The sequence below is a fragment of the Haliotis rufescens genome, unplaced genomic scaffold (assembly GCF_023055435.1).
Source record: "Haliotis rufescens isolate VD_foot unplaced genomic scaffold, xgHalRufe1.0.p SCAF_17, whole genome shotgun sequence".
Classification (NCBI taxonomy): Eukaryota; Metazoa; Mollusca; class Gastropoda; order Lepetellida; family Haliotidae; genus Haliotis; species Haliotis rufescens.
In genome coordinates this window covers 8,133,592-8,277,770 of record NW_025963857.1, presented here as the reverse complement: position 1 = coordinate 8,277,770, position 144,179 = coordinate 8,133,592, and the positions used below count along the sequence as shown (strand labels likewise).

General features: G+C 42.4%; 3 protein-coding genes across 7 annotated transcripts; 1 reads left to right on the top strand and 2 right to left on the bottom strand.

The window, feature by feature from the left end:
* Positions 1-8,756: 8,756 nt before the first annotated feature.
* On the bottom strand, positions 8,757-20,601 carry LOC124134795. The gene is made up of 5 exons (XM_046499870.2): positions 20,540-20,601; positions 14,723-17,418; positions 13,618-13,787; positions 11,277-11,484; positions 8,757-9,751 (listed from the first exon to the last, which is right to left on the bottom strand). Exons 2-5 carry the CDS (start codon positions 17,151-17,153, stop codon positions 9,369-9,371), a joined length of 3,192 nt encoding a protein of 1,063 aa, XP_046355826.2. The 5' UTR covers positions 17,154-17,418; positions 20,540-20,601; the 3' UTR covers positions 8,757-9,368.
* A 10,171-nt stretch (positions 20,602-30,772) lies between these two features.
* On the bottom strand, positions 30,773-129,612 carry LOC124134873 (putative ATP-dependent RNA helicase TDRD12). Of its 5 annotated transcripts, none has more exons than XM_048397500.1 (51): positions 129,462-129,612; positions 128,593-128,647; positions 127,097-127,246; positions 125,382-125,476; positions 124,514-124,561; positions 123,308-123,433; positions 120,984-121,039; positions 118,572-118,739; positions 116,085-117,054; positions 115,849-115,908; positions 113,817-113,876; positions 112,308-112,371; positions 111,600-111,719; positions 103,618-103,806; positions 102,084-102,218; positions 101,670-101,771; positions 100,870-100,914; positions 98,525-98,719; positions 97,971-98,099; positions 96,420-96,540; positions 92,155-92,300; positions 91,364-91,501; positions 78,617-78,678; positions 77,461-77,560; positions 76,299-76,452; positions 74,838-74,895; positions 73,307-73,361; positions 72,642-72,731; positions 71,939-72,001; positions 71,152-71,216; positions 69,985-70,114; positions 69,055-69,134; positions 67,648-67,767; positions 65,419-65,538; positions 63,574-63,835; positions 62,864-63,001; positions 61,503-61,598; positions 60,058-60,125; positions 58,962-59,090; positions 58,489-58,549; positions 56,614-56,678; positions 55,660-55,735; positions 52,719-52,771; positions 51,881-52,006; positions 51,389-51,464; positions 50,122-50,222; positions 47,702-47,842; positions 47,133-47,243; positions 45,824-45,977; positions 44,829-44,916; positions 30,773-32,029 (listed from the first exon to the last, which is right to left on the bottom strand). In XM_048397500.1, the coding sequence occupies exons 2-51, from the start codon at positions 128,641-128,643 to the stop codon at positions 31,869-31,871; spliced, it is 6,171 nt and encodes a 2,056-aa protein (XP_048253457.1). In that variant the 5' UTR covers positions 128,644-128,647; positions 129,462-129,612; the 3' UTR covers positions 30,773-31,868. The 5 variants fall into 5 exon arrangements, with proteins under 5 accessions (XP_048253457.1, XP_048253458.1, XP_048253459.1 ...); XM_048397501.1 differs by lacking the exon at positions 129,462-129,612 and adding an exon at positions 129,307-129,438; XM_048397502.1 differs by lacking the exon at positions 129,462-129,612 and adding an exon at positions 129,287-129,429.
* A 195-nt stretch (positions 129,613-129,807) lies between these two features.
* Positions 129,808-137,356, top strand: LOC124123133 (M-phase phosphoprotein 6-like). The gene is made up of 5 exons (XM_046486440.2): positions 129,808-129,995; positions 131,333-131,445; positions 132,477-132,567; positions 135,560-135,654; positions 136,868-137,356. Exons 1-5 carry the CDS (start codon positions 129,933-129,935, stop codon positions 136,998-137,000), a joined length of 495 nt encoding a protein of 164 aa, XP_046342396.1. The 5' UTR covers positions 129,808-129,932; the 3' UTR covers positions 137,001-137,356.
* Positions 137,357-144,179: the final 6,823 nt, after the last annotated feature.

Genomic DNA, 144,179 nt, shown 5'->3' with positions numbered 1-144,179 from the left:
ATTACTGTGCGATCATACCCATGTTCAACGAGTCGTACAATAGGAATTAACCCTTAACCTTCTGAATTGTTTTTACACTTCTTACCCCTGGCTGCAGGATTAGTGAGTGAGTGAGTGAGTGAGTTGGGTTTAACGCCGCTTTTACCAGTGTTCCAGTTATATCGCGGCGTGTCAGCTTAATGTGGGAGGAAAGCCCGAAGTGATGCAGGTCTCAGGTTTACCACTTCAGTGAAACCCACAAGCACGGGTATGGTGCTGACAAACCTAGAAACATAATCAGGGAGAACCGGGATTCGAACCCACAATCATAGGTTTCTGGCGTGCCCAGGGGACGCAACTCTGCACAGCGAATTGGGGCGCCTTAGACGACTGGGCCACCCGTGTCCTCGGCTCCTGGATTAGTTTCAGCATAAGGCACTGTAAAGAGGTGGATATATCAAACAGTCGAGGCTTCATTAAACATGGGACGAATGAACCAATATTTCGCACATTTGTTCCTGAGAGAAAAATACACATTATTATATAAAAAATATCACAACATTTTCTACCATACAGAGGTTAAGACAAAAACGAACATAAAATTTTGTAACTTACTTGAATTATGTGATTGAATGTGGAATGCGTTTCATAATAGGACTTGTATTTCAATAATCATATTGCCGATATCTTGCTTAAATTTGCATATTACTATCTGCAAACAATAGCACAATGGTAAATTATGAACCATTTTAGTAAATGTATTATCCATTAATAATAATAGAAACATAATCAGGGTGAACCAGGATTCGAACCCACAATCAGGTTTCTGGCGTGCCCATGGGATGCAACTCTGCACAGCGATTCGCGGCGCCTTAGACGACTGCGCCACCCGTGTCCCCGATAATCAGTTGAGGTGAAGTGAGGGTATTCAAATAAAATACCATGCCGCAGTTTAACATGAATACCCTACTCAGACTCAGTATTATGATTCCGAGCCGACCAGTCCTTATTTAGGCCCTTAATGCCAAGCGGCAGGCAGGGTTATAACAAGTATCATCTTTTAACGTCTTTTGGTATGACGCGGCTGGGGATCGAACCCTGAACCTTCCGCTCTCTGGGCGTATGATCTACCACTAGACCACTGAGGCCTTCCAATCAGTTGATATAAAATAATAATAATATGTGCGGATAATAATAAGCTGATGCTGGGCAGTCTTTTCATACACTTACATACTTATTATCCCCCGCCACGAAGTGGAAGGGGGATATATGAATGGGTGCCGTCCGTCCGTCCTTCCGTCACATTTCGTTTCTGGAGCAGATCTTGAAAACCGTACCATATTTCTTCACCAAACATGGCACACTGGTGCCTTTTGATAGTTTGGGATTTAAAAAAAAGTTATTTTTCGAGTTTCCATGGCAACAACTTTGATTTAGACTGAAAATGGCGGTAGTCCTCGTCTCCGGAGCAGATCTTGAAAAACGTACCATAGTTCTTCGTCATACTTGGCACATAGATAGGTCTAGTGTTGAACTGGTGCCTTTTGATAGTTTGGGATTTTAAAAAAAGTTATTTTTCAAGTTTCCAATTGGCAACGACTTTGATTTAGACTCAAAATGGCAGTAGTCCTCGTTTCCGGAGCAGATCTTGAAAACCGTATGATAGTTCTTCGTCATACTTGGCACATAGATAGATCTAGTGGTGAACTGGTGCCTTTTGATAGTTTGGGATTTTAAAAAAAATAATTTTTCGAGTTTCCATGGCAACAACTTTGATTTAGACTCAAAATGGTAGTAGTCCTCGTTTCCAGAGCAGATCTTGAAAACCGTACCATATTTCTTCGTCATACTTGGCACATAGATAGGTTTAGTGGTGAACTGGTGCCTTTTGATAGTTTGGGATTTTTAAAAACAATATTTTTCAAGTTTCCAATTGGCAACGACTTTGATTTAGACTCAAAATGGTGGTAGTCCTCGTTTCCGGAGCAGATCTTGAAAAACGTACCATTTTTCTTCACCATATTTTGCACATTGATAGGTCTAGTGGTGAACTGGTGCCCTTGGATAGTTTTGGATTTTTAAAAAAAGTTATTTTTCGAGTTTCCATGGCAACGACTTTGATTTAGACTGAAAATGGAGGTAGTCCTCGTTTCTGGAGCAGATCTTGAAAAACGTACTATATTTCTTTACAAAAAGGCCCAGTGAACATAGTTCACAGGAGCTAATGCATTGCACACACCCGACATGTCATATTGGCGGGGGATGTGAGTATTTCATGCTTGTTGTTAATTGGTTCCATGTACAGAAATATTTTATTGTAGTTTAGCGATTAAATACTGAAACAAGATGAATGGTTTGTATTGTATTTTTATTTTTATTGTGTATCTTAACTCCCTGATGACGTTACGTTTACTGGTGTGTGAGTTGTGTGTGTCGTAACGCCCTGATGACATTACGTTTACTGGTGTGAGTTGTCTGTGTGTCGTAACGCCCTGATGACATTATGTTTACTGGTGTGTGAGTTGTCTGTGTGTCGTAACGCCCTGATGACATAACGTTTACTGGTGTGTGAGTTGTCTGTGTATCGTAACGCCCTGATGACGTTACGTTTTCTGGTGTGTGAGTTGTCTGTGTATCGTAACGCCCTGATGACGTGACATCTACTGGTGTGTGAGTTGTCTGTGTATCGTAACACCCTGATGACATTACGTTTACTGTTGTGTGAGTTGTCTGTGTATCGTAACGCCCTGATGACGTGACATCTACTGTTGCGTGAGTTGTCTGTGTATCGTAAAGCCCTGATGACATTACGTTTACTGTTGTGTGAGTTGTCTGTGTATCGTAACGCCCTGATGACATTACGTTTACTGTTGTGTGAGTTGTCTGTGTATCGTAACGCCCTGATGACATGACATTTACTGGTGTGTGAGTTGTCTGTGTATCGTAACGCCCTGATGACATTACGTTTACTGGTGTGTGAGTTGTCTGTGTGTCGTAACGCCCTGATGACATTACGTTTACTGGTGTGTGAGTTGTCTGTGTATCGTAACGCCCTGATGACATGACATTTACTGGTGTGTGAGTTGTCTGTGTATCGTAACGCCCTGATGACATTACGTTTACTGGTGTGTGAGTTGTCTGTGTGTCGTAACGCCCTGATGACATTACGTTTACTGGTGTGTGAGTTGTCTGTGTATCGTAACACCCTGATGACATTACGTTTACTGGTGTGTGAGTTGTCTGTGTATCGTAACACCCTGATGACGTTACGTTTTCTGGTGTGTGAGTTGTCTGTGTATCGTAACGCCCTGATGACGTGACATCTACTGGTGTGTGAGTTGTCTGTGTATCGTAACGCCCTGATGACATTACGTTTACTGGTGTGAGTTGTCTGTGTGTCGTAACGCCCTGATGACATTATGTTTACTGGTGTGTGAGTTGTCTGTGTGTCGTAACGCCCTGATGACATAACGTTTACTGGTGTGTGAGTTGTCTGTGTATCGTAACGCCCTGATGACGTTACGTTTTCTGGTGTGTGAGTTGTCTGTGTATCGTAACGCCCTGATGACGTGACATCTACTGGTGTGTGAGTTGTCTGTGTATCGTAACACCCTGATGACATTACGTTTACTGTTGTGTGAGTTGTCTGTGTATCGTAACGCCCTGATGACGTGACATCTACTGTTGTGTGAGTTGTCTGTGTATCGTAACGCCCTGATGACATTACGTTTACTGGTGTGTGAGTTGTCTGTGTATCGTAAAGCCCTGATGACATTACGTTTACTGTTGTGTGAGTTGTCTGTGTATCGTAACGCCCTGATGACATTTCGTTTACTGTTGTGTGAGTTGTCTGTGTATCGTAACGCCCTGATGACATGACATTTACTGGTGTGTGAGTTGTCTGTGTATCGTAACGCCCTGATGACATTACGTTTACTGGTGTGTGAGTTGTCTGTGTGTCGTAACGCCCTGATGACATTACGTTTACTGGTGTGTGAGTTGTCTGTGTATCGTAACGCCCTGATGACATGACATTTACTGGTGTGTGAGTTGTCTGTGTATCGTAACGCCCTGATGACATTACGTTTACTGGTGTGTGAGTTGTCTGTGTGTCGTAACGCCCTGATGACATTACGTTTACTGGTGTGTGAGTTGTCTGTGTATCGTAACACCCTGATGACATTACGTTTACTGGTGTGTGAGTTGTCTGTGTATCGTAACACCCTGATGACGTTACGTTTTCTGGTGTGTGAGTTGTCTGTGTATCGTAACGCCCTGATGACGTGACATCTACTGGTGTGTGAGTTGTCTGTGTATCGTAACGCCCTGATGACATTACGTTTACTGTTGTGTGAGTTGTCTGTGTATCGTAACGCCCTGATGACATGACATTTACTGGTGTGTGAGTTGTCTGTGTATCGTAACGCCCTGATGACATTACGTTTACTGGTGTGTGAGTTGTCTGTGTGTCGTAACGCCCTGATGACATTACGATTACTGGTGTGTGAGTTGTCTGTGTATCGTAACGCCCTGATGACATGACATTTACTGGTGTGTGAGTTGTCTGTGTATCGTAACGCCCTGATGACATTACGTTTACTGGTGTGTGAGTTGTCTGTGTGTCGTAACGCCCTGATGACATTACGTTTACTGGTGTGTGAGTTGTCTGTGTATCGTAACACCCTGATGACATTACGTTTACTGGTGTGTGAGTTGTCTGTGTATCGTAACACCCTGATGACGTTACGTTTTCTGGTGTGTGAGTTGTCTGTGTATCGTAACGCCCTGATGACGTGACATCTACTGGTGTGTGAGTTGTCTGTGTATCGTAACGCCCTGATGACATTACGTTTACTGTTGTGTGAGTTGTCTGTGTATCGTAACGCCCTGATGACATGACATTTACTGGTGTGTGAGTTGTCTGTGTATCGTAACGCCCTGATGACATTACGTTTACTGGTGTGTGAGTTGTCTGTGTGTCGTAACGCCCTGATGACGTTACGTTTACTGGTGTGTGAGTTGTCTGTGTGTCGTAACGCCCTGATGACATTACATTTACTGGTGTGTGAGTTGTCTGTGTATCGTAACGCCCTGATGACGTGACATCTACTGGTGTGTGAGTTGTCTGTGTATCGTAACGCCCTGATGACATTACGTTTACTGGTGTGTGAGTTGTCTGTGTGTCGTAACGCCCTGATGACATTACGTTTACTGGTGTGTGAGTTGTCTGTGTATCGTAACACCCTGATGACATTACGTTTACTGGTGTGTGAGTTGTCTGTGTATCGTAACACCCTGATGACGTTACGTTTTCTGGTGTGTGAGTTGTCTGTGTATCGTAACGCCCTGATGACGTGACATCTACTGGTGTGTGAGTTGTCTGTGTATCGTAACGCCCTGATGACGTGACATCTACTGGTGTGTGAGTTGTCTGTGTATCGTAACGCCCTGATGACATTACGTTTACTGGTGTGTGAGTTGTCTGTGTATCGTAACGCCCTGATGACATTACGTTTACTGGTGTGTGAGTTGTCTGTGTGTCGTAACGCCCTGATGACGTTACGTTTACTGGTGTGTGAGTTGTCTGTGTGTCGTAACGCCCTGATGACATTACATTTACTGGTGTGTGAGTTGTCTGTGTATCGTAACGCCCTGATGACGTGACATCTACTGGTGTGTGAGTTGTCTGTGTATCGTAACGCCCTGATGACATTACGTTTACTGGTGTGTGAGTTGTCTGTGTGTCGTAACGCCCTGATGACATTACATTTACTGGTGTGTGAGTTGTCTGTGTATCGTAACGCCCTGATGACATTACGTTTACTGGTGTGTGAGTTGTCTGTGTATCGTAACGCCCTGATGACGTGACATCTACTGGTGTGTGAGTTGTCTGTGTATCGTAAGGCCCTGATGACGTTACGGTTACTGGTGTGTGAGTTGCCTGTGAAAGGTGCCACCGGGGGAGCACCATACACTCACCTTTTTGTGAACACTTGATTTCACCACTATTTGATAGTGATTTATCTACATGTTAATGATCTAGTCGGAACTCAAAAACCTCAGTGCATCAGTTATAACTACAATAGGTTTATTGTTCAGCATTCAGCATATAAGACTGTGTTCACAACTTCACACTATTGCCACCTGCACACAACATTAACTCATTTACTGCTGATGCATCTGTTGCAGTTTCCAGGGTTAATCAATGGGAAGTTATTAACACACACAATCATGGATCATATGAAAGTGTCGGCCATATTTGATTACTGTGCGGTGTAATGGAAGGAAAGCATCTGTCACGTCCATGTAGAAATTATTTTATTTACAAGTTTACTGCATGAATGCAAGTAATAACATACATAAAATATAATTCCAACAAATACAGTTAGCCGATAAAATCCAATATATAACTGATTCCCTTGTTTGTGTGTTGTGTGGTGGTACGTGGTGTTGTGGTGTGTGGTGTGTTGGTACGTGTTGTGTGTTGTGGTGCGGTGTGTGTTATGGTGTGGTGGTGCGTGTGGTGAGTTGTGTGGTGTGTTGGAACGTGTTGTGTGGTGTGTTGGTACGTGTTGTGTGTTGTGGTGCGGTGTGTGTTATAGTGTGGTGGTGCGTGTGGTGTGTTGTGTGGTGTGTTGGAACGTGTTGTGTGGTGTGGTGTGGTGTGGTGTGTGTTCTGTAGTGGTGTGGTTGTGTGTTGTGGTGCGGTGTGTTTTATGGTGTGGTGGTGCATGTGGTGTGTTGGAACGTGTTGTGTGTTATGGTGTGGTGGTGCGTGTGGTGTGTTTGTACGTGTTGTGTGTTATGGTGTGGTGTGTGTTGTGGCATGGTGTGTGTTGTGGTGTGGTGGTGCGTGTGGTTTGGTGTGTGTTGTGGCGTGGTGTGTGTTCTGTAGTGGTGTGTGTTGTGGTGTGGTTGTGTGGTGGTGCGTGATGTGTGGTGGTGCGTGTGGTTTGGTGTGTGTTGTGGCGTGGTGATGCGTGTGGTGTGTGTTGTGGTGGTGCATGTGGAAACGTCTTAAGTGGTGAACTTGGAAGGCTGATTACAACTAATTACCACACATTTTGCTATATTTGACAGACAAAGTTGCTAGGGGCATTAAATAAAGTAGTAAGTGATTTATTTCAGAAAGTGTCACACCTTGTATCAATACAGAACAAAATGTATCATGTATCGTATCTTTGCATGAAAACTTACGAAGCACCAGTGTATCCTTTCACCCCTAGTGTATCCCTGTGTATTATCAACACTATGGAGGGGAAAAGACAAAAATGTTCACAGGAACATTTGACCTTTTCCAAGCAGGTTCATTGACCATCCACTCGCTGCCTAGATACTGCATGTCTAAGCCACTCTGCAATATTCCAGCTATATGACGGCCACTGTAAATAATCGAGTCTAGACCAGACAATCCAGTGACTGACGTCATGAGCATCGATTTGGGATATGATGACTTGCATCAACCAAGTGATCCCATTAGTCAACTTTTGGTAGCTGTAATTAAAATATTTTGATCAGTAACGCCACTTCGAACAATATTCAAGCTATATCACGGCCACTGTAAATAATCGAGTCTAGACCAGACAATCCAGTGACTGACATCATGAGCATCGATTTGGGATATGATGACTTGCATCAACCAAGTGATCCCGTTAGTCAACTCGTGGTAGCTGTAATTAAAATATTTTGATCAGCAACGCCACTTCGAACAATATTCCAGCTATATCACGGCCACTGTAAATAATCGAGTCTAGACCAGACAATCCAGTGACTGACGTCATGAGCATCGATTTGGATATGATGACTTGCATCAACCAAGTGATCCCGTTAGTCAACTCTTGGTAGCTGTAATTAAAATATTTTGATCAGCAACGCCACTTTCGAACAATATTCCAGTTATATCCCGGACTGTCAGCTTAATGTGGGAGGAAAGCCCGAAGTGAAATATATAACCTAATATAACAGACAAGGAAAAAAATGGAAAAACGCCTCAAAATAATAGCTGACAGAAGGTTATTCTATGTTACGTATTCGCTGTACCAAGAACCCTTCTCCAGTAAGCACCCCCGACCAACTTCTACATCAATCTGTAAGCAATCTCTTCGATCTCCCCTACAAAGACTGAAACCTTAATATTTTCTTGTGTGTTTATTACAGACTTTTTTACTGAAAAACGCAGCGCAAAAGGTGTTATAATTGCCTTGTAACTATTATCAAAATGTTTTAGTTGAATGAAGTTTTTCTCTGCTGCTCAGCTCAATCTCTGAAAATATATTTAACTAGTTGTGTATAGTTTTAACAAATTTTATAAGCGACCCCCTTTGTCAATTATCTAACCGCCTAGGTCACTTATATGCTTTACCGATTACAAGTAGAGACATCAGCTCCCTCAATCTATTTTTGGAATAATATCACACAATGTTACCATTGGTTGTCATCATCTTTAATTACTTAATTTGCTTTGGGTCGCTTCACAAACAATGAAAACATTCGAACAATTGGCCAAAAATAACCAAATATTATAATTCTCAGTGAGAATTACTGAAAATAATCCTCGCCCCAAAGGTTAACATCACCTGTTGATATTTTAGTGCCCTTAAAAATACAACCAATATAAGGGTAACGCTATTTTTCAGGGCATTATCATTTGCAGAAGCCCGAGGTCTTCCATAAATTGCCCGACAAAGGAGGGCAGTTGAAAAGATCGAGGGCTTCTGGAAATGATAATGCCCTGAAAAATAGCGTTACCGTTATTATAGCTAAAATGGATGAAATTTGTTATCATATAAAAAGAAACAACAATATCGGTTTTGAAACATTTACTGTAATCAAAACAAATGTCACTGACCCATTTTTACAAATATTGAAACGTCATAGAACAAACCAGATGACGTCACTATTGAGCGTGACGTCACCTTTCCCTATCCCTATGACGTCACCTAACAACAGGCATGATAATCGCCCGTCGTCAAGCAATATGAGGGCATTATCAAGTTACAGTGGCCCGCTGATTTCTGATAACATGCAGGCGGTTTAATGATAATTCTATCCATTTTAGCTATAAAAAAAGTTAAAGAACACCCAAGTTTATCGTATGAATATTGTCAGTCTGTCATGGCATTACAGAATAACTATTGTCATAAGAAAAAATAATTAAAAATTGACACCCTTGCCCAAAGGGTAACATCTGTTGATATTTTAGTGCCCTTAAATATACTACTCAAAATAAGTTAAAAAACATCTGATTTGTATGACTATAGTTAATCTGTCATGGCATTACAGATTAACTATGGTCATATGAAAACATTGAGAGTTCCTTAACTTCTTTTTGAGTAGCATATTTGTCCATGTATTTACACTGTGTCTGAACCTTTGGAGAGGAATATACTTCACCTTCTTTCTCTGGTAGCAAATGTACCTAGAGCTTTAAGAAACAACCAAACAAAAACGCAAAACAGACAGATTGCCTGCACCCATACGTTGGACACGGCAGCGTTCCTCAATCGTCCACTGGTAATCTCTATAGGTATGTTCATCCACACGTACAACACGGATATAACAGCACTGAGGCACACACTCAGCACGATGTGTAACACGTTCCCATCAGTCCTGCGATTTGATTGGCTACTGAGGATCTGTCTGATGAGCTGTTGGCTGAGTGGGGTGGTTTGAATACGAGGAAGAGGCTTCTGATTGGTCTTCAGTTTCTTTTCCAGCCGAGCTCGCTTGGTGTAGACATCCACGTAGTACCCACTCAGTTGTATGTGCAAGTCTGGAAACAAAAAAAATGAGTGAATTTAAATAACTTTTTTTTTTAAACATTATTTCAGTCATTTCACAGAATGTTGGTTCATTATCATCATCATCATCATCATCATCATACATTTATATAACGCAGGTATCCTGGTACTAGTATCTGCTCAAATGCAGTTTTATTTGTTGCCCGTTTGCATTCCAGTTATCTGAGTGAGTGAGTGAGTGAGTGAGTGAGTGAGTGAGTGAGTGAGTGAGTGAATGAGTGAGTGAGTGAGTGAGTGAGTGATAAAATACTTAGAATCAGGATTCTGATGCTGCAAAACCATTCCCACCAGTATCAGTCAAAGAAGTGTTCTTTGTCATAATCTCAGTGTTATGTATCCAGTTATATCACGGCCTGTCAGCTTAATGTGGGTGGAAAGCCTGAAGTGATGCAGGTCTCAGACGTTTACCACTTCGGTGAAACCCACGAGCACGGGTTTGGTGCTGACAAACCTAGAAACATAATCGGGGCGAACCGGGATTCGAACCCACAATCATAGGTTTCTGGCGTGCCCAAGGGACGCAACTCTGCACAGCGAATAGCGGCGTCTTAGATGACTGGGCCACCCGTGCCCCCGTATCATGAGCACTTGAGTATGATCACTAAAATGTTCAACACCTATTCTTTTCACATACCGATAGTCCAATCAGAGAACGTTTCACAAAATCAGCATCCATGACTGGTACTGTATTTCCGGTTATGCAAGGGGTTTTTCTGTATTCAGGGATTAAACATGAAACTAAAACATTTTTGGGTCTTAAAATGATTAAGTTGTCAAAAAAAATACTCATGGTTCTACGACCACCTACTTTACCACCGTCATATATGTTTGTCGTCATGGTGATAAATCTTGCAATCACTCTATCAGCTCACTTCACAATCATGTAGAAATGTCATATTTCCACTTAAATATGTCTACAGAATGATTATCAAATTACAAAACTTGTGCCCCATGAATATCCAGGTTAGAATTGGTCTTCAGCAACCCATGCTTGTCATAAGGGTTGTTCAGGTGGTCAGGCTCGCTGACTTGGTTGATGCATGTCATGATATCCCAATGCGTAGAAAGATGCTCATGATGTCACTCACTGGACATCTATGCTGGACACAGAAACTATGTTTCTATATTGTTACACGTTTACATGTTGCATACAAGGACTGGATTCAAGTAGCTTTTTGTATATTTAAAATAAAACTGGATCGGATGAATGTCATCGCATCTCAATTGTGCAGATCGCTGCTTTAAGTGTCAACCACTGGATTCAAGTACCCTTTTGTATATTTAAAATAAAATTGGATCGGCCGTTCAGACTCGCTGACTTGACTGATGAATGTCATCGCATCTCAACAGCGCAGATCGATGCTTATAGTGTCAACCACTGGATCATCTGGTCCAGACTCAACTATTTACAGACTGCATTATCTAGCTGGAAAATTGCTGAGTGCAGCACAAAACAACAAACAAACAAAAACAAAACTTGAATGGCCTGTTACTGACCCACATCCATGACACAGGCCCGAATGTCATGTCGACACAGAGGACACACAGCGTTGTCAGCCAGGGCGGAGGAAGGCAGCTTGCGGAGGCACGGCTCACAGAACATGTGGCGACATGGATGCACCACGTGGGGCTTGTGGTACAGATCCAGGCACACTGGGCATGTGAAGTCCGGGTGGAAGGCATCCTCCTTGTTGTCAAGCAGTTCCTGAAACATATTTGTGATCAACTGTAAGAAAAGGGTCCATATGGGTGAAAAATCACATTTTGACTTTTGATTATAATTCAAAACTACAGCATCTTCGGAACGCAAAAATACAATTCACAAGCTTCAATTCATATTTATTACAGAGATACATGACATCAATCATTTGTACTTATTTTCCGACTTATAACTGTTTATGTAATAATTGCAGTTTTTAGACATAATGTCTGATTTATTGAAAGTGGAGATGTCTTGTTTGTTTGTTTGTTGTTTAACGCCGCACTCAGCAGTATTCAAGCTGTATGACAGCAGTCTGAAAATAATTAAGTGAGTGAGTGAGTGAGTTTGGTTTAACGCCGCTTTTAACATTATTCCAGTTATATCACGGCGTGTCAGCTTAATGTGGGAGGAAAGCCCGAAGTGATGCAGGTCTCGGACGTTTACCACTTCGGTGAAACCCACGAGCACGGGTATGGTGCTGACAAACCTAGAAACATAATCAGGGCGAACCGGGATTCGAACCCACGATCATAGGTTTCTGGCGTGCCCAAGGGACGCAACTCTGCACAGCGAATCGCGGCGCCTTAGACGACTGGGCCACCCGTGCCCCCGAAAATAATTAAGTCTGGGCCAGACAGACTAGTGATTGACATCATGAGCATCAATCTATGCAGCTGGGATACGATGAAATGCATCAACCAAGTCAGCGAGCCTAAACACCCGCCCCCGTTAGTTGCCTCTTACGACAAGCATAGTCGCCTTTTACGGCAAGCATGGGTTGCTGATGACCTATTCTACCCCGGATCTTCACGGGTCGGAAGTAGAGATGTATACTGAAAGGTTTTGAAATAATGTTTTTATTACATTACGAACTAACTAGAGAAGAATAACATATTTTTGTACAGTCTGCACACATGGCAATCTTCACTATAGTAAGTGGACGTCAAACATCTTTATGACATCACAGCACAATTGTATCCTAGCAACCATAAGGTCCCTTTTCTCCTGGTGGGTCATATTTGTATAACAGCTTTGCTACGAACAGACCCTATGGAGATTCCGAGTTCGAAGTGGTGCCGAGCAACCTGTGCGTTTTGTAAGAGGGGACTTAATGGATCGGTGGTCAGGCTCGGTGACTTGGTTGATTGTGTGTCATTGTATCCTAAAGTTTTTCCACAAGGATCGTTGCTGATAATGTCAATAACTTCTTTGTTGGTCCAGGCTAAATTATTTACGTTCTGCCGTCATATAGCTGGAATACTCTGAGTGTGGCATGAAACAACAAACAAACAAACAAACAAACAAACAAACAAACAAATGATCATGTCGCTTGTGTTGTGGGGATTATTGACAGGCATCCAGCTGGAGTATTGCTGAGTGAGACATTAATAAACAAACAAACAAACAAACAAACACACAAACAAACAGCATACTAAGAGAGGAGTGAGCAACAGACGTCTTCTGGTCTTGTGTTCATCAGTTAACTGTTGAGTGTTGTGTATCAGGGCTCAGGAGTGTTGTAATGACATATGTTGTCAATCTGTTGCCAAAAGTGACTGAGTGAGGTAGAATTTAATGTCGCATCGGCATTATTTCAACCATATAGTGTCGACTTTTGCCACTCGTCATGCCGAAGAACCTGGTTCGATTCCAGACATGGTACAATGTGTGAAGCCCATTTCTGGTGTCCCCCGCCGTGATATTGCTGGAATATTGATAAAAGCGACTTAAAACCATACTCACTCACTCACTCAAAATGATCAAGGTATGTGTTATATCTCCATGTTACTATCAAGATGTTTATCAGATCCAACCTTACTATCAAGATACGTATCATATCCCATCCTTACTAACAAGATATGAGTGAGTGAGTTGGGTTAAACGCTGCTTTTAACAGTATTCCAGTTATATCACGGTGGGTCAGATTAATATGGGAGGAAAGCCCCAAGTGATGCAGGTCTTAGAAGTTTACCACTTCGGTGAAACCCAGAGCGCCTTCGGCGCCTTAGACGACTTGGCTACCCGTGCACCCTAACAAGATATGTATAATATTCCCACCTTACTATCAAGATATGTATCTCTACAAAGTGTATAACTAAAGTCGAAATGATCAATGATCCCGTCCCTGGTGCCAACCTGAAAGGATGCAGCATATCTGTGAACACGGGCAGCACGTGAAGTTGTGTTTCTCGACAACTGTTTCTCAAGCTTGGCCTTTTGTTTCTTCCTCTTCTTGGCCCGGGCTGACACTGCGTTCTGACGAACATTTACAACAGATGATACGTCTTCCGAGGAGACACACTGATCTGAAATAGTCAAACAATAAGTGAGTGAGTGAGTATTTATAACGCCGCTTGTAGCAATATTCCAGCGATATCATGGCAGGGGACACCCGAAATGGGCTTCACACATTCCCATGTGGGGAATCAAACCCAGCTTTCAGTGAGACAAGTGAATGCTTTAACCACTAGGCCATCCCCACCACCCCTCAAGCATGATAAGTGATGAGGTTCAGACAAATAACAATCCTTAATTCATCCCGGACCATTCCTGTAAAATTGTCTGGATTAAACACATTCCAAGTAAATATATTACTGGTACACACCATGCAGAGTAACTTCCCTTTGCATACATGCTATCAAGCTCCTTCCCAGCGCGCGACACCTTCGTTACACTCTCGGTAACATCGCTGCCACCAGTGTGGGCGCGGCCATTACAAGAATCTTGAAATTTGCCCTCTAACCCCAAATGTAGTAACGTTTATACTTTTGTTTATGTCTTTTGGAATGCCAGTACAGTTATTTTTTTAAAGTTTTCGACTGACCCTATTTCCCAGATGAATTTAACTTTTTGTTCGTTTGATCAGATTGGTTCTAGATTGCAGAGGAACGGAAAAATCACATACTTGGCCACAGTGGTGACTCAGCGTAGGAGAGTGGGAAAATCACTCAAATTCCCCCTTACATTCTTCCAATACCAATTACATCAATTACATGATAGTTGAAATTAAACAGAAATTCAAATTGACAAACAAAGAAAACAATTTAGTTAGGGTAAGATTATTTGGCATCACGACAGTCATCGCTTGTTTGTAAGCATAACGGTCCGTCGGTTGGGAGTTCATACCAACATTCATTTTCTTAAAATTGACTGACACTTTTTTTTACCTGACCATTGAACTTGCTCCCCAGTAATAATTGCCCATCAAAATTAATTTGCTTGTGAACACATTTTACTGTACCATTATTTTCACTGCCGAGCTGGTTTAATAGTTCATCCTCTGCAAACATGTCAAATGCATCAGAAAGATCAAAATGATTCTGACTGTCTTCACACACAACAGGAATGTCACTAACGTCCCCAGACGGAGCTCCTGTGTCCATCCCAACAGGCATCGAAACACACACATCAGCCTCATCCACACCTGACTCCATCGATGTTGCTTCTTCTCCACAAACAGAATTGTCATCACCATTAGCACCACGAGTCAAAGGCTTCGCACTACGTTCTTCATTGCAAAGCTCAGGCCTGTCTTCAGACACCTGATCTGCTACATGTTGATCATCAGTTCTCTGAACACCATCTGAATCCAGCGTGGAGCTTATCAGAGGCTCTGTCACAGTGTCAACGGACTGTTCATGGGATTCAACTGATACACCAGTCTTTTCTTCAGAAACAGCACCCTTTCCCTGAACTTGATGGTTAGACAAGGCCACAGGAACACCAGATCGAATACCAGGAACATCGGAAGGACAATGAACACCAGGAATACCATCAGAATCTGCGTGTATAGGGTGTACCCCAGCTGGTTGCCGGGGAATAAGACATTGTTCTACATCTTTACAGTATTCAACGTCTTTGGCGAAGGGTGTAACGTCCTCACAACGTTCCGATTTACCATGGTTACCAAATCTACAAGAGACCTGTGGAATAAATGTTGGTTGATGCCAATCAGCGATGTCTTCCTTGGCTCCATCACCTTCCATCAAAACCCATTTTCCTGGACCCACGTCATCGTGGTTTTTCTGACTGATCACTTTCTCACAATAGCTGCCTTGTACTTGACCTTCAGCTGCCATGTCTGCTACATGGATGTAATCTGCACCACACAGTCTGTCACTCTCACTGATAACATTGACTGATTCAGCATGTTCAGTGCAAACAATATCTTGAATATCACAGTCTTTCTTTCTTTGACATAACAGGTCATCCATATCCACTTCAGTCCCTTCTACAGCTTCTCTGACATCTCTCTCCTTCTGACTAAACACAGTTGCTCCATCTCCATCAATATTGTCTAGATGTCTTACTGCTGGTATGGGACATGAACAGGACTGACCACCAAGACTGGTCAAAATCTCAACAACTTGACCACAATCAACACCATCATCAGTCCCCATTTCCTTCATCATCACACAGCAGCCGGGTAGATGATGAATACCTGGTCCTGTGTCAGGTTCGTGTCTTCCTACACACCCTGTATGTCCACAATCCCACCTTCCAACAGCATCCCCATCCTTCATCATCACACAGCAGCCGGGTAGATGATGAATACCTGGTCCTGTGTCAGGTTCGTGTCTTCCTACACACCCTGTATGTCCACAATCCCACCTTTCAACAGTATCCCCATCTTTCATCATCACACAGCAGCCGGGTAGATGATGAATACCTGGTCCTGTGTCAGGTTCGTGTCTTCCTACACACCCTGTATGTCCACAATCCCACCTTTCAACAGTATCCCCATCTTTCATCATCACACAGCAGCCGGGTAGATGATGAATACCTGGTCCTGTGTCAGGTTCGTGTCTTCCTACACACCCTGTATGTCCACAACCCCACCTTCCAACAGCATCCCCATCCTTCATCATCACACAGCAGCCGGGTAGATGATGAATACCTGGTCCTGTGTCAGGTTCGTGTCTTCCTATGCGCTCTGGATGTCCACAACCCCACCTTCCAACACAGTCCCCATCTTTCACGAACACCTCACAATGTGCATCATCCCCAGCAACCAAACCTGCTTCTTGACTGGACACAGAATCATGCAGAATGTTGTCACCATGGTTATACACAGTTCCCTCTCCCTCAGGTATGACACTCTGAGTTAGATCATCCACCTTATCACAGACCGCCACAGTCATCTTCAATTCAGGGCCTAGTTCATCCCTACTCTTGCCATGACAACAACTCGACATATGGTCCTGTTGTGGCTGAGCAGCTACTCTAGACCAAGACAAACTCCTTTCTCTATCAACACTCTCCTTCAACCTATCCAGCTTATCTTTCACCAGAACACCTTTCCCTGTCCATGCTTTCGGTGTAACACTTTCACACTGACTTAGAAAATCATCACAGTTTGTAGTTTTTCTATCTGAACACAAGTGGTTATCTGTCGATTCTTGAAAATGTTGAAAACCATCCAGCTCCGTCAAGCACCTGCTCTCTTGCCCCGGAACTTCCTTCTCTTTCCAAATTACAAATGCACTGTTATCATTTTCCTGGAGTTCTGATCTTGTGACTTCATATTTATTTGTCAAAACATTCAACTTACTCATCGCAGAAGCTTCAAAATCTGAAGGCAAATTCCGCTTTTGAGAACCAGAGATGACGGCCTCAGACACGGAAGATACCTCCCTCTCATCCTCTGTAAGTAGCTGCCCATACAAAGACATCGTTCACAGGGATTCTCAACACTCTTGAGTTAAATGTGAAACATGTCTCTCCTTTTGATATAGAACTAAAATCCTTTCTGAAATTTTCATTTTGTGTACTGAGCTGCACTACTAGAAGCAGACATCATCCTCATAGGCAGCAAATGTATGGAATGTTTTCAAGGTCACAGTCGTCACTGACATCCCATCATGCAAATACTTCATCATGTCTAAGGGTAAGAAATATTTCCTGCTTCCCTCTTCTTGTTCCAAGATTTTTCGTTCTCTGGAAAGAAAACAAAAATGTTGAGTACTGTTGCATGATGATCATAGTTACCATGGTTACATGATCTGACGAAAATTTATTCCTGAAATTTTGAGGGGGCTGTGTGTGTGATTTTGGCTTAAAGCCACATTGAACAGCACATTGACTCAATGTTACCTGATTATGAACCCTCGTCAGCATCAGAACTACTCATGTGTTTCACCTAAGTGATATACTGCTCAAAAGAAGTTAAGAACACGTGACAGAGTAACTAAAGTAATATGAAGGAATGGATGTTCTTTAACTTCTTTTGAGCAGTATATCACTTAGGTGAAACACATGAGTAGTTCTGGTGCTGACAAAGGTTCATAATCAGGGCCAATCATGCATTCGAACCCATGACCATACATCTTGGGCGTATCAGTTCTTCTTAGCGTGGATGCTCCTGTCATGTTGATCATATCAGTCATTTTGACGCCCTGAACCTGAGAAATAAAGTTTGCTCTACCCCCATGTGTAGTGTAAGAAAGAATAATAGTTAAAGCACAAGGACTTTAGTAAGATGCCAAATTTAAGAGGCATCATTTTGGTTACTGGAGATGGGCTTAAAATAAAATCTGCAATAAGCACCACTGTAAATTGAAAATCCTGACAGGCTAATTGTCACGCCCCTTACATTAGAGACCAGATAGCTTTTAATCATAATAGAACACCCCTAACATGGATATTGTGGAATTAGTTACATAATATTATCCATTCAGTGTGTGATTATCCAGAAATCTACCATGAATTTGGAAATTACTTGATTCTGATTGGTCAATCAGAGGGTTATTAAATCACAATAAACCCCCTCTGATTGTAAGAGCTGGTTTAAGGTCCGCATCAACGCGGAATCTTATATTCACAGAATAGTACTTTTTTCAATCATTGTTAGTGGGCATATTTATATAATTATATCTACAATTATAGGTTACAAAATGCAAAGTTGCGGTTACTACAATATTCAAAGGATGTGTGGCAATATATTCTGTGCGGAAAACATGACAGAAATCTGCAAAGAGAAAGTATTTAAGTTTTGGAGACAACAGAGAGCTTGGAATTTGGCGCTTTTCTATATACGACTGTGATGTCATATCTTTTGTGTCACAATGAGCGATATGACGTCATAATGGTGACGTGCAGTCAAGAACAAAAGCCTTGCAAAGCTTGCTTAGTTTTCTTTAGTCGTGCCCACCTCATGTTAGTTTACCAATTTGCTGTGCGTATATATACTTTCAATGCCTGTCATATGTTCGAGAGAATTATTACGGTGTAAACAAACTGATTCAGTGTATACAACACTATACATGTATTTTGTTTACAGACTGTTGTTGGTGAATCCGTAATTCAGATCGACAACTCACTCAAAACACTGGACTCAACCCATGCTCAACTCAATATAATTGCTAACACCAAAGAGTTAACGTTTTATTTAGTCATGGTAGAATGGAGATAAACATACTGTGTTTTCAATGTAGAGCTAGGTTACCTGTAGATTTAACCGTGTTAAATTTAACATTTGAAACCTCAGCGTGAGGTTTCAAATGGTAAATTTAGCGCAGTTAAATCAACAGGTTACCTAGATCTACATTGAAAACACAGTATGCTTATCTTCTAATCCTTGCAGTAATAAGTATTATATATATTTAAGTTTTCATAATAATTTGATTCAGTTGAATCACATGACTTGAAACATTACACAAGTGCATTCTGGGCCATGTAAACATAGCCAAAATTTGGTGTTGTTGGGTATTATTGTCAGTTGAGGTGTATTCTTTCGTAAAAGTTGCAACTTATGATTCAACCACTAATGTTAGTAGACCACTGCAACTGAGTGAGTGAGTGAGTTGGGTTTAACGCCGCTTTTAACAGTATTCCAGTTATATCACGGCGTGTGACCTTAATGTGGGAGGAAACCCCAAAGTGATGCAGGTCTCAGACGTTTACCACTTCAGTGAAACCCACGCATGGTGCTGACAAACCTAGAAACATAATCGGGGCAGACCAGGATTCGAACCCTCAGTCATAGGTTTCTGGTGTGCCCAAGGGACGCAACTCTGCACAGAGAATTAGACGACTGGGCCACCCGTGCCCCCCTCCCACAGCAACTGCAAACCATGACATGGAAAGCATTGAGGCATGAAATGGCATCGCCGTGGGACAAATATGGTGGAATGGTTGAGGAAGAGCAACAGCAGCTGTTTTGTTGACTGCAGCATGTTGCTAAATGCCCTAAGGTGAGCAACATGTGTACATGTGACTTTACAATGATTGCTCATTCATGCAGGCAGGGACTAGTGCAACATGAGAGATGGTTGACATCATCTTTAAAAAAGTTGACTTTATACGAAGGAAAGAGTACTGCTTTCACCCTTGATCTTTCAGCGAAGCATCTTAGAATTCTAAGTACCGGTAAATGTATAATGATACATTGATAACTGTCACTGTGGTAGTTCTAAACAGACATTACTCATCCATTGATAATTAATTAGATCTTTTTGTAGTAACCTATCTACAAAATATGTTAACTTTTGTTGGAAACATATTCTTAGGATTTTCCTCATTATCTTGCCCTTCTTGCTTGCACAATTTAACCATTTCACCACAACTGTTTACGAAAAAAAGCAACATTTGAACTTTTAATTATCACTAATATATGAATAATATGTAAACTGTAAAAAAATGAAATTATAATGTAGTCAGTTGAATATTGCATGATTTCACACTCGCTAATAGTGTAGTTTCAGTTTCACTTGCAACAAGCTTCACTGCTAAACATAAATATACACGGAAGTATTTCACAAAATGTTTTCCGGAATTTATGAAATTGTCCTCCGGTTTCTAGATGCCACAAGATTGCAACAACAAAGACAATCAATTATGACACAGCTCTTATCCAATCTTCGTTGTTTACAATCGTAACACTAGTAACACGGTGACACTAGTTTTGATGATGGTTGCGAATGAAAACGAAAATGAGAAATGTATATACAAACATATGGTATTATGTTGTTTTCATATGACTACGTATCTTGTTTATGAATACATATTTTCTGTTGTCAAATATATTATTGTCATTGGAGCTGAAACATATGTTACTTACGAAGTGTTCTTGCAAGTGCTTGTGCCATCAATATAAGGGAGGCGACTCTTCTTACAAGTGCTAATAGTTTAGAGTTATCCTACCATGACCAAAGAGGCCTCGTATGGGTTTGTTTATCAAGTCGTTCGCCACTGACAAAATGATTGACCAAAGACGTATATAGTTATAAGTCTTTGAACTGATATATATCTGAATTAACTTCACTAATATTATTTCTGGATTTACATGTTACCAGCACGTTTAGAATGGGTTAACTGTTACTGGCGAATCTATTGGGTGGGCGAGTTAAAAACTCTTTCAACAATATTACAGTTGTAGCTCGACATTTACAATACAGGTATGGTACTGACGGACCAAGAATCGTTGTCATGGATAATGTGGGATTAGACATCAGCGGATCCTGGAACGGAAGAGTGACACAACTAATTTAGATCATATAAACGACTCATGCAAACGGTCGCATATTTACCCCTGGTAAATTGTAAACATACTGTGATGTGTGTACCATTGATAATATGATACATAAATTAGCCTGTGCTTGCAGTTTGAGATGTCTTAAAAATTGTTAGGCTAGCTTTTATTAATCTGTAGGGGGCACGGGTGGCCCAGTCTTCTAAGGCGCCGCGACTCGCTGTGCAGAGTTGTGTCCCTTGGGCACGCCAGAACACTATGATTGTGGGTTCCAATCCCGATTCGCCCGATTATGTTTCTAGGTTTGTCAACACCATACCCGTGCTCGTGGGTTTCACCGAAGCGGTAAACGTCTGAGACCTGCATCACTTCGGGCTTCGGGATACGCCGTGATATAACTGGACTACTGTTAAAAGCGGCGTTAAACCAAACTCACTCACTAATTTGTAAATAACACCAGCCATATTGCAGTGAGAATATCTCCTATGACTTCCAGTGGAATGATATGAAAATTAATTTCTTCTTTACTTTAAAGTTGACCTGTATAGAGAGAATTAAAGAACCTCTGGGCCAAATATCAATTAGATGTGTACTGTGCCCAATATCACGCACCCTAATTACCATGAATGGCTAGATTAAGTGGTAAATGTCTTTTCAATATGGTGGCCACAGGTTAATTCTAGGTTACGTGAAAACTGTCATTTTAATGATATGATGGACGCGGTTTGATTCAAACTTTTATGACCTTTATTGGTTTCGTAACACTGTTCCTGACAGACCATGCAGTGTTTCAGACTCAAACTCTGAGCGGTTTCAGAGATGTTGAAACGAGACAGGTCATGATGGATGTATTGAATATACCATTGGACCAGACATGGTATCCAATCTTACCGCACATAGTTCCTGCCAATTTCAATACCATATATTTCTGTAACAACGTTGCCACATGACAAAGAACAAGACATCTCCGTACTTATTCAGCTAAGGAAAACCAAAATCGCTAAAAATGATTGTGTCGCGTAGAAAACAAACATCAAAATCAATGAAACTAGTGTCTGTGTAGATTACGCCAATACAACTTGGTGTTACGATTTCTGGACTCACTTATGTAACATTGACCTGATCAAGCAGAAAGAATCCACACCCTGAAATCCACTTGTGCGGGTTCATCTGCAGATAATGAAATTATTGAATGAGTGAGTTGCGTTTTACGCCGCTTTTGGGTATATTCCAGCCGTACCACGGCGGGGGACACCAGACATTGTCTTCACACATTTTACCCACATGGGAACCCAAATCCGGGTCTTCGGCATGACGAGCGAACGCTTTAACCACCAGGCTACCCTCCCAACTCCTAAGACGCGGCCAGGAGGACGAGTGAGTGTGTGAGTGAGTGAGTGAGTGAGTGAGTGAGTGAGTGAGTGAGTGAGTGAGTGAGTGAGTGAGTATGGTTTTACGCCGCTTTTAGCAATATTCCAGCAATATCACGGCGGGGGACACCAGAAATGGGCTTCACATATTTTACCCATGTCGGGAATCGAACCCGGGTCTTCGGCGTGACGAGCGAATGCTTTAACCACTAGGCTACCCGACCGCCCCGCCAGGAGGACGAACCAAGTATCTTCCGTTCTCCGGGCAGACACTAAATGAACGTGGCAAGCCGTCCCACGTCAATTTAACCTCCAGTGCAACACCATATGGTAACTTATGACGACGTTATCAACAAAACAAATACGTCAGAGCCCGTCCCAGTAGTGGCCGCCCACCCGTGATAATCCCTTGCCAAGACATGTGGATTCTAACACGCACAAAGGTTCGAGCAACTCTCACAGGCTGCACCATCCCTGGCAATCTGGTATCTGCACCCCTGGTATCTGCGATGACGGTACGTGTATACGCATGTACGCCATCCGTACGAGACGTCAGCCAGAAGGTCAATTCTGGTGGCAGAACATTAACGTCGATGTCTCCAGTGGCGCGATGGACACACGTCAGTGGAGAAGTCACTTGACGAGTCACATTTCCTTCTTCACTGCTCCAGTCGCAGGGCACTTGTCTACAGGCACCGAAGTGGACGTTAGCTAGGTTACACCGTATGTTCTTAAAGATGGTGGCGTAAAGATCTTGATTGGAATAACGGCTATATGGTGTCAAATGATTGTGAATGATGGGAATTTGAATGATGCGAGATTCCGGGATGCGATTTTGCACACGGACGTTTTACCGTTTTTGCAGAAATTAACGGCCCCGGAATAACAGTGTTGATCACATGTCGCTAGAGTTATACAAGAGTATCCGACCTGGAACAACGTTAATGTGTTACTCTGTCCTGTAAGATCCCCTGATCTGTCTGGGTTGAAATTGGACGAAATTTGCCAGGTCTTCCCAATCCGCCAACATCGTTGCAGGAACTCCAGCTTATCCTTCCACAGGTACGGAATACGTTCTTCAACGTTTAGTGGCCTATATTGACTGTTGCTCGTTGTCATACCTTCTGATATTGTTCTTGCCATGGGATATAATTGCATCCACTGTAGTAAATATCTTTACCGATTGACTGTTTTGTATGGACAATTACATTTTGCCTTTGAGTTTATATAATCTACAAGATCGGTATTTGGGCATGGTTTGTTTACTTCTTTAACGTCACCGACCAGACAATCCAGTGATTGACATCATCAGCATCAGGGATACGATGAAATGCATCAACGAGCCTGACCACCCGATCCCGTTATGCACCTCTTACGACAAGCAAGGTCGCCTTTTACAGCAAGTATGGGTTGCTGAAGACCTATTGGAACCCGGGTCCTAACGGGTCTTGGGCATGGTATAATTATTTAGCGTAGGATGTGATATTCATACACTCAGTTGTGTTAGCTGTGTGTCATTGTTCCCTGGTGGCACATATTGTTTCCGAGTCAATGGTTTGTTGGATCCATGTATTCCAACGATGCTGGATTCCATGATACTCATACACGTTGATTTTTAATGTGAACATCGCGCAATGATAGTGTAGTTTTCACGTGCTCACAAAAAGACCTTGTTTCACCGTAAATAACGCTTACGCAATGCCACACCTTGTTGAAAATAACGTCTACATGCAGTGGTTACGCGTCAAACAGGAATGGCGCAAACTGAAGTTGCAAGATACTTTAATGTTCATCCAAACAAAATATCTTTATTGAGACCAATTAGTGGCAAAACCGTATGCAACCGGTTGCGGGAGTACAACATCCGGCTCCGATGTCCAGCGATACGCTCAGTTTTGCTTCCATGTCGCAATCAGGCACGCCTAGCCAGGTGTAGACAGCATCTGAAGTTCAGAAGAGTGAGTGAGTGAGTCTGGTTTAACGCCGCTTTTAACAGTATTCCAGTTATATCGCGGCGTGTCAGCTTAATGTGGGAGGAAAGCCCCAAGTGATGCGGGTCTCAGACGTTTACCACTTCGGTGAAACCCCCGAGCACGGGTATGGTGCTGACAAACCTAGAAACATAATCGGGGCGAACCGGGATTGGAACCCACAATCATAGGTTTCTGGCGTGCCTAAGGGACGCAACTCTGCACAGCGAATCGCGGCGCCTTAGACGACTGGGCCAACCGTGCCCCCGAAGTTCAGAAGACAATACTGGGACAGTATACTGTTAACAGATGAGTTCAGGTTTCATCTGGAGAACACTAATTGTCATGTAAGGGTCTACAAGCGTCCAGCGTACACGCTTGAGTAACTCAACATAGTCAGTTTTGGGGTGGATGAGTAATGGTATGGGGTGGCATCACAACTCATGGGAGAACAAACCTCATCATTGTTAATGAATGATTACCTACGGGTACCGCATCATGTTGAAGGTCATGTTCTACCCTTTGTGCAAATGCAGGTAACGTCACGTTGCAGCAGGATCAAGCCCACAAGACGTTTAGAGGCACCACAACCTTTCTGTACTGTACAGTTTCTCAAGACCTCTCACCCTTAGAACATGTCTTGGATTAGATGGAACAATGCCTACAACAGGACCAGAACAGGTCAATAACGCTAGTTTAGTTGGGCCAATCTTTGGTTGACATTTGCAACACCCCCACTGCCTTGCCTGTATAATGCAAATGGTGGTCACACATTGTAAGCCTGTTGCTCTGTCTCCTGTTACAGGTATGGCTTTTGTCAATGAATCTGTTTCGTTTGTTGTTTAGCGCCACACGGCATTATTCCAGCAATATAACAGCAGTCTGTAAATAATCGAATCAAGACCAGACAATCCAGTGACATCATGAACATCGATTTACACAATTGGGATACGATGGCATGCGTCAACCAAGTCAGCGAGCCTGACCACCCGAGTCTGACCACCCGATCCCGTTTGTCATCTCTTACAAGCACAGTCGCCTTTGTCATGACTAAACACGGATCAGACATATGACAAGATATTATGTTGTTATTTTCAATAACATAACATCTACACAACCACTTTATTATTTAGTTACTTTTCCCTGCTAGTATATAACATTCGGCAAGCAGCAAGAGTGAGTGAGTATGGTTTTACGCTGCTTTTAGCAATATTCCAGCAATACCACGGTGGGGGACACCAGAAATGGGCTTCACACATTGTACCCATGTCGGGATTCGAACCCGGGTCTTCGGCGTGATGAGCGAATGCTTTTACCACTAGGCTACCCGACCGTCCAGCAAGCAGCAAGAAGGAAGGTATGATGCCAAAGACAAAAACGAGTCACTTCCATAGGCATGGACACAACCACACTTCAAGTCTGAACAAAAACAACAACACAATAAATATATAAATTATGGTGTTTTTTTTAAATTTGAAATTATATGATTTTATACAAAACATGAATATATAACCAAATATGTCTGTACATCTTTGTACAATGTCAAAATTGGAACGGTTGGGTTCCTCAAATTATTAATCTCAGGAACAGTGGCAGATCCAGGGATAGTTGCGGAGTGAGTGGCATTTCAAACTCAGCTTTTACATTACATGTCAACACTAATGACATAAACCACTCAAAACACCTTTGTATTTATTTAAATACTGGTGCAAATCCTTGTCTGATTGTCACGTGAATTCAAAATTTGACCCTCCACTTACATTGCTGAATGTATGACTAATACTTTTCATCACAGTAGGCTAGATTAGTTACACAAGGAATTCAACTGAATAAAAGATTTACCATCAAACCAATATAGCCACAAAAACATATACATGTATCATATTTTGAGATATCATTTATATACTGAGTCCATTATCAACATATCACAATCATGTTAAAACTGTAACACAAAGGACATAAAATAAAATATATAAAAAATCAAAGATATTACAATATATACACGTACATGTTTAATGTTCTCAATCCAGCACTCAGAAAAGCAATTCAGACAATCACAGACAAAGTGATATTTATACTTTCAGCAAAGTGGAACGTCAAAGTTGTAATTCACTTGACAAGGCTGAACAATTATCAAATGTTCCCATTAAACATGTTGACCAATTCTGTGTCTCCAAATTTCAGTAGTGAGTGAGTATGGTTTTATGCCACTCTTAACAATATTCCAGCAATGTCACGGCAGGGGACACCAGAAATGGGCTTCACCCATTACATCCATGTCGGGAATCGAAACCGGGTCTTCGGTGTGACGAGCGAACGCTTTAACCAAGAGGTTAACCACTAGGCTACCCGACCGCCCCTTCAAATTTCAGTAAAAAGTAAAGAACACAAATCAAGAAATATGGTCATGGATCAAACAAATGGTAAAACAAAGAATAATCTTACAGGAATACAGGAATAAACATGATGTCCATTACTTACACTATGACTCGTCAAGCTGATGGATGAAGTGTAAAAACTAAGGGAGATAATTCTGCAGGTGAGATCACTTTTTATTATCTCTGAGCAAGCTTTTAAATATCTTGAAAAACAGAAATATGTAAACATTTCATTTTACTTGAAACCATCTCATCACAAGCAAGGTCTACAATAATGAAATCCTCACAAACTTGCTGTAAATAATACAGGATCTCCAACATATTAGGTGAGGTGAGGTGAAATGGGGTTTAACGTCGTGTCCACGATTATTGCACTTACATATCGACATGCATGCACGTGTGTGTGGCTGCTTGTACTAGTCCGGACTGATGCTGATTTAAAGTGCTAGCTCACTGAGATACCATGCCACAGTTTAACATGAATACCCAACTCAGACACAGTATACTGACTCCGAGCGGACTAGTCCTTGTTTTAGTTCCCTCAATGCCGAGCGCCAGACAGGGTAACAACAAGTACCATCTTTTAAAGTCTTTTGGTATGATGCTGTCGGGGATCAAACCCCGGACCTTCCGCTCTCCGGGCGGACGCTCTACAACTAGACCACGGAGGTGGTCTCTCTGACATACTAAATCATACATATGATGAGATCAACAGTGGAAGTCAGGTGGCAGTGCAGCCCTCGAAGTTTTTTGTTTGTTTGTTAGGGAACATGACTATTTCATGAGCCAAACCTAAGTTTATAGGAGCCAACAGATGTCTTAAACAGATACTGTTGCCAGTTATGTTTTTTCAGGTAGCCAAGTGGTAGCAGCAGATAAATTGAGGTCTCCAATGAAAGGTTTAAGTCGAATTTGGCCACCAACATGGCAGAAAATGGGTGAAATGCTTGTAAAAGGTCGAATGCTGCAATGTGAATGAGAGTGACCTCCCTTGGTTGTAAACAACCATAGCAAGCTTGATCATTTGTTTCGTGATGTGACAATTTCTAGAAGGTGACTAGCTATGTAAGAGTGACAAGAGGATGATGCGAGGCCTTTTATGATCTGACTTGTGACTCATCTACTTGCCACGTGCTGATACCTATATATACCTTTATACCTGGATACCTATCTGAAAACACTCAACTCCTGCTAGCTTCTAACATGATTCAGATAAAAGAATGGAGACATTCTGGGCAATTGAGCGAGCACTAATATATTATAGGGCCTGTTAGTTATTGCAGCCACCAATCAACCCAGTCACCTAGGTTGACCAACCAATCACTTAAATCCTTGTGGCTCCTTGTACTAGTCTGGACTTATTTTATACTGCTAGCCCTGCTACTGAATATGTAAACATTTCATTTTACTTGAAACCATCTCATCACAAGCAAGGTCTACAATAATGGAATCCTCACAAACTTGCTGTAAATAATACAGGATCTCCAACATATTAGGTGAGGTGAGGTGAAATGGGGTTTAACGTCGTGTCCACGATTATTGCACTTACATATCGACGTGCATGCACATGTGTGTGGCTGCCTGTACTAGTCCGGACTGATGCTGATTTAAAGTGCTAGCTCACTGAGATACCATGCCGCAGTTTAACATGAATACCCCACTCAGACACAGTATACGAACTCCGAGCCAACCAGTCCTTGTTTTAGCCCCATAATGCTGAGTGCCAGGCAGGGTAAGAACAAGTGCCATCTGTTAACGTCTTTTGGTATCACATGTCCGGGGATCAAACCCATGACCTTTCACTCGCACATAATTCCGAGCGCCAGGCAAGGTAAGAACAAGTACCATCTTTTAACGTCTTTAGGTATCACACAGTCAGGGATCAAACCCATGACCTTCCACTCGCACATAATTCCGAGTGCCAGGCAAGGTAAGAACAAGTACCATCTTTTAGTGTCTTTTGGTATCACACGGCCGGGGATCAAACCCACTATCCAGGCAGACTCACTTTCCACTAAACCAAGGAGGCAGCAGGTGGTCAAGATGTAAACATAAATCTCTTTCATCAGACATTCTTTCACATCAATAACTTGACACTTCCTGAGGCACACACAATACTGAGAGAAGGGGACCCAGTCCATGACACGTTGCAATGTTCCTGTTCCTGCTCGTGTTCCAAGACGAATGTTCTGGACTGGGCGTTGTGTACAACCAAATGCCCAAAGTGTAACTTAATATAGCTTGATATGAACCTCAGGATACATTTTTAATGCTTCCAAGTATATAACTATATGCATATCAACTCACAAGGAAATATGTTTGTTTGTTGTTTAAAGCCGCACTCAGCAACATCCCAGCTAAGTGACAGCGGTCTGTTAATAATATAGTCTGGACAAGACAATCCAGTGATTGACATCATGAGCATCGATCCACGTAATTGGGATACGATGACATGCATCAACAAAGTCAGCGAGCCTGACCACCCGACACCGTTAGTCGTCTCTCACGACAAGCATAGTCGCCTCTTACGGCAAGCATGGGTTGCTGAAGACCTATTCTACCCCTGATCTTCACGGGTCATGGAAATATGTACACACAAAATCCATGATATGAGTCATATAACAGCTGAGCTAATATCCAGCTGAGTAAACAGAAAAAACTGCCTGCAAATAGTTTTGAAAGACTCAAAGTAAACAAATACATAAAAATAAGAAACACAACACTAAACAAACAATATCTTTAAGTGGCATTTTAGAAGCTGTGAAGACAATGAAGACAGGGCTAACTTAAGGATTCAAACTTTTTTATTCTTTCAATGGGATTGAGTGAGTATGGTTTAAGCAATATTCCAGCAATATCATGGCGGGGGGACACCAGAAATGGGCTTCACATATTGTACCCATGTGGGGAATCGAATCTGGGTCTTTGGCGTGACGAGCGTAAGCTCTGACCACGAGGCTATCCCACCTCACACCTTTCAATGGAATGTCTCGGTACATGTTCGTGTACCTTCATCAAGCACCTGGTACTAGCACCTGAACTGTAACATCAGACTGAGAGAATATAGGAACTCCAAGCTTGAATCAATAAGTTAACTCAGTATATATTAAACTAACTAGACAGCCGGTCAAGTACAAACAGAAAATGACAGGCCTTCATTCCACTGCTGTATGTCTAGTGGTTTATCATATTTGTCTTCCTTGAACAGGTGTTAATATCTAAATTAATATACAGGTGTTAATATCTGAATTAATATACAGGTGTTAACAGCTGAATTAACAATCAAGTAGAACAATGAAACCTGCTTGACATAAAATAAAGTCAAAGTGCAAAATAAAATTATCCTATAAAACTTTATCATAAAGAAAATGCAATCTGTATTTATGGAACAGAAACAGTTTATTATATCTAATATTACACAGGTATGTTGTGAATACAGCATAACACTAAGTTAAAGCCTGACAAATTGCAATAATCACACCTGTTGGAGAGATCCATCACAACGATTACTCCGATGTTTACCGAGGCCACACTTTCTTAATTTCATGTTTCACGGACTTATTGCAGCTTTTCCACACAAGGTGGGTCAAAATAAAACTAAAAATGAATAGCTACGTCAATTATTTATTTATTTATTGATATGAAATTCATTCTGCTGTAGAGTTTAATCTGCCTCTTGATTCACTGATAGTGATGTTGACATGGAATTAATATACTGTAAATCGTGAAATTAATGCGTCTCCAAAAGAATGCGACCGCTTGCCCCTAGCCAAAAATGTGACTCAATATGAATGTGACCCCCCCCCCCTCTCAAGCATCAGTGGATTAATATCTAAACAAAACACAGGAGAATCCTCACCTTACTCCAACCTTACATTAATCTAATCACACACCAAATAGCACCGCTTATTAGTGCTGAGTAGAGTACTTCCGTTAAAACAATACATGCGCGCTGGCTCGTGTCGGCCTTTGACGCAGTCGCAAAGAACAATGGCACCGTGTTAGCGTGGGTGGCGTCTGTCTGGACTTGCAGGTGTGATCAGTGATGACATGAGTGAGTAGAACGCTTGTCTTGACCCCAGCAGTGACAATTCACAGGATGTAATTAGTGTTTGAATGACATTGTTTATATACTTGTTACAAGTGCTGCTCAATCGTGTGCGAAATACGCTACAGTCGGAAAGCGCACGTTAAATCTCCTATATCAGTCAGTCAGTTAGCTGCTCAATAAATAGCGATGAGGAATACATAGTTATTTGTTTTCAGCTTAAATCTAAGTTGGTATTTCTGCTACCCAAAATGTCTTATTGTTGATATAAATGCGATGTTTAATAATGCAAGCAAAGACAACTCGCATTTATCGCATTTAATTCACGCTTGCGATAATTTCAAGATTTACAGTATATAATTTCATATTATATAAGAGGGTCTATATTACTAGCGGGAAACATAACAAAAATAAATATTTTTATGTTTACTTTTTTTCTGGACTGGATAGTTTTCAATAGGGGTGAGGCCCGTGAAACGAAAAATGAGAAATGTGTGGCCTGGCCTGACCTGAAACAGGAAGTGTTTACACCAGACTCGAACAAACCTGGCCAACTGCACAGATATATACTGCCATTGCACAACAATACCGATACTCAATATCACAATCATGTTTCAAGGACAAAGGAGGGAATTATGCACTTTCGTATGCACTTTCTACCAAACAGAATGTCTTTCTGCTCATCTCAAACAGATCAAAACATGACAAGAGAAAGGAGAAAATCTGTCCACATGGGGAAAATTCCAAGTCATATATACATGCAGTAAATGAATAGTCTTTGGTTGTAGTCATATATACAGCTATATGACGGTGATCTGTAAATAATCGAGTCTGGACCAGACAAACCGGCGGTTGACATCATGAGCAACACTGCTGGGATATGATGACACACTATTAGCCAAAGTCATGGAGCGTGACCACCTGATGAGTCATCTGCGATACCTCCTGTTGTAAAACAATCAGTGGAGATCTTAGTCAATGTCTCATGTTGACAGTGTGTGGCTGTTAAAACACTTAATGTAGATCTCAGTGGATGTCTCATGTTGACAGTGTGTGGCTGTTAAAACACTTAATGTAGATCTCAGTGGATGCCTCGTGTTGACACCGTGTGGCTGTTTAATCAATCAGTGGAACTCTCGGTGGATGTTTCCTCTACCGGAAGTCATAGGTTGCATCATCCTTCTTCTCATCGTCGCTGTACGAGGCGAGGTCTGACGTGTTCTCCGAGGTGGTCTCGAGATCATCCATGACTATGGGCTTCCTGTGCTTCCTGTGCTGCCCCTTGGAGCAATCCGGCAACTTCCTCTCTCTCCCTGGAAATGACACTTTTCTTATTGTTTGTCTCTTGAATATGAACTGATAACAATTAACAAACAAAGGCACATACAAAGTGGGCCAACGCTGGCTGATTCCAGAATCCTTGAAGCGAGGAGTAAATGGTGTTTATTGACATTATTCCCACTCGAAATCTCATTGCCAGAGTTTCTTTTCTTTCAATCATGGGTGTTTTAGCCATTACTCATTTATTTCCAGAAATGGTGAGGTGAGGTGAAATTGGGTTTAACGTCGCGTCCAAGATTATTGCACTTATATAGCGACGTGCATGCACGTGTGTGTGTGTGGCTGCTTGTACTAGTCCGGACTGATGCTGATTTATAGTGCTAGCTCACTGAGATACCATGCCACAGTTAACATGAATACCCCACTCAGACACAGTATACTGACTCTGAGCCGACCAGTCCTTGTTTTAGCCCCTTAATGTCGAGCGCCAGACAGGGTAACAACAAGTACCATCTTTTAACGTCTTTTGGTATGACGCGGCCGGGGATCGAACCCCGGACCTTCCGCTCTCCGGGTGGACGCTCTACCACAAGACCACGGAGGCGGCATTTCCAGAAATGACTTCTGGACATGAAATAAAATATAATTCTAGACATATGTCAACATTTCCACCCAAGATACTAACAGGGATGAGGAGAGGAAAATGCATGGGAAATTTTTGTGTGAATATGTTTCAGTTGTTTTTATCAGTTGTGAAACTAAACATCACATTAAATGGAATAAAAGTTAAACATGTGGTTACTTATCCAGAGTAGGGTATAAGTTAGCTATTCCAATTCTTTCCTTAGTGAATCGGCCAATACAGGACAGTCCCGTTCTTGAACTCACAAGTTGTACTGGTTGATACCCCTCACACAACTCTTATGTCAGCAATACTACACAGCAGATCGTGCATGACAAATGTCACTGCAAGCCTGACCACCTGATCCTGTTAGTCGCCTCTTACAACAAGCATAGTCACCTTTTATGGCAAGAATTGGTTGGTGAAGATCAATTCTGTCCGGATCTTCAAGGGTTCAATAAGTGTTCAATGATACACAATCAATCAAGCCACTGAGTTGGACCACCTAATCCGTTTAGCTGCCTCTTACATCCAACTCAGTTTACTGGTAACTGTTCTAAGCCAGACTCCCTTCAGGACAAGATGTGATGTAAATGTGAAAGCTGCCTCTTACATCCAACTCAGTTTACTGGTAACTGTTCTAAGCCAGACTCCCTTCAGGACAAGATGTGATGTAAATGTGAAAGCTGTCTCTCACATCCAACTCAGTTTACTGGTAACTGTTGTAAGCCAGACTCCCTTCAGGACAAGATGTGATGTAAATGTGAAAGCTGCCTCTCACATCCAACTCAGTTTACTGGTAACTGTTCTAAGCCAGACTCCCTTCAGGACAAGATGTGATGTAAATGTGAAAGCTGCCTCTCACATCCAACTCAGTTTACTGGTAACTGTTCTAAGCCAGACTCCCTTCAGGACAAGATGTGATGTAAATGTGAAAGCTGCCTCTCACATCCAACTCAGTTTACTGGTAACTGTTCTAAGCCAGACTCCCTTCAGGACAAGATGTGATGTAAATGTGAAAGCTGCCTCTCACATCCAACTCAGTTTACTGGTAACTGTTCTAAGCCAGACTCCCTTCAGGACAAGATGTGATGTAAATGTGAAAGCTGCCTCTCACATCCAACTCAGTTTACTGGTAACTGTTGTAAGCCAGACTCCCTTCAGGACAAGATGTGATGTAAATGTGAAAGCTGCCTCTCACATCCAACTCAGTTTACTGGTAACTGTTCTAAGCCAGACTCCCTTCAGGACAAGATGTGATGTAAATGTGAAAGCTGCCTCTCACATCCAACTCAGTTTACTGGTAACTGTTCTAAGCCAGACTCCCTTCAGGACAAGATGTGATGTAAATGTGAAAGCTGCCTCTCACATCCAACTCAGTTTACTGGTAACTGTTCTAAGCCAGACTCCCTTCAGGTCAAGATGTGATGTAAATGTGAAAGCTGCCTCTTACATCCAACTCAGTTTACTGGTAACTGTTCTAAGCCAGACTCTCTTCAGGACAAGATGTGATGTGAATGTGAAAGCTGCCTCTCACATCCAACTCAGTTTACTGGTAACTGTTCTAAGCCAGACTCCCTTCAGGACAAGATGTGATGTAAATGTGAAAGCTGTCTCTCACATCCAACTCAGTTTACTGGTAACTGTTCTAAGCCAGACTCCCTTCAGGACAAGATGTGATGTCAATGTGAAAGCTGCCTCTCACATCCAACTCAGTTTACTGGTAACTGTTGTAAGCCAGACTCCCTTCAGGACAAGATGTGATGTGAATGTGAAAGCTGCCTCTCACATCCAACTCAGTTTACTGGTAACTGTTCTAAGCCAGACTCCCTTCAGGACAAGATGTGATGTAAATGTGAAAGCTGCCTCTTACATCCAACTCAGTTTACTGGTAACTGTTGTAAGCCAGACTCCCTTCAGGACAAGATGTGATGTAAATGTGAAAGCTGTCTCTCACATCCAACTCAGTTTACTGGTAACTGTTCTAAGCCAGACTCCCTTCAGGACAAGATGTGATGTGAATGTGAAAGCTGCCTCTCACATCCAACTCAGTTTACTTGTAACTGTTGTAAGCCAGACTCCCTTCAGGACAAGATGTGATGTAAATGTGAAAGCTGCCTCTCACATCCAACTCAGTTTACTGGTAACTGTTGTAAGCCAGACTCCCTTCAGGACAAGATGTGATGTAAATGTGAAAGCTGCCTCTCACATCCAACTCAGTTTACTGGTAACTGTTGTAAGCCAGACTCCCTTCAGGACAAGATGTGATGTAAATGTGAAAGCTGCCTCTTACATCCAACTCAGTTTACTGGTAACTGTTCTAAGCCAGACTCCCTTCAGGACAAGATGTGATGTAAATGTGAAAGCTGCCTCTCACATCCAACTCAGTTTACTGGAAACTGTTCTAAGCCAGACTCCCTTCAGGACAAGATGTGATGTAAATGTGAAAGCTGCCTCTCACATCCAACTCAGTTTACTGGAAACTGTTCTAAGCCAGACTCCCTTCAGGACAAGATGTGATGTAAATGTGAAAGCTGCCTCTCACATCCAACTCAGTTTACTGGTAACTGTTGTAAGCCAGACTCCCTTCAGGACAAGATGTGATGTAAATGTGAAAGCTGCCTCTCACATCCAACTCAGTTTACTGGAAACTGTTCTAAGCCAGACTCCCTTCAGGACAAGATGTGATGTAAATGTGAAAGCTGCCTCTCACATCCAACTCAGTTTACTGGTAACTGTTCTAAGCCAGACTCCCTTCAGGACAAGATGTGATGTAAATGTGAAAGCTGCCTCTCACATCCAACTCAGTTTACTGGTAACTGTTGTAAGCCAGACTCCCTTCAGGACAAGATGTGATGTAAATGTGAAAGCTGTCTCTCACATCCAACTCAGTTTACTGGTAACTGTTCTAAGCCAGACTCCCTTCAGGACAAGATGTGATGTAAATGTGAAAGCTGCCTCTCACATCCAACTCAGTTTACTGGTAACTGTTCTAAGCCAGACTCCCTTCAGGACAAGATGTGATGTAAATGTGAAAGCTGCCTCTCACATCCAACTCAGTTTACTGGTAACTGTTGTAAGCCAGACTCCCTTCAGGACAAGATGTGATGTGAATGTGAAAGCTGCCTCTCACATCCAACTCAGTTTACTGGTAACTGTTCTAAGCCAGACTCCCTTCAGGACAAGATGTGATGTAAATGTGAAAGCTGCCTCTCACATCCAACTCAGTTTACTGGTAACTGTTGTAAGCCAGACTCCCTTCAGGACAAGATGTGATGTGAATGTGAAAGCTGCCTCTCACATCCAACTCAGTTTACTGGTAACTGTTCTAAGCCAGACTCCCTTCAGGACAAGATGTGATGTAAATGTGAAAGCTGCCTCTTACATCCAACTCAGTTTACTGGTAACTGTTCTAAGCCAGACTCCCTTCAGGACAAGATGTGATGTAAATGTGAAAGCTGTCTCTCACATCCAACTCAGTTTACTGGTAACTGTTCTAAGCCAGACTCCCTTCAGGACAAGATGTGATGTGAATGTGAAAGCTGCCTCTCACATCCAACTCAGTTTACTGGTAACTGTTCTAAGCCAGACTCCCTTCAGGACAAGATGTGATGTAAATGTGAAAGCTGTCTCTCACATCCAACTCAGTTTACTGGTAACTGTTGTAAGCCAGACTCCCTTCAGGACAAGATGTGATGTGAATGTGAAAGCTGCCTCTCACATCCAACTCAGTTTACTTGTAACTGTTGTAAGCCAGACTCCCTTCAGGACAAGATGTGATGTAAATGTGAAAGCTGCCTCTCACATCCAACTCAGTTTACTTGTAACTGTTGTAAGCCAGACTCCCTTCAGGACAAGATGTGATGTAAATGTGAAAGCTGCCTCTCACATCCAACTCAGTTTACTGGTAACTGTTCTAAGCCAGACTCCCTTCAGGACAAGATGTGATGTAAATGTGAAAGCTGCCTCTCACATCCAACTCAGTTTACTGGTAACTGTTCTAAGCCAGACTCCCTTAAGGACAAGATGTGATGTAAATGTGAAAGCTGCCTCTCACATCCAACTCAGTTTACTGGTAACTGTTGTAAGCCAGACTCCCTTCAGGACAAGATGTGATGTAAATGTGAAAGCTGCCTCTCACATCCAACTCAGTTTACTGGTAACTGTTCTAAGCCAGACTCCCTTCAGGACAAGATGTGATGTAAATGTGAAAGCTGCCTCTCACATCCAACTCAGTTTACTGGTAACTGTTGTAAGCCAGACTCCCTTCAGGACAAGATGTGATGTAAATGTGAAAGCTGCCTCTCACATCCAACTCAGTTTACTGGAAACTGTTCTAAACCAGACTCCCTTCAGGACAAGATGTGATGTAAATGTGAAAGCTGCCTCTTACATCCAACTCAGTTTACTGGTAACTGTTCTAAGCCAGACTCCCTTAAGGACAAGATGTGATGTAAATGTGAAAGCTGCCTCTCACATCCAACTCAGTTTACTGGAAACTGTTCTAAGCCAGACTCCCTTCAGGACAAGATGTGATGTAAATGTGAAAGCTGCCTCTCACATCCAACTCAGTTTACTGGAAACTGTTCTAAGCCAGACTCCCTTCAGGACAAGATGTGATGTAAATGTGAAAGCTGCCTCTCACATCCAACTCAGTTTACTGGTAACTGTTGTAAGCCAGACTCCCTTCAGGACAAGATGTGATGTAAATGTGAAAGCTGCCTCTCACATCCAACTCAGTTTACTGGAAACTGTTCTAAGCCAGACTCCCTTCAGGACAAGATGTGATGTAAATGTGAAAGCTGCCTCTCACATCCAACTCAGTTTACTGGTAACTGTTGTAAGCCAGACTCCCTTCAGGACAAGATGTGATGTAAATGTGAAAGCTGCCTCTCACATCCAACTCAGTTTACTGGTAACTGTTGTAAGCCAGACTCCCTTCAGGACAAGATGTGATGTAAATGTGAAAGCTGCCTCTCACATCCAACTCAGTTTACTGGTAACTGTTCTAAGCCAGACTCCCTTCAGGACAAGATGTGATGTAAATGTGAAAGCTGCCTCTCACATCCAACTCAGTTTACTGGTAACTGTTCTAAGCCAGACTCCCTTCAGGACAAGATGTGATGTAAATGTGAAAGCTGCCTCTCACATCCAACTCAGTTTACTGGTAACTGTTGTAAGCCAGACTCCCTTCAGGACAAGATGTGATGTGAATGTGAAAGCTGCCTCTCACATCCAACTCAGTTTACTGGTAACTGTTCTAAGCCAGACTCCCTTCAGGACAAGATGTGATGTAAATGTGAAAGCTGCCTCTCACATCCAACTCAGTTTACTGGTAACTGTTGTAAGCCAGACTCCCTTCAGGACAAGATGTGATGTGAATGTGAAAGCTGCCTCTCACATCCAACTCAGTTTACTGGTAACTGTTCTAAGCCAGACTCCCTTCAGGACAAGATGTGATGTAAATGTGAAAGCTGCCTCTTACATCCAACTCAGTTTACTGGTAACTGTTCTAAGCCAGACTCCCTTCAGGACAAGATGTGATGTAAATGTGAAAGCTGTCTCTCACATCCAACTCAGTTTACTGGTAACTGTTGTAAGCCAGACTCCCTTCAGGACAAGATGTGATGTAAATGTGAAAGCTGCCTCTCACATCCAACTCAGTTTACTGGTAACTGTTCTAAGCCAGACTCCCTTCAGGACAAGATGTGATGTAAATGTGAAAGCTGCCTCTCACATCCAACTCAGTTTACTGGTAACTGTTCTAAGCCAGACTCCCTTCAGGACAAGATGTGATGTAAATGTGAAAGCTGCCTCTCACATCCAACTCAGTTTACTGGTAACTGTTGTAAGCCAGACTCCCTTCAGGACAAGATGTGATGTAAATGTGAAAGCTGCCTCTCACATCCAACTCAGTTTACTGGTAACTGTTCTAAGCCAGACTCCCTTCAGGACAAGATGTGATGTAAATGTGAAAGCTGCCTCTCACATCCAACTCAGTTTACTGGTAACTGTTGTAAGCCAGACTCCCTTCAGGACAAGATGTGATGTAAATGTGAAAGCTGCCTCTCACATCCAACTCAGTTTACTGGTAACTGTTCTAAGCCAGACTCCCTTCAGGACAAGATGTGATGTAAATGTGAAAGCTGCCTCTCACATCCAACTCAGTTTACTGGTAACTGTTGTAAGCCAGACTCCCTTCAGGACAAGATGTGATGTAAATGTGAAAGCTGCCTCTCACATCCAACTCAGTTTACTGGTAACTGTTCTAAGCCAGACTCCCTTCAGGACAAGATGTGATGTGAATGTGAAAGCTGCCTCTCACATCCAACTCAGTTTACTGGTAACTGTTCTAAGCCAGACTCCCTTCAGGACAAGATGTGATGTAAATGTGAAAGCTGCCTCTCACATCCAACTCAGTTTACTGGTAACTGTTGTAAGCCAGACTCCCTTCAGGACAAGATGTGATGTGAATGTGAAAGCTGCCTCTCACATCCAACTCAGTTTACTGGTAACTGTTCTAAGCCAGACTCCCTTCAGGACAAGATGTGATGTAAATGTGAAAGCTGCCTCTTACATCCAACTCAGTTTACTGGTAACTGTTCTAAGCCAGACTCCCTTCAGGACAAGATGTGATGTAAATGTGAAAGCTGTCTCTCACATCCAACTCAGTTTACTGGTAACTGTTCTAAGCCAGACTCCCTTCAGGACAAGATGTGATGTGAATGTGAAAGCTGCCTCTCACATCCAACTCAGTTTACTGGTAACTGTTGTAAGCCAGACTCCCTTCAGGACAAGATGTGATGTAAATGTGAAAGCTGCCTCTCACATCCAACTCAGTTTACTGGTAACTGTTCTAAGCCAGACTCCCTTCAGGACAAGATGTGATGTAAATGTGAAAGCTGCCTCTCACATCCAACTCAGTTTACTGGTAACTGTTCTAAGCCAGACTCCCTTCAGGACAAGATGTGATGTAAATGTGAAAGCTGCCTCTCACATCCAACTCAGTTTACTGGTAACTGTTGTAAGCCAGACTCCCTTCAGGACAAGATGTGATGTAAATGTGAAAGCTGCCTCTCACATCCAACTCAGTTTACTGGTAACTGTTCTAAGCCAGACTCCCTTCAGGACAAGATGTGATGTAAATGTGAAAGCTGCCTCTCACATCCAACTCAGTTTACTGGTAACTGTTCTAAGCCAGACTCCCTTCAGGACAAGATGTGATGTAAATGTGAAAGCTGCCTCTCACATCCAACTCAGTTTACTGGAAACTGTTCTAAGCCAGACTCCCTTCAGGACAAGATGTGATGTAAATGTGAAAGCTGCCTCTCACATCCAACTCAGTTTACTGGTAACTGTTGTAAGCCAGACTCCCTTCAGGACAAGATGTGATGTAAATGTGAAAGCTGCCTCTCACATCCAACTCAGTTTACTGGTAACTGTTGTAAGCCAGACTCCCTTCAGGACAAGATGTGATGTAAATGTGAAAGCTGCCTCTCACATCCAACTCAGTTTACTGGTAACTGTTGTAAGCCAGACTCCCTTCAGGACAAGATGTGATGTAAATGTGAAAGCTGCCTCTCACATCCAACTCAGTTTACTGGTAACTGTTGTAAGCCAGACTCCCTTCAGGACAAGATGTGATGTAAATGTGAAAGCTGCCTCTCACATCCAACTCAGTTTACTGGTAACTGTTCTAAGCCAGACTCCCTTCAGGACAAGATGTGATGTAAATGTGAAAGCTGCCTCTCACATCCAACTCAGTTTACTGGTAACTGTTCTAAGCCAGACTCCCTTCAGGACAAGATGTGATGTAAATGTGAAAGCTGCCTCTCACATCCAACTCAGTTTACTGGTAACTGTTCTAAGCCAGACTCCCTTCAGGACAAGATGTGATGTAAATGTGAAAGCTGCCTCTCACATCCAACTCAGTTTACTGGTAACTGTTGTAAGCCAGACTCCCTTCAGGACAAGATGTGATGTAAATGTGAAAGCTGCCTCTCACATCCAACTCAGTTTACTGGTAACTGTTCTAAGCCAGACTCCCTTCAGGACAAGATGTGATGTAAATGTGAAAGCTGCCTCTCACATCCAACTCAGTTTACGGGTAACTGTTCTAAGCCAGACTCCCTTCAGGACAAGATGTGATGTAAATGTGAAAGCTGCCTCTCACATCCAACTCAGTTTACTGGTAACTGTTGTAAGCCAGACTCCCTTCAGGACAAGATGTGATGTAAATGTGAAAGCTGCCTCTCACATCCAACTCAGTTTACTGGTAACTGTTCTAAGCCAGACTCCCTTCAGGACAAGATGTGATGTAAATGTGAAAGCTGCCTCTCACATCCAACTCAGTTTACTGGTAACTGTTCTAAGCCAGACTCCCTTCAGGACAAGATGTGATGTAAATGTGAAAGCTGCCTCTCACATCCAACTCAGTTTACTGGTAACTGTTCTAAGCCAGACTCCCTTCAGGACAAGATGTGATGTAAATGTGAAAGCTGCCTCTCACATCCAATTCAGTTTACTGGTAACTGTTGTAAGCCAGACTCCCTTCAGGACAAGATGTGATGTAAATGTGAAAGCTGCCTCTCACATCCAACTCAGTTTACTGGTAACTGTTGTAAGCCAGACTCCCTTCAGGACAAGATGTGATGTAAATGTGAAAGCTGCCTCTCACATCCAACTCAGTTTACTGGTAACTGTTCTAAGCCAGACTCCCTTCAGGACAAGATGTGATGTGAATGTGAAAGCTGCCTCTCACATCCAACTCAGTTTACTGGTAACTGTTCTAAGCCAGACTCCCTTCAGGACAAGATGTGATGTAAATGTGAAAGCTGCCTCTCACATCCAACTCAGTTTACTGGTAACTGTTGTAAGCCAGACTCCCTTCAGGACAAGATGTGATGTGAATGTGAAAGCTGCCTCTCACATCCAACTCAGTTTACTGGTAACTGTTCTAAGCCAGACTCCCTTCAGGACAAGATGTGATGTAAATGTGAAAGCTGCCTCTTACATCCAACTCAGTTTACTGGTAACTGTTCTAAGCCAGACTCCCTTCAGGACAAGATGTGATGTAAATGTGAAAGCTGTCTCTCACATCCAACTCAGTTTACTGGTAACTGTTCTAAGCCAGACTCCCTTCAGGACAAGATGTGATGTGAATGTGAAAGCTGCCTCTCACATCCAACTCAGTTTACTGGTAACTGTTGTAAGCCAGACTCCCTTCAGGACAAGATGTGATGTAAATGTGAAAGCTGCCTCTCACATCCAACTCAGTTTACTGGTAACTGTTCTAAGCCAGACTCCCTTCAGGACAAGATGTGATGTAAATGTGAAAGCTGCCTCTCACATCCAACTCAGTTTACTGGTAACTGTTCTAAGCCAGACTCCCTTCAGGACAAGATGTGATGTAAATGTGAAAGCTGCCTCTCACATCCAACTCAGTTTACTGGTAACTGTTGTAAGCCAGACTCCCTTCAGGACAAGATGTGATGTAAATGTGAAAGCTGCCTCTCACATCCAACTCAGTTTACTGGTAACTGTTCTAAGCCAGACTCCCTTCAGGACAAGATGTGATGTAAATGTGAAAGCTGCCTCTCACATCCAACTCAGTTTACTGGTAACTGTTCTAAGCCAGACTCCCTTCAGGACAAGATGTGATGTAAATGTGAAAGCTGCCTCTCACATCCAACTCAGTTTACTGGAAACTGTTCTAAGCCAGACTCCCTTCAGGACAAGATGTGATGTAAATGTGAAAGCTGCCTCTCACATCCAACTCAGTTTACTGGTAACTGTTGTAAGCCAGACTCCCTTCAGGACAAGATGTGATGTAAATGTGAAAGCTGCCTCTCACATCCAACTCAGTTTACTGGTAACTGTTGTAAGCCAGACTCCCTTCAGGACAAGATGTGATGTAAATGTGAAAGCTGCCTCTCACATCCAACTCAGTTTACTGGTAACTGTTGTAAGCCAGACTCCCTTCAGGACAAGATGTGATGTAAATGTGAAAGCTGCCTCTCACATCCAACTCAGTTTACTGGTAACTGTTGTAAGCCAGACTCCCTTCAGGACAAGATGTGATGTAAATGTGAAAGCTGCCTCTCACATCCAACTCAGTTTACTGGTAACTGTTCTAAGCCAGACTCCCTTCAGGACAAGATGTGATGTAAATGTGAAAGCTGCCTCTCACATCCAACTCAGTTTACTGGTAACTGTTCTAAGCCAGACTCCCTTCAGGACAAGATGTGATGTAAATGTGAAAGCTGCCTCTCACATCCAACTCAGTTTACTGGTAACTGTTCTAAGCCAGACTCCCTTCAGGACAAGATGTGATGTAAATGTGAAAGCTGCCTCTCACATCCAACTCAGTTTACTGGTAACTGTTGTAAGCCAGACTCCCTTCAGGACAAGATGTGATGTAAATGTGAAAGCTGCCTCTCACATCCAACTCAGTTTACTGGTAACTGTTCTAAGCCAGACTCCCTTCAGGACAAGATGTGATGTAAATGTGAAAGCTGCCTCTCACATCCAACTCAGTTTACGGGTAACTGTTCTAAGCCAGACTCCCTTCAGGACAAGATGTGATGTAAATGTGAAAGCTGCCTCTCACATCCAACTCAGTTTACTGGTAACTGTTGTAAGCCAGACTCCCTTCAGGACAAGATGTGATGTAAATGTGAAAGCTGCCTCTCACATCCAACTCAGTTTACTGGTAACTGTTCTAAGCCAGACTCCCTTCAGGACAAGATGTGATGTAAATGTGAAAGCTGCCTCTCACATCCAACTCAGTTTACGGGTAACTGTTCTAAGCCAGACTCCCTTCAGGACAAGATGTGATGTAAATGTGAAAGCTGCCTCTCACATCCAACTCAGTTTACTGGTAACTGTTGTAAGCCAGACTCCCTTCAGGACAAGATGTGATGTAAATGTGAAAGCTGCCTCTCACATCCAACTCAGTTTACTGGTAACTGTTCTAAGCCAGACTCCCTTCAGGACAAGATGTGATGTAAATGTGAAAGCTGCCTCTCACATCCAACTCAGTTTACTGGTAACTGTTGTAAGCCAGACTCCCTTCAGGACAAGATGTGATGTAAATGTGAAAGGAACTTGTGGAGTTCAACATTTCTGCTAGTTTCATTAAGAAACTAGAAAGTGTTTTTACTCGTAAAAACATATGTCTCCCCCCACTCCCCTAACCCCCATTCATTCGTTTACTTCACGTTAAACCCCATCTCTTCATTCCCACCCTCCATTACTAAATAACAGAGACAAAAATAGAACTCCTAGAAATTTCAAACAACTAATGGGCACCACTTCAGCGTCTAATCAACACCACTAATCCCTCAATCATTTACCCACCTGACAGTGTAGTCATCTAAGTAGCACAGTTTTCTTGTTACTGAAGTATTTGTAGAAAATCCACTTAAAGTACTAATAGAGTTTGGACACAAATATATTAATATCCCCAACATATCAGAAATGATGTAGCAATGTTATATGGCACAAAGGAAAGTCTCTGTGATGTAATTGCCCGTGTATCTGACTCTGCAGGTCTTCTACATAATGACATATGTGATGTCATGGAAACTGTAATAGCAAGGCACCACACCAGCTCTCTGATGTGAAAGATCCTTGACATAAATATGGTCAATAACAGTTTCTTTCCTGGTAGTGGACACTTCAATCAGCTGCGTGAAGGGTTTTTGCAGAAGAGGTTGCGCTTTGAGTTTCTGAGTTATGGTCCGGAAACAAAGCTTACTCCCATTCAGAGCCTATGTTCAAGTTATCTCCATGGAAACGAGAAAAAATAAAAATGTCAAAAATCTCTAAATAGCAAAAGGCACCACTTCAGTGCTGGGTTAATGTGTATACAAAGTTTCGCGAAAAAATATTAAACGGTTTCCGAGTTATGGTCCGGAAACCAAGCTTACCCCCATTCAGAGTCTATGTTCAAGTTATCTCCATGGAAACGAGAAAAAATAAAAATGTCAAAAATCTCTAAATAGCAAAAGGCACCACTTCAGTGCTGGGTTAATGTGTATTCAAAGTTTCGCAAAAAATTTTAAACGGTTTCTGAGTTATGGTCCGACGCCGACGCCGACGGGAACCGTGCCAAAAACAATATGTCTCCCTCCATTCTGGGGGAGACATAATAAACAGAATACATGTATGTGGAACTATTTGCCAAGCCGACTGCCGTCTCTACTCACGCCTGGAGAGGAGGAAGGGAACATCTTCATCAGACACCTCCGAGTCGGAGTTGACAAACTTCTCGAAGTCCACCGTCAGGCCAATGGGCTGTGGGAAGCAAGCAATTATAGGTCAAACATTCTTGAAGTTTAATGAACATGTCATGCAAGTGTTAAACCTTTAGTTGCCCAATATATGAAATCATTTGCTTATTAACGATGGCCTAAGCTCCACACTTACTTGACATAGTGGCTACTAAAATAGGTGAGGTGAGGTGAGGTGAGGTGAGGTGAGGTGAGGTGAGGTGAAATTGGGTTTAATATTGCGTCCAAGATTATTGCACTTACATAGCGACGTGCATGCACGTGTGTGTGGCTGCTTTTACTAGTCCGGACTGATGCCGATTTATTGTGCCACTTCACTGAGAAAACATGCCGCAGTTTAACCTGAATACCCCACTCAGACAGTATACTGACTCAGAGCCAACCAGTCCTTGTTTTAGCCCCTTTATGCCGAGTGAGACAGGGTAATAACAAGTACCATCTTTTAACGTCTTTTGGTATGATGCGGCCGAGTACTAAAACAGGACAACCTACCTACACTCAGATAACAGATCTGTTCCTTGCAAACGCTTGCTGTAAATCCCATTTAATCGTCTCGTTAGGGATTCACTAATTGCCCCAATACTCTCATAGGGGCGGAAAGGATTGGCCAAATTATCTTAAGGCATTGCAATTTGCTGTGCAGAGGTGCACGTTACAGGGGTGCCAGAAACCTATGATCATGGGTTTGAAATTCCAGATCTAAACCGATTATATTTGTAGGTTTGTCTCCACCACATCCTTACTCCCTCACGGAAAGCATCTAACACCAGCATCCCTTCAGCTTTCTGCCCACATCAAGCTGACACGCTGTGGTGTAACTGGAATACTATTGAAAGCAACTTTATATCATGACTCCCGGCAAGTGAAAGGTCCTGCTTCCTGCCTATGACTGGGAAGCAACATGATCTCACCTTTTGTTTCTGTCGGAGCAGACGGCTCCACTTCCCCTTGATCTGCTTCTTGAGGGAGACGGAAGTCTGGTTCTCGTGGACGTCTATGTCCGTCTTCTGAGGCAGAATTTCCTCAAACAACTCATAGTCAAAAGATTTGTTGTGTTTTGATGATCTGAAAGTCAGGACAGATGGAGTCTGTACAGCATGACTACCCAATAGGCCAAGAATGAGAACCAATATGAATGCTTCAGGACAAGCCTTTAAGCAGGGTATGAAACTCCCAAAAAATTCAGCCAGACCACAGGACTGGCTAGCTGAAACACTTGCCAGCCCTGACCAAAACCTGCCTGCCCAATATAATCATATGTTTCTCAGGATAATTTAATTAAAAATATGAAAACTGATTGCTTGTAGCATAAGCGCATCGCTAAATGTTAGGTTGTCTAAAAGCTAACGGGGTTTCTTGTTGGTTACATTTTATCATTCATCTTTACATGTGAATTAATGCTTATCATCGGGAAATATTTAGAATACTGTCACATATGAAATATAACCCGACCGTCGGGCAGGGGGATTTGAAAATCTGGCAGCCCGAGTTGAAATCAACCCGTCTCGGACGGTCGGGCAGGCAGGTATTTCGAACACTGCTGTAAGGCCCCTCATGCACAGCAAGTGCTAATCTTAATATTAACTGAAATGGTGAAAATAAACAAAGTGGAATTTAAACAATTCAGGTTAAAATGAGTTTTAGCTATGCAAAAGTGACTTGTATTTCACAAAAACAGGATCAACAAAGAGAAAAAGGCTTTGTTACTAAATTTTACATTATGGCATTGTTTAGCATTAAATAAGGTATGTTTGTTTTGTTTGTTTGTTGTTTAAGGCCGATCTCAGCAATATTGCAGCTTTATGACTGCAGTCTGAAAATAATCCAGTCTGGACCAGACCAGACAATCCAGTGATTGACATCATGAGTACCAATCTACACAATTGGGAAATGATGTCATGCATCAACCAAGTCAGGAAGCCTGACCACCCGAACCGTATTAGTCTCTTAGCCTCCTATGACAAGCATGGGTTGCTGAAGACCTATTCTTCAACGGATCTTCACGGGTCATTGGCACTTTGTCGTAAATCCTTGACATGTCCTTGATCCTTTATTTGAAATTAGGAACCAACCTACCAACCCACAAACCAACAAAAAAAACAACCACCCACCAACAAACAACCAACCCACCAACCAACCCAAAACCCATCCACCCACCAACCAACCAACCCAAAACCCATCCACCCAACAACCAACAACCCACCCACCAACCAAACCAACCTGAAAGTGACATGTTGGTGAGAGATGGTGAAGTCCTCCCGGGAGATTCCCTTCAGTCTGACAGTGAGGACGACTCGGAAGGTGTTCTGGTACCAGCTCACAGCAACATAACTGAAACAACCAACGTCAACGTCGTACCGGCAAGACACAGAGTTTGCAATATTTGAAAGAAATTTGTGTGATGTCTGACAAACATTCATGAGGATGTATGATGTTCTCCCGACCATGCCAAGATGCAGTAGCCACTAAGTCTCACAAAAAATGTAATTTAGGCAAGATTCATGTGTGAAAAAAATGAAATAAATACAAACAGCCTGAACGAGTGAATGAGGTTGGTACAGATAGACGGCCAAAAAGGATGCAGGCTTAAGATGGTTACACTAATGTGTAACTCATGATTCACAGGTAGTGATGACAGACCAATGTTCATAATGTGGGTCAATCAGATGATCCTGGCACAGCTAAGGGAAGCAACTCTGCATAGAAAATATCAGTGGCTTCCTAATAATTAGATCTAAAACCAACACAGAGACAACACTGAGATAACCATGTCCTTGAAGCATGTTTACTTTGTGTCTTGTTCCTCGTCGTAGAGCAGCCTGGAATGATTGAGTGTCTGCTGTTGCTTGGGCAACCGTACAGCAATGGAGGCCTCTAGTTCCTGGCACAGTTTCCTTGTTGTATGGTCCTCCAGGTCCCGCTGCAGGACACTGAAAACATACAGTTGTCATAGTGATGTGCAAGACAAGCACAAGAGAAACTGGAAACATACAGTTGTCATAGTAACAGTAGTCATAGTGCTGTGCAAGACAAGCAACAAAGGGACTGGAAACATACAGTTGTCATAGTAACAGTAGTCATAGTGATGTGCGAGACAAGAAACAAAGGGACTGGAAACATACAGTTGTCATAGTAACAGTAGCCATTGTGATGTGCAAGACAAGGAACAAAGGGACTGGAAACATACAGTTGTCATAGTAACAGTAGTCATAGTGATGTGCAAGACAAGCAACAAAGGGACTGGAAACATACAGTTGTCATAGTAACAGTAGTCATAGTGATGTGCAAGACAAGGAACAAAGGGACTGGAAACATAAAGTTGTCATAGTTATAGTAGTCATCGTGATGTGCAAGACAAGGAACAAAGGGAATGGAAACATACAGTTGTCATAGTAACAGTAGTCATAGTGATGTGCAAGACAAGCAACAAAGGGACTGGAAACATACAGTTGTCATAGTAACAGTAGTCATAGTGATGTGCAAGACAAGGAACAAAGGGAATGGAAACATACAGTTGTGAAGGTAATAATAAAAAATATCATATTATCAATATAGAATCATTGTGTATCCCCTATAAAAAACTTGCAGTACAGCGGAAATTTGTGAAAACAAGATGAAAACCCAGGGGCCATGTCATAACTCTAACATTAATAATCAAGTATTTGAGGGGGTACTTACCGTATTTTCTTGAGTATAGTGCGCACTTTTTTTCGAAAAAACACAGCTGTGTAGAAGGGGGTGCGCATTATACACGAATTATGAGTTTGGATGTTTTTTTCCCCCATGGAAAGACATTACCGTGAACACGAAACACCGGGAATACCATGTCAACAAATCCATACTGAAGTACGCAAAATAATTATGTAATTACACTGTCTGGCTATAAAAAGTGTTCTTTGTATATCTGGACTTATGTTTGTAACTTATTTCATTGATTTTATTCAAAATTCCTTATAATATTGTTTTTATTAATTTCGGCGAAATCGTCTGTGAAGCGATCGGAAGATCGCACAACTCACCGTTATTAACAGCAACCACGGTCAGAATACCGCTATTGACGCCTTGAAACAAACTTTAGTTGACAGAGAATGGATACATATATCATAAATGACATACTTTGACTCGTTAAAAGTCATATTTGGTTTTGTTTGACGATTCTATGTCAACATGATATTCTCGCAATCACGTGATCACGTGCGCGTGAGCCTTGACGGTGACTGGTCAGACATGTTCCATGTAAAAAATAATACCCGGGAATAGTGATCAGCTGCTTCGCTTAGGGTTATTATTATTTTAAATATGTTTAATAAAGGTTGCATATAATTAAGAAAATAATGGAATATATTATTCCTGATAAATAAAATAGTTTCAGATACAATTGTTGCCGATCCTTGCATTAAAAATCTTATAAAGTTATATCATTGGGTGTGTCTTGACCGAATCACCGGTCGATTCCAAGAAAACGTGTGTACAGCTGATTGCTGTTTCCAGCTTAGTTTACGAGAAAATATGCAAGGTAATCTTAATCCCTAAATATAAAACAATGCCTAGCAGAACAATAAATACTATTTAAACGGTAAATAAACATGTCTGGTGATTTTTTATCTCAAATTTCGAATTTGTACTGACGAAGTTTCTCAGCACCGGTTCGTTTGACGGACTTTGCTGAAAGGGTACGGTGGAAAAATTTTCTGCGCATAATATTCAAATTTCTTTTTTTCCAAAATATTGAACCCGCTAGAGGGGGGTGCGCATTATACATGGGTGCGCACTATACTCAAGAAAATACGGTAGATTCCAATACTACAGAAGAATACCAAGGGAGCCCGGATTTCATATTCAAGACAAATTTAACATTTCCCTAAATCACACATCAGTAAACTATGGGGTTTCTTGGCTGTCCTTAGTAACCTATCTATGCTTGTCACAAGAGGCCACTAAATGGATTGGGTGATCAGGAAAGGTAACCTTGTTGATAATGTGGGATGTTGTTCGTACTATCTATCACTGGATTGTCCACTGATTATTTAATGGCTGCGATATAGCTTGAATATTGCTTACTTGGCATAAAATAACAAACAAACAAATCAACATGACATTAACAAGAACTTGTGTTCTGGAATTGACAGTATAAAGTTGCTTTGTTTTCTCATTTTAAATTACTGGAGACAGCAGAATGAGTGTGAGAAATGTTGCTATGACAACTTACCCCTGTAGCACGATGACAAGCCTGTGCTCCAACAACAGCGTCTTGTTCTTGCGACTTGCCTGTGCAAGATGGTGACACAGCAGCACCACCTGGTGGACACACTGTCAAACACAGACACAGCATCAGCAAACAGACATACAGAGTATTATCAAATAGGGCTGGGTAAAAAGATTGATAATCGGAATTATCGTCAATGGGAATAAATATTAACGATTATCGATATGAAACTGTTGTCATCAATAATTACTCACATGAACTATATTGATGAAATAAAATTTAGATTTACTCAAACAGACTTGTCATTGTCAATAATGTCAATTGTCGAAGATGGACAGCAACTGGTTTTGTTATATCTCAAATGTCCAAAAAATAATCCATGCCCAAAGTGTCACTGTTCACCAGTGGCGTGAAATCTGTTGATTTCTTTCAGGACTTTCGTGCATATTTGCTTGAAGTTCCTTCTCCGATATTTACGGATAAGTGATCGATATTTAGTCAGCAATTATTGATCTCTATGATCTATATCAATAGCCCGCCCTATTATCGAAGGTTAAACTTGAGTCAAATAGACATTTCTGCATGTGAAAACATTTCATTTGTGACGGAACAACAACAAAGACCACCAGCAATCTGTTTCACGGCCACACATTTACACATACCATGATGGTCACAATGCCGGCACTACTTTATTGCTTGCAAGGGAATTCTAATTACAAGTGAAAGTGCATAAAGTACATAAACAGATTAACTATGGTATAATGAAAACATTGGGTGGTCCTTAACTTATTTTTAGTAGTATATTGTTATGAGCTCATTATTAACAATCAAACATTAGTAAAAAAACATGGAGAGTATGCATATCTTTTTGATCAAGAGAAAACAATTTGTTTCAAATTTGATGGGGGGTTCCCTGAGAATAATAAATTCCTGTTCTATTTATCAAAGTGGATGTGAAAACATTTAACATCAGTACTGGCAGACTAGTAAAGCGAATGATATCACTCATATCTGGAAACTATATCATTCAGTATGGCCAATATGACATTTCAAGATTATTGTGCTACAGTGTACTGACACCAAGGTAACCAGTCTTTCTTTTGTCCCCTTAATGCTGAGCACCAGGCAGGGTAACATCAAGTACCATCTTTTATAACGTCTTTTGGTATGGCGTGGCAGGGGATCGAACCACCGCTCTATCCACTTGCCATGAAAGCCATCATGCCCAGCATGAACACATCTCTGACCTGCGGTCAAGACCGCTCCTCACCTTGCAACACCTGGTGTCCTCCAGCCTCTGTATCACGGCATCCACTAGGACGTCCCTCTTCAGCTCAGAGTGGGCACTGCCAACAACACCAAGTCATGTCAACAAATGACAGCCAGAATATACTGCAGGCTATTTGAGGTCAATATCTGGATTATGTCACAGATAACACTTCAAAATGAAACAGAAGCAGAAACATCACAGCTAGCCACCATATGTCCTCAAAGGTTAAAAAAATCATATCCTTCAAGTCCAAAAGAATTACTTCGATATCAATATATCAATAATATTTGTGCAGTAGATTTAAGAAAAATCACTGCCAGCAGTCAAATTAGAACAAAGTGTTAAAGCAGCCCCATTTCACGGGGCTGCAACAAAAACTAGACACGAGTTCCTGCATATACTTGGTCTGAGAGTGAGCCTCACACAACACTAGGAATGTAATGTTAATAATTTACTCCAGAATTACTGAATATTAATGTGATCCCTGCTTACTTCTGCCAGTGTGCCAGACTTGCCAGGAAGGTGAGGGCCGCCTCGATGACGTCATGCGTGTTTTCCCCGTTCAGCAAGTCCGGAACCTTCCTGCACACTGGCGTCTCCATCACAGCCTGGCTTACACTGTCAATATAACCAAATACATACGCACTGTGCCAATACAAGCTGTAGCAGGATCCCTCCAAGGCTGGTTACACAGTATCACATGGACCAATAGGATCTCATCATTCTGACACAAAGGTTTGATAAATACAATTATGTCCAATTTCACAAGACACAATTACATGCAATTAATACAACATAGTTTCCACTTCAAGACGTCATTTCACATTATTAGGGCAAAATGAATAAATATGGGTTTTTAGGGTTGACATATTCTATTCAGGCAGATTAATGTCTCAATTTATAAATGGATGGCAATAGCACATTCTGTAACAATAAGTTATGATTGATGTTACAATGTAGACCTTATCGACCTTTGTTGTTCCTTGACTTAACTCTAGCCCCATACTCTTCTTGAAAGCGATTTTGATGCCTGCTAAAGATTTGTCTGTTTCTTATTTAATGCAGCACTCAGCAATTTTCAGCTATATGACAGTGGTCTGTACAATATCGAGTCTTGACCAGACAATCCAGTGATTGACATCATGAGCATCAGTCAACACACTTGGGATACGATGACATGCATCAACCATGTCGCCTCTTACGACAAGCATAGTCGCCTTGTACGGCAGGCATGAAGAGTTATTCTAAATAAGATCTTCACAGGTCGCCTGCTTAAGAGTTTTTGATGAGCAAATACCCAAATGGCCTACAGAGTTAATGTCTTCAGTACCTTTGAGATTCCTTGAGGAGACATGCCAGGGCATGGAGAGACAAGCCCTGTATCTGAAACACACAGGTATAATGAGTCAGAGTTGCTAACACTCGCCCTGTGTTCAGGCACGGCATGGAGGGACAAGCCCTGTATCTGAAACACACAGGTATAATGAGTCAGAGTTGCTAACACTGTGTTCAGCCAGAGCATGGAGAGACAAGCCCTGTATCTGAAACACACAGGTATAATGAGTCAGAGTTGCTAACACTGTGTTCAGGCAGGGCATGGAGAGACAAGCCCTGTATCTGAAACACACAGGTATAATGAGTCAGAGTTGCTAACACTCGCCCTGTGTTCAGCCAGGGCTTGGAGAGACAAGCCCTGTATCTGAAACACACAGGTATAATGAGACAGAGTTACTAACACTCGCCCTGTGTTCAGCCAGGGCATGGAGAGACAAGCCCTGTATCTGAAACACACAGGTATAATGAGTCAGAGTTGCTAACACTCGCCCTGTGTTCAGGCAGGGCATGGAGAGACAAGCCCAGTATCTGAAACACACAGGTATAATGAGTCAGAGTTGCTAACACTCGCCCTGTGTTCAGGCAGGGCATGGAGAGACAAGCCCTGTATCTGAAACACACAGGTACAATGAGTCAGAGTTGCTAACACTCGCCCTGTGTTCAGCCAGGGCATGGAGAGACAAGCCCTGTATCTGTAACACACAGGTATAATGAGTCAGAGTTGCTAACACTTGCCCTGTGTTCAGCCAGGGCATGGAGAGACAAGCCCTGTATCTGAAACACACAGGTATAATGAGTCAGAGTTGCTAACACTCGCCCTGTGTTCAGGCAGGGCATGGAGAGACAAGCCCTGTATCTGAAACACACAGGTACAATGAGTCAGAGTTGCTAACACTCGCCCTGTGTTCAGCCAGGGCATGGAGAGACAAGCCCTGTATCTGTAACACACAGGTATAATGAGTCAGAGTTGCTAACACTTGCCCTGTGTTCAGCCAGGGCATGGAGAGACAAGCCCTGTATCTGAAACACACAGGTATAATGAGTCAGAGTTGCTAACACTCGCCCTGTGTTCAGGCAGGGCATGGAGAGACAAGCCCTGTATCTGAAACACACAGGTATAATGAGTCAGAGTTGCTAACACTCGCCCTGTGTTCAGGCAGGGCATGGAGAGACAAGCCCTGTATCTGAAACACACAGGTATAATGAGTCAGAGTTGCTAACACTCGCCCTGTGTTCAGCCAGGGCATGGAGAGACAAGCCCTGTATCTGAAACACACAGGTATAATGAGTCAGAGTTGCTAACACTCGCCCTGTGTTCAGCCAGGGCATGGAGAGACAAGCCCTGTATCTGAAACACACAGGTATAATGAGTCAGAGTTGCTAACACTCGCCCTGTGTTCGGGCAGGGCATGGAGAGACAAGCCCTGTATCTGAAACACACAGGTATAATGAGTCAGAGTTGCTAACACTTGCCCTGTGTTCAGGCAGGGCATGGAGAGACAAGCCCTGTATCCGAAACACACAGGTATAATGAGTCAGAGTTGCTAACACTCGCCCTGTGTTCAGGCAGGGCATGGAGAGACAAGCCCTGTATCCGAAACACACAGGTATAATGAGTCAGAGTTGCTAACACTCGCCCTGTGTTCGGGCAGGGCAAGTACACATCAGATACCAGGGATTGATTTCACTATATCCAAGCTGCACCAGTGCAGGTAAAACATTGCTAGTGCAGGTAACTTTTATTGCCAGGTTGCACCCAGTGCAGGTAACATTTCCCATCACAAATGCATGGAGGTAGTCATATTTGATAAAAGTGGAAAACTGAATTCTTTTAGAACTGGCTGCAAATCTTTTAGAATCCAGGAAAATAGTGAAATACAGAGGTATGAATGCAGTGAACTTGCAGAACTAATTCTTCACAACTACCACCAGAACAGTCACCCATGAGGTTACAATGATAAGACACTTTGAAATGTCTGCTTAAGGTTGTGTTTACTAGATATCAAGATGTAAAAGGCCATATACAGATTTCCTCCAAATAAACTACTGGAGCACATTCTCAAGTTTTTTCTCTTTGAACTTATAAAATATTCAAAATAACTGAAAATACACTGTTTTAGTTTAGGATATAATGGTGCAGACAATATGTTCTTGGTGCAACCTGATTAACTCACTGTTGTACCTGGTGCAGGAGGAGAAACAGAATGATATCGTACCGTGAATACAATGTTTACAGCATGGCATCAAATATACAATACCTAACTTCTAAGTACAATCCTAGAACAATTTTAAATCAACAAAACGCTTGAAACCAGTCCTTGTATGCAACATGGAGACATGTAACTATATGGAAACATAGCTTCTGTGTCTAGACTAGAAGTCCAGTGAGCGACATCATGAGCATCCAGCTACGCATTGGGATGCGATGACATGCATCAACCAAGTCAGCAAGCCCGACCACCTGAACCTCTTACGACAAGTATGGGTTGCTGAAAGGGCTGGCTATCGATGCAGATCACAGAGATCAATAATCATTAACTAAACATCCATAAATTATCACCAAATATCAGAGCAGTAACATTGAACAAATATACAAAAAAAAGTCCAAAAGAATTCAACATATTTCACATCACAGGTGAATGGAGGCACATACATGCATGGATTACTTTGTAGACATTTAAGATATAACAACAACAGTTGCTTTCAATCTTCCACAACTGACATGGGTGACAATAACAAGTCTGTTTTGGTTATCTGAACTTCATTTCATCACCACAGTTCATGTAATATTTTATTGATGACAATTTTCATATTGAAAATCATTACCGGTACTATATTTCATGATTATATAACTCTGATTATCCATATTTTTAGCCAGCCCTAGTTGCTGGAGACCAATTTTATCCCGATCTCCACAGGGCTGTGATAATGTTTACCTGTGAGTTGTCAGTGACATCCAGCAGGTCACACAGCGTTGTCGTGGCGTCAGCCCTCTCTAGCGCCACCTTGTAGCTGCAAGAATACTTACACATAGAACAATTCCATTTACAAACGCAACACACTGCACACTAAAACATCAGAGCGTGTGTTGATGATGCAGGAGACCCTTCTAGGAGAATATCTCAGGCTGACGCAATTTTTCAAACAGAAACAAGCATGAAACACTCATATCGCCCACCAATATGACATGTCCGGTTGTGTGGACCAAACTACCGCCACTTTCAGTCTAAGTCAAAGTCGTTGCCATGAAGACTCGAAAAATGAATGTTTAAAAAATCCCAAAACTATCAAAAGGCACCAATTTTCCGCTAGACCTATCTATGGACCAAATTTGGTTAAGAAACCTCATGGTTTTTTAGTTCTGCTCCAGAAACGAAATGTGACGGACAGACAGCACCCATATATATACCTATATCCTTTATACCCCTGCCACTTCTTGGCGGGGGATAATAATCTTTGATTTATACTCAACTTTGTTTCCTTGTTTACACTCCTCCAATTGGGTCTCTCACACTTGCCATACTCATCTGACCAAGGCTCTCAGCAATATTCCAGCTATATGACTGCAGTCAGGACCAGATAAACCAAGGACTGGCATGATGAGTCACAGACCACGTCGTCGGGGTACGATGTCACACAATCAACCAAGTCCATCAGCCTGACCACCCAATCCATTCAGTGACCTAACCTGTTCCAACTTCAGTGTCGTACACAGCATCGTGTGACATGCTATTGACCAGTATGGCTGCCATATTTGTTTACATAGGACATGACCATAAATTGACCTTGGTTGACATCAGTTCATATTTGTCGAAGTTATTGGAAAGCAACCTCTGTGACTGGGATTTAGAACTACATAATTGTTGGTGTTACATAGTTATAGCCCTCACCTGCTGACAGTCACCAGTCTCGAGATGGCCTTGGCTGCCTGCTTGTGGAGCGCTGGGAAGTTACTCTGTATGAAGAAGATAACTTTGAATAAAGAACCCAGATTCATAACAAAAACAGTATAGTTCTTGGAAAACAAGATGGCAACTCCAAGAAAACAATAGCAATTTTTTTTTATATCTGGAATCCTTAGTCAAATTCACTTCCAAAGAAACAAGTATATACGTATTTGGTTGGAAGTGATTCAGGACAAGATTGGTAACTAGATTTAGAAACATTTTAATGTTTTGTAGCCAATCAGAGATGTATTCTAATGGTAGATCTGTAGCCCTGTACGTGAGGGGATACAGCAGCAGGCGAGGAATCACCACAGGGTTATTAGGAGTGCAATATTAACACCTGTGAAATACACTCGTAACATACGAATACCAAGAACATACCTACATCAGTAAAATACAAACTAACACCAGCAAATACTCACTAACATCAGTAAAATATTCACATCAGGAAATACCATCAGTAAACACTAACTAACACCAGTAAAAACTAACAAACATCAGTAAAATATTTACATCAATTAATACTAACATCTGTAAAATATTTATGGCAGGAAATACTTTCATCAGTAAAATACCAACAACAGTAAAATATTAACATCAGTAAACACCAACATCAGTAAAATATTTACATCAGTAAATACCAACATCAGTAAAATACCAACATCAGTAAAATATTAACATCAGTAAAATACCAACATCAGTGAAATACCCACTTCAGTAAAATACCAACATCAGTAAAATACCAACATCAGTAAAATATTTACATCAGTAAAATACCAACATCAGTAATATATTTACATCAGGAAAATACCCACTTCAGTAAAATACCCACATCAGTAAAATATCAACATCAGTAAAATACCAACATCAGTAAAATACCCACATCAGTAAAATATTTACATCAGTAAAATACCAACATCAGTAAAATACCCACATCAGTAATATATTTACATCAGTAAAATACCCACTTCAGTAAAATACCCACATCAGTAAAATATTTACATCAGTAAAATACCCACTTCAGTAAAATACCCACATCAGTATAATATTTACATCAGTAAAATACCAACATCAGTAAAATACCAACATCAGTAATATATTTACATCAGTAAAATACCCACTTCAGTAAAATACCAACATCAGTAAAATACCAACATCAGTAAAATATTTACATCAGTAAAATACCAACATCAGTAAAATACCAACATCAGTAAAATACCAACATCAGTAAAATACCCACTTCAGTAAAATACCAACATCAGTAAAATACCCACATCAGTAAAATATTTACATCAGTAAAATACCAACATCAGTAAAATACCAACATCAGTAAAATACCCACATCAGTAATATATTTACATCAGTAAAATACCCACTTCAGTAAAATACCCACATCAGTAAAATATTTACATCAGTAAAATACCCACTTCAGTAAAATACCAACATCAGTATAATATTTACATCAGTAAAATACCAACATCAGTAAAATACCAACATCAGTAATATATTTACATCAGTAAAATACCCACTTCAGTAAAATACCCACATCAGTAAAATAACCACATCAGTAAAATACCAACATCAGTAAAATACCCACTTCAGTAAAATACCAACCTCAGTAAAATACCAACATCAGTAAAATACCAACCTCAGTAAAATACCCACATCAGTAATACATTTACATCAGTAAAATACCCACTTCAGTAAAATACCCACATCAGTAAAATATTTACATCAGTAAAATACCCACTTCAGTAAAATACCAACATCAGTAAAATATTTACATCAGTAAAATACCCACTTCAGTAAAATACCAACCTGCTCCAAACACCTAACAAGCATCTGTGGCACATTTTCAGCTATGGTCACTTCACAGATTCTGAAATGGTCGCAAGACAGAAGCAATCTGTATTCATAATGCTAACTCATGATTGAAGATGGTATCAGGGATTCCTAAATTAAAATGGGCAACCTACTCAAAACATTGTGATTATTGTGGATTCCTAAGACCAAGTGGCAACCAACTCAAAACACTGAAACCATGTCACTTACAATGTAGAGCAAGGATACCCATAGAGTTGATGCATAAAATGTATTATTGAAAAGCTGAATTAATGGATTGGGTGGTCAGACTCGGAGACTTGGTTCATTCTGTACCATTGAACCTTGCAATGTGGGACGTTGCTCATAATATCAATCACCAGTTGTCTGGTCCATTACTTACAAGCCACCATTATTTAGCTAGAATATTATAGTACTAGTACTAGTACTTGGTTCAACAATAGACAAACCTTGGTGAGAAGAGTATGGCAAGTGTGAGAGACTGGACGATGTGCTGGTGGGCTTCAAGACAGCGCAGATACCCAATGAGCCGACACACGGCAGCGGCTCCACCACAGGACACCATGGCCTCAACAGCACTGGAACAAAAGCTCCTGATAAATCATCACAACCTGGAAGTGGGTTGTCACAGATGACATGACTGGTCGGTTACGGTTCTTATAAATGCAAAAAAAGTGGCTTAATAAACAGTTAGAACAATAAACAGTCCCTTGATGAATATTCATAACCCGGCATCTAAATTTGCAGGGTATGCAACATACCAACTTATCATCTATGTATCTGTGCCAAGGTTCGATGGACTTACAGGGGTTCAGTTTTTTAAAATCATTTTCCAAATGACAAGTGAATAAGCTAAACGATTTGTCTGATTGAATTTCTGGTTGCCCCAAACTTTTCATTGAATGAGTGAAAAACATTGTTGATCGGTTCCACACACAATTCCAATGATCCACTTACCCATGGACAAGTAGCGGCAGCAATGTTTGCTTGCCTGAATTGAAAATACCTGAATTAACGGGAATTTTGAACCCCTGACTTTTAATGAATGAGGATGGTTTGATTTATCTTTCAGCAATATTCCAGTAATATCACTGCGAAGAAAACCAGAAATAATCTTCACATATTGTGGGAATTGAACCCAGGCCTTCGGTGTAACAAGCAAACACTTAGCCACGAGGCTACCCCTAACCGACTCCAGCTATGAGGGATCCATCATATTTCCAGGCCCAGGTTCCCAACACCCCAGAGAGTTCTTGTAGTTGGATGGTTGGTTGGTTTGTTGTTTAATGCCGCACTCAGCAATATTCCAGCTAAATGATGGCAGTCTGTAAATAATCAAGTCTAGACCAGACAATCCAGTGATTAATATCATGAGCATCGATCCAGGCAATTGGGATTCATGACATGCATCAACAAAGTCAGCAAGCCTCACCACTCGATCCCATTAGTTGCCTCTTACGACAAGCATAGTCGCCTTTTACGGCAAGCATGGGTTGCTGAAGACCTATTCTACCCCGGATCTTCACGGGCTGACAGTTCTTGTACCTTGTCTTGTTCTGGGAGGTGACAATTGTGGAAACCTCTTTGCTCTTCTTGATAACCACATCTTCATTCTAGAACAAATACACCAGTAAAAGCGAGTGAGTGAGTGAGTGAGTGAGTGAGTGAGTGAGTGAGTGAGTGAGTGAGTGAGTGAGTGAGTGAGTGAGTGAGTGAGTGAGTGAGTGAGTGAGTGAGTGAGTGAGTGGGTGGATGGGTATGAGCTTAATCCAATTTTATATATATTTAAGCAATATTAAGACAGGGTTTACCAGAATTGTACCTATGTGGGGAATTAAACCTGGGCATTAACCACAAGGCTACCCCGCCGTCCACAAGTAAAAGTTCAAAGAAAACAAATAAGAATGCAGTAATGATGAGGCTACACACTACCAGTACAGTCTGTGCCAAAAACGTTTGACACTACAAGCCCGAACATGGCTCTTAGCATCATTTTCAGTAGCACTTATTATTATAACAGACTCAGCCTACAGGTGAGGTAAAATGGGGTTTAACGTCGCGCCAAGATTATTGCACTTATATAGCGACGTGCATGCACGTGTGTGTGTGTGTGTGTGTGTGTGTGTGTGTGTGTGTGTGTGTGTGTGTGTGTCTGCTTGTACTAGTCCGGACTGATGCCGATTTATAGTGCTAGCTCACTGAGATACCATGCCGCAGTTTAACACGAATACCCCACTCAGACACAGTAAACTGACTCCGTGCCGACCAGTCCTTGTTTTAGCCCCTTAATGCCGAGCGCCAGACATGGTAACAACAAGTACCATCTTTTAGCGTCTTTTGGTATGATGCGGTCAGGGATCGAACCCCGGACCTTCCGCTCTACCACTAGATCACGGAGGCAGTCTCTCAGCCTACAGACTATTGGCTAAAGTCGCACACTGACAGTACCATATTGTACACTTGTCTTGTTTAAACGATTCATTACGATGGTAAAGAATGATTGAGTGAAAAAAGTTCTTAACACTGCAGTCAGTAAAATTCCAGCTGCCTGTAAATTATTGAAACTGGCCCAGGCCACCTGAGGTTGATAGCATGAACAACAATCCATGTAATATCTATCTTCATTATGTATGATTAATTTAAGGTGGGGTGAAATGGGGTTCAACGTTGCGTCCAAGATTATTGCACTTATATAGCGACATGCATGCGTGCGTGCGTGCGTGAGTGACTGCTTGTAATAGTCCGGATTGATGCTGATTTATAGAGCTAGCACACTGAGATACCATGCTGCAGTTTAACATTACCCCACTCAGACACAGTATACTGACTCCGAGCTGACCAGTCCTTGTTTTAGGCCATTAATGCCGAGCGCCAGGCAGGGTAACAACAAGTAAACAGAGCACACAGTGGAACATTGCCTTCTTCAAGACTATGCTCAGTATTTTGTAAACTGTATTCAGTAAAATGATCACAAAAGGGAGACAACCCACCTCGCCCCAGTAGATGGCAGCACACAGATCTTTGAGTTTATGCACAGGGCTGTCATAGATCTTTCGACTTGCAGACAAAGGCTTGGGCATCAAATCCTGAAAACATTGTGTGAAAGGTGTCTTTGATGTCCTGACACTATACCAGTCATTTAACAGGGACCAAAATAAACATACTGTATTTCAGAATGAAAATATGTTAATGTATTCTAAAATTCCACAGCAATAAAGTTTGATTATGAAAAAGTCCAATATCCATGTTACTCCAGGAGTGAGTGAGTGAGTGAGTTGGGTTTAACACAGTTTTGAACAGAATTCCAGTTATATCACGGAGTGTCGGCTTACTGTGGGAGGCAAGCCTAAAGAGACGCAGATCTCAGACATTTACCACCAGGAGCATGGGAATGGTGCTAACAGACCTTGAAATGTAATTGGGACGACCAAATTTCTGGGACTTAAATTTGTATACTTGTTGATAACGCCACACTCAACAATATTCCACCTGTAGGACCGTGGTATGTAAATAATCAAGTCTGGACCAGACAATCCAGTGATTAAGCATCAATCTATTCAACTGGGATACGATGACATGCATCAACAAAGCCATCCATTCCCGTTAGTCACCTCTCACGACAAGCAAGGGTGGCTGAAGACCAGTTCTAACCTGGACCTTCACTGGGGATCTTAAATTACAGTAGAACATGGATATAACGAACACGGTTATAGTGAACAAACTGATACAACAAACTGTTAAAAAATCCCCGATTTATCTCCTATATAATATCATATAAAATTTATGTATATAACGAACTCTCTACAGCGAACTAACGGATACAGCGAACTGATATCTGATCACTGACAAGCCTATCTATCACTTATTAGTGATGTGTATAGCGAACTAAGAAATCTCACTCAGTGTCAAGTATCACTGACAATTGGCTGTACGCAATCAGCGGCGAATCAATACAACCAGCGATGACGGATCAACCTTGATAAATTTGCATTGTGTTAATCTTACCTGTACATGTAATCTTGTCTGTAAAACAAACATTAAACATATAAATTTTACGAGCTGCCAATCACCAAGACGTAGAGGACGCCCTCCTCAAATGGTTTCAAGCCGTGAGAAGCAGAACACATTCCATGTAACACTGCAATTATGTGTATTGTGTTGAGTCTTATCCAAGATGGCGGACGTTTCCGAGTAAAAACGTGTATAACGAACAATGGATATAACCAACTGATTTCTCCGGTCCCTTGTAGTTTGTTATATCCATGTTCTACTGTAAAACCTTTGGGTTCTGGCAGATCCAAGGGACGCAACTCTGCACAGTGAATTACAGTGCCTCTGATGACAGAAATACCTTGAGACTCGGAGAGGAGGCGTATCTCTTCCACACCAGCTCCTGGGGGAGGTGGACGTCCATTGTGGAGTTGGTGTCGTGCAGGTCGATTGTGTACTTGTAGGATCCACTTGAAGTCTCAGCAGACTTGGACAATATCTAAACACCATATTTCTACATTATTCAACTGAAAATATATAACAGTAAATCCAACAAGAAGAGAACTCTTGTATCAATTTGGTAGATCTAAATGGTGCCAACTGCAGTGCCAGATAAATTGCCTGTCTGATTTAATGACTGGTTTTTTAATTGGTAACACTTAAGCACACACAAATTTTGGTTATTTCAGTAGGGTCTAGATAAAGCATGCACCAGTTTTATTATAGACAATGGAAATTCCAAATGATCAACTTGAATTGTACAAAGTCTGAAATTTCATACCATCAATACATTTTGTTTACAGTAAACTACGGTTATAACGAACACAAAGGGACCACTAATTTTAATTCGTTATAACCGTAGTTCGTTATAAGCAAACGTACAGAATATATACAGCGAATTGACAGGACCAAAAACATAGTTCGTTATATCTGTCAGTTCGTTATAAACGTGTTCGTTATAAACATAGTTCACTGTACTTTTAACTGTTGATAGTTTAACATATACAGTTAATGTTTCTAAAACATCACAAACACATGCTTAATTGAACATGCAAATGTGACCAGGAATACCTTGGCTACAAGGAGTTTCTTCTCCCCTGTCAAAAAGTGTGTCATATCCCACAATGCATCGCCACTATTATTGTCCCAGTTGTCTCCCCTTGGTTCCACATAGGCAAGCTTGCATGCTATGGCTTGACAAGGAAGGCCAGCGTACTTGTCTGGGAGAGGGCAGAGTCGGGAAGGGGACAAGCTGTCATTGTCACCAAAGTCACAGAAGAAGACATTGTACAGGTCATTAGACAGCTTCTCAATGACCTGTCCTCGGTACCACCTGCAACAGAGTGAGTGAGTGAAGACATTGTACAGGTCATCAGACAGCTTCTCAATGTCCTGTCCTGTTTCCCCCTGCAACAGAGTGAGTGAGTGAGTGAGTGAGTGAGTGAATTAGTGAGTGAGTGAAGACCTTGTACAGGTCATAAGACACCTTCTCAATGACCTGTCCTCGGTACCACCTGTAACAGTGTGTGAGTGAGTGAGTGAGTGAGTGAGTGAGTGAGTGAAGACATTGAGTGAAGACATTGTACAGGTCATCAGACAGCCTCTCAATGACCTGTCCTCGGTAACACCTGCAACAGAGTGAGTGAGTGAAGACATTGTACAGGTCATCAGACAGCTTCTCAATGTCCTGTCCTCGGTTCCACCTGCAACAGAGTGAGTGAGTGAGTGAGTGAGTGAGTGAGTGAGTGAGTGAATTAGTGAGTGAGTGAAGACCTTGTACAGGTCATCAGACACCTCAATGACCTGTCCTCGGTTCCACCTGCAACAGAGTGAGTGAGTGAGTGAGTGAGTGAATGAAGACATTGTACAGGTCATCAGACAGCTTCTCAATGACCTTTCCTCGGTACCACCTGTAACAGAGTGAGTGAGTGAGTGAGTGAGTGAGTGAGTGAGTGAGTTAGTAAAGACTTAGTGCTACTACCAGCATAGCCCTGTTCAGGTCCCAATCAGTTCAAAGTAGCTCACGATTGTCGTAATATCGATATGTTGTGGTCAGCCCTTGTCACCTGGCTGATTGTGTGTCATCAGAACCGGATGGCATGAACGGATCTTTGCTTGTCGCATTTATTCCATGACCAAATAAACAACTGGGTAGCTCCCTGCCCCAGACTCCCACAGAGCAGAGTGCTCTCCCTTGAAAGCATCACATTCTGACATCAACCACTGGTTCGTCTGGCCTTCCCTTGATCATCTACAGACCATAGTTTGTTTGTTGTTTAACGCCGCACTCAGCAATATTCCAGCTATATGACAGCGGTCTGTAAATAATCGAGTCTGGACCAGACAATCCAGTGATTGATATCATGAACAGCGATCCACGCAATTGGGATCGATGACATGCATCAACCAAGTCAGCGAGCCTGACCACCCAATACTGTTAGTCGCCTCTTATGACAAGCATAGTCACCTTTTACAGCAAACATGGGTTGCTGAAGACCTATTCTACCCTGGATCTTCATGGGTACAGACCATAGTGATATCACTGGAAAATTGACTGCGGCATAGATGAAAACAAAATCATAACATACTGTTTTTGTATTCTAAGCCTTTTGTTTCTGTGGCCTGTAAATAAGAGTCTGGACCCACTTGCACAAAGCGATCTTAGCACTTAGATAATCTAACTCCTATACTTTAACATAGGCTTACTATAATCTTAGCACTAAGATGGCTTTGTGCAAGTGGGCCCTGGACCAGACAACCAGTGATTGATATTATGAATGATCCATGCTCTCAAGTGTCCTATGACACTGCGTTTGACCACCAGCTAATACATTGTGTTACCTGGAAACCAGTGTAGGTTCCTGGGACCAACTGAACCACAAACATTCCTGAGTACTGGGTCATTGTCCATCTCACCTGTCATCTTGTGTGAACTGAGCCAGGCAGTATGTCCCCGGGCAGAGAGACAAATCCTTGTCAAACTCCATCTCAACCTTGGCCATCTTGTCATTAATCTCGTCCAGCATCTCCTCGAACCTGGGCAACAGAGCATCAAACTGGAACACTATGGTACATAAGGAGTGAGTGAGTGAGTATGGTTTTACGCCGCTTTTAGCAACATTTCAGCAATATCACGGTGGGGGACACCAGAAGTGGGCTTCACACGTTGTACCCATGTCGGGAATCGAAACCGGGTTTTCGGCGTGACGAGCGAATGCTTTAACCACTAGGCTACCCGACCGCCCCTCCATGGTACATAATTTCACAACTAGTGGCAGTAAGCCAGTCAGACATATTAATTACAATACATGGGCGGACCCAGCTGGGGAGTCCAGAAGTCCAGAACCCCACTTCTGAAAATCAACCGCCGTCTTATAGCTGGAATATTGCTGAGTGCAGAGTTAACCAAACAAACAAGAAAATCAAATGTAAAATCAAATGTAAAATCAAATGTAAAATCAAATGTAAAATGAAAATTGTTGCCGATCCTTGCATTAAAACACTGTAAAGTTATATCATTGGGTGTGTCTTGACCAAATCACCGGTAGATTCCAAGAAAATGTGTGTACAGCTGATTGCTGTTTCCGGCTTAGTTTACGAGAAAATACACAAGTTAATCTTAATCCCTTGATGTAAAACAATTCCTAGCAGAACAAAAAATACAATTTAAACGGTAAATAAACATGTCCTTATTTCAAATTTTGAATTTGTACTGACCGTTCGTTTACCGGTATTCGCTGAAGGGGAATTATTTTTTCTGCGTCTGACATTTGATTTTTTTTTTCAAAAATACTGAATCCGCTATAGGGGGGCGCGCATTATACATGGGTGCGCACTATACTCAAGAAACTACGGTATGTTGTAGGCAGTAAAATTATGTATAGAGAGGATTTTGATAGTTTGGAGCCCTCCTTTTTAAAATGCAGGATCCGCCCTTGCAGTCGAACAGATCAAACCAAACTCCTCAATAAATTTTACCCAAAGCAACTAAATAACTATTGAGCTGTCCTGCTTCAAACACAGTCTGGTGAATAACTTGCAGCACCTTGTGCGTCAATTCACATGACTTAGTGGTGTGCAAAAAGAAACATTATATTTTTTGTGAATTATTTACAAATACTTCAAAATACAACACAAGCAGGTCAGGTTTAAAAAAAATAAAGAAAAATCATTTTAATACTGGAAAGAAATAATGGTTAATCTCAATAATCCTAATTCAACCAAATAAACCAAGATATTTTATTGGTCACCTCTTCTTTTACAATATCTGGAAATGCCTGCCGAATGATTTTGGAAAATCGGAATCATATAGAGATTTCTGCAGGAGTCTTCGGAAATGTTCAGGTCCCCTACATGCTCCATATGTTAATATGACAAAAGATTTTCTGCTGTGATTTTCTTCAACAGTAAACTATGTTTATAACAAACACGCTTATAAAGAACTGATGGAGAAACGAAAAAACGACAAATCAATCAGAATGCTTGTATGACTTCAAGTACTTCGATCAAAGTTGGTTGGTTGGTTTGTTGTTTAACGCCGCACTCAGCAATATTCAAGCGGTCTGTAAATAATCGAGTCTGGATCAGACAATCCAGTGATTGATATCATGAGCATCGATCCATGCAATTGGGATCAATGACATGCATCAACCAAATCAGCGAGCCTGACCACCCGATCCCATTAGTCGCCTTTTACGACAAGCATAGTCGCCTTTTACGGCAAGCATGGGTTGCTGAAGACCTATTCTATCCCGGAATCTTCACGTCTTCGATCAAAGAATCACTCAGGAATAATTTTGTATTTTATATGTCTGGCATCTAAAAATATATCCATAATATGGTTCATGTGTTCAATCATACTGTATAATACCGTAAGTTCCAATGTGTTCTAAATAGCATCTGGAACATATATGATATATGGTGAAATATACGGGAAACATAATGCATCGAGTTCACAATTCTTCAGCTATAACTGTATGCTTTTAGACGGAAGCCAGTCGCAAAAATAGCCCACGAGTTACTATTCGGCTTGTCCTAGAATATCACAAGGGGGTCAGGAATGCCTCTACCCCTGTTGTATGGTTCGGCAGATTTGGGTGTATGGAAAATTAGATGGAGCAGATTCTACTGCAGTCTGTGACTCACTGCTTCACATGTTCTTTGCGCTGCACGAAGATGAGATCGGGTGAGACGACCGCCGACACGTAGATGTCGTGGTATTCTTGATCCTCAGGCAGAGACTCTGTGTCAATTGTCTTCTCATATCTGAAATTACAAAGTCAACTTTTGTAACAACATCTACACCAAATAACAGTGTTTAAAATACCTGGCTGCCCGACAGTTCGAGACAGTCTATTTTGCTGATGGATGGTCAGTTTTGAAAAGTGAAAGTCCTTAGTTGACAATCCACCAGTTTATTGTTATTTTCTGAGAACTAACATTAAACAGTACTATTCTTAGGCGTAATAAAATAAAAGAATTGGGCAATGTTTATTGAAAATATAGTTATTTTTTTTTGGTTGTTCAAACTGGTATGTAACTAAATAAACAGTTGCGTAACCAAATACAATTGTGTACAATCAACCTGGGAATACAGTATTTGACTTTGTGATGATATGGGCAGTGGCTGAGAACCAAGATTATGAATTTTTTTTAGCCTTATGTTTACCCTTTTATTATTCTCGTTCGTTAGTCTTGAAATTTCTGGACTGGCAACATTTTATCTGGTCTGGTAACTTTGCATAGTTGCCAGTCCGATTGTCTGACTGAGATTAGTAAGGAGCTCTGCAAAAAGATTGTCACTGTGAGGAGCTTGATATATCCAACTGGTAAGGGAGATAAGCCATGCTTACCCTGAGAGGTATTTAGCCTGAAATTTCTGGACTGGCAACATTTTATCTGGTCTGGTAACTTTGCATAGTTGCCAGTCCGATTGTCTGACTGAGATTAGTAAGGAGCTCTGCAAAAAGATTATCACTGTGAGGGGCTTCATATATCCAACTGGTAAGGGAGATAAGCCATGCTTACCCTGAGAGGTATTTAGCCTGAAATTTCTGGACTGGCAACATTTTATCTGGTCTGGTAACTTTGCATAGTTGCCAGTCCGATTGTCTGACTGAGATTAGTAAGGAGCTCTGCAAAAAGATTATCACTGTGAGGAGCTTCATATATCCAACTGGTAAGGGAGATAAGCCATCCTTACCCTGAGAGGTATTTAGCCTGAAATTTCTGGACTGGCAACATTTTATCTGGTCTGGTAACTTTGCATAGTTGCCAGTCCGATTGTCTGACTGAGATTAGTAAGGAGCTCTGCAAAAAGATTATCACTGTGAGGAGCTTGATATATCCAACTGGTAAGGGAGATAAGCCATCCTTACCCTGAGAGGTATTTAGCCTGAAATTTCTGGACTGGCAACATTTTATCTGGTCTGGTAACTTTGCATAGTTGCCAGTCCGATTGTCTGACTGAGATTAGTAAGGAGCTCTGCAAAAAGATTATCCCTGTGAGGAGCTTGATTTATCCAACTGGTAAGGGAGATAAGCCATCCTTACCCTGAGAGGTATTTAGCCAGGAGTTCTCTGGGCACCTCCACCTGGCACTCCCTACAGAGCTGGTACAGCTGCTCTATGTGCTGCAACATCAATATCACCATCATAAATAATAATGAGCACGTTAATTATACATCAAATCCACTTCCTAAAGCATGCTCAAAGCGCTACATTGTTTCCCAATCAACGGATCAGTGCACACTCAATTTCATTCCCTGTGAGGCACTAGAAGGTTAACAATCACAAAACTGTCTCATCCTACTTGGTACCCATTCACTGCTGCGTGAACAAAGTCACTTGACCAAGAAGGAACCATCATCATTGTCGTCTATCAGTGAGTGAGTGAGTGAGTGAGTGAGTGAGTGAGTGAGTGAGTGAGTGAGTGAGTGAGTGAGTGAGTGAGTGAGTGAGTGAGTGGGTGGGTGGGTGGGTGGGTGGGTGGGTATGGTTTTACCCTGCTTTTAGCATTATTCCAGCTATATGACGGCGGCCTGTAAATAATCGAGTCTGGACCAGATAATCTAGTGATTGACATCATGAGTATCGATTCCCGCAATTAGGATACCATGACATGCATCAATTAAGTCAGCTAGTCTGACCACCCCATCCCGTTAGTCGCCTCTTACAACAAGCATAGTCGCCTTTATGGCAAGTATGGGTTGCTGAGGGCCTATTCATGGGTGGACAGGAATACTGAAATATTTTATAATTATATGAAATATAGAGGATGACAGCTTATGACAGATTACGTATGTTTATAATCACTTGACAACATCAAATAATATTTGCATGACAACTTATAAGCAATCACTTGCTTTCAGTCCCTGCCTAGACACTCAGATTATCCCTACCAAAAGTGAAGTAGCATATAGCAAAGCTACAATAAAACAAGCACTTCCACGACAGAGCATGCCAAGCAGGTATACAGCTGACCTTGGGGTTGTTAGATCCAAGGCCATTTTTGAGCAGCTCATCTCGGACTCGCATATGGTTGGTGGTCATCTTAATGGTTTCCATGGTAACTCTCTGGACTAGGGGGTCCAGCCACAGGGTGTTCCCGAAGCTGGGGGAGGAAATGGGAGGGGGACAGTTACTGTCTGGGGATACAACCTATATGCTGCCATGTTTCTATTAACATCAATTTTATTGCATTTTCCCAGTTTCTGGTAACTGTAACAGAATCTAAACTTTTTCTGCATCGAATTCACATTCAGTCGGGCCTTCTAGTTGACTATGAACTGAGTTGGCGAATGATTGGTTGATTGGTTGGTTGGTTGGTTGGTTTGTTGTTTAACGCCGCACTCAGCAATATTCCAGCTATATGACAGCAGTTTGTAAATAATCGAGTCTGGACCAGACAATCCAGTGATTAATATCATGAGCATCGATCCCCTCAATTGGGATCGATGACATGCATCAACCAAGTCAGCGAACCTGACCACCCGATCCCTTTAGTTGCCTCTTATGACAAGCATAGTCACCTTTTTTGGCAAGCAGGGGTTGCTGAAGACCTATTCTACCCCGGATTTAGTGGGCGAATGAGCGAATTCACCGGAGCATCGTGAGCAAACTTTACGTGACACAATACCTGATACACTTAATTTGGCATCAATTTACATTTAACCCCATATCGATTGTCTGTGCTGATCTCACATCAATATTATTTTTTCCCTCAGAACTTGCTTTATCATCTTTCGGATATGAAACCGGCCGATAACGAGACTGACCAGCTTTTCCATGCTGCCTGTCATTATACAGTACATAAACTTGCTTGCTTCTTATTATTTTCTCATACGGAAAAGTTGACTTGACTCGTGTCATGTTGATGAGTATCAGTCAGTTGTCCTCCTGTACCTTTGTGAGCAAGTCATGGACTCAGTAAAGTGGTTTTCCACACAACATGTTGTATATGCAGTATCGAGATACGTATCGTATCATGGCTTCTGTATCAAGACATGTATCATATCGCGGGGCACCTGTATCATGACATCCCTAGAGAACAGTATTTCTGATATATCATGGCGTAAAATCTTAAATGAACCTGCGACCACCTGCATGAACAGCCTTACCAATGTGTAACTGTAGCATAGTCTGCCTTACCTGAGTACAACGCATGCTTCCAGCTCCGTGATCTCATCCAGCTGCTCAAAGATGAACATGTTGGCCTAGAAGACAGAGTCCCACAATTCATTGATGCAGGATGACACGTACACTTAAGTGCAAGAATGTGAAATGGGGGTTTAACATCACGTCCAAGATTATTGCCCTTACATAGCCATGTGCATGCAAGTGTGTGCGGCTGCTTGTACTAGTCCGGACTTATGCCGATTTTATAGTGCTAGCCCACTGAGATGCCATGCCGCAGCTTTATATGAATCCCCTTACTCAGACTTACTGTATACTGACTCCGAGCCGACAAGTCCTTGTTTTAGCCCCTTAATGCTCAGTGCCATCAGGGTAACAACAAGTACCATCTTTTAACATCTTTTGGTATGAAGCGGCCAAAGATCAAACCCCAGGTGTTCAACGCTCCGGGCGGACGCTCAACCACGGACTCCATAAGTGTAAGAAAGTCCCAAATGTATCTCAATCACCATTGCATATTGCATATCATATATATCCCACAATGCACCTCATCATGGATGTGTACTTTGCACTACCAGTAAACCTACTGATATATTTACAACCTATATGCAATGATTAAATCATACCATCTCACACAAACCCAATAGTCAATCTATCGCTAGAATATTCTGCATTCAACTTTTAACCTCTTCCTATAGTATTCTAGAAATGCAACTATCACAGGGTACTGGTCAGTCCACCCTACAAATGATGGGGTGCAAAAGTAAGTGAGCGTAACCATCATATCTGACTGCTGACCTACCCTGGGTGTCCACTCTGAGTCCTTGTCCATGGGCTTCACACGACACAGGTACACCTCCACAGCCTGGAAGTAGAAGTAGAGACAGTGCTGACAGACAGAGGATCATATTCATGGCAGGATATAGAGACTGAAGGCAGACAGAGGATCATATTCAGGGCAGGAGGTGGGCACTGGTGACAGACTGAGGATCATATTCAGGGCAGGAGGTGGAGGCTGGTGACAGACTGAGGATCATATTCAGTGCAGGATTTAGAGACTGGTGACAGACTGAGGATCATATTCAGGGCAGGAGGTGGAGACTGGTGACAGACAGAGGATGATATTCAGGGCAGGAAGTAGAGACTGGTGACAGAGGATCATATCAGGGCAGGAGTTGGAAACTGGTGACAGACTGAGGATCATATTCAGGGCAGGAGGTGGAGGCTGGTGACAGACAGAGGATCATATTCAGGGTAAGAGGTGGAGACTGGTGACAGACTGAGGATCATATTCAGGGCAGGAGGTGGAGACTGGTGACAGACTGAGGATCATATTCAGGGCAGGAGATGGAGACTGCTGACAGACTGAGGATCATATTCAGGGCAGGAGGTAGAGGTTATTACTGAGCAGACTTCCTGTCATTCAAAGCAATCTATTCTATAGACTATGAACATGATGATAGATTTTAAAGGCTGATGTGCCCAGTTGACATGATGAACCCTACCTGGTAAGGGACTTCCTTCAGGTGGCCTGGCAGTGTGAGGAGCTTGCACAGATCAACAATTTCTGTCTTGCCGTCGTCAACATACCACACCTTAACACACAGTCACTCATCAGATGCTTGGTTATGTGTGATCATTGGTTTACCTAGGATTCCAAACTAAGTGCCCATTGAAGACAAAATCAAAAAGAAATATTTCTGTTAAAAATGGAGATCTATTAAAAGTCCTTATTTTCATAGGTGAGGTGAAATGGGGTATAACATTGCGTCCAACATTATTGCACTTATATAGCGATGTGCATGTGCATGTGCGTGTGCGTGTGTGGCTGCTTGTACTAGTCTGGACTAATACCGATTTTATAGTGCTAGCCCACTGAGATACCATGCCACAGTTTAACATGAATACCCCACTCAGACACAGTATACAAACTCCGAGCCGACCAGTCCTTGTTTTACCTCCTTCATGCCGAGCGCCAGACAGGGTAACTGCAAGTACCTTTTTTTAAGTTTTTGGTATCACATGGCCAGGGATCGAACTCTGGGCGGACGCTCTACCACTAGACCACGGAGGCAGTCAAAACACTCAGAAATGCATCATATATATGTTGTCTGCAAGCATATGGATTGCAATAAGTTGCTGACATGAATAAAAGGACACTTCTACATACCTTTGCTGTGGGAGTTTGGAGCCCTTCAGACTCCATTATTTTGAGGATTTCCACTCTGAAAATATACAGCATATTATCTAAAACAACTGTTTTTTGCAATAATGGTTATACTGCATAAAACTACAAGGAAGTAATCAATTTTTGTCTGACAATGAAAACAAAACATCACTGCTGACCCCTAGGTCACAAACACCTGAAATTCTAACAACCACATGACATTCTAACAACCACATGACATTATAACAACCACCTGACATTCTAACAACCACATGACATTCTAACAACCACATGACATTCTAACAACCACATGACATTCTAACAAACACCTGACATTCTTACAACCACATGACATTCTAACAACCACATGACATTCTAACAACCACATGACATTCTAACAACCACATGACATTCTAACAAACACCTGACATTCTTACAACCACCTGACATTCTTACAACCACATGACATTCTAACAACCACATGACATTCTAACAACCACATGACATTCTAACAAACACCTGACATTCTTACAACCACCTGACATTCTTACAACCACATGACATTCTAACAACCACATGACATTCTAACAACCACATGACATTCTAACAAACACCTGACATTCTTACAACCACCTGACATTCTTACAACCACATGACATTCTAACAACCACCTAACATTCTAACAACCACATGACATTCTAACAACCACATGACATTCTAACAAACACCTGACATTCTTACAACCACCTGACATTCTCACAACCACATGACATTCTAACAACCACATGACATTCTAACAACCACATGACATTCTAACAAACAACTGACATTCTTACAACCACCTGACATTCTTACAACCACATGACATTCTAACAACCACCTGACATTCTAACAACCACATGACATTCTAACAAACACCTGACATTCTTACAACCACCTGACATTCTTACAACCACATGACATTCTAACAACCACATGACATTCTAACAACCACCTGACATTCTAACAAACACCTGACATTCTTACAACCACCTGACATTCTTACAACCACATGACATTCTAACAACCACATGACATTCTAACAACCACATGACATTCTAACAAACACCTGACATTCTTACAACCACCTGACATTCTTACAACCACATGACATTCTAACAACCACCTGACATTCTAACAACCACATGACATTCTAACAACCACATGACATTCTAACAAACACCTGACATTCTTACAACCACCTGACATTCTTACAACCACATGACATTCTAACAACCACATGACATTCTAACAACCACATGACATTCTAACAAACACCTGACATTCTTACAACCACCTGACATTCTTACAACCACATGACATTCTAACAACCACCTGACATTCTAACAACCACATGACATTCTAACAAACACCTGACATTCTTACAACCACCTGACATTCTTACAACCACATGACATTCTAACAACCACATGACAATCTAACAACCACCTGACATTCTAACCAACACATTCCACAAGATTAAATGCATAGGTACCTATGGAAGTCTTGTTCGTTGCTCCGGATGGCACAAAGTTCCCCCTTCTTGGCCATCGCTGCAATGAAACAAAGCAACATCAACACTGGACAGCTGGAAGGGGTGAGTGAGTTAGGTTTTATGCAGCTTTCGTAATATTCCAGCAGTATCACAGCAGGGGCTCCAGGATATTGGTCTGTCACAATACACCCATGTGGGAGTCAAGCCTTCAGCATGGTGGGCAAACACCTTCACCACTTGGCTACCCCCCTGCCCTCTTCAGGCAGGTGAGGTGGTGTGAGGTGGTGTGAAGTGGTGTGAGGTGGTGTGAGGTGGTGTGAGGTGAGGTGGTTTGAGGTGGTGTGAGGTGGTGTGAGGTGAGGTGGTGTGAGGTGAGGTGAGGTGAGGTGGTGTGAGGTGAGGTGGTGTGAGGTGGTGTGAGGTGAGGTGGTGTGAGGTGGTGTGAGGTGAGGTGAGGTGAGGTGAGGTGAGGTGAGGTGAGGTGAGGTGAAATGGGGCTTAAAGTCGCATTCAAGTCTTCAGGTAAGACAGTTCTATATCCAACATCCTCAGATGACTGCCATGGTGGAAGATGATACAAGCATGACAGCCAAGGCAGACAATGACGCTGGCAGGACAGCCCCAGGTAGACGACGACGGCCATGGTACATGTGAAGACTTTGCAGGAAAAGTAGAAGGCACCACCACAAGAAATCCAAAGCAGATGACGTCACAGGCAAGACACCCATTGTAGAAGGCTTCAGGCTTCGCCCCGCAGGGGCAGGGGCTCCAGGATATTGGTCTGTCACTATATACCCATGTTGGAGTCAAGCCTTCAGCATGGTGGGCAAACACCTTAACCACTTGGCTACCCCCCTGCCCTCTTCAGGCAGGTGAGGTGGTGTGAGGTGGTGTGAGGTGGTGTGAGGTGGTGTGAGGTGAGGTGAGGTGAGGTGAGGTGTGGTGAGGCGAGGTGAGGCTAGGTGAGGTGAAATGGGGCTTAAAGTCGCATTCAAGTCTTCAGGTAAGACAGTTCTATATCCAACATCCTCAGATGACTGCCATGGTGGAAGAAGATACAAGCATGACAGCCAAGGCAGACAATGACGCTGGCAGGACAGCCCCAGGTAGACGACGACGGCCATGGTACATGTCAAGACTTTGCAGGAAAAGTAGAAGGCACCACCACAAGAAATCCAAAGCAGATGACGTCACAGGCAAGACACCCATTGTAGAAGGCTTCAGGCTTCGCCCCGCGACTGCCACAGTAATTTGTGTCACCGGTGGGGCAGCCACATTAGAAAACCTTGCTGTGCGACAGCCACTGTAGAAGCCGGCGCTGGCACGAAAGCCACGGAAGAATGCATCTCGTGCGGGACAGCCACATGAAAAGCAATCACCAGCGGGTGATTGATTTTTGATTAATTAATTGGAACAACACCCGAGTTTGGATGCCACCTCAAGAAAACATTGTCCACTCACACTGTGACCTGCAGTTGTTCTTGTTAGCGAAGAAGCTTGCGATGTCAAAGAGGAGTGAGATGTAAATGCCGTTGAGGTCGGTCTTCTGTTCTCCCCGGTGCTCCAGAAGTCTCACGTAGTAGTGGTTGGCGTCAAGGATGTGATTCATCCTCACCTGTCAACACAAAGTTACATCCCATATCATTCCTCTAATTCCCACACACCTGTAGGGCCCAGTTTCCTTTTGAATTTTAGATTCCTGTGATATTACTCAGATTTACCTAGACTTCCCCAGCTTTACCTGGACTTCCCTTGATTCACCTGGACTTCCCCAGCTTTACCTGGACTTCCCCAGCTCTACCTTGACTTACCCAGCTTTACCTGGACTTCCCTTGATTCACCTGGACTTCCCCAGCTTTACCTGGACTTCCCTTGATTCACCTTGACTTCCCCAGCTTTACCTGGACTTCCCTTGATTCACCTTGACTTCCCCAGCTTTATCCGGACTTCCCCAGCTTTACCTTGACTTCCCCAGCTTTACCTTGACTTCCCCAGCTTTACCTTGACTTCCCCAGCTTTATCTTGACTTCCCCAGTTTTACCTTGACTTCCCCAGCTTTACCTGGACTTCCCCAGTTTTACCTTGACTTCCCCAGCTTTACCTGGACTTCCCCAGCTTTACCTGGACTTCCCCAGCTTTACCTTGACTTCCGCAGCTTTACCTGGACTTCCCTGGATTCACCTGGACTTCCCCAGCTTTACCTGGACTTCCCCAGCTCTACCTTGACTTACCCAGCTTTACCTGGACTTCCCCAGCTCTACCTTGACTTCCCTTGATTCACCTGGACTTCCCCAGCTTTACCTGGACTTCCCCCGATTTACCTTGACTTCCCCCGATTTACCTAGAATTCCCCGAATTTACCTAGACTTCCCCCAATTTACCTAGACTTCCCCCAGTTTACCTGGACTTCCCCCAATTTACCTAGACTTCCCCCAATTTACCTAGACTTCCCCCGATTTACCTGGACTTCCCCCAATTTACCTGGACTTCCCCCGATTTACCTGGACTTCCCCCAATTTACCTAGACTTCCCCCGATTTACCTAGACTTGCCCAGGTTAACATCAACTTCCCTAGATATCTTGACTCTACCAGATTTACCTTGACATCCCCCCCCCCATTTACCTTGACTTCCCCAGTTCTGGGCAGGTCTTTGAATCCCCGGCCACGAGGACAGTCACTGACAGGAAGGATACGATGTCGATACTGGCACTTGTTGATGTTCCTTCAAAGGAGAGTGACAAAATATATTACTGCAGGAAAGAAACATTGTACAATAAAATCTTGTGTCTTTAAATATTGATAATGAAGTATGATGAGGGCTTTAAAATAATCAAGAAATGGTAAAAAACAACAGTGACATGAGCAAATTCCACATCATCGGAGTATGAAGACACACAAACCAGTGTCACAGAAGCTGATCACCCCATGCATTTAGTCGCCTTGTACGGCAAGCATAGAATGCTGGAGCACTGTACGAAACAGCTGCTTGCCTGCTATCCAGTGGCCAGTAGTTTGCTTGGGGAGCAAATAATCTTTCAAACCTCCTATCTGCCTGTCTAATAACTTTGATTAACTCTGAAGTTCGAATCTACAATTCAGTACCAAGATTGCGTTACACAAACCTCTTTAATCACTATTTATTCCCTATTGACTACGTAATCATGGATAATAGGCTTGGTCTAAATATGCACCAATCGGAACATAGTAGGACAAAGAAACAATCCCAGCACTCCTATTGCACTTGTAAACAGTAATTTTCAGTTTGTACTACTGAAATGAGGACCAGTAGTCTTTGCTGTGAGATGGTGTTAGCTCCCCGGGGAATTTTGACTCATGTCAGAGACTGTTTGTTTGTTTGTTTATTTGAGGTTTAAAGCCACACTCAGCAATATCCCAGCTATATGACGGCAGACTGTAAATAATCAAATCTGAACAAGACAATCCAGTGATTGACATCATGAGCATCAATCAACCCAATTTGGATACGATGACATGCATCAACCAAGCCAGCGAGCATGACCACCCGATCCCGTTAGTCGCCTCTTATGACAAGCATAGTTGCTTTTTACAACAAGCATGGGATGCTGAAGACCTGGATGCCGTTGTACAAAACAACCTTAGCGCTACGATCACCTTAGTCAGATCGCTTTGTACAAGGGCAACCTGTTCTAATCCAGATCTTCATGGGTATGTCAGTGCTTGTGCTGGAGACCTTTATACTAACATGGAAGCCCCACGGTGGAATGCTTGTGCCACACAAAGGCCAGTGTCTACTTACACACAGAATCCAAAAGCCTTGATGTGTCTGCAGAGGTCCTTGTCTTCATCCTCGTTCTCTCCCTGCAGTAGAACATGCACACAAACTCCAGCTTTATTCCCTTCAGATTGTCCAGCAGTGCATCCTATCAATGACCCCCTGGTGCTACAAGATCTACCTCCATCATGTTAGGCCAGACTTTTATTTCATGGAGTTTACGAATTTAAGACCCAAAATTTCAGGTCAGTAGGTAAAAGAATTATGTAAAAATAGAAATTCCAGTTTCAAATAAATATCATATATTTCCTCTTGCAATTCAACGCAATTCATCTTGTTTTCAAAATTTTAAGATAACTTTTCAACATGTTTTAATGATTGTATTTTAAATGATTTATTGATATTTATAGCGACAAGATTCATTGGAAGGGATTCGTTTCATTTTTTGTAAATTTTTCTTCATTTATTGTTTTGGAGTTATGGGTTCGTTAACCATTTTAAAGAAAAGTCTGACCTTACTTACTTGTCCTTAACACCAGACGTAGGTCCAGTACATATTTCACTTTCTAGTGAAGTGATAACAAATAATAATCACCATTTCTATGTGATGTTTATTTCCATTAAAGGCATTTAGGAACACAGACACATAGGATCACTTATCAAAATATAAAGCATCAAATAAGAAAACAATAAGTCTCTTCTTTCTCACTTTCCAAATCTGGTTATATTTCAGACTCAGTGTAGGAAAAGGGCAGGTAACTCTAAACTCACATACTGCCAGGGAGTTGAGCATAATTGAGTCCATAATTTGCTTCTTTATACTGAACAAAACAAATTAGGGATCATGAACACTTTGGGGGACACTTTATGAAATTATGTCCCGTCTTCACAACAACAAAACAAAAAAACCAAAGAGGCCCACAGGGCCTGTATCGCTCACCTGGATATTTATGCAATCATGACAAAATATACATTTGCATTGTACATGTATATAATACTGCAAATATTTCATAATTTTGACTGTCAGCATTAAAAAGGGGTGGATAGCAAATCTGACAGCGTGAATGTGTACTTCTCAAGCTACAAATGTAGCATAAAGATCTGAACCATTTCCATGTTATGATCCAGGATCTAAGTTTCCAGAGGCAAGGCTGGACCCCAGGGCGAATCCTAATGGCATAAATGTATTATTCCCTTCATAACAAACAAATGTATACAATGTATCTGTTTATTATAGGGTGGTGATAATATCGGTTTGCATGTTATGGTCAAGGTTCTAACTCATTTGGGAGTGCTGGACAGGTGAACAGAACTGTGAATTCCCATCACCTGAGAATGCTTCCAACCAAATATGGTTGATATCTATCTCTTAGTTACAGAGAAGAAGTCGTTTAAAGCAATAACGCCAAATTAACTCTATTTCGCCCCGCCCCTCAGCCTCTTGGGGGTCAGTCCCACCATGTGTACAATTTTGAATCCTTACCACCGGAGAATGCTTCCAACCAAATATGGTTGATATCTATCTCTTAGTTCCAGTGAAGAAGTAGTTTAAAGCAATATAGCCAAATTACCCCAATTTGGCCCCGGCCCTCAGTCCACTGGAGGGTCGCCACTACCAATTTTTTATCCCAACCACCTGGGGATGCTTTCAGTCAAATTTCGTTAATTTCCAATTAGTGATTCAGAAGAAGAAAAATTGCTGACATACGGACGACGGACGCCACAGTATGGCATAAGCTCACTTTTGTGTCCCTCCGACCAGTTGAGCTAAAAATATTCATGACCCTCATCTTTTCTGTTCAGTATTTACACCACACCATGCAAATAGACTTTGTTTTCAAAACAAGAGATACAAGAAACAAAAGACTCTTAAAGAAATATACCTCAATAGTTTGTGTTTCTATTGAACAAAACAGAGAGAAAACCAAATACATATTTTATTAAAATTACATGAAGTCTTATCTGCCCTATCAATCAATGAAATGTCCTGCTGAACAAAGATATAGAAAATATTTCATGTGTCAAGTGAAATATCATGTTTCTCTCACTGAGTGACAGGGGAACGGAAATATTTTCACGATTGGCATGGCCATGAGTGAAAATATCTCATTTCCCCTGTCATGAATGTAGAACCTTGAAATGCAAATGCTGCCTACCTTACATGCTGGGACTTTTCACCACCCCTTGTAATTGTGACTTAAAAAGTAGTTCTGAGTTTGCAAAATCATAAATGATATAAACAAAAGTAACAATAGCATCTGAGGTCACTAAAATTCTTTATCATACATTTGGATATGATTATATATACAAAATCAACTTTTAAAAAATCTTCTTGAAATCAACGAGACGGTTGTTGGAAGCGAAGGAATACATGCTGGTCAAGTAACAAAAATGGCGCTTAGTGTAATGAACAGACTCGATTGACGAGTTAAAGGAGAAACTAACAGTTTATAAAAAAACATTTTCACAAAAATAACAAACAGCAAGAAGTAATATTAACTCCATAAATGAACATCTGTCATTATTTTGCCTTGTAACGTAAAAAGGAAGTCAACAGTTATGTACGGGCCAGACACTTACGATAAAGGGAGACAATTTGTGAGAAGGTACGTCTTGAATGACAATAGTTCCGTCAAAGTGTTATGTTCACTGCAGTGAAATATCAAGTGTTATGTTCACTTCAGTGAAATATCATGTGTTATGTTCACTGCAATGAAAATATCACCTTTTTCAACTTCAGAAAACTCTTTCACACTGAAGTATATAATAAATGATTGTTGAGGTCTAGATCTGTGTGTGATATGATGTTGAACATTAATAAATACTGTAATTCAGTAAAATGGCGTGTTCAATGACTGCAGTATGCAAGATGTTCAAAGGATAACTTTTGTTGATTCAGGGATCATATGTACATAGAGAAGTCATGTAAGTAATAAAAAAAAATGACAATCGAAGTATTGTTATTTGTTTTCATTTTTTTCATAGTAACCAAGAGAATTCATAAGAAATGCAGATAAATACCATCACATCACGTGATCAAGGCATCATGCTGAGCTGAAACGCTGACCATTTCTGCTGAATTTACTAAATCATTGTAAAATAACCACTTTCAATTCCCTAATTCTTGCCATGATAATTTGCCATGCATATTCTCAATAATGGGAGTCAATGAATGCAAGATTAGATGAATCAATTTCCCAAAAAAAAGAGAGAAAATGTTTTACAGTGTAAACTCCTAATTTTGCTTTTTCTCATCAGATATAGTTCACTTAATATTAGTGATAATGACAAATAATTCTAAAATGTGTGCGTAATTCAGGGATGTATGTATCGCAGCTAAGTGTAAAATATATGAGATGTAAAAAAAAATTCACAACCCAGCATAGGCAAAACATGATTTGTAAACACTAAGGCCAGGCTTTTTTTTTTTTTTAGAATTACGAATTTTTCAGCCCAAAGTCCAGGGTTGGAGCAGGGAAAAAAAGAAAAAAGAAAGAAAGAAGCCAGACGCATTTTTTTAAATGCAGAATGCCTCTGGCACACTTCATGAACATATTCTGTGCTCAAAAGACTGCCATTTGTGACGATAAAGCCCCTTGTAACAATATAAATTCTACCACTTACAACACGGACAATTGTCAAGGGAGGCTATTCATGTTCGGCTTCGAGATCAACAAAGATCGATTATGTATCTCTTTACTAGTTTACAACGGTAAATTCATAAGTTTTTTTATTATTAATAAGTGATGATAACAAATAAAATAAATGACTACGTGGCTATCGGCGGGGAAGAAATATATGGAAATCTGATTTTTTGGGTCAGCGGGTCCGTAATCTGAAAAATATAAAACGCCAGGCCTAACCAATATGGCGGAAAGTTCATTTCAATGTTCGTGTTTGCATATTTTCTAAAACATACTTAGAGATTCTGGGGGTCACTGCCAACTCATCAGAATAATCGTCGAATGGTCAGAATGAATAAATCACTAAAATGCTATTTTTTTAATTGAATTCCCTGAGTAAATATCTAAATGTTAGATTTCAAAACATACACCGGTACATGAATACACATACCAACAAAGATTGTTTATGGTAGTATTTTTTTTAGTCCAAATGACTGCAGATGATATCACAGAACAGTGAAGTGTATGACTATTCAGGTTTTAGTCAACTTCCAATTGAGGGTTGAATCTATTGCAACCAGATGTCAATTCTGTTCTTCCAAGGAATCCTCACATCACTGACAATGTGTGAAATTAGACATATTAAATCAACTCACAAATCAGCTTCAACTACAATCACAAAACACATTTACTGTTCATGGTATGACCATATATAAGTCTGTCAGTCAAGAGTTGCCTCCCTTAGCTGCCTGGATCAGGAAGTCATGGGTTCCAATCCCTGACTCTGCCTGATAATGATCCTTGATGAGTCAAAATCATGGTCTCAAATGAGAATGACAAACCAAATATTCCCTTTAGCTGATTGTATTTTTGATAGACCCATTCAAGGCTAAAAGTAATACCCAGTGTTCTTTCAAAGAGATTGACTAGGATGTTCTTACTTTATTTCATTGCCAAAATTACTCCATTCATCCACTGAAGAACAATATTAAGATATTCAAGTGTCACACCCGTGTTTCAGTATTATCTACCGATCATGATTCTGTCTTATACTTTGCTACATCTCATTGTGTAGTATAAGAGAAAAAACATCATTGTAATATTGTTACATGGCAGTCGAGATTGTTGCAGACTTATTTGTGGTCTTTGTCAGTTTCAGCAAATGGCTAAAACACAGATTTTTTGTGGCGACTTCTTGAGAAAAGGAATACCGCAGTTTGCTTTTAAATCATTCAATGATCGTGTATGGTCATTTACTGATTTCACAATTTAGTTCTGTGTATATACTGATTTCTGGGCTTACCTCTGCGCCTTAATTTAGAAACCACCTCGAAACAGAACTAAATTGCAAAATCAGTAAATGACCAAACACAATCAATAAATAATTGATAAATTATTTTGAAACATTCAGTTTGCTCTATCCTTGAATCCAAAACATTGTTCGAAGCAGACAAGAATTTGTTGTTTTCAAGTAGGTATCCCATCCACACGTGGCAAGTAGATAAGACACAAGTCAGGTCGTACAAGGCCTTGAAACGCCCTTGTGTCACTCTTATATAGGTACAGCCTACAGCCTTCTAGAAACTGTCACATCAGACAGATTCTCGAACGATCAAGCTTGCTGTTTACAGCAACCAAGGGAGGTAATTCTCATGTCGCCACTAACAAAATCTAGCCACAATGGCCCTCAACATTTTTTTGAGCTGCCACTGACAATTACCACAAGTAAGTCCACAACAATCTCTACTGCCATATAATATATTCAGCTGATATTTATTTAACAGCAACAAAAAAGAGTAGCAACAATCGAAGCCTTTGCAAGACATCTACTGGAATTGTGAGACCTTTTTCAAGGCAGATTTTCCCTTATAGTCTTTGAAGATTGGATTGCCAAATTCAAGGCTTTTCCAAGCCTGTGCACACCTAACACTAAGCTTTTCGCCTTGATACTGGGTAAACATGGTAAACTATCCACACACATGATAATGGTTATTCTGTAGTAAAAACATCGTACACCAAAACAATACCATGAACAATAACAAAACCTTGATAACAATTTGCTTTCATTGCAAAGGTAAAATAATAGCATTAATATATAAACTTAAACTTGAACTTATAGTTAAAGATCAAATCATAATACCACCAGAAAGTTAGAAAATACTTGATACTGATTGGTCAATCAGAGGTACCAAATCACGATAACCACCTCTGACAGAAACAACTTATTTCCGGCCATATCACCGTGGAAGCTTTTTTTTTTCTAGAAAAGCACTTCTTTCTCAATCTTTGTCCACATAAAAGCTTCAAGTAATAGTAAAAGATGACAATCAAATCATACATAAGTGACAACTCCATTCCAATCCAGCATCTCGATCTCATCACAACAAATGTACAGTCTGATGTCAGAAACAAAAACAGAACTGTCACATTAAATCTTTAAAATGTTTAAAGCTGAAATAGTTTTACATTTTCTCTTTATACAGAAGTTAATATCTTCAAACTTCAAATTTCAAACAATTTATCCTTTTATTATAACAAACAAAACTCCTTTCACAAATCTCACATGGTCATCATCATGTATGGAATACTAACTTGTACCATTACAAAATAAGAAGTACACTTTTAATCTTTTTATCATAACCTGATAAGTCCATACAAACTCAAGAGAAATAGACCCTTTCTTCACAACAGACACAATAACATATTTCACAACCAGTAGCTCAATAAACTTCAAAATATTTGAAATTGTACGGTTCATTATGCCCAGCAATACATTTACTTATTCCTCAGCCATTCGAAACCAACAAATAAACAATTAACTGTTTGGGGGGAAAATTCATCCCGTGAAAAAAAGTTCCATAGAAATAATTTAATGAGGTCTTGTTGCATATTTGAAACTAAAATAACGGAAACAACAACGATAAAGCTTCATTCTATACCTCAAACTTCATTGTGTCAAACTTGTGGGGACCTGAAAAAGTCGAGTTACCCGGGGATTCGGACTCAGGAAACATTTATGCTTAATTTGGATACTTGGATCCAAGTTCGACACAACGAGGTTTGACTGTAATTTCAAAATATTGAACCAGGTCAAGCCCTCTCTTGTGCAGATAGATTTTTTTGTTCTTGTTCACTGCATCAATCAACAATATATCAGCTGTATGTCAGTGGCCTGAATACGAGGGCTGGCTGAAAAGTTCTAAGCCTAAGTGGGATATCTCAATCGGATTGAAACAAAATTTTGCCACCAACAGGTACAATCATTTAATGAATCATAGACATAAGAACTGCAACTGTAGTGTTATTATTGTCTTTGTACCAAACCATCTTGTGAACCTACCCACTGACATCACCAGAAATGGACAAACCTGGCTATAGGGCGGTCATCAAGTACCTGCAACTGAAAGGGCTAACTCCAACACAGATACATGCTGACATGGTCTCCACTTTAGGGGATGATGCCCCTTCCTTTTCCACTGTAAAGAAGTGGGCTGCGGAATTCAAGCGTGGCAGAGAGAACCTTGACGATGACCTGCGTCCAGGAAGGCCTTCAACAGCAACCATTCCGGAAAACATTACCCGGGTGCATGACATGGGGATAGCTGATCGATGATTGACCACTCGACATATTGCCAGTGTTGTGGGCATCTCTCATGAGAGGGTTGAGCACATTATCACCAACGAGTTGGGAATGACAAACGTTTCTGCAAGATGGGTGCCAAAGTTCTTACAGCGGATCAGAAACGTGTCAGATTCCTGACGTCCCGTGACAATTTATGCCGTTTTGAAGCAGATCCCGATTATTTTTTGGCCCGATTTGTAACCATGGATGAGACCTGGATTCATCACTTTCAACCAGAAACCAAAATTCAGTCTAAACAATGGAAGCATCCGGAATCACCAGCCCCCCAAAAAGCCAAGTCGGTTCCTTCTGCTGGAAAGGTGATGGCTTCTGTCTTTTGGGATTCCAAGGGTATTCTGCTGATTGACTATCTTGAAAAAGGCCAGACTATCAATGAAAGATATTATGCTGACCTACTGAGACAGTTGCTTGAAGCTATCAAAGCTAAACGACGGGGAATGCTCACTAAAGAGTCCTGTTCCACCAAGACAATGCTCCTGTTCACAAATCGGTGGTTGCCATGTCAGCGATCCATGATTGTGACTTCGAACTCATTGACCATCCCCCTTATTCACCCGATTTGGCCCCGTCAGACTTCCACCTGTTTCCAAAAATGAAAAAGGAACTAGCCGGTCGCCATTTTCCTAGTAATGATGCCGTCATTTCCGCTGTGAATGACTTTTTTAGGGTGGCTGAAGAAACTTTCTTCTTGACCGTCATCCAGGCCTTGCAGCATCAGTGGCAAAAGTGTGTAAATGTGGAGAAATAAATGAAAACAATCGACTTGGTACGGGTCTTTCACAGTTAGGCTTAGAACTTTTTAGCCAGCCCTCGTATAATCAAATCTGGACCAGACAAACCAGTGATTGATATCATAAGCATATGATCCACCTTGAAGGTGTACAATGACATGCATCAACCAAGCCACTGTGCCTGAAAACCCGATCCATTAAGTCCCCTCTAAGACCAACATAGGTTGCTTGGGACCAAGTCGAATCCAGAGTCCCAACAGAGAACCATCCCATAAAGTGTTTGGGACCCGTCCACCAATTCTCTCTCTTTGATTGATTCATGTTAGATTTCGGTTGACTGCAGGGTTTGTAAACCATGTGTACTGTCAAGTGGGCGTCAACAGATATTTTGCAAATCTTTTCATGTTTTTAATCAAGGTACTCACGCAATTTGAAGCACCTCGCGATGTAAGACCTGTTTTATGACAATCCAGATCCTGATTGTCGATCGGATTGTCTTGACAAGGCGCTGCCATTTTGTTTGATGCAAATGCAAGTGACATGAGAGATGGATTCTGATTGGTCAACAGGAGCGACATAGAAGCGACATAACTCGTAAATGACACTAATGACACTACGATCAGGCCTGGAACTTCCAGCCTTGTTCCGCAAGGGTGAAAACTTGACTTTTATAGTGAGGTAACGCCCTTGTCCCCGGGAAGATGTCTTCTCATGCTCATGTCTTGCCTCAGGATCTCAAGTGATTGTATTTGTCAAGTGTAGGTCCATTTGATATCAGCTGACACTGTGGGAACATTATGCACATTGCCTCCTTACTGAATCAAAGCCTGCTTAGCTTGTATAGCTGGAGAGTTCAAATAGTGAATTTCAGGACCATTAAATATTATCATGTGTCATTCGACAAAAGCGCATAGTCAGGTCTGATAATTTACACTATTGACTTGAATTACTCAAAATATAGAGTGGGAATTACCTGGAAGTGGTATTCCCCAAACTTAAGCCAATCAGATGTCTCTGTTTGTTGGAAACTCCAAACCTTATTGGAGCTGGCATAGCTTGATATGTTGAATTTGCTTTTGTCTCTTTAATACATGTTAAACTATAGACTTTACATGAGGTTTTTATTAACACGAAATAAGCAATATTGGCCTTGGACTTCATCTTCTGTCAATTTTACTTTATCAAGACCATAAACATGATAAAGACTTGTATTGACCTAATAAAGTCTGTAATTAAAACGCCAAAGATATAACCACAGCCCACATTTTCATATTGATTATCTGATGCATAGAAATGTTAACAATTGAAACCCCTGCCTAATGCTGGATCCAAATGAAATCTCCAGGCACCAAATACTTAGCAAAACCCGGAAATCTGGAAACATAATTTTTATCTTGTAAACCATAGATACCCCAACAGCCCCATCCCAACAGCCCCATCCCAACAGCCAAACAATCAGGTCCATAGGAGAATCAATATCAGGGTGTCTGTATGGCAGTATTGTTGTTAAACACTCTGAGCTCTTGTGAGTTAAAGATCTTTACCACTGTTTATATCTTACACACATCACACGGATGATATTGCATACTTCCCTTGCAAAAAACATGTGCAACAAAGCATATATATATTGTCTAATAATAAACATAATGTAAACTAACACATATTCTGTAAAAGGGCTGGTCAAAATGTTTCAAGCCTGACTAGCTTTCAATTACTGCCATAACAAAGTGAACTTGTCAATGTAATACATTGTTTGAGTAGTACATTGCAAGTGTATTTGGTCCGTTGAGGCTGTTTGTGTATCAGTGACAGCAAGTTTAGGGTGATAGAGTGAGTGAGTGAGTTAGTATGGTTTTACGCTGCTTTTAGCAATATTCCAGCAATATCACGGTTGGGGACACCAGAAATGGGCTTCACACATTGTACCCATGTCGGGAATCGAACCCGGGTCTTCGGCGTGACGAGCGAACGCGTTAACCACTCAGCTATCCGACCGCCCCTTAGGGTGATAGAGGTCCAAATGGACACAGAAATGGAAAAGAACGAGTACCGAGCAGTCATCAAGTCTTTGACTTTAGAGAAAAGTACTCCGCAAGAAATTCATGACTGCATGTCACTATAGTATGGGCATGAGTGCCCTAGCTTTCCACTGTTAAACATTGGGCAGCTATGTCTAAGGCTCGGAGAACAAGCCTTGATGATGACGTCCCTCAACTTCCATCAAGGATAGTAAAACTTACACTGTCAGATAGATGTATTACCATAGCTGATATTGAGGAAGACACAGGTCTAAGCCATGGATCCATTGAAACTATTATTCATTAACATTTACAGATGAATAAGATATCTTCTCATTGGGTGCCAAAGTTTCTTAATTCTGATCTTAAGGAAAAAGGAACTGATATTTTAGAAAATTTAGAGTCAATTGAGGAGGATTCAAATTGAGGAGGATCACATTTTAAAGGAGGTTAGTTACGGGTGATAAAACATCGGTCTACCACTATGATCCTGAGTCAAAACATCAATCCATGGAATGGCACCATTCCACTTCTCCAGCACCAAAGAAATTCAAGTCATCATCAAGATAGTTAGGTCCATTGTACTCTAGGATGAGATGCAAAGGGTGTGATCCATGTTGATTACTTAGAAAGTCGAAAGACGATTTCCGGTGCCTTCTGTGCTGATTTGCTTCACAGCCTGACAGAGTCTATCTAACAAAGAAAAGCGGGTAGGAATGCTGACTGATGGAGTTCTACTATTTCATGACAATGCCTCTTCTCACACCCGTCGACTTGCAAAGACTACTATGCGACAATGTTGGTTTGAAGAGCTTCCTCAACCTCCATACTCGCCAGACCTGGCACCAAGTGTTTCCCTCTGTTTCCAAAACTGAAAGAACACCTTCGTGGAAAGCGCTTTGACGACAACGATGACGTCAAAGCTGCCGTGAATGTTTGTTTCAGTGTGTTTCAGAAAACTTCTTCCTGACAGGAATTGGAAAGCTTCACTATCAATATGAGAAGTGTATTGAAAAGCATGGAGATTATGTTGCAAAACAAAATTAAAAACACTTTCACAATTGTTTGTTAGGCTTAGAACGTTTTGACCAACCCTTGTACAATGTTCTAATTGGAACCCCCTCAACCCCACACTGAACCACAGGTATTGTGAAACAGGTGTTATGAATAGTTCTTGTTACTGTCCCCAAAAATTGTGTAAAAATATTTATTCAGAGCTGAAACCATGACTGTTCACAAACTTATGGCTCCTGAAACTACTTCAGACAAATGACTTGTGTGGTTTCATTTGACATGCTTGATTAAGGTAATAGCAGAAAACAAGACCTTGAAGACATGAAGCATTTATGGATAACGTATTCCTTATTTGTAACGATGCTTCAGGGCAAGTTCTTGCCCTGTCATCAGTTGTTATCCATAAGGGTTTCATGTCTTCAACTTCTAAATGCCTATCGAGTGAGTGAGTGAGTGAGTTGGGTTTAACACCGCTTTTAACAGTATTCAAGTTATATCACGGCATGTCAGCTTATGTGGGAGGAAAGCCCGAAGTGATGCAGGTCTCAGACGTTAACCACCTCGGTGAAACCCACTAGCACGGGTATGGTGCTGACAAACCTAGAAACATAATCGGGGCGAACCGGGATTCGAACCCACAATCATAGGTTTCTGGCGTGCCCAAGGGACGCAACTCTGCACAGCGAATTGCGGCGCCTTAGACGACTGGGCCACCCGTGCCCCCAAATGCCTATCGAAGACCAAATAGGAAATACAGAAGTTGTCATCCATACAAATGGCTTCTTACTGCCTCACTACTAATCAAAGAACTATTGTAGACTTGACAATCGAAACACTGATAAACACAGGGGTTGAGGTTCTTGACTTCAGTGCAACAGTGTTTGTTTGTTGTTTAACGCCGCACTTAGCAATGTTCCAGCTATAAGACAGTGGTCTGTAAATAATGGAGTCTGGACCAGACAATTCACTGCCTGACATCATGAACATCGATTCATTGTGATATGATGACATGCTTCAACCAAGTCGGCGAGCGTGACCACCCGATCCTGTTGGTTGCCTTTTACGGCAAGCATGGGTTGCTGAAGACCAGTGCAACAGTGAGGTTAAATAGGCCTAACATTACGTTGAAGATTATTGCACATATATAGCAACAGGCATGTAGGTGTGAGTTGCATTGCGTTGCGTTGCGTGACGGTGCGGTGCGGTGCGGTGCGTGTACTAGTCTTGACTTATGCCGATTTCACCATGCTGAAATACCATGCCACAGTTTAACACGGATACCCTCAGACAAAGTATACTGACCAGTCCTTGTATAATCCACTTAATGCTTAATAATCTATCCAGCAGACCATGGAGGCTGCCCTTCAGTGCAAAGATTTGTGATGTATACAAGATGAGGGAACCAGCCAACCACCAGCGCTGAACCCAAAGTCCTGCCAAGTTAACAGGTGTTTGTTTGTTGACTGACAGCAAGTTATGTTCCTTTATGTGGAAGTCTTCATTATCTTTTCTTTACCTTTTGAGCCATTGTTGTTTGTAAACCAACAAATACAGAATAAAAATGCTAACGACTGCAAAGCTATCATGGTGATATCAAAACGAAGCCAGGCAGAGCAGAGCAAGGATAACAGTTTGGACATGCAATTTCAAGCAGGCTTGAAACGGCTGGAGGTGGAGCTTAACCGTAAAAGCGAAAGTTGCCAATGCCAAGAAGACTGATGACACACTTAGTGTTCTCTCACCATCTGCATGCCGGCCATGTAGCTTGACATGGCCTTGGGAATCTCACTGTTGCTCCGCTCCAGGAAGCTGGCCAAGCTCTTCACTTCCTTCTTGTTTCTGTCTGTCACAAATATGTAGGATGTTGGCGTGACCGATGACTGAAATATATAATGTTTGATTTCACTTCCATATGGAAATATGTCAGTGAGTATTCTAGTTATATCACGGCATGTCAACTTAATGTGGGAGGAAAGCCTGAAGTGATGCAGGTCTTAGACATTTACCACGTCGGTGAAACCCACGAGCTCGGGTTCGGCACTGACAAACCTAGAAATATAATTGGGGCAAACCAAAACCCAAAATCATAGGTGTCTGGTGTGCCAAAGGGACGCAACTCTGCACAGCGAATTGCGGTGATTTAGATGACTGGGCCACCTGTGACCCCTGGAAATATATCAAAATGTGTTAGACATTTCATTCTTAATGGAAAAATTCAAAAATCTGTAAGTCCATTCTGTATCAAACGGCCCTTTACCCTTGTTTGGTTTTGTATTAATCACACACAAACTGCTTCTCAGAAAAAGAATACAGATCTAACAGAAGTTTCAGAGATTGTATCATCCATGAAAACTAGAAACATTTCTTTGAAGTTTTTATGTCTGGATCATTTGCATTAACATGAACAATTATTCAAAAATATTTCCCTGATTTAAAGTAATCTTCTCATTTGGAATATTTTGCCATGCATCACCGATTCCCATTTAGCTGTATAAAGGAGTTATCAGACTTGACTTGTCAAGGTCATCCCTACCTCTTGAGGCTTGGAGAAGTCATAGAAAAAGTTCAGCATACACGCCATTCTGTTGCCAAACCTAGTTTTTGATTTCGGCAGGTTGTAGTGGATGACATGTGTGGCGTCGGTGATGTTGCTGTCCGTTACACATTCATCTGTCATCACTGCAACAACAGGGGGAGGGATGAATAACAGCAAAGTGAGTCTGAAAACACTGCCTACCAGACGACCTTTATGACACCCACCCCCAAAAGTCCTTTTAAAAAAAGCACTGTTTATTTGGAAAACAGGTTTCCTGAAGCGGACAGTGAAACATAACATGTTTCCTACCTGTGAAGGTGTGTGCAACCATGACATGTTTCCTACCTGTGAAGGTGTGTGCAACCATGACATGTTTCCTGCCTGTGAAGGTGTGTGCAACCATGACATGTTTCCTGCCTGTGAAGGTGTGTGCAACCATGACATGTTTCCTGCCTGTGAAGGTGTGTGCAACCATGACATGTTTCCTGCCTGTGAAGGTGTGTGCAACCATGACATGTTCCCTACCTGTGAAGGTGTGTGCAACCATGACATGTTTCCTACCTGTGAAGGTGTGTGCAACCATGACATGTTTCCTGCCTGTGAAGGTGTGTGCAACCATGACATGTTTCCTGCCTGTGAAGGTGTGTGCAACCATGACATGTTTCCTGCCTGTGAAGGTGTGTGCAACCATGACATGTTTCCTGCCTGTGAAGGTGTGTGCAACCATGACATGTTTCCTGCCTGTGAAGGTGTGTGCAACCATGACATGTTTCCTGCCTGTGAAGGTGTGTGCAACCATGACATGTTTCCTACCTGTGAAGGTGTGTGCAACCATGACATGTTTCCTGCCTGTGAAGGTGTGTGCAACCATGACATGTTTCCTGCCTGTGAAGGTGTGTGCAACCATGACATGTTCCCTACCTGTGAAGGTGTGTGCAACCATGACATGTTTCCTGCCTGTGAAGGTGTGTGCAACCATGACATGTTTCCTACCTGTGAAGGTGTGTGCAACCATTCTGTGTTTCCTGCCTGTGAAGGTGTGTGCAACCATGACATGTTCCCTACCTGTGAAGGTGTGTGCAACCATGACATGTTCCCTACCTGTGAAGGTGTGTGCAACCATGACATGTTTCCTACCTGTGAAGGTGTGTGCAACCATGACATGTTCCCTACCTGTGAAGGTGTGTGCAACCTTGACATGTTTCCTACCTGTGAAGGTGTGTGCAACCATGACATGTTCCCTACCTGTGAAGGTGTGTGCAACCATGACATGTTCCCTACCTGTGAAGGTGTGTGCAACCTTGACATGTTTCCTACCTGTGAAGGTGTGTGCAACCATGACATGTTCCCTACCTGTGAAGGTGTGTGCAACCTTGACATGTTTCCTACCTGTGAAGGTGTGTGCAACCATGACATGTTCCCTACCTGTGAAGGTGTGTGCAACCATGACATGTTTCCTACCTGTGAAGGTGTGTGCAACCATGACATGTTTCCTATCTGTGAAGGTGTGTGTAACCATGACATGTTCCCTACTCCTGTGAAGGTGTGTGCAACCTTGACATGTTTCCTACCTGTGAAGGTGTGTGCAACCATGACATGTTTCCTACCTGTGAAGGTGTGTGCAACCATGACATGTTTCCTACCTGTGAAGGTGTGTGCAACCATGACATGTTCCCTACTCCTGTGAAGGTGTGTGCAACCTTGACATGTTTCCTACCTGTGAAGGTGTGTGCAACCATGACATGTTTCCTACCTGTGAAGGTGTGTGCAACCATGACATGTTTCCTACCTGTGAAGGTGTGTGCAACCTTGACATGTTTCCTACCTGTGAAGGTGTGTGCAACCATGACATGTTTCCTACCTGTGAAGGTGTGTGCAACCATTATGTGTTTCCTACCTGTGAAGGTGTGTGCAACCAAGACATGTTTCCTACCTGTGAAGGTGTGTGCAACCATGACATGTTTCCTGCCTGTGAAGGTGTGTGCAACCATGACATGTTTCCTACCTGTGAAGGTGTGTGCAACCATTATGTGTTTCCTACCTGTGAAGGTGTGTGCAACCATGACATGTTTCCTGCCTGTGAAGGTGTGTGCAACCATGACATGTTCCCTACCTGTGAAGGTGTGTGCAACCATGACATGTTTCCTACCTGTGAAGGTGTGTGCAACCATGACATGTTTCCTACCTGTGAAGGTGTGTGCAACCATGACATGTTCCCTACTCCTGTGAAGGTGTGTGCAACAATGACATGTTTCCTACCTGTGAAGGTGTGTGCAACCATGACATGTTTCCTACCTGTGAAGGTGTGTGCAACCATGACATGTTTCCTGCCTGTGAAGGTGTGTGCAACCATGACATGTTTCCTACCTGTGAAGGTGTGTGCAACCATGACATGTTTCCTACCTGTGAAGGTGTGTGCAACCATGACATGTTCCCTACCTGTGAAGGTGTGTGCAACCATGACATGTTTCCTACCTGTGAAGGTGTGTGCAACCATTCTGTGTTTCCTGCCTGTGAAGGTGTGTGCAACCATGACATGTTCCCTACCTGTGAAGGTGTGTGCAGCCATGACATGTTTCCTACCTGTGAAGGTGTGTGCAACCATTCTGTGTTTCCTGCCTGTGAAGGTGCGTGCAACCATTGTTTCCTACCTGTGAAGGTGTGTGCAACCATGACATGTTCCCTACTCCTGTGAAGGTGTGTGCAACCATGACATGTTTCCTACCTGTGAAGGTGTGTGCAACCATGACATGTTTCCTGCCTGTGAAGGTGTGTGCAACCATGACATGTTCCCTACCTGTGAAGGTGTTTGCAACCATGACATGTTTCCTGCCTGTGAAGGTGTGTGCAACCATGACATGTTTCCTACCTGTGAAGGTGTGTGCAACAATGAAATGTTCCCTACCTGTGAAGGTGTGTGCAACCATGACATGTTCCCTACCTGTGAAGGTGTGTGCAGCCATGACATGTTTCCTACCTGTGAAGGTGTGTGCAACCATTCTGTGTTTCCTGCCTGTGAAGGTGCGTGCAACCATTGTGTTTCCTACCTGTGAAGGTGTGTGCAACCATGACATGTTCCCTACTCCTGTGAAGGTGTGTGCAACCATGACATGTTTCCTACCTGTGAAGATGTGTGCAACCATTATGTGTTTCCTGCCTGTGAAGGTGTGTGCAACCATTATGTGTTTCCTACCTGTGAAGGTGTGTGCAACCATTGTGTTTCCTACCTGTGAAGGTGTGTGCAACCATTCTGTGTTTCCTGCCTGTGAAGGTGCGTGCAACCATTGTGTTTCCTACCTGTGAAGGTGTGTGCAACCATGACATGTTTCCTACCTGTGAAGGTGTGTGCAACCATTATGTGTTTCCTGCCTGTGAAGGTGCGTGCAACCATTGTGTTTCCTACCTGTGAAGGTGTGTGCAACCATGACATGTTCCCTACTCCTGTGAAGGTGTGTGCAACCATGACATGTTTCCTACCTGTGAAGGTGTGTGCAACCATTATGCGTTTCCTACCTGTGAAGGTGTGTGCAACCATTATGTGTTTCCTACTCCTGTGAAGGTGTGTGCAACCATGACATGTTTCCTGCCTGTGAAGGTGTTTGCAACCATGACATGTTTCCTACCTGTGAAGGTGTGTGCAACCATGACATGTTTCCTACCTGTGAAGGTGTGTGCAACCATGACATGTTCCCTACCTGTGAAGGTGTGTGCAACCATGACATGTTCCCTACCTGTGAAGGTGTGTGCAGCCATGACATGTTTCCTACCTGTGAAGGTGTGTGCAACCATTCTGTGTTTCCTGCCTGTGAAGGTGTGTGCAACCATGACATGTTTCCTACCTGTGAAGGTGTGTGCAGCCATGACATGTTCCCTACTCCTGTGAAGGTGTGTGCAACCATGACATGTTTCCTACCTGTGAAGGTGTGTGCAACCATTCTGTGTTTCCTGCCTGTGAAGGTGCGTGCAACCATTGTGTTTCCTACCTGTGAAGGTGTGTGCAACCATGACATGTTCCCTACTCCGGTGAAGGTGTGTGCAACCATGACATGTTTCCTACCTGTGAAGGTGTGTGCAACCATTATGTGTTTCCTGCCTGTAAAGGTGTGTGCAACCATTATGTGTTTCCTACCTGTGAAGGTGTGTGCAACCATTATGTGTTTCCTACCTGTGAAGGTGTGTGCAGCCATTATGCGTTTCCTACCTGTGAAGGTGTGTGTAACCATGACATGTTTCCTACTCCGGTGAAGGTGTGTGCATCTTACCCATGATGAGTGCGGCGTCCCTGGAGTTGAGGTTGTGCCACTGCCGGTACATGTCGTCACGGTCCGAAAGCGACATGTCGTCATGGCAGACTAAGGTGTGCATGCTCTGGGTCGTCAACATCTACATGAGACGGAAACACAGTCGCATCAAGGATAGCACAAATTTGATTTCTCTTCATTATTTTCTTAACTTATCATCTCTAATCATGCTGTTACCTAAAGCTGTTAACCTTATTAAAGGACAAGTGAATTCTCTTGTGTATTTATTGTTCATTCTGTTGTGTTAAATGAGCCACAGAAAAACTGCACATTGTAAAGCATACTCCACCTCATCGTGTGTTTGTTTGTTTGTTTAACGTCACACTCAGCAATACTCCATGACTGTGGCCCGTAAATAATCATGTCTCGAACATCAAGTGATTGATATCTTGAGCAAAAATCAACGTTGTCGGGGTACAGTGACACCCAATCCGTTTAACTGCCACTTACAACAAGTATAGGCTGCTGGGGACCATTTCAACTTGGGATTACCCTTGGGGTTGTCGTAGGTCCCAAAATCTAACGTGAAACGTCTACTAGCCTGGATAGTGTTAACACAGTTCCTAGCCTGGATAGTGTTAACACAGTTCCTATAATGCTATGTTTTTCTAAGTTTGGATTACTGCACTGCAACATTCCCTGGTTATAAAGCCAATGCAAATGATGTTCAGAACAGACATTCCAATTCCCTGATTATAAGGCTATTAAAAAAAGAAATTGGACAAAAAATAAGCAATGTAGTTATGTTTTGGAGATAATTCCTTCTTCCCTCAAGTACAGTCCTCCTTAGGTCATAATGCTCCAAGTAACAATGCCACCCTGGTCATAATGCTCCAAGTAACAATGCCACCCTGGTCATAATGCTACAAGTAACAACGCCACCCTGGTCACAATGCTCCAAGTAACAACGCCACCCTGGTCATAATGCTCCAAGTAACAATGCCACCCTGGTCATAATGCCCCAAGTAACAACGCCACCCTGGTCATAATGCTCCAAGTAACAATGCCACCCTGGTCATAACGCTCCAAGTACAACACCACCCTGGTCATAATGCTCCAAGTAACAACAGTCACTGACTTTAAAGTTCATCATATTTTCTAGTGGTGTAACGATACAGCGATACAATAATGTATCATGACACAAGGCCCACAATACAATACATTGATGTATGACCCCTGTATCATGATACATATGATACAATACATTATAGGTTATACGAATATTATCTCGTATTTCATGGTTGGACATATATAGCATGACATCCACATTACAGAATTTAATAACATATGATTTAGGGGGGTGATTTGCCTGCAAAAAGAAAGCATGCATAAAATAAATAAATAAAAGTACTGTATTGGAATACGAATAGTATCGTACCCATAGTAGCGGGATACGTATTGCAACCCTATCATATCGCTATTCCTCTAATATTTTCAAATATGTGTACTGGACAGACTTCTTAATGCTCAAAGCTCTCTTATAGCATGTCCCTCATCCAATTATGAACATACCCCATACAGCATCTCCACTTCCTCAACCAGAGATGAACAAAGGATTATCTTGTTGCCAGGCGTCCCGATGCCCTCTAAGATGCTCCGCAGCTGGTAGGACCTATTTTCGTATTTGCACATGTGCACAATCTGGAAGTAAACACAAGTTCTTAACTTTTTCCGTAGATCAAGGATGATTTGCTGCATGGACAAACATACCCACAATGTCAACATATAAACGAAATGACTTTTTTCAGTCTTGAAACATCAACAAGCCATGTCTCAGCTCGTACTGGTTCATGAGTTGTGAAAAGAATGATTATTTTAAGCAGCATTAGAAACTGGCACTAGTCCTATAGTCCTTGCCAAAATGCCCTATAGTTTAGGTATCATAAGGACCAGTAGAAATTTGCAATTTCTAAGAGTTTTGCTATAACTAAATGACTTGTTAAGGCAACAATACAAATATTTCAAAATTTTCTGTAAATTAAGAATTTGGCATTTCCATAAAGGTCCCTTATCATACCTGGTCCTTTGCAATGAAAACATGTCTCTACACTCGTTACACGACTTACCTGCTTGACTTGGCCGTACACAGCCGCCTCCATCTTGGACGTGATGACCAGTAGGGGTTGATGGATGTAGGCGGCTATGAAGGAGTCGATTCCCTTGGTCCACTGGCTCGCAAACACCATTCTCTGACGCGGAACATCTCGTTTCAAGGTAGATTCTCGGACAACGTCAGCATACGTTTTCATTATATACTTAACCTAGAAAAAAGGTTATATCATTTCTGATTTAATACATAAAAAATACACACAAAAACACAAAATTTATAATTGATTACCCAACTCACGGAGAATACACAAAGTCATCTTGGAAACCCAACTCTGGATACTAGAGTCCTGTGTCTGGCTAATACTAAAGGTGAAACAGTACATCAGTGCATCATGAGTGCAACGATACAATACACAATATATCTTTTTCTTTATTAATACAAGAATATACACTTGCTAATATAAATTACTGCTCGTTTAATGATATTTTTCAAATATTTCTTTGTCACTATAAGTGCTGGAAAACTACAGCACCTAATTTACACTTTACAATATGGACAATAATTCTCTGTAAACAGCCTTGCATCTTGAGTGAGTGAGTGAGTGAGTGAGTGAGTGAGTGAGTGAGTGGTGAGTGAGTGAGTGAGTGAGTGAGTGAGTGAGTGAGTGAGTGAGCGAGTTTGGTTTTACGCCGCTTTTAGCAATATTCCAGCAATATCACGGCGGTATTAATCCTGAACATGCAGAGTTGATCTTGGGCGCCCTGTACAGGGCCAGCAATTAACATTTTGTGTCTGCAGAAACCTGTTCCAAAGTCTGCAAATCACACACAGAGACACATTGAACATATTTGCTTCCTCTCACAGAGTTCTATCAGTTTGAAGCATGCCAATAGCCCTGAAGTGTTCATCACGCTGTAGACACTGCATTCCCAATCTGATCCTAAATACTGCATTCAAGCAAGAGAGGAGAGCTTACTTGTAGATGTGGATAATAACAATCAATACCAACGGCTCAGAGCGATTTGACAACCTTTCACTCAAGTGTCAAAATCAGTAACAACCCCAACCCACCACGTACACAGAGGAATTGCAAGGTCCATGTGCAATTGTGTAGGTTTTGGTTCTAAAACAGTTCTATCTCACAAAGTCATTCTTCAAGACTGACCTCTCTCCTGGCGACCTATCATAACATTTCTATTTCATGATTGTTGGGGTGAGAGGTATTGGTTCTGAAGCCGTTCTATCTCGCGAAGTCATTCTTCAAGGCTGACCTCTCTCCTGGCGACCTATCATAACATTTTTATTTCATGATCGTTGGGGTGAGAGGTTTTGGTTCTGAAGCCGTTCTATCTCGCGAAGTCATTCTTCAAGGCTGACCTCTCTCCTGGCGACCTATCATAACATTTTTATTTCATGATCGTTGGGGTGAGAGGTTTTGGTTCTGAAGCCGTTCTATCTCGCCAAGTCATTCTTCAAGGCTGACCTCTCTCCTGGCGACCTATCATAACATTTTTATTTCATGATCCCCTACTTCTGTAAAATAATATTGTGTTTCTATGATGATTTATTTATAGTCTATGATCTTAACTGCCCTGATTCATATAAAACACTTGATTAGAACACTCCCAAATACAAAAGAGACCATATCCTCAAGTCGTTTGTACCTTCATTCAGCAATATGCCTGCTATATCTCTGCAGTGAATAATCCAGTCTGGATCAGATATACCCGTGAGTGAGTGAGTGAGTGAGTGAGTGAGTGAGTGAGTGAGTGAGTGAGTGAGTGAGTGAGTGAGTGAGTGAGTGAGTGAGTGAGTGAGTGAGTGAGTGAGTGAGTGAGTGAGTGAGTGAGCGAGCGAGTTGGGTTTAACGCCGCTTATAACAGTATTGCAGTTATATCGCGGCGTGTCAGCTTAATGTGGGAGGAAAGTCTGAAGTGATGCAGGTCTCAGACGTTTACCACTTCGGTGAAACCCACGAGCACGGGTTATGGTGCTGACAACCTAGAAACATAATCGGGGCGAACCGGGATTCGAACCCACAATCATAGGTTTCTGGCCTGCCCAAGGGATGCAACTCTGCTCAGCGAAATCGCAGCGCCTTAGACGACTGGGCCACCCGTGCCCCCCTACCCGTGAATGAGTGATTAATGTAATGAGCATGTCCCATGCAGTGACACACAACCCAGCCACTATCATTTTGTCACCTCTAATGACAAACATAGGTTGTTGGGGCATATTCATACCCAAAATATACATGGTCCTGAAGACCTGATCAATACTAAAAACTAGGGACCATATAAAAATATAAATATGTAAATACGTAAAAGGTTTAAAAAATCATGATGGGAGAATTAACCTCACCTCAGACTTGAACACTTCGGTAAGTATTTCGGCATCATCAAGCACCTGGAACCAGGAATATTTGAATGGACAAAGCTTGTTGGGTCACACACCCCTCGATGAGGGATCACAGCAGTTTAACATGCTTGACAAGTGTTGAGTGTTCATGAATGGTTTGTTTGTTGATTAACCCTGCACTCAGAAATATTCCAGCTATATGACGGTGGTCTGTCAATAATCAGGTTTAGACCAGCAAATCCAGTTGACATCATGAGCATCGATCCATGCAATTGGGATACGAAGACATGCATCAATCAAGTCAGCGAGCCTGACCAGCCGATCCCGTTAGTCGCCTCTTATGACAAGCATGGGTTGCTGAAGACCCATATTAAACAGGTGCTTGTTTGGGACTTGAGATACATATTGTCAAACCATCTCATCTTTAGTCCTTGGTTGGACTCTCATCTTTAGTCCATGGGCCAAACTAGGATTTCCAAACAAGAGCCAGGAAAAAAGGATGCTGTCCTCTAAAAAATTGTGCTTATTAAAATATATAAATATTATCAGTTTCTAAAGGTATCAGACGATCTGTAAAAACATTACAAGTAAATAATAAAATTGGTGTATTCACATTCCAATTTAGGAATTTTTTTGTGTCAGACCTGGATCTGAACATCATCCTGAGAACACTGCTGTGATCTAAACGCCATGTGACATGACCTCTATGCACAAGGTCTCCAGTCAAACCATAGTATCTAATGGCTTGGAGTAGCCATGACCTATTCTAGTCTGGAATACACCAAGCATGAACATAAACCTACAAGATGGCAGAGACGGCTGAGGTTTGTGTACTTCTTTTCCATCATGCGTTGAAGACAAGGTGGTGTGGCCACAAGGACTTCACAACCATTAATCAGTGGGACCTGCAATGGAGAGGATCTTATTAGTCAGGAGGGCTGTCAAAGTCATACAACACTAACAACCTCAGGGCTAGACACCATTGGCCGAAACCAACTAGTTGGCATCTCATTTACGACTCGTGGTTTATGTAAAATAACTTGAGTTTGATATTGATAAAAAACTAGTCTCTCTGAATTTTCACTAGTCTCGGACTATCGGACAAGTGGCTGTGTCCATCCCTGAAGTTCCAGGAGTACTGTACCGAAATGCTTTAATTATCTAATCTTTTGCTTTAATTATCTAATCTTTTGCTTTAATTAGCGGTGATTACTAACCACTTTTGAATCTTCGCATCCACCAGCGAAGATGGAAATAACTCTTGGCATTTTCTGCCCCTGTAGGTAGTCTGTGCAGGCATCAAACACATTCTGGGCTTTCTTCCATGACGGGACGAGTATCAGGGCATAGGGCTGCAACATTGTGTACAGACATGAGATGAGGTGAGTCACACTACTATCATTTGTTTGTTGCTTAACTCAACACTCAGCAATATTCCAGCTATTAGACGGCGGTCTGTAAAGGCCCATAGAGCCTGTATCGCTCACCTGGATGTTTACGCAATCATGACAAAATATACATTTGCATTGTACAAGTATATAATACTACAAATATTGCGTAATTTTGACTCTGTCAGCATCAAAAAGGGGTGGATGGCAAATCTGACAGCATGAACGTGTACTTCTCTAGCTACAAATGAAGCTTAAGATCTGAACCGTTTCCATGTCATGATCCAGGATCTAAGTTTCCAGAGGCAAGGCTGGACCCCATGGCGAATCCTTATGGCATAAATGTATTATTCCCTTCATAACATACAAATGTATACAATGTATCTGTTGATTATAGGGTGGGGATAATATCGGTTTGCATGTTATGGTCAAGGTTCTAACTCCTTTGGGAGTGCCAGACAGATGAACAGAAGGGCCAGTCCTGGTAGCATATGTGCATTCCTCTCATTATACTCTCAATTGTACATATGGTTATACGGTGGGGATCTTAACTGTGTCTAAGTTAGAAACTCTTTTTGGCCCTGCCCCTCAGCCCCTCCATTTGTACAACTGTGAATTCCCACCACCTGAGAATACTTTTCAACCAAATATGGTTGATGTCCATCTCTTAGTTCCCGAGAAAAAGTTGTTTAAAGCAATATAACCAAATTACCTATTGAGCCCCACCCCTCAGTCCCCGGGGTTGTGGGTGGCGTTCAGCCCCTCCATTTCTCCAATTTGAATCCCCACCATTGGAAAATGCTTCCAACCAAATATGGTTGATAACTATCTGTTAGTTATCAACGGGGAAGTCCTTTAAAGCAATAACACCAAATTACCCCTATTTCGCCCCACCCCACAGCCCCTTGAGGGGTCAGCACATCCATTTGTACAATTTTGAATCCTCACCACCGGAGAATGCTTCCAACCAAATAATCCTCACCCCGGAGAATGCTTTCAACCAAATAATCCTCACCAGCGGAGAATGCTTTCAACCAAATATGGTTGACGACGGACGGACTACAGACGCCACGGAACGGCATAAGCTCACCTTGGTCCTTCAGACCCAGTGAGCTAATAATCAAGTCTGGACCATGGATCTACGCAATTGGGATACATTGACATGCATCAACCAAGTCAGTGAGCCTGACCCCGATCCTCTTGGTGGCCTCTTATGACAATCATAGGCGCCTTTTACTGCAAGCATGGATTGCTGAAGACCTATTTAAACCCAGATCTTCATTGGTCCACGCTACCATGACAGGGAAGTATCAGGGCATAGGGTCTTCGTAGAGTCAGGAGATCAGCTGACTGAGGTACTTACTCCATTTCCAACAGGCACTGGCATGTATGGCTTGGACTCGGAGAGCTGCGTCAACAATGGCAGCAGATATGCCAATGTCTTCCCTGTCCCTGGTGGCGAGATGCCAATCACGTGGCGGCCTCGACGCACAGCAGGCCAACAGTACGCCTGAATCGTCATCGGACTTGTGAATTTCTTTTTCAGGAATGCCTTAAATGAGGTAAATACAATAAATTTTTATTATGGAAACATGGACTCTTCCATAGAAGGTTTTAGTACACAGTAACAAAATATTTCAAAGGCTGCTCTTCCACTTCACCAATGAAATGGCAAACATTGTGCCTCATGCAAAATGCAATTTAAAACGTGAGTATGCGTGTTTGTTGTGTAACGCCGCACTCAATAATATTTATGCTAAATGGCTGCGGCCTGATACGTATCAAGTGTGGACCAGATCATCCAGTGATGGATATTATGAACATTGATCCACACCATCAGTGCATGTTGACATGCAACCAAACAAGTCACTGAGTCTAACAACCAAACACATTAAATCATATGACAAGCATTGGAAGCTGGGGACGTATTCTACCCTGGAGGGGAGGTGAAATTGGGTTTAACGTCATGTCCAAGATTATTGCACTTATATAGCGATGTGCTTGCACATGTGTGTGTTTGTGTGGCTGCTTGTTCTAGTCTGGACTGATGCCGATTTATAGTGCTAACTCACTGAGATACCATGTCACAGTTTAACATGAATACCCCACTCAGACACAGCATACTGACTCTGAGCCGACCAGTCCTTGTTTTAGCCCCTTAATGCCGAGCGCCAGACAGGGTAACAACAAGTACCGTCTTTTGGTATGACGCTGACGGGGATCGAACCCCGGACCTACCGCTCTCTGGGCGGACGCTCTACCACTAGACCATGGAGGCGATCTATTCTACCCTGGAACCCCCAGGATCAAACTTAACTTTCTGCAACATTTTAAACACAAATGTCTGAGGAATGGCTTTCAGCAGTTTCAGGCAAGATATAAGTTCACTGGCCCGTTCACTGGTACTAGAAATTTTTACAAACCTGTAGAGGTTATGAATTCTCGGATGAAATCCTCCTTGGGGCACTTATTGCATTTTCCTTGCTCAAGAAAATCTATATGACATAGTTGTAACCATTTTCCTTAATAAAAAATGTTACCACACAAAAAACTTCGTTTTTGTATGATATACGACCACCCTTACGGGGCCTCACCCCCAACGGCGCCTCACGCGAGGGGGAGCAACTCTCACCCAAATCACTTTCCATATGTCAAATGCTGACGGAATGTGGGGAGGTGGGTGGCCGTGCCCCAAGGAGGATTTCATCAGAGAATTCATAACCTCTACAGGTTTGTAAAATTCTCTTTCTGATTAAATCCTCCTTGGGGCACTGATTGCATCAAGACAGACTCCCAAAGATAATCTAGGAAGTGGCATCCGTCAGCAACAGGCGTAAATAAATACATCGTATTTGATTATTCAACAGAATAAAATATTGAGTTCAATAAATGGAACCAACCTTATCGTGAGGCACCACCGTCGAAAGGCGGGGGCTAGAGACAGGGCGTGGTCGACCATATATTATGATAAAGCCTGTTTTTGCGGCTTGTCATAAGTTGAGAACTCGAAACACCTCCCACCCCCCCACACTTTTTTGAACAAGTGATATAAGGGCGTAGATCACGAGAGACCATAACCAGCGCTGAGCTAGGCCAGAGGGTCCCCGAGGATCGAAGGAGTGCGTGCGCAAAATACGAGTATTATCGAGTAGTAAGGACTGATATTTATCGACCGCAGAAGATAAAATCCGGACCATTACTGAGCAGTATAACCGGAAGACTGTCTAAAATCTCGAATGCTCAATCAGCTAGAGATTAGAACTTTGCCCAGTTCGGAGAACTGACTGACCAAACCGAGTACGCTCGCTTGAGTGTTTGTCGAGTTGGTAAGGTTTGATGAATCGTGCTCGGCTGGCTCCAAATAGCCGCGGAGCAGATCTGCTCAATGGGCAGAGCCGCGGCGTACGCTTTTGACGCAGCCACTGCTCTAACCTAATGAGCCTTCAACCTGGTAGGGGGGTCCCTGCCTGTAAGCGTATACGCTGTACAAATGTTTGAAACTATCCACCTCGAGATAGATTGTTTACTCGCAGGTGAGCCAACCTTCCTACCGCAGTAACAGCAAAATAGTTGGTTATCCTTACGGACACCCATATTTCTGCTGATATAGGCCTTGAGAGTCGTGCGGACATCCAAGACATGAGCATGTCTTGCAGTGGTCCCCGACGAGGAAGGCTGTGAAAGAGCGGGTAGCTCAATAGGAGCCGTTCACGTGGAATCGTGTGCGACCCTAGGACGGTAATAGTCCGGTAGACGAAAACTGACTGTCCCGGTGATATTTATCGACCCCATGGAAGACAGTTATTTTGGGATCGGCTGACATAACACGAATGTCGCCTACCCGTCTGCCGGACGTTACCACCACAAGGAACGCCGTCTCCCAGCTCAACAGCTGAAGAGAGAGAGACGACAGATCCCGAAAGGAAGGACCGGACAGCCAATCTAGAATGATTGACAAGTCCCAAGGGGGACTGATCCGCCGGACTGGCGGTCGGATCCTGTCCACACCTGCTAAAAAGCGCTGCACTAATGGGTGTGCACCCAGAAGTGCCCCGTCGACAGGGACGTGAAAAGCTGCGATAGCTGTAGAGTACCCTCGGACTGTTGATGCGGCCAGGCCGTCATCTAGTCGCGACTGGAGAAACTCAAGCACGGATACGAGATCTGCAGAAAAAAGATCTGCAATCCCTCTATCGACACACCTGGGCGCATAGCAGGCCTATCTATCGTACTGAACGTTTGTCGAATCCCTCCGCGAAGCCAGTATTGTGTCTGCAACTCGTGCAGGAATACCGCTCTTCTGGAGGCGATTCCTGACAGTGGCCAAGCCACCCATTGAATCCTGAGATTCGGGTGGAGGGCCCCGTTCTGGGATAGGAGGTCCGGTCGTAAAGGTAATATAACAGGAGGCTGAGCCAGAAACCTGAGTATTACTGGAAACCCACTCTGCGCCGACTAAAGAGGTGCCAGGAGCACAATTAGTCGCGCAGGCTGAGTGCCTAGCTGAGACAGGACCTTGGAAATCAGAGGTACTGGGGAGAATGCCCACAGAACTGTCCGTCCAATCTAGCTGAAAGGCGTCCGGTGCCACCGACCTCGGGTCGTGGACTCGGGAGCAGAACGTTGGTGTCTGGTTATTTAACCCAGACGCAAACAGATCCACCTGTAACGACCTGTATAACAGGGAGAAAATCCCGAATATCCCCGGGTCGAGCCTCCACTCGTGAGGAGCGAGGATCCGGCAAGACAGAGCGTCCGCACGGACGTTGTCCACCCCCGGGAGATAAACAGGTAGCACCCTGATATCGTGAGAGTCGCACTATAGTAGGAACTGCCACGTCTTTCGTCGAAGCGACGGAGACGCCGTTCCCCCCTGCTTCCGGATGTAAGTCATCGCCGTTTGGTTGTCCATCTCTAGACGAACCACTTGGCCACGAAGCAGATCCGGGAAGCGTTGGAACACCAACCTGACCGCTCTCAGTTCTAGCACATTGATATGCAGTTTGATCTCCTGCTGGGACCATAGTCCCGAGGCAGTGTGATCATTCAGAACGCCTCCCCAGCCGGAGAGTGACGCGTCTGTTTGAACTGTGAGAGACGGAACGGGAGTGATTCCCGACCTCGGTCCACCACTGGAGGTGTGTAATGAGCCACTACGGAGTCTCGAGCACAGTCTCGAGATCTTCCGAGTTCGCCCAAAGTCGACGGAGTGCTTGTTGAATGGGACTCATTCTCAAGCGCGCCCGCCAGACCAAATCCACTGTCGCCGCCATGTTGTCCAGTAACTGGAGCCATGTACGAGCAGTGTGACTTGCGCTTAAGGGACTTGATATCTTGTGACAGAGATACACGTCCTCTCACCGTGTTGAAATTAGCCACTAGGAAGACTAGATTCTGAGTGGGGCTCAGATCTGACTTCTTGAGATTGACCATCCACCCTAGAGTGATCAGAATATCTATCACTTGTTGTGTAGCTATCTGACTCAGGGATTGCAATAGAGCTCTTAGTAACCTAGTCGTCGAGGTACGGATGGCAGAACCGACCTTTTGACCTGGCCACTTGGGCGGGAATCAACATCAGCTTGGTGAACACCCTCGGGGCCGTGGAGATCCCGAATGGTAGAACCCTGAACTGATAACACCTCCCGTCGAAAGAAAACCTCAGGTATTTCTTGAACTCTGGATGTATTGGTATGTGGAGATAGGCGTATTTTAAGTCTATTGACGTTAGCCATTCTCCTGTCTCGACAGTTGAGATCACTGTTTGGTGACTAGGAAACAAGTCGAGTAGAAGCCCTCGCTTTCCTGTCCCTCGGGACCCGGTTCGATCGCAGCTTTCATAAGAAGTGCGTCGACCTCGGCACGGAGGAATTCCGCCTTCTCTCGGGTAGCAGGCACCGGTGTGTGCTTTATCCCGGAAAAGTGGAGGAGCGGATGAGTTTTCCCGATAACTTACGACTATGGGTTCACCCGGGGCTCTTCGGGCGCTAATGGGAACCCATCGTTCCCAGCCCCGCGAAAAAGCTGTTGGCCTCGACCAGCTGCCTTGCCCCGGCCCGTGCCTCTCTTGCTCCTCACGGCGCCCTTATACCTGAAGGAAGCGGCGGCTTCCAAGCAGGTGTGGACGTCTGACCCGTGCGTTAGCGTAGGAGGGGACAATTGGAGAGGCCCGCTTACGCGGTTTTAACGCTTGGTACCTCCAACAAGGCCTTATGAGTCTTTGATGGAAGTATACAATTGAGCAGCCTCTCGGACCGCCTGCTGAGCCCCAGGGAAGAGGGTGGCACCCTCTTATACGGCAAAGCAAGTAGGTCTTGGCGTGTGTAAGTCGAGTATTTAGATACCGACATCCACCGCCTGCGCATGCACATAACAGCGCACATCATCTGCGATGCACAGCTACGAATAGCGTCCCGCGCAAGATAATGTTAGTTGCGCGGCCAACTCCGAAGAGTCGGCCGGCCCCTCTCCCGCTAACTCCCTCTGTACAGCCGACAGATACGCGGAGTGTACGGACACACGGAGCTGTTGGCATGCATTATGATATTGCTCCTCGAAGCATATGTAAGCAGCCTTCAACTCCGCACCGCACACGGGAAAGGGGGGGGGGCAACCGCCGGCCCTGCTTGACCTTAGTCAAGTTGGGTGTCTCCGACTCTGGCATGGGCGCAGCAACCTGAGGCAGTACATGGACAATCCTGTCCCGCACGTGTCTCTGCACCCGGCCCGAGGCCGAGTCCCGGTGCCGAGGTGCCGGAGGTTCAAGGGAACCCACCTGGCACTGGGCTAGGTATCCACTAGTGAAAGCCTTGGCCTCGGAAGAGGCGTCTGGCTCCGCTGGGGTAAATTGTGCGTCGGTAGTGCACGGGCCGGTGCCCGCCACCACTACGCTGGGGAGCGACCTCGAGCCGGAGCCGGAGCCGAAGCTCGGTCTCGGATCGTCCCCGAGACAAAGGGAACCAACCTGGCTCCGGGCTAGGTATCCACTAGTGGACGCCTCGGCCTCGGAAGAGGCGTCTGGCTCCGCTAGGGAAAATTGTGCGTCGGTAGTGCACGGGCCGGTGCCCGCCACCACTACGCTGGGGAGCGACCTCGAGCCGGAGCCGAAGCTCGGTCTCGGATCGTCCCCGAGACAAAGGGAACCAACCTGGCTCCGGGCTAGGTATCCACTAGTGGACGCCTCGGCCTCGGAAGAGGCGTCTGGCTCCGCTAGGGAAAATTGTGCGTCGGTAGTGCACGGGCCGGTGCCCGCCACCACTACGCTGGGGAGCGACCTCGAGCCGGAGCCGAAGCTCGGTCTCGGATCGTCCCCGAGACCAAGGGAACCCCCCTGGCTCCGGGCTACGAATCCACTAGTGAAAGCCTCGGCCTCGGAAGAGGCGTCTGGCTCCGCTAGGGAAAAATTGTGCGTCGGTAGTGCACGGGCCGGCGCCCGCCACCCCTCCGCTGGGGAGCGACCTCGAGCCGGCGCCGAAGCCCGGTCTGAGATCGTCCCCGAGACCAAGTTGCCTGCCTCGGCCGACGCCGGGCATATCACAAGGTCTCGAAGCCGCGTCCGGCGCCGACAACGGGGAAGGCTCGGTCCGCATCTCCTCTCGGAGCTGAGACTTTACCTCCTCCATCATCGACGCCATCTGCGACTTAAGTAACGCAGAAAAGTCTGCCAAAGACAGTGCAGGAGAGGGTGCAGTGCTTACTACGGGGACCCTCGAGCCTTCTCCCCCGGCCCCCGGAGAGGGAGCGGGGGAGACAATCTCGGCAGCTTTTTTACCCTTTTTAGATGGGGAGGGGGGGATGTCTTAGTAGATCTGATATCTACCCCCGCCTTTAATAGACCTCTTTAAAGTGGAACAAGTCAACTTGTCTCTTTTGGGGGCCCCGGGGGGTAAAGGCAATGTCCTCCGCCAGACATATTCGGCAGCGTTCGTGCCTGTCTTAGAACAACCCGTACACAGTTTGAAGGTCTTGTAAACAAGACCGTAATTTCTGAGGTGGGCGGGAAGGGTATCAACGTGTATCAGTGCGATATAAAGATCGGAAAGAAACGTGCATAAATTGTGAAACTAGAAGCAAAGGCGTAATGTAGAATGCGATTTGTAACGCGATACTAATAGCCAATGTGTAGTATAATTATAACACCAAAGGGGCGTGTTACGCGCTAAGGTGTAAAAACCCGTAAAAAAGGTAAGTGTAGTTTATGAATTAACACACCACCTTGGGTTTTGTAAAGGAAAAAATTGTAGACCAATGCTGTATGATATAACAAAACCCCAAGCCGTTTCTTAATGGCCTTGGTGTTACATGTATCAGCCCGTGGAACTACAATATGGACGCCATTACGGCCATTTGAATTCAAAGGTACCGTGCACGTGGCGTATTATTACAACTCTATAACTTCACAATGCGAGGTATTACGCCTTTGCAAAGAAAGAAATGTACCATACATACAGTTTGGTCAGCCATGGTTCTTGTCGAACGATAGATTTCTCTTATTTTTGTCTTGTGTGAAAAATCAACACGTCTGTCTCTTACAGATGACATAAGGAAAGTGATTTGGGTGAGAGTTGCTCCCCCTCGCGTGAGGCGCCGTTGGGGGTGAGGCCCCGTAAGGGTGGTCGTATATCATACAAAAACGAAGTTTTTTGTGTGGTAACATTTTTTATTAAGGAAAATGGTTACAACTATGTCATATAGATTTTCTTGAGCAAGGAAAATGCAATAAGTGCCCCAAGGAGGATTTAATCAGAAAGAGAATTAACACAATATTCCGTAATTGCAAAAGGCACCAGTTCAATACTTGCCGGATGTGCCTACAAAGTTACACACCAAAATTATTAATAGTTTTTGATGGACATGATGGACCAATGCCCCTCAATTCCTTTGTATGGTTAGACGATGATAGTTTGTTTCTTGTTTAATGCTGCACTCAGCAATGTTCCTGCTATATGATGGTGGTCTGTAAATAATCGTGTCTGGGCCAGACAATCCAGTGATTAACATCATGAGCATCGATCCATGCATTTGGGATACAATGACATACATCAACCATGTCAGCGAGCCTGACCACCTGATCCCGTTAGTCGCCTCTTACGACTAGCATAGGATCCTTTTGCAGCAAGAATGGGTGAAGACCTATTCTAATCTGGATATATTCTACCACGGGTCGATTGACATCATGGATATCGATCTTCTCAAATTAGGATACGATGACATGCATCAACAAAGTCAGCAAGTCTGACCACCTAATCCCATTAGTTGCCTTTTATGACAAGGATGTGTTACTGAAGGCTGGATCTTCACGGGACCAGGGGATAATAGAATTTCAAATTGTGAGACAGAACTGACCTGTTTAACACGTTCTGTAAAGGGCAGATTGGTGAAGTCCAGGATGGGACTGGGTTGTGACACCCCATGATACACGACCCCCAAGAACGGTGTGTGTTCCAAACGATCTGGACGACTCATCTGAGAAACACAAGGGATGGTTATGAGCTGTTTTCTTATGTAAAATGAAAAGAATTGCTGATACATAATGCATGGTGATGTGGAGTTAATTGTTTACAAGAAAGTCGTAAAAGGTGAAATATTTGCAAAAACAAGCCAGTTGTAAACACTGTAAAAGGAACAAGTTACATTTTTTTAATATTGATACCGGGAGACAACACAAAGTTCCAAAATCTGGAATTTTATATACATATTGTAACCTCAACAATGCAAAAAAATTGTATGATATCTCTTTTATATTTCATGAGGGGACTTTGAAAGCAATACATACCAAAAGAATATGCAATTTGACCTTCAGTCCAACAAATAACTCACCTTATGGAAATCACAAATTATCAAGATTTGAAATCTGTCATGTCATATTTTAGGTATGACTCAAGAGCAAGCAAGTACTTAAATGAAACGTGAATCTATTGTAGAAGGATCGTATAGTATGCACTTCGTATAGTTGGGCCTGTGGCCTTTCATATCATTAATATTCACATTTGAATATGAATACAGCTGTCAAGCCAACAAGGATCAGAATTGTATGTATCAGCTTCATAATACCTGGGGTATTGTAGATATGTTATGATCCCTCATGCCCACACCTGCTGACAGGCTCTGCAGCAATCTGTAACCATGGCAACATATCCTCAAAAATGCTGTGACCAGAAAGACATGATCTACTACACTTCAGGGACAACATTCAATAATGAAAAGATTTGTTTGTTTGTTGCTTAACGCTGCACTCAGCAATGTTCCAGCTATATGACGGAGGTCTGTAAATAATCGAGTCTGGACCAGACAATCCAGTGATTCACATCATGAGCATCGATTCACACAATTGTGATACGATGACAAAACAGACATGTATCCTCCCATTCAGCGAGCCTGACCACCCGATCCCCTTAGTTGCTTCTTACAACAAGCATAGTCGCCTTTTACGGCAAGCATGGGTTGCTTAAGACCTATTCTTCACAGGTCAATAATGATAGTAAGTCCACAGAGCCATGCTGACAGTCAATGGAGCCGTGTACATTCAGTTTGGACCCAAGCTGTCTGGTACGGACAAACCATTTGATAGTCTGAGGAAGGGGAGAAGACTGTTGAAACAAATAGAAATTGTCAAAAAAACTCACTCACATTTTCATCTCATCCTTCTGACATCGGAAACAGCGGTTAATTAAAAAAAAATAAATTAAGAAACTGAAAAGAGTATAATCAATCTCAATGAAAGGAAGGGCGCAATCTTTCACAATTAGCTGCTACTCAGGCTCAAGGAGAACTGACATTCAGAAATATTGACGATGTATTCCTCCAGTTTGCCATCTTCCCGAGGCAAAGGCGTGAACTGACTATAAAAGTCCAGTTTCCACCCTTGCAGAACTAGGCTGGTAATATGGAGTTACATATTGGCTGGACTAACGAGTCTTTGCATAGTCCAATCAAAATCACGTAACTAAATCGACATCAGGATTGTAAACTGCCGTGCAGATTTTGGTCGATTGTAAGATTTGCAAAGCATGTGTATCGAGAACTCGGCATCAACAGATATTTTCCAAATCTTTTCATGCTTTTAATCAAGGTGATCGGACGCACTTCGCGAGGTAAGACCCATTTTATTGCAATATATATCTTGATTATCAATCAGATCGTCTTCACTGGGTGACACCAATTTATTTGAAGCAAATGCATGTGATGTGAGAGGTGGAATATGATTAGTCAATAGGAGGAGCATAGAAGAGACATAACTCGTAACAGCCACTGGTGGCGCTACGATAGAACCCAGAAATTCAAGCCTAGTTCGGCAAGGGTGGAAGCTGGACTAACTCGGGAAGATAGCCTATGGTTTGTTTAGCAGGTGCCAATAGGTTGAAATAAGTGACATTCATATTTCATGCGATAATGAGCTGTGATTCGAACCGAGTGCAAAATCTTGAATAAGAACCAAGATGGCGGGTGTCACTCCTTGTCTCTATGTATATCATGGTATATAGAGGGGTGTGATGTTTTTTTCTTTATACGAATATATTATGTTATACACGCTATCATCGAGTTCCTTTGGTCATAACTTACTTTCTCCCTTCTTCTTTGCCTTTTTTGCGAACCCATTCTTGTGTTCCTGACTTGGAGAATCTGGAACAGGAGGAACAGACTAAAGAACAGGAACAGGAACAAACAAGTGCAGGGAGAGAATGTGTTAGACGAATAATCATGATAACGATGCAGGGACATCAATCGTGTAAATATGAATTAGTTGTTGTTTAATGCTGCACTCAGTTATATTCCAGCTATATGCAGGGACATACGACACATCAGTTGTGTAAATATGAATTTTTTCTGTTTAACGCTGTGTAGCAGGGGGCGTGGAGTCATCCCACAGATGACTTGCTGACAGGGTTAACCTCTTTGGTCATGTGGACAAGGCGTCCGACCTCTGCTCAGAATTTTCGTGGTTCAAATCCCATCACAGGACTCGGAAATTTTATGGCCGCTACATTGGCCCCCAACGTGGGGCTGAGCACGTTCATATTAAATTTGAGCAAATTAAGCCTCAGTACCCTTCTATGCGGCCCGGGACGTGCCTTCTGATGACGGGGGAGTATGTAGCAGGGGGCGTGGAGTCATCCCGCAGATGACATCCTTACCTTGTCAGCTTGCTGACAGGGTTAACCTCTCTCGTCATGTGGACAAGGTGTTCAACCTCGGATCAGAAGGTCTGTGGTTTGAATCCCATCACGGGACTCGAAAATTTTATGGCCGCGACAGCTGCATTCAGCAATATTTCAGCTATATCAGAGCTCAATTTCACTTGGTTTAACCTGCACCAGGTGCATGTTGACATGAAAACCTAGTTGCACCGGACAAAACCGGATAAGTGCAAGTCAGAGATAAATTTGAATTTGTTTTAAATGCTCTTGGTGCAAGTAGACATAAATATCAGGTTGCACTTTTCAATAACAGGTTGCACTGTTGCTCAATCGAGCTCTGTTGTACGTAGGGCCATAAGACACATCAATAGGTTTTCAATGAATTTTGCTGTAGTTACTCATAAAAGATAAAAAATCCAAAACCATAAAAGTCAGCGGCTGACCACTAGATTGATAAGTGAGGAAATACAATGGTTAATGAGTGTGTTTTGGAAATGAGCTCATTGACTGGAATCTGGAAAATAACAAAAAATCAAAACATACATACATGTATGTAGCAAAATGAACCAGTTCAGACATGTGGATCAAGAAAGACAGTTCAAGCACTGATATGGGCTGAAGGTGTACGATGGCTATGGTTACAGTGGCTGAGCATGTGAGCACTGATGCAGATTACCATGACACGCCAACACAGACAGGCAAACTAGTGGTTGATAGTGTGGGCACTGACACAGGCAACTGTGGTACCAAGACACACCAACACTGTCAGGCCAACCAGTGGTCGATAGTGCAAGCACTGACACAGCCAGGCCAACCAGTGGTCCATAGTGCAAGCACTGACACAGCCGGGCGAACCGGTAGTTGATAGTGCAAGCATTGACACAGCCGGGCGAACCGGTGGTTGATAGTGCAAGCACTGACACAGCCATATCAACCAGTGGTCGATAGTGCAAGCACTGATACAGCCATACCAACCAGTGGTTGATAGTGCAAGCATTGACACAGCCATACCAACCAGTTGTTGATAGTGCAAGCACTGACACAGTCGGGCCAACCAGTTTTCGATAGTGCAAGCACTGATACAGCCATACCAACCAGTGGTCGAAAGTCCAAGCACTGACACAGCCAGGCCAACCAGTGGTTGATAGTCCAAGCACTGACACAGCCAGGCCAACCAGTGGTCGACGTGCAAGCACTGATACAGCCATACCAACCAGTGGTCGATAGTGCAAGCACTGACACAGCCAGGCCAACCAATGGTTGATAGTGCGAGCACTGACACAGGCAACTGGGGTACCATGACACACCAATACAGCCAGGCAAACCAGTGGTCGATAGAGCAAACACTCATCTCGGTACAAATACACACTATCTATGATCAGTTGAGCACCTAAAAGTATCAAGACACTGAGTTCCAAGATATACAATGTGTTGCAGCATCAATATCCTTATGGTACCTGACAGTGTTTACTTCTAGGCTTGATGTAGATGGGGAGGGAGACTTCTTCAGGATCGACCTTAAGCAAAAAACATCAAAAAGCAAGGTAAATCTCCATGACAATTTTAACTATTTGATCATGATGACATACCATGTAACCATGGTAACCAAGATGCACGACAAGGCAGTAAAAAACCATATCTGAAGAATGCAGGCACACAATGACTGAAGATACTGCTTATCTTATTCACTTACCCAAGCTTCATCTCAGGGGACTCTGACTTGGAAGAACAGGACTGGGAAGACACCATTGCACATTTGGGGAGGCGAGATGGAACAAATATTTCACAGAAATTTTCATCTCGGGGGGCCTCTGTAGATTTTCTATCGCTTTGACTAGAACTGTCTGGGATTGCGCCGCCTGGGCTACTTCTAACTGGTTTCAGACCCATTAAACTGGCTAGAGAGTTTGTGTCCGAGTCTCCGCTCTGAGTTTCAAGAACTGGCATCCCCACACGCATAGAGGCACTGGACGTTTTGTTTGGACTAGAATAAGAAATCTTGGTATCACATGTTCTCTTAGCAGGACTGTCCGAGTCTGACGAGGTGCTTAAGAAGGAAAACCCCCTTCCTAACATAATCTTCTTGGGTTGGCCAGGGTCAGACAGGGCATTCTCATAACAATGTTTAGACTCAGCACCTTTCACATTCTTTCCGAAACAAGACGAGGAGTTTGCATCTCCTGAAGTCCCTGTCAACACCACTCCAAGTCTATCAGATCCACCGGTAGCACCATCAATCATCAGTTTATTCAAACTAATGTTTCCCTGCCCTCCATCCCCTCCCTCCAGCCATTTCCCCCGTCCCCCAGAGTGTGGCCTGCTGTTCAGCAAGCCCCTGGGTAGGTCCGTGTCACTCTGACTGACTTGCAGCAGTGATCCCCCTGACCTGGTGTTATGATGATGCTCAGTGTCTGACATGAACATGTCGGACCTGGCTCCCCGATGTCGGACTGGACTGTCACTCTCACAATCTCGACTCCTGTCATATATTATTGTCTTCCTGTATACCTTATGTCGGACTTGTGGGTCACTGTGGGCTTTGTGACTACTGTCTGAATCAGTGTTTTGGTGATTAAACCTGTCGTCTTCAATCATCCTGAGATAATCTTCTTGGGTCATTTTCTTCTTCTGTCGTCTTGGTTTGACAATTTCCTCACTAGCATCTGAAACGATATTGTTATAAGCACATGGTTACCTCCCTTAAATGTACTCACATGGCTTGTTTCCAGTTCCATTAGATTTCTACAGAACCCTTTTACGGCCACTTGCATTTTTTTTCTTCTTGAAATTTCAAGATGCCATGTTGAAATTTTAAGATACATAAGTTCAAATTTCAAGATAATGATCTACACCAAGAATACATTTATATGGTGTACATGTTTTGTTAGTTGACAGGAGTGAGTGCGTGAGTGAGTATGGTTTTACGCCGCTTTAAGCAATATTCCAGCATTATCACGGCGTGGGACACCAGAAATGGGCTTCACACATTGTGCCCATGTCGGGAATCGAACCCGGGTCCTTAGCACGACGAGCAAACGCTTTAACTACTAGGCTACCCAACCGCCCCTAGTTGACAGGAAGTCCAGTTAGTAACAATTGCTCTAGGATGCATCAGCAGTATTGCAGCTAATCCAGCATCTTGACCTTTCCATAAAAGAATATGAAAAAGGTTTACGTAGATTTCTCCTGGTTTTGATCTCTTTTTTGGTGACCATGCTACCCACTCAGACAGTATACTGACTCCGAGACGACCAGTCCTTGTTTTAGCCCCTTAATGCCAAACACCAGGCAGGGTAACAAAAAGAACCATCTTTTAACGTCTTTTGGTATTCTAATGACAAGTTTTAGAACATAATTCAACATGAGCTCTGCAGTACGCAGATGAAACGACCCTGCTTTATAAAAGATCTAAAATGAAATAAATACAATTACTGTGAATATACATAACTATTTTTAAAGTCTCTTTAAGGTGAATTTATAAAAAGTGCATAAATTGTGTCACCATACACAGCGTTAGAAATTGGCACTAGTCCTATAGTCCTTGCCAAACTGCCCAATAGTTGAGGTATCATAAGGACTTGAGAAATTTGCCATTATTAAGGTTTGCTGTATGTTATCATTACAAGGACTAGTGGACAAATACGGTTAGTTTCTATCACTTAATACATATACATGATCACGATGATATACTTAGCTATATTCATGCTACATTGCTATCTGCAGCAACAACTTAACTCACATCACTCACGTTCCTAAGGGGTGGTCGGGTAGCCTTGTGGTTAAAGCGTTCACTCGTCACGCCGAAGACCCAGGTTCGATTCCCGACATGGGTACAATGTGTGAAGCCCATTTCTGGTTTCCACCGCTATGATATTGCTGGAATATTGCTAAAAGTGGCGTAATACTAAACTCACTCACTCACTCATGTTCCCAAAATGGCGTCTGAAGTCATACTCAAAGAGACCTAGATGATCGGCCTCTGTCCTACCAAATACGAGCTGACTTACTGGATAAGGTGGCCAGGGTCTGGGATTTGGCTAATAGCGTGTCATTGTACCAATACAAGATGGGTTTTTGCTCATATCAATCACTGGTTTGTCTGGTCCAGACTTGATTATCTACAGACACTGTCATACAGGTGGACTATTGCATAGTTGTGCTAAGCAGCAAACAAACTTACTGAGAGCTGGTTGGTGTACTTTGGGGACGGTCTTTGCCGCATACTCAAGCTCCACGAGCTGATCATTCACACAGATCTGCCCATCTGGAGTGTTGAGGTACAGCTTCACGTACACAGTGTTCCTCTCCTGGTCCTGGTGCTGGATGTCAACCTTCGTGCTTGACGAATCTGCACAAAAAATCACCAGTCAGGGATGAATCCGAACAAAGGACTTTTTATCGAAATAAATATAAATTCACTGACCACCACCCTTCGAACAGGCCCCAAAAGGGTCCATGAATATTCATGAATTTTTACAAAAAGTGCCTGGTCTAAAATTGTAAACAAAGGGCATCACAGGCAAATTGGGATCTTTCTTTCTTTCTTTCTTTGTTGTTTAACGCTGCACTCAGCAATATTCCAGCTATATGACGGCGGTCTGTAAAATAATCTGAGTCTGGACCAGACAATCTAGTGATTGACATCATGAGCATCGATCCACGCAATTGGGATCAATGACATGCATCAACCAAGTCAGCGAGTCTGACCACCCGATCCCGTGAGTCGCCTTTTACGACAAGCATAGTCGCCTTTTACGACAAGCATAGTCGCCTTTTACAGCAAGTATGGATTGCTGAAGACCTTTTCTAACCCAGAATCTTCACGGGTCCAAATTGGGATTTATATATATTCTGTAAAAAACGGACTTCTTTCTACATTCTTTTCCTTACAGAGACATATGTTAACATTGCATTCAATGCAAACATGTGAAACTAAGTCTCCAAGACTTTACTGGTTACTGGTCCTGTTGTCAGTGAAAGACAAGCAACATTTGCACAGCCATAACATTTGTTTAAATTATCATGATTAAAACATGAATTTGGAACTTTGACATGAGCATCGATCCACGCAATTAAGATATGAATGATGACATGAATCCACCAAGTCAGCGAGTCTGACCACCCGATCCCGTTTGTCGCCTCTTACGACAAGCATAGTTGCCTTTCACAACAAGTATGGGTTGCTGAAGACCTGTTCTACCCCGGATCTTCACGGCTTGAACAATATACAACCATTACAGGAACTTCTACCATAGTAATGTCCACTGAGATGTCCTTCATTTGGAAATATCAACACTGACATAGAAAATATTACTTTGCATCTACCACAAACAAGAGAACTGTGACACAATTGTTTTACCCATAGGGTTAGAAATAACCGAGCTCATAAAACTTGTATGTGCACTTGTGCAAATATCACTTCACGACCACCACTGTATTGTTTCCGTCATACTGACGGCATTGTTGACATCATTCGGATCTTATTGCGATGTAAGGTTGGAATGATGTCACACTAGAAACTGTCAAAGCTGAAGATTGTCGACATCATTCGACAAATTGCAGTTTTCATGGATAGCGATGGAGATCAGTGCATTTTTCTAAAAGGGAGCTCAAAAGGATCAAAAGAAATTATTACACTCACATGTGTGTCATACTGATTTTATGAAACTTATGTAAGAATTCATGTATTTCCAGAGTGAGAGAGAATTCTAACACTCGTTTCATAAGATCAGTATGACACACATGCACATATAATAACCTCTATTGCTATCACTCTGGTATCCTCTGTTTGAGGGGATGGGAGTAAAAGCTCTACACTACTATAAGGATGTTTGGGTGAGCGAGTGAGTGGGCGTGTGTGCGTCGGAGAAAGCCTGAAGTGATGTAGGTTTTAGACATTAACCACACTGGTGCAATCTCGTTAAAATCAGATCTTAGTTCTCGCTTCCGCCTAACAAAGATCTGAGGACATCCCATTACGGGTCAAGCCAGACCGACCTTGCGCAAACTTTGACCGACCAATGGAATGACCAATCAGAAGGCAGCTTTCTCGTGCTTTACGGCACAAATTTCAAATTGGCGACTACGCTTCGAAACATATTTTAACAAATTCTCGATTACAAATTTGAAACCTGAACAAAAAAAGCATTCTGGAATGGCTAATAGATGGTCTAGATTGTAAGGATTCAGTCGTTAAACCCGTAATTATCTTTCGGAATACCCAATGTTAAAGTTTTCGAGATTTGCATGATTAGAAATCACATTCCGACTGTCACTTTCATAATCTGGTAAGCGACGCACTGAGATTCGGATGAAAGGTCGTTCTGACATGACCCCTAATAGGATGACTTCAGATCTTTGTTTAGCAGTAGCGAGAACTAAGGTCTGATTTTAATGAGATTGACTCTGGTGAAACCCACCAGCACAAGTATGTTGCTTACAAACCAAGCAACGTAATTCAGGATTCGGGGTTCGGGATTCAAACCGACAATCTTGGTTCCTGGCACACCCAGGGAGACCAGCACTGACCTATCTACCCAGAAGTCTCACCGCACATCCTGCACCTATATCGTGTCACTGTTATTGTACTAACCTTTCACAAGTCTCTTTAGGAAATCAACAGCAGAGATGTCCCATTTTCTACACCTTCTGTAAGATATAAAATAAACATTCAATGGATCACATCGGTGATTAAATGAAATACGGAATATGTTTTCTAATCATGTAACCTCTGAAGCTTAACACAAAACTACTGTTACAGGCTGCATGACTGATTCCAAACACTTTTGAAAGCATAGTCGGGAACGGAAGTCACCAGTTTGAAACTGGTGCCGCAAAGCTCAAGAAAGCTGCTTTCTTAGTGGATAATGTCGACTACCTCTTCGTCATTTCATTGGTGGGTAAAAGATCGCAAAAGGTCATTGTGACGTGACCTGTAATGGGATGTCCCCAGCAGTAGCGAGAACTTGTATCTGATTTTAATAAGATTGAGGTAATATTTGCATGTGTTTGATCCTGTTTTTTTTATTTAAAGCATATAATTGTTTATTGTTAAGCAACTTTATCTCTGCAGCTGTTTTAATACACCTACAAGCCGACTAGTTTCGAATCAATACACAGGCTGTGTACTCATAGGCAGATGACGGAGATAATATCAAGTTTACTCTGATGGTTCCAGGTTTATTGAGATGGCATCAAAACTACTAAGATGGTGCCAAGTGGACTGAGATGGTGCCAAGTGGACTAAGATGATGCCAAGTGGCCAAAGATGGCATCAAGGCCACTAAGATGGTGCCAAGTGGACTCAGATGGTGCCAAGTGGACTCAGATGGTGCCAAGTGGACTAAAATGGTGTCAAGTGGACTAAGATGGTGCCAAGGGGAATAAAATGATGCCAAGTGCAATAAAATGATGCCAAGTGGCCAAAGATGGCATCAAGGCCACTAAGATGGAGCCAAGTGGACTAAGATGGTGCCAAGTGGACTAAAATGGTGTCAAGTGGACTGAGATGGTGCCAAGTGGACTAAGATGATGCCAAGTGGCCAAAGATGGCATCAAGGCCACTAAGATGGTGCCAAGTGGACTGAGATGGTGCCAAGTGGACTAAGATGGTGCCAAGTGGACTAAGATGGCTTCAGGACTAAGGGGACTAAGATGGTGCCAAGTGGACTAAGCTGGTGCCAAGTGGACTAAGCTGGTGCCAAGTGGACTAAGATGATGCCAAGTGGCCAAAGATGGCATCAAGACTATTAAGGTGGTGCCAAGTGGACTGAGATGGTGCCAAGTGGACTAAGATGATGCCAAGTGGAATGAGATGGTGCCAAGTGGAATGAGATGGTGCCAAGTGAACTGATGTGGTGCCAAGTGGACTGAGATGGTGCCAAGTGGACTGAGATGGTGCCAAGTGGAATGAGATGGTGCCAAGTGGACTAAGTTGGTGCCAAGTGGAATGAGATGGTGCCAAGTGGACTGATGTGGTGCCAAGTGGACTGAGATGGTGCCAAGTGGACTGATGTGGTGCCAAGTGGACTGAGATGGTGCCAAGTGAACTGAGATTGTGCCAAGTGGAATGAGGTGGTGCCAAGTTAACTGATGTGGTGCCAAGTGAACTGAGGTGGTGCCAAGTGGACTGAGATGGTGCCAAGTGGACTGAGATGGTGCCAAGTGAACTGAGATGGTGCCAAGTTAACTGAGATGGTGCCAAGTGGACTGAGGTGGTGCCAAGCGGAATGAGATGGTGCCAAGTGAACTGAGGTGGTGCCAAGTGGACTGAGATGGCATCAAGACTAAGATGGTGCCAAGTGGACTGAGATGGTGCCAAGTGGACTGAGATGGTGCCAAGTGGACTGAGATGGTGCCAAGTGGACTGAGATGGTGCCAAGTGAACTGAGATGGTGCCAAGTGAACTGAGGTGGTGCCAAGTGGACTGAGATGGCATCAAGACTAAGATGGTGCCAAGTGGACTGAGATGGAGCCAAGTGGACTGAGATGGTGCAAAGTGGACTGAGATGGCATCAAGACTAAGATGGTGCCAAGTGGAGTTAGATGGCATCAAGACTACTAAGATGGTTATAATGCAAAAATAATACCCAATCTGAATGTTCATTAACCACAACTGAACACTTACTGTCGGCACAGTTTTCTCAGTGAGGCTAACACTTTACATTGCCTAAACAGTATACAACCTTCATACATACAATGACTGCTTCTTCATCTGCGTTTGACAGCAAGTGTGTCCGCCATAGCAACGAAAGTGTAAAACAGCAACATTCAATGTGATTGGTTCACTCAAAGAAATAGACCAATCACAATCAGCTTTACAAAGCGCTTCGGTTTCTCTCATTACACCCATTTGTAGGCATAGCATTGTCATTCATAAGAACTGTGAATGAACATTGTCACTTGCGCTGTACTTACTGTTTTGTTGCCATGATATCCCCATCTTCAATGGTGGTAGTGAGGGTCACTGGCTCAATAGCCCATAAGGAAAACTTCTGAATCTGCCTGGGCACTTCACAAAAATGATCTGGTAATTGTCGCAGGCTGAAAAGCATCATGGAATGATATGTCAAAGACAACATAACCAAAAGCAATTTACATACAGATTTGATTTGTGAGATGTATTTGCTAAACAATTGATAACAATAAAAATAACAATATAATGTGCATATTCAGAATGCCAAAGAGCTGCATTATTCCCCTGGTTAATGGATCAGTGTGCATCCGATTTTCATTCTTAGCTCCCTGGGGAGAATACAACCCAAACTGTGAGGCAGGAGAAGTCAAACAATCACATTACCATCACATTTATAATGGAGAAACATCCGACTTTATTTGTTTCTTGTTGAATGTCACACTCAGCAATATTCCAGCTTAAATGACTTCGGCCCGTAAACATGGTCAAGATCAGAATCTTGACCAGACAAACAAATGATTTATAATATGATGCCGGAACACGATGACACTCAGTCACCGAATCTGACCACTTGATCCATTAAGTCGCCTCGTACAACAAGGAATAGGTTCTGGGGACCAACTCCAACCAGGAATCCCCACAGTGTTCCGACATTGTACATGTCAGCATCTGCTCCATGTTGTTTAATGCCGCACTCAGAAATATTTCAGCTATATGACGACGGTCTGTAAATAATCGAGTCTGGACCAGACAATGCAATATCATGAGCATCGATCCAGGCAATTGGGATCGATGACATGCTTCAACCAAGTCAGCGAGCCTGACCACCCGATCCTGTTAGTCGCCTTTTACGACAAGCATAGTCACGTTTTACAGCAAGCATGGGTTGCTGAAGACCTATTCTACCTCAGAATCTTCACGGGTCTCTCCATGGATAGCATGAGCTGCAGAGAGTACATGCCTATACAGCAGTCTCCATAGTGAAGTTCAACAGTACCTACCAATGATAGTTATCACTAAGTAATGCCAGTTATATCACGGCATGTCAGCTTGATGTGTGAGGAAATCCAAGAAAGCAATGAGGCCATCTACCGTGCTGAGAAACCAAACATTGTAATGTCAGTGAATCTGGGATTCGAACCCATGATCCATGACCCATCTGTGTATGGTGAGTGGACTGGGTCATTCATGCCCCTGGCAGTACTTACAAGGAAACAGGGATCAGCTCCGATTCACCGTGGTCCACAAAGTAGCAGCTGAAACATAAACCACTGGACTGACTGACTGACTGACTGACTGACTGACTGACGGGCGGAAGGTCTGACTGACTGACTGACTGTCTGTCTGTCTGACTGATTGTCTGACTGACTGACTGACTGACTGACAGATGGACGGTCTGACTGACTGACTGACTGACTGTCTGTCTGTCTGTCTGTCTGACTGATTGACGGACGGATGGTCTGACTGACTGACTGACTGACTGTCTGTCTGTCTATCTATCTGACTGATTGTCTGACTGAGTGACTGACTCTGGCCTTCGGCATGACGAGCAAATCCTTCAACCACATGAAACATGCTGTGTATGGACGTAAGGAAATGACCCTTTCCCAGACAGGTAAGGAGGGGTGGGGAGGGGTTTGATGGGGGCTTCTGAATATGGTGCTGATAAACCGAGAATTATCAGGGCAAACCGGGATTCGAACCCATGATCATATGTTTCTGGATCACCTAAGGAACACAAGTCTGCACAATGATTTGAGGTGCCTTAGACGACTGCTCCCTTGCATGACATGGAAGTATCTATGTACAGTTTGTTTTACGCCGCACTCAGCAATATTCTAGCTATATGACGCCAGTCTGTAAATAATTTAGTCTGGACCAGACAATCCAGTGATAATAATCATGAGCATCTATCTACTCAATTGTCATGCATCAACCAAATCACCGAGCCTGACCACCTGTACCTGCTAGTCGCCTCTTATTACAAGCATAGTCACCTTTTACAAGCATGGGTTGCTGAAGACCTATTCTGACCCGGATCCTCCGTGTCTATCAATGTAATGTTTATGGACTCACGAAGCCTGTGGTCCCCTGGATGTCTGCATGATCCTCTCCACCTCCACGCGGTACCACTGTCTGTCACTCTGCCGCTTCCCTGCGTACACATCCCCCTGAAACACAGTTGCTTCATTCATTACTCAATTGCTTTAATAAGGAAAAAACCTTTAGAGTTTTAGATTTAGGCTTAAAAAAATAAAAAATAATTGGGTCTCGGGCAATGACTTTTGAAACTATAGTGTGGGTGGGCGGCATTTTTTTGTTTGTTTGTTTTTTCTTCAAACTCGTATCTAGCCAAATAAACAGTTGCATACCATCAACCTGGGAAAGGGCCTCACTACATAAACAAGCATACAAACTCCTATTGCTGCCATTACCATAACACGAGATGCTCAGCAAGGTAGTATGCATATGATGGGAAGTAACTATGTGCTATATTGGACCACATAGTGTTTAGTATTAGGATTTATTATTAAGATAAAAACGAACGTGCGGCGGACGTTATGATGATGCGGGTGTTGCCTGAGAACCAAGACTATTATGTTTTTAAGCCTTAAGAATATTTTTTTCAGATTTAGAGGTCTAAAGAAAAACTATCGACTGATTCAAGGACAGTGCTGGAAAGAATATGCCCTTCCCATACCTCACTAATTAATCAATGGGAGTGTCGACCCAAAGCCTAAACAGGTAAAATGTATCATGAAAGTATATTGAATAGTATAAACATGTTGAACACCATGTTTTTGATTGGCAAACCACAACACTAAGAATGTAGACCTCGGCTGTTAAAAAACATGATGGAATAAGCATATAATAACAACTTTATCAACTTGACTTGACATGTGACCGATTTCCATGAAATCAATAGGAAATGCAAAAAATGTCATTCAATTGAGACAGACCAGGTCAATGAATCCATTGTAAAGGTTCCAAGTGTTGCTGCACACTCATAGACTGTTTCATATTCATTAAGCATTTAGGAGCGATGTCCGCCATGTCTGCTGTTACTGTATCTTCACTGTGTTGATGAGCAGTGTTTCGCCTGTATTCACAAGATTACTTAGGCCCTCATGGTTGTGAAGCATAAGGACACTTGACAAACAGACCATGGAGACAAGGGAATATATAGAGGCCCTTCATCCCGAGGCAAGGGAGTTAACTGACAATAAAGTCCAGTTTCCACCCTCCTGAACTAGGCTGGAATTATAGGGATATATTATGGCTGGACTGACTAGTCTATGCATAGTCCAATCAACATTGCTTAACAAAATGGATATCTGGTTTGTAAACTGCATGCAAATTACCGTCGATTGCAGGATTTGCAAAGCATGTGTACCGCCAAATAGGCTTCAACAGATATTTTCCAAATCTTTTCATGTCCGTAAACACGCCGCTGACATGATTTGATGCACTTTGCGCAGAAAAAGACCTTTTTTATTACAAAATAGATCTTGATTATTGATGAGATCATCTTGACGCCACCATTTTGCTTGACGCAACACAAGTAATATAAGAGGTGTTATCGGATAAGTCAATAGAAGGGACATAGAAGGGGCATTAGTTGCTACTATAGGCTATACAAATTATTAAATTTGTAATTTCAATTTGGGAATATTTGTGGACATTTGCTTCAGACTTGGGGCTGAATATTGGCCTCTGAGCAGGTCTGGATACATCCTTGTACTGGTGTTGTGGTGCATGTACCCCCACAGCTGATATGAAGGGTCACCTACCACAGAAGGCTGGGGTGGAATGGTGGTCACGGCTTGCTCATTGCTGAAAAACTGGTTCATCTGATCCTGCATTCTGTTGAACTGGCGACATTCCTTTGACATGTTCATTCCCGGGCATTCTTTGGCCAGGAAGTTGCCAGGATCTGTAATCTGGAAGGAGGACAAGAACAATCAAGTCAGACTCAGAGTGTGCATTGTCTGTCTCCCAGACCCTCAAGCCCAGAATGATTGGGTGAGTGAGTGAGTGAGTTGGGTTTAACGCCGCTTTTAACAGTATTCCAGTTATATCACGGCGTGTCAGCTTAATGTGGGAGGAAGCCCAAAGTGATGGAGGTCTCAGACGTTTACCACTTCAGTGAAACACAGGAGCACAGGCATGGTGCTGACAAACCTAGAAACATAATTGGGGCAAACCGGGATTTGAACCCACAATCATAGGTTTCTGGCGTGCCCAATGGACGAAACTCTGCACAGCGAATCGCGGCGCCTTAGACGACTGGGCCACCCGTGCCCCCCAGAGTTATTGGGTCAAGAAGTCTAGACTGCCTCAGCTCTGGGATCTCTCCAAATCTGCAAGAATCACAAATGCTACAACTCATGTTGTGGGCTCCATTTGGATTTTATCTTTTTATTTTGAAGATATATTTTCTTCAATAAGATAACTATTTCTGGGACTAAATGTTAGTTAACGTGTGTATACAATCAACATAATGTTCATCTGTAAAGACAGGACAAAATGAAATCAGGGATAGAAAGAAATGATGTTTAAGTTTGCCATGAGAAGTTGATTCTCTAATACAAAGAACAAAGAACCCTGGAACATCAGTCGGACCCCCTTATCTCGAGATCTGTTATCTCGAATGTACCAATATCTTGAACCTATTATGGATGCTTAAGAAGTTGTAAAAAGGGCAGTTATTAACACTATACATGACAAGTTAAACTCATTGTCAATGTCTGCATGTATTAACAGCACAAGCTTCTATACAGCTGTGAAACATCTGTGATATACACAAGAAAACATGAAATGTCAATTTTATCATGTAAAGTTTAGGGGCCACGGGTGGCTCAGTCGTCTAAGGCGCCGCGATTTGCTGTGCAGTGTTACGTCCCTTGGGCACGCCAGAAACCTATGATTGTGGGTTCGAATCCAGGTTCGCCCCAATTATGTTTCTAGGTTTGTCAGCATCATACCCGTGCTTGTGGGTTTCACTGAAGTGGTAAACGTCTGAAACCTGCATCACTTCGGGCTTTCCTCCCACATTAAGCTGACACGCCGTGGTATAACTGGAATACTGTTAAAAGCGGCGTTAAACCCAACTCACTCACTCACTCATGTAAAGTTTAGGGCTGAGTAAAGGGAACATATCAATATTACTTTCAGATTGGTCTAGAAGATTATCTGTTGGCTCCTATTGGAGTGGGGAGTTTGATATGTAGAAAATGTAGTTCCTTAATATATTTAGGATAAACTGCATGAAAGACACTTGACCCACCTCTGTGATTGTAATATCTTGCCAGTTGTCTCCCATGTTGTTCATTGTCATGTTGCTGAAACATAATAACAAACCAAATATAATGATAATGTAATTTGACAAATAGTTCAGAAAAACACCTCCAGCATAGAACTGTTACTTTTCAAGCTCATCAAGAAAATGAGAATGATTTACATCATATAGAGCAACATTCAAACAATATTTGGGCAAGAGACGCCACAAATGGCTTTCATCCAGGAAATGCCCTGGAATGCCCTTCTAACCACTAGGCTACCCCAATGCCCCTTACTATTAAGTGAGTGAATGGGAAAAAGACATATACTAAATAAATAGAGTCAAATCCATTGTAGCACGTTTATAATTCAGCACCAAAAACTCTCGCGAGTATCTCTTCAGTAGGTCACATGTGACTAAGACAAGCAACCAGTTTTTGTGTGAATCTGTTGGTCTCCACATTCAACCTTCGGATTGTTAGCCCGACAACTGGTAAAACAAACATCACATACCCAAACTAAATAATTTTTCAAACAGATGTCCAAAGTAACATCTTCACTTGACCAAAACATGCGAAAGACGTTTACTCCAGCCTGCTACGTGTCATGTGTAATTTACGTAAGTTTGAACACAAGAATCTTTATTGATATCAAGTGTTGCATTAAAAGAATAAATCGAAATAAAGTCTTTGTGACAATACCATATTCAGTGATACTACACCTGCTACTGCCGTATTCGTCATGTTTGCTAGTGTTTACATCTGACACATGCACGATATGAGCTCAGTTTGGCGCAATGTGGAATAGACCAAGCTTGGAGAAAGCCGGGTGACAGTTTCAGCAACGGTACTTTTACTTTCACTTCTACGAACTCACTGTGGCAGTTGTTACTTGGGGAGGCTTGTGCATTTCTCTTCAAATATTAGCTTGTCTTCAAATCTTTGAGTTACATTTCGCAGTATATTTTGGTATGTGACATGTGACAAATTACTTTCCTCCATTCGCGCCGTAAAAACACATTTGGACCTTTTACTGTATATAACATTTATTGGTAGTCTAATTAACAAAGACACTAACAAAAACAATTACAACTTACGTGTGTATTACTTCGGTGCATTATATGGCAAAAAGTAACACTACTGCTATTGTTTTCTTACATTGCGAGTATATTACCGTAAAAAGTCTTTGCAAATTCTTCTACATAAATGAATGCTCCCTTTCATCCGGAAAGGGAATAACCGGAAGCACGTGTTCTCGAAATATAAACAACCACGGACAAGAGAGACGTTGTTATAGATTTGTAGCCAATGTTTCTGCCCCTGTACAGCACTTTATCACTATTCGAAAATGGCAAATGAACAAAATAGTACCAATCCAACAAAACTGTCAAAAAATGTGCTACAAATGAAGGTAAGGATAACTTTCACCTAGAACATGATGCCATTGCATTGGGGTGCCATGACGTTACGGCACCATCTACCAAAGTAGGGGGCACGGGTGGCCCAGTCGTCTAAGACGCCGCGATTCGCTGCGCAGGGTTGCGTCCCTTGGGCACGCCAGAAACCTATGATTGTGGGTTCGAATCCTGGTTCGCCCCGATTATGTTTCTAGGTTTGTCAGCACCATACCCGTGCTCGTGGGTTTCACCGAAGTGGTAAACGTCTGAGACCTGCATCACTTCGGGCTTTCCTCCCACATTAAGCTGACACGCCGTGATATGACTCGCATATGGTTCAAAGTGGCGTTAAACCCAACTCACTCACTCTACCAAAGTATTTTGTATCCATGTTGGATAGGTTAGGTTAGTTTGACACCTCGCTAAGCCTGACACCAGAGGCCATAAAATAAGTTATGGTCCCTGCTGACATAAACTGCTAATTGGAAAGTATTGTTGTGTATACATGTTTTCATAGTACATTAATCATGTTAATAGAATTGTTCTGAATGAAATCTATTACCACTCCTTTCATCAACGAAGTCATTGCCATACTGAATTGTGGCACAGGAAGAAAATGTATAAAAGAAACACAATATTTTATTTACAACACATTGTGAAAAAAACAGAACCAACTTTCATCCAGGGGATGGACTGAAACAAAAACATTTTGATAAATGATAATAAGTTACGTTCCCATAAACATGTTATAAAGTGTTATTTAATTTATTTCAAAATGCTAACTAATGTAATTTCGTATTTAAGTAAAAAGTCTCTGAAAAGGTCATATGATTCTTCTTTGACTTTGGGTCTGACCAGTAGCTATAGCAAACTGACACCTAACATGCCTGAATAGGGACCCTTTGGTACCGGTAATTAGTGTGGGTACATCTGACTTTCATGTCAATGAATCATACTCCTCTGAACAGAATAAAAGCGACTGGGCTTGTTGTATGAGGCGACTAATGGGTTCGGGTGGTCGGGCTCACTGACCGGGTTGATGCATGTCATCGATCCCAATTGCATGGATCGATGCTCATGATATCAATCACTGGATTATTTACAGACCGCCGTCATATAGCTGGAATATTGCTGAGTGTGGCATTAAACAACAAACCAACCAACTAGTGGGGAAGACAATCTGACCTGGGGACACGGGTAGCCCAGTCGTCTAAGGCGCAGCGTTTCCTTGTGCAGAGTTGCATCCCTTGGGCATGCCAGAAACCTATGATTGTGGGCTAGAATGACCAGGCAAGTTATGAAAATAAGGCCATAGAACATGATGATCAATAATTGTGAGGCTGTGTTGCAGTTTATGCAGAGGAGTGTTCTCCGTATCGAGAATGAACAGAATGAAGAAGAGAATAACCGAGCCATCGATGACGAGCACTGGGTGATGGATGTCCCCCCACTTCCAAAGAAACAGTAAGTTCCACAAATATACTGCTTACTGTAGTGCATGTGGTGCAGTTGCCATTGGTATCGACTGTTGCTCATGCTGTCAACCACTGGTTTGGCCTAGCCTAGATCAAGTTAGTAACCATGGCTGGAGTGACATAGCTGGACTGTTACAGTCTTAGCAATATGTAGACCAGGTAGATACACATCTTTTCTCAAACCAGTCTCATAGTCACAAAACCATGGCAGTATCCATATCAGTGTTAAATAGATTATTACAGTAGCCCCTAACATGCATAAAGCATTTGAAAAGTATAAGCCTAGGTACTACATGTGTTCTACAGGCCAATGTCATATAGGTGGAATATTGGTAAGTGGGACATTAAAGAAGAAACAAACAAAGAACATTTGTCAACTAAATTGTATTGATAAATTGTAAGTTGATTTGAACGCCTCCATATATGGTCTTATGGTAGAGCAACTATCCGGAGAGCGGAAGGTTTGCGTTTCAATCCCCGGCCGCGTCATACCAAAAGATGTTAAAAGACTTGTTGTTACCCTGTTTGGCGCTCGGCATTAAGGGGCTTACACAAGGACTGATCGGCTCGGAGTCAGTATTCTGTGTATGTTGGGGTATTCATGTTAAACTGCGGCATGGTATCTCAGAGGGCAAGCACTATAAATCAGCATCAGTGCGGACTAGTACAAGCAGCCAAACACACACACATGCATGCAGATCGCTATATAAGTGCAATAATCTGGGCGCAACTTTGAACCCCATTTCACCTCAGACCAATGAAGATCCAGGGTAGAATAGGTTTTCAGCAACCCATGCTTGCCGTAAAAGGCAACTGAAGGGATCGGGTGGTCAGGCTTGCTGACTTGGTTGATGCATGTCATCGTATCCCAATTGCTTGGATCCATGCTCATAATGTCAATCACTGGATTGTCTGGTCCAGACTCATTATTTACAGACCGCTGTCATACAGTTGGAATATTGCTGAGTGCAGCGTTAAACAACAAACAAACATTTCACCTCATCTGTATGTTGATTTCAGGAGCCGCTATGATATTCAGCCCAGCTATGTTGCGTGTGAGAACCTGTGCTTCGGCCGAATGTCCTTTAAAGGTTTTAATCCAGAAGTGGAAGTGAGTACAATCCTGACAAAAGTAGAAACTAACATGTTCAGTCCACTAGTCCTTATAATGATAACATGTAGCAAAGCCCTTAATAGTGGTAAGTTTCTACTAGTCCTTATGATACCTTAACTATTAGGCAGTTTGGCAAAGGCTGTAGGACAAGTGCCAATTTCTATCGCTGCCTGATGTGGAAAAGATTGTGATTATCATGGTTAGGAGTATGATGACGTCAGTGATGCTAGATCAAGGTCCACTTGCACCAAGTGATCGTAGCGGTATGGTGATCACGACTCCTGAACCTTAACATAGACTTATGATAGTTGTAGTGCTAAGATCGTTTTGTGCAAGTGGTACCAGCTGCAGGCAATCTCATTAAAATCAGACCGCTAAACAAAGATCTGAAGACATCCCATTAGGGGTTACGTCAGAACGACCTTTCATCCGACCAATCAGTGCGTCGCTTACCAGATTATGAAAGTGACAGTCGGAATGTGATTTCTAATCATGCGATCTCTAAAACTTTAACATGGGGTATTCCGAACGATAGTTACGGGTTTAATGACTGAATCCTTACAATCTAGACCATCTGTTAGCCATTCCAGAATGTTTATTGTTCAGGCTTCAAATTTGTAATCGAGAATTTGTCAAAATATGTTTCGAAGTGAAGTCGCCAATTTGAAATATGTGCCATAAAGCATGAGAAAGCTGCCTTCTGATTGGTCATTCCATTGGTTGGTCAAATTTCGCGCAAGGTCGGTCTGACGTGACCTGTAATCATGGTAATGGGATGTCCTCAGATCTTTGTTTAGCGGTAGCGAGAACTAAGATCCGATTTTAATGAGATTGAGCTGCAGGTGATTCTGTGATTCTACTGTGTATTTTTCTTAAATATCCCTTGATTTAATTTTATATACAAAGAAATACAGTAAACTACGGTTATAACGAACATGCTTATAACGAACTGACTGATATAACGAACTTACTTTTTGGTCCCAGACATTTGTTGTATATATGCTGTATATGTGCTTATTACGAACTGCGGTTATAACGAACTAAAATTAGTGGTCCCTTTGAGTTCGTTATAATCGTAGTTTACTGTATTCTGTACACGATTATGATGATTACATAATTGTTTACTTGGCCAAGCTCTACTGCGGCCTGTGACATCAGCAGTGTTTGAAATAAATGCCTGCCCGTCCAGTAGGCCCGTGGCAGGTTGATCTCGTGTGGGGACCATATTTTCAGATTTGTATTGGTCATTATGGCCGCTGTAGATTTACATGTTGATTTATTTGTCACAGTGAACTGCATTTTTATAATGAGGACCTAAAGAGTTTAGTTAGGGCCTGCAGCTTCTAAAGTCTGTTGGGGGGGGGCACGTGTGGCCCAGTCGTCTAAGGCGCCGCGATTCGATGTGCAGAGTTGCGTCCCTTGGGCACGCCAGAAACCTATGATTGTGGGTTCGAATCCATGTTCGCCCCGATTATGTTTCTAGGTTTGTCAGCACCATACCTGTGCTCATGGGTTTCACCGAAGTGGTAAACGTCTGAGACCTGACACGCTGACACGCTGTGATATAACTGGAGTACTGTTAAAAGCGGCGTTAAACCCCACTCGCTCGCTCGCTCACTCACTCACTCACTCACTCACTCACTCACTCACTCTAAAACTCTAAAGTCTGTGGGTTCTGATGGCAGCCTAGCAATTTATTTTATTTCACTGGACATCAACCAAGAGTCTGAAGCCTAAGACAAGTAAAATTCCTCTGATCTCATAGGCTTAGCTTGTGAAAGCCGATATGCATGGGGTAGAATCTTTGGAAAGATCGGAAAAAAAACTAAAAAGTTTTGGACACCAACAACTACTGGTACTGATGTGACAATTTTTTAAACCGTGATTCTCATGATTGTTATTGCCAACTGCTTTTACAAATTTCAGCTTACCGGGTAACCAAGAATAAACATTAAAACCTTCCTTTTCAAAATCCTACAAATCAATTCTTGTTGTTTCTTTCTGTAGCCCTTCTTTTTATCATGTTTATTCCTAGGTTTTAGGGGCACGGGTTGCCCAGTCGTCTTAGGCACCGCAATTCACTGTGCAGAGTTGTGTCTCTTGGATCATGGATTCGAATCCTGGTTCGCCCCGATTATGTCACGAGATTTGTCAGCTCCATACCCATGCTTGTTGGTTCCACCAAAGTGGTAAACATTTCAAACCTGCATTACATAGGGCTTTCCTCCCACGTCAAGTTGACATGCCGTGATATAACTGGAATACTGTTCAAAGCAGCATTAAACCCAAACTCACTCACTCACTTACTTCAGGTTTGGCCTGCAGACAGTTTACAACTAAAACACAAACAAAAGATTCTGACATAATTCCTGATATACGACAACACTGTAGAACTATTTTGTACTGAGCACATTGTTGGACAAAGACCTAATCTCATTAAAATCAGTTCTTAGTTTTCGCTACCGCTAAACAAAGATCTGAGGACATCCCATTACGAGTCACGTCACAACGACCTTTCGCGAACTCTGACCGATCAATGAAATGACTGACAAGAAATCGACATTAGCCAATCAGAAGGCAGCTTTCTCCAGCTTTATGACACTAGTTTCAAACTGGCGACAACGCTTCGAAACAAATTTTGAGGTATTTTCGATTAAACATTTTAAAACTGATAAAGAGAACATTCTGGAATGTCTTGTAGGTGACCTAGATTGTATGGATATAATCATAAAACCCGTAACTGTCGTTCTGAATACCCTCTGTTAAGTATTTCGAGGTTGCATGATTAAAAAACACATTCCGTCTGTCACTTTCATGATCTGGTAAGCGACGCTCTGATTGGCCGGATGAAAGGTCGTTCTGACATGACCCGTATTGGGATGTCCTCAGATCTTTGTTAGCGATAGCGAGAACTAAGATCTGATTTCAGTGAGATTGACAAAGACCACATCATACTGGCAATGTGTTAATAGTCATGTAACGTCCACAGAAGCTGATGGCGATTCACAATACACAGATGGAACTAGATGCTGCTGAGGAGAGAGAGAGGGAAACTCACGTCTCTCAGGATGAAATGGCAGAAAGGTATTGACAGTAGAAATATGTTCTTAGACTGTAACACTAAACCATGTCAGTGTATTATATTTGTCACACAAAACAGATATTCTCTTCCTTATGTGTATCACTTTTAAATGCCCTTCAAAGACCTCTTTAAGAATGTTGATTAAAATGTACAAGCTTTAAAAATAGTTACCTTAGTTTCAATAATGATGATTCCCTGAATAGAGTCCGACCTCAGCAATGTCGGACAAGTCCATTTAATGAACAGGTGGGTTAAGTTTGGCGTTTACCGCATATTCTCACAATCCTCATGTCGATCATCTGTACCTTTTCTCTTGAACTGATTGTCATATCTCTCCCACTTTTGGATGCGATTGTTCAGCCTTTGCATTTATCTGCGTATTCCAGCTACATCTATGGGGAATAGCTTACTAGACATGCACTTCCCTCTAAAAAAATAACGTTGTCCAATATATAACGTCATCAAGTTGTAAGCGCATATTCGAAGCTCCAGAAATGACGTCACGATTGAATGATGTTTTATCATGGAATAAACCATGCTTCGTTCTTCGTTGCTCTTTGCGATTTAACGTGTAGCAATGTTATATTTGGTTTTAAAGTGTGTTACGCTTAAATAGTGTTAGACCGCCTCCGTGGTCTAGTGGTAGAGCGTCCGCCCGGAGAGCGGAAGGTCCGGGGTTCGATCCCCGCCCGCGTCATACCAAAAGACGTTAAAAGACGGTACTTGTTGTTACCCTGTCTGGCGCTCGGCATTAAGAGGCTAAAACAAGGACTGGTCGGCTCGGAGTCAGTATACTGTGTCTGAGTGGGGTATTCATGTTAAACTGCGGCATGGTATCTCAGTGAGCTAGCACTATAAATCGGCATCAGCCCGGACTAGTACAAGCAGCCACACACACGTACATGCACGTCGCCATATAAGTGCAATAATCTTGGACGCGACGTTAAACCCCATTTCACCTCACCTTAAATAGTGTTAAAATAGTAATCAAATCATTGGAGAAAGTAACAGTCAAGATGGTCCAAAGATTGTTTACCAATCTTACTATGTCCAGTGTAACTGAGGCAAAATGTAAGAAGAGTCATAAAATCATATTGTACTTTGACAGGTTATTCTGAAACAGTGGACCTGAATAATAATAATCATTATTATCGTCAATGTTCACAGTCTGTTCATTTAGAAAATATACTACAATACTCAATATAATATTTTCAGGTATAAATCTCTGGTTGGTATAATCGCCAAAAAGTTTACAAAGAAAAGGAAACAAAAGCAGCCTGTTGACGAGGGAGCTGGACCAAGCCCGGAGAAGCAAGGGAGACAATTCCTGAAGCCTTCTGATGACTAACTATCAAAGCGTTAGAATAGACACGGTTACTTTTGTGATTTCCATTGTGACAAATGACTTGGCAACATGAACTCAAGTATTGGATTATTGGATCTTAAGGCCCCCCAAAATGATAGTCTTGGTTCTCGGGCACCGCCCACATCATCATAAAGTCCGCTGCACGTTTCATTTTTATTTCCATTTTCAAAAACGATTAAAAAACCCTAAGACTTAAAAAACAATGCTATCCAATATAGCATGCAGTTACTTCCCTTTACATGTGCACTACTTTACTGCACATCTCCTGTTATGGTCATGGCAGCGATAGGAGTTTGAATGTTTGTTTATTTAAGGAGGCTATTTCCCAGGTTGATGGGACACAACTGTTTGTTTGGTTACATACCAGTGTGAACAAGCAAAAAAACAAAACAAACACAGCCTGCCCACACTATATTTTCAAAAGTCATTGCCTCAGAACCAATTCTTTTATTTTCTTAAGCCTAAAATGAAATATATTTGTGAAGTAATGTTTTCCAGTATTTTATGTATTGGGTTTCACCAAAGTGGTAAAGGGTCGGGTAGCCTTGCGGTTAAAGCGTTCGCTCGTCACGCCGAAGACCCGGGTTCGATTCCCGACATGGGTACAATGTGTGAAGCCCATTTCTGGTGTCCCCCCCTGTGATATTGCTGGAATATTGCTAAAAGCGGTGTAAACTCACACTCACACTCACACTCACACTCCCATCCCTGTAAGGATTCTAGGGGAGAGTAGGTTCTCAGAGCCCTATGTGTATTAGAGTCAGCACCGAGAATTGACTGGCTACAATAACCTGGCTGATATTGTGTCATTGTGCCCTGACTATGGAGAATTGTTCATACCACTGATCACCTGGTGGGCCTGTCTCAGACTTCATTATTCAGTCAGCCATGATATAAGTGATTTGATTGGTCAGTCAGAGGTATCAAATCACAACAACCATCTCTGATTGAAGTAGCTGATTTGACGGCCACATCAACCACAGATGCTTATATTTATTGAAAAGTCCTAGTTCTTTTCATCATTGTTTTAAATAATATGTACACTCATATGTTACAAAATGCAGATTTTCGGTTACTACAGTTATCAAATTATGTGTGGCACTACAGTTTGGGTAGTAAACATGATAGGAATCTACAAAGAGAATGTATTTTAAGTTTTAGGGACCACAGCAAGCTTGAAATCTTACACTTCTATGGCCAGCTGATGTCCTATTTCCTGAGTCACAATGAGCGGTGTGACATCACGATACTGATAGTGATTCATAGTGTGAAACTAAAACATGAGAGGCTTGCTTATTTCTTCTTTAGGGGCACCCAATTCACACTGCAGTCGCTGTGCTGCACACTTTCAATGCTTGTTTTGTATGGGTGATGTAAACAAACAATGTTTCAGCATATTCAACCTTTGTTAAATGGCTAGTATCGTGTTTCCGTATTCAGCTCAACAACCCACTCAAAACTTGGGACTCAACTGTTGGTACGTGACTCAATATCGATATCAAATTCCAAACACCAAGAGTTCACGCTCAATGTTTGGTTTAATTTTACACTGTTAAATCTACAGGTAATCTCCACAACACTGGAAACACAGTAGTTTTATCTGCTAATTCAGTCACTCCTCAGCACAAGTACATGTGGATGTCCATGTCAAAGTCTTGACATTATTTGCGTGGCTTTAGGCATTAAAGGAAGTAAGCTCATGATTTGCTGATAACAGTTTGTGGAACTATGTAAGTTTTGTCAGAGCATGAAGTTGTGTTATCAGCATGCTCATGCTGTTTCCATGGTTACCTACAGTAGTATGTGTCTATGGCCTGCAGGGCTTTCCATCCACACGAAGCTGACACACCATGATTAATGGAAGTACCTTTAAAAGTACTCTCTCAATGTTAATGAAATGCTTGTCTGAGTCACTATGCAGCGTTGTGTCCCTTGGCCAGGCCAGAAATCTGTGATTGTTGGTTCGAATCTCGGTCTGCCCAGATTATGTTTCTAGGTTTGTCAGCACCATATTCATGCTTGTTGGTTTCACCAAAGTGGTAAACGTCTGAGACCTGCATCACTTTGGGCTGTCCTCCCACATTAAGCTGACACGCAGCGATATAACTGGAACACTGTTCAGCTTTTCCCTTGCTCGCTGTTTTACATTTTCGACCCAAACCTTTGAGTCTTGTTTTATCCTTATAATAAACAACGACTACACATCATAAATCTCTCATATGGGATATCAACATTGTTTACAGCATCTTGAAGGATCTTAGTCAAATTTACAAGCTTTTAAAATATTTACCCGTATTTAAAGAACAATGACTCCCTGAATATGATTTGATCTCGGCAGTGTCGGACAAGTCCATTTTACGAACAGGAGAGTTTAGTTTGGTATTTCCTCTGTATTCTCACAAACATCAAAATGGAAAAAAAGTAGATGTCTTTTGAACTCAAACGTACTCAACTGCCCTCTCGTATATAACGTCCAATTTACTATGTCATGAAGCATGTCAGGTTGTACGTGCATGTTCAAATCCCCAGAAATTACATCATGATGTTTTATCAATGTGTGAAGCCCATTTATGGTGTCCCTCGCCGTGATAATTTGGAATATTGCTAAAAGGTGCTTAAAATCTTTCTCACTGAAATCAATTTTAACTCCACTTAGCGCCATAGTACTTCGCATAGATTGACACCGCTACGCGTTAGCAGGAGATGAGTGATTATCTCGAGGGACCATTTTGTTCCCCAGCTCTTATTACTTCACGTAAACCACAAGGGGCTGGAATGATTTGTTTTGAGTACAGTGATGAAAATGAATATTAAAAAGTATTTGAGGTCATTAAAGGTCACACTATTGATGTGATAAGTATTGTCGTAAGTTCACTACGTGTTGAGTAGCTATAGATGGCCTATGTACTTTGGTGGGTTACGACAGACATCGGTTCTCCCTGGTGTCTGACCGTGTAGCCTGGCTGTGTGGCTCATCCTACCCTGAATGCCTTCTTCCTTACTCATCATCGCGGGCCTGACCCAGACTGTCAGCAGGTCACTGTGCTACAGCTGGAATATTGATGAATGCACTCATTGACCTCTGTGAGTTCTGTATTAGTGGGGGTGGTGGGTAGCCTAGTGGTTGAGGCGTTAACTTGTTATGCCGAAGACCCGGGTTCGATTCTCCAAATGGTACAATGTGTGAAGACAATTTCTGGTGTCTCCCGCCTTGATATTTGCTGGAGTATTGCTAAAAGTGGCGTAAAACCTCACTCACTCACTCACTCACTCACTCACTCACTCACTCACTCACTCACTCACTCTCACTCACTCACTCACTCACTCACTCACTCACTCACCCACCCACCCACCCACTCACTCACTCACTCACTCACTCACTCACTCTTAATGAAATACTGAGGGTGGCCCTGTGGTTTAAAGCAGCCCAATACACGGTTCAAAGTTGCTTGCCTCAGAAATGCTACATATGTATTATTGTAGTTCACATCCTGGTTGCCCTGATGATGTATCTAGGCTGATGTATTGGGTTTCACCAAAGTGGTAAAGTCTGAGACCTGCATCACTTCAAGTTTTCCTCCAACATTAAGCTGACACGCCGTGACATCTCTGATATCATGTGATATGCTGTTCAAAGCAGCATAAAACTCAACTCACTCTGACTGTCTTGTTGTCTGAGACAAGTGGTAACCAGAAAGTACTTGTATGTTGCTGAGCTGACTGAGGTAAAACCGGCTCTTGACTTGTTGTATCAACGCATGGTGTCTACCCCAGTTTATGCATCTGCTGTGGGGACTGGGTGAGCAAGATTTGTTTGTTAGTTTGTTGTTTGTTGTTTAACGCTGCACTCAGCAATATTCAAGCTATATGACAGCGGTCTGTAAATAATCATGTCTGGACCAGACAATCAAGTGATTGACATCATGAGCATCGATCTAAACAATTGGGATACTATAACATGCATCAACCAAGTTAGAAGCCTGACCACACAACGTGTTACTTGCCTCTTACGATAAGCATAGTCTCCTTTTACGGCAAGCATGGGTTGCTGAAGACCTATTCTGCCCCAGATCTTCATGGGTGGGTAAGAGCTAGGGACACTAGGTATTTGGATTACACTAAAGCTGTGAAAATGAGTTCTCCAAGAAGCAGTACAGTACATTTCCCATAGTGAACATGGTCAATGCTGAACAGTTTCACATGCCATGTTGGAGCAATGTGCATATGAACTCTGTGAAGTATTGGGGGGCACGGGTGGCCCAGTCGTCTAAGGCGCCGCGATTCGCTGTGCAGAGTTACGTCCCCTGGACAGGCCAGAAACCTATGATTGTGGGTTCGAATCCCGTTTCACCCCGATAATGTTTCTAGGTTTGTCAGCACCATACCCGTGCTCTTGGGTTTCACCGAAGTGGTAAACGTCTAAGACCTGCATCACTTCGGGCTTTCCTCCCACATTAAGCTGACACGCCGTGATATAACTGGAATAATGTTAAAAGCGGCGTTAAACCCAACTCACTCACTCACTCACTCACTGTGAAGTATTGATGATGAATGTTCTATAGAATACATGTCTTGTAGGACAGACTTCATTATATGCTCCAAGCCAGATGAAGTGATTGATTGTAGTGTCCGCATGACGTCATGTCATATGAGTGAGGAAAGCTGCTGTGTGGAGATACTGTCAGCAGGAAGTGTTCCCGTGATCTTTGCAGAATGATAACGATCATGATAATAATCCCTCACTGCATTGAATTAATGTATGTTCGCCATAGGCTTGTGTGCATCATCTTTCACCTCAGGCCATATTTTGTTGTTGTTATGGTTCATAGATTCATTAGCATTATCTTGGGAAGGTTAAAATAAAAACAGATTTGTGGAGCTCTGTTTAAAAAATATGTCATAAATATACTACTCAAAGAAGTTTAGGATTACCCGATTATTTCGTATTACTATAATTAACGTTGTTAATCGGTCATGAACTATACTACTCAAAAGAAGTAATGCCATGACAGATTAACTATAGTAATATGAAAGAGTCGTGTAATCCTTAACTTTTTTTGAGTAGAATTTGTTTGGGTCTGTCAGTTTAGGGGGATATATATATATATATCCAATTCTGTTTATCATGCGGTTGTCTACTATTTGTACAGTAAAGTCTGTTTTTTTTCATCGTTTATGGATTTATTGATTGTTTGCTTAAAACCCTGTGTCAGTAGTGCAAACAGATGAGACTAGATCCCTCAAATTGTTTGTGTTTTTGTCAAGACAAATATGGTTGTAAGATTGAAAATAACATTCAACATTAGGGCTGGGACGAGTCCAAATTTACTACCCGGGTACCCACCCCCCTATTACCCGACCCTACCCAGGTAGCCACTGTACATGCTGTAGGTCTCAGGAGACGTCTCAAAATGTCCAAATGGGAACATTTTTAGCATAGCCCTGGCAAAAGGTATTAAACAATCTAGTCCTTCATACACTGAAGTTGAATTAAGTTTTATCGTTATTCAACCATATGAAAAGTCAGAACGAATGGGTGCATAGTCAGAAAGAAATGCAAACATTAGTGACTTGTAGTGTAACCATAGAGTTCTAGATATTTTTTGTCATGAAACAATATATCACGTGACTAACCATGGGTCCGGGTAGTCCTGTGGGTACCCGGGTCCTACTCAGTACCCACCCGACCTGGGTACCCGAGTTACCCATCCCAGCCCTATTCAACATGTTTATTATTTATTGGACATATTTGTGAAATGTGACAGGATTGTTAAATATTCTTCATATCTACAGATTTTATAGGAATAGGAATAAATCCTATGTATTTAGCTCGCCAAAGCTCGCTAAATAAAATGTTTATTCCTCATGCAGGATATTTACCATCCCAAAAACACACTTGCGTGATAACCTCTATGTATTTACTTCTGTAAGAGAATACTTGACAAGTGTTCATGATACAAGGAGGAAAAATGCGATAACACAGGTTTGTTTTTACATAAGTAGTAAATAACTACCAGGAAGTCAAGCTAACAGAGACAGAAAATGGCGTGTTGTAAGTCCATGGTAGATTGTCCAGGCCAGATAACATTGAACCAAGGTCGTGAAATTTGGCCTGTTTCAATTTAACATCCAACGGACCTATTTCCGTTAAATGCTTAAACCACCAATGAGAATGAATGAATATTATTGAGGTCATGTGACACTCGGTCATTTGTCAACTAATGAGTGATGTCAGGATGGTTGTAGCTGAGGGTGATATGAACTTGTACATGTATGTATGAGACTATAAGTGTAAGTGCCAAGTGATGTCACTATTGAGGTTATTGTGTGAATACAGTGAATGATGAAATTGAACTGTGTTCGCATGGATGACATTTATTTACAGTGTATTGCATTGTTTAAGACTGCCCCATGAGAGTCCAGGGTCAAATTGGCCTAATTTATGTTTTTTTATAAGAGTTTACTAAAATGGATGGGTTGGTCAGGCTGTGTGTGTGACTTGGCTGATTGTGTGTCATGTGATTTGATGGCATGGATCATTGGTCAGACTGTCTGTCACTGGATTGTCTGGTCCAGATCTGATTATCTGGAGGCTGCTGTATAGTAGCTTCAATATTGCTACTGCCATGTTAAGCCATATTCCCTGACTCACTCGTGTCAATATTTTGCTTTTCTGGTAAAATGTACAAAATAATAGACAGGGAAAATACAAAGTGATGGTTGTTTTATAGTTCAGCTATGTTAAAACCATATCAGTGTTGTTTAATGTAGGGTCTGCACCAGACAAACTGATGGTCGATGATGTGAGCACCGCTCCATAACTTGGTGAAACAGCTCAGTCACAACTAAGATTGTTTCCTGGTGCTCAGGTCTTCAGCAACCCATAGTTGTCGTAACAGGCGACTAAAGGGATCGGGTGGTCAGGCTTGTTGACTTGGTTGATGCATGTAATCATATTCCAATTGCATGGATCGACACTCATGATGTCAATCACTGGATTGTCTGATCCAGATGTGATTATTTACAGACAACCACCATATAGCTGGAATATTGCTGAGTGCAGCATTAAACAACAAAGCAAAGCAAATCCTGGTGCTCCCCTTGCATTCTGGTTGTTTGTAGTTTAACACTGCTCTTGGCAATGTCCCAGCTATATAATGT

Coding starts and splice junctions, on each gene's coding strand:
- LOC124134795 (XM_046499870.2), bottom strand. CDS start 17,153: ATGTCTTTGTATGGGCAGCTACTTACAGAGGATGAGAGGGAGGTATCT. Junction 13,788..14,722: donor GCTCGGCAGTGAAAATAATG/GTACAGTAAAAT, acceptor TGACTATTTCAG/ATCAGTGTGTCTCCTCGGAA. Junction 9,752..11,276: donor GGCCTGTGTCATGGATGTGG/GTCAGTAACAGG, acceptor TTTTGTTTCCAG/ACTTGCACATACAACTGAGT.
- LOC124134873 (XM_048397500.1), bottom strand. CDS start 128,643: ATGACAATGAACAACATGGGAGACAACTGGCAAGATATTACAATCACA. Junction 56,679..58,488: donor TTGTTAGGTGTTTGGAGCAG/GTTGGTATTTTA, acceptor TTCTTCATACAG/AGTAACTTCCCAGCGCTCCA. Junction 50,223..51,388: donor AGGACACCAGGTGTTGCAAG/GTGAGGAGCGGT, acceptor TGTGTTTGACAG/TGTGTCCACCAGGTGGTGCT.
- LOC124123133 (XM_046486440.2), top strand. CDS start 129,933: ATGGCAAATGAACAAAATAGTACCAATCCAACAAAACTGTCAAAAAAT. Junction 131,446..132,476: donor CCCCCACTTCCAAAGAAACA/GTAAGTTCCACA, acceptor TGTTGATTTCAG/GAGCCGCTATGATATTCAGC. Junction 135,655..136,867: donor CAGGATGAAATGGCAGAAAG/GTATTGACAGTA, acceptor TAATATTTTCAG/GTATAAATCTCTGGTTGGTA.